Here is a 144,179-nt window from a genome sequence, read left to right as displayed (position 1 = left end):
TGACCCTTTATAAGGTAATGAGGGAGAAATTATAGAGGGCAAAAAGCAAATATATATAAAAAAAAAAAAAATTCATAGAGGAAAACGAAATGCCATGTAAAATACAACAAGATGAGGTAAACTCTCCCGTACATGTCACCTGTCTAAGGCTAATTTCACACTATAGAAAGTTCCCGCTACTGCCCGTCAGTAGCGAGTTCGTTGGAAGATAATGGGAGAAAAAATTGTGCTTGGGACGTCTTTTTCTCCCGCCATCTCTGGCAGAATAACGGGCGCAAATAACAGACGTTAGAGAATCCCATTCAAGTCAATGGCATCCTCTGTGCCCGTAATACCTCCTGTTAGGCTCCGTTACAATAATGGACGTTAATGGCCGAAGGGAAAAAAAAAAAAAAGAGCCTTAACGTGAGTTTGTAATGGAGCTTTATCTATAGTGTGAAAGTAGCCTTACCAAGGAAAAAGAACAAAAGTGCAATAGACAAATCACCAGGTCCATATGGCATTCACCTCCATGTTCTAAGGGAGTTAAGACAGACTCCACTCTACTGTAAGGACTCTATAGTGACAAGGTTTATTTCAAAGGACTGCCGTATAGCAAATGTGGTGCCACAATCAAAAAGGTGCCAAAAAGCGGCCTCAGGAAATATAAGCCTATTAGTTTAACCTCTATTGCATGCAAATTGTTTGAGGACTGTCTGTTATATGATTCAATTTCAGCAGAGGTTTGAGGGATCGGTGCTGTACAACTAACCTGATCAGTTTTTGTGGTGCCACGGGGGTGCAAGAGATATTTGTCAATTCATGATGCCAGGGCACCATTAGCCTATACATGGTTCGAGATTCTCCTGGGCCAGACATGGAGGGTAAGAAACACACCGACGTCGGGTTACGAATAACTGTCATTTACTGAGCAGGTGTAGATGTTACAACACACAGTAGGGAGCAGGGTAGAAGGGATGCAGTGTAACCCTTGGGAGCGTTGTTGCCTTGCTGAGACTTATGATGCTTTTAACCCTCTGGAAAAATATAGATTTTAGATAAGAGACATGTTTATTTCCCACACTGACTAGGGTTCTGACAAGGTCCAGTGACTAAGACCGCCATGGCTTGACTCACCACTGTACAGGGAACACTTTCAGAATCGCAGGGCTGACTTGAGAAGAGATTTTCTTTAGGCTTTCCTCAGGATTCTCCACACATAACTTCCTCCTCCTTTTCACACTGTACTCAGCACTGGAGCTAGACAGACTCAACTGGGGCAACTCCTCCCCCTACAGTATATATATAGGAGAATTTTGGGGTTCTCATTGGGCAGAGGGGGTCACTTGATCACCACTGCATCTCTCTCTTACACAGTGAATATAGTAATTATAATAAAATGCTTGAACATATTGAACATAATAAACATTTTCACAGTTGGGCCAACACAAGAGGAGCAGGCATGCCCGAGGAGATGCACAGCTCACAGGACAGCCTTTGGTGCTGGGACACCATACTTTTATGAGAAGGGAAGGTCAAGATTAGACCGGGGTGAATGGCTGGATGTCGTATGTCTTGATTTTTTCAAAGCCTTTGATACAGTGTTACATAAAAGGTTGGTACATCAAATAAAAATGATTGGGTTGGCGGAGAATGTGTGTAAGTGGGTAACTGGCTCAGTGATAGGAAACATAGGGTGGTTATTAATGGCACATACTCTGAGTGGATGACTGTTACTAATGGGGTACCACAGGGGTCAGTTCTGGGTCCTATTCTTTTTAATATATTTATTAATGACTTTGTAAAGGGATTGCACTGTAAAGTGTCAATCTTTGCACATGATGCTAGACTCTGTAAAAGGGTTAACACAGTTTAGGCAGGGTCAGTGGTAGGGTCCCCCATAGGCACATGCTGTCGGGGCTGCACCACAGAGCCCATAGAGCAGTGGTAGCGGCTTGTTCCTATCCTGTAGGAGGACTTTGGCCATGTCAGCACACCATGTAACTAGTTGATCACAAGGTTTTTGCCTTCCAATGGATTAACACTATAGGCTAATATGTAAACTGGATACAGGAAAAAAGGAGAGAGCAGAGCTTCCTCAAAGAGTAGTATGTATATACAGATGGATATAACAAATGTAGATGTGCACACCGTGTGGGGTGTCCGCTCACCTTGTGGGGTTGTGTGCCAGACACAACCACCATGAAGCACTTGTCAGTGTTTTACGGAGCTGCCTCAGTAGGGGGTATCCCTTGCTGATCTAAAGCATCAAATGGACGGAAGAAAAAGCCGGGATCCGTTGGCGCATGCCGCAGTGATGCTCAGATGTCCAGTTGGGTAAAATGTTCTTTTATTTTGCCAGATTTTAGATGCGTTTCGAGGTTCCTACCTCTTTCCCAATAAAACATAGGCTATAGAGAAGCCTATGTTTTATTGAGAAAGAGGTAGGAACCTCGAAACGCGTCTAAAATCTGGCAAAATAAATGAACCTTTTACCCAACTGGATATCTGAGCATTACTGCGGCATGCGCCAACGGATCCCGGCTTTTTCTTCCGTCCATTTGATTATAGGCTAATAGGCAGAACACTATGAGGTCATAGGCTTTACTACATGGACATATGTCTTTTTTTCAGCGATACAAACAATGAAACTATGTAATTTCATTTTTTGGGGGGTTATTTTTCTTCTTACATTTTTCCCTGATATCACAAAAAATAAAAATGTATTTATATTAAAATAATAATAAAGACAACTGTGCCACAAAAAAATTATGCAAAAGATATTTGAATACATGAACTAGAAGAAACTTCATACATTTCACATCCATATGTATTAAAAAACGAATCATGTCTAATCATCTAATCATGAAAGGGGGACTGAGGTAACAGACCCAGTCTAGAAGTTAAGCATTGTTTATGATATTTATGTGTTACTGCAAGAATGGCCATTCTCTGATATATTTTTCCTTAAATGGGCACCATTTTTCCATATGTTGCAAATGAGGGTGGGCTAACACTCCTCTGTGCTCTCTCCTGTCAGATAGTACTCCTCTGTGCTCTCTCCTGTCTGATAGGACTCCTCTGTGCTCTCTCTCCTGTCTGATAGTACTCCTCTGTGCTCTCTCCTGTCTGTTAGGACTCCTCTGTGCCCTCTCCTGCCTGATAGTACTCCTCTGTGCTTTCTCTCTCCTGTCTGATAGTACTCCTCTGTGCTCTCTCTCCTGTCTGATAGTACTCCTCTGTGCTCTCTCCTGTCTGATAGGACTCCTCTTTGCTCTCTCCTGTCTGATAGGACTTCTCTGTGCTCTCTCTCCTGTCTGATAGTACTCCTCTGTGCTCTCTCCTCTCTGATAGTACTCCTCTCCTCTGTGCTCTCTCCTGTCTGATAGGACTCCTCTGTGTTCTCTCCTGTCTGATAGTACTCCCCTGTGCCCTCTCCTGTCTGATAGGACTCCTCTGTGCTCTCTCCTGTCAGATAGTACTCCTCTGTGCTCTCTCCTGTCTGATAGCACTCCTCTGTGTTCTCTCCTGTCTGATAGTACTCCTCTGTGCTCTCTCCTGTCTGATAGCACTCCTCTGTGTTCTCTCCTGTCTGATAGTACTCCTCTCTGTTCTCTCCTGTCTGATAGTACTCCTCTGGGCTCTTTCCTGTCTTATAGCACTCCTCTGTGCTCTCTCCTGTCTGATAGCACTCCTCTGTGTTCTCTCCTGTCTGATAGTACTTCTCTCTGTTCTCTCCTGTCTGATAATACTCCTCTCTCCAGAGCATTTGGCACCCAGGGCAGACCCTCCGTCCGACTGTTGGTGATGGATCCTTCTGCTCCTTTAAAAGATCCGTGAAGGCGGCATCAGCGTCGTGACGTCATGTTGCGCACTGCCGCCACACTCCTCCCCCTGCTGTTCTGACCCCGCAGATGCAGGCGCCAGGCGGAAAAGTGTCACGGTGCAGCAGAGGGGGGGGGGGGTGACTCCGTCATGGCACCCCCCCTTGTGAGTGTCACCCGGAACGGGTATATGGGCTTGATTTTGCCGTACTTCTGGAAATCATTACTACATGCACAAAAATTAATAAGTTTAAAATTCTCATCTTCTTACTCCTAGAACTTTTTTATTTTTTTTGCGTACGGGGCGGTGTGAGTGCTCATTTTTTTGCGCCGTGATCTGAAGGTTTTATCGGTACCATTTTTGTATTGATTGCACTTTTTGATCGCTTTTTATTAATTTTTCCATGATATAAAAAGTGACCAAAAATACGCTATTTTGGACTTTGGAATTGTTTTGCTTATACGCCATTGACCATGCGGTTTTATTTACAATATATTTTTATAATTCTGACATTTCTGCAAGCGGTAATACCACGTATGTTTATTTTTATTTACAATTTTTTTTTTAAATGGGAAAAGGGGGTGATTCAATCCTTTATTAGGGAAGGGGTTAAATGATCTTTATTAACTTTTTTTCACTTTTTTTTGCAATGTTATAGCACCCATAGGGGACTATAACACTGCACACACTGATCTTTTACATTGATCATTGTTATCCCATAGGATAACATTGATCAATGATTATGCCGCTTGACTGCTTATAGCTGGATCTCAGGCACGGAGCAGTCATTCGGCGATTGGACACACAGGAGGAAGGTAGGGGCCCTCCAGTGTGCTCCAGCTATTCAGGACACGTGGTCCTGAATAGCCCTCTGAGCTAGCCGGGAGTAGTTTACTTTCACTTTAGACGCGGTGATCAACTTTGAACGCCGCGTCTAAAGGGTTAATAGCGCACAGCACCACGATCAGTGCCGTGTGTTATTAGCCACGGCTCGGCCACAGCCGGGCTCGACCCGTTATAGAAAGGGAGTGGACTCAGGGCGTACAGGTACGCCCTGAGTTCCTAAGTGGTTAATGCTAAGATTATGGTCTGTTGGGAAAGAGGACACCCTGCACAAATCCTCATTGCCCAGTGGGTTGCCACTTTGAGTTAATGTTCTCTCTGTTGCTAAGCATCATTGTAGCTTCCAGGATTACTAATTTTATATGTGTTGTTATTAAGAAAACCTATGAAAATTTGCAAACTGAATAAAAGGGTTGGAATGCTGGACGATAACCAATATGGCTGCAATTATATCTTTGATATTCAACCTTTTCAGGCCCTGAATGGCAAGTCTGTCTCATAATGATGCAACACACCTCCTGTTCTTATATTGTGGTGTTACAAGGTTGATTTGGCAATCAGATCAAAGGATAACAAATAGGATTGCCACCAATATAGCAAACCACCAGCCTGGCTGGTATTTACTGGGAGGCTGGTGACATTCAGAACAAGTTTTGCAAAATATGACTATGCATGCAAATGTGATATACTTGCTATTTAAATTTGATACTTTAACTTTGCCAGTACCACTCTGTTATAGGAATGTCGGCAGTGTCAGGTGGGATTGGTGTAGATGAGCCTTTGGAATCAGGAAGGCAGCAAAGAATTAGCAGGCAGACATGCATGCAAAGCCTGGAAGAATAGCCCCTAGAGTCAAAAGCAGAGGTCGTAGAAGGAGAATACTGACTGAGTTATAGTTGGTCATAGTAGTGCAGCTTCCCAGTACACTAGGTATTTTGTTTTTGGTTAAGTGATGGCCAGAATTACATTTTAGTCAAGTATTAAGGGTAGAGATGAGCGAACTTACAGTAAATTCGATTTGTCACGAACTTCTCAGCTCGGTGGTTGCTGACTTTTCCTGCATAAATTAGTTCAGCTTTCCGGTGCTCCGGTGGGCTGGAAAAGGTGGATACAGTCCTAGGAAAGAGTCTCCTAGGACTGTATCCTCCTTTTCCAGCCCACGGGAGCACCTGAAAGCTGAACTAATTTATGCAGGAAAAGTCAGCAACCGCTGAGCCGAGAAGTTTGTGACGAATGAGAGAGAGAGAGAGAACAAGGAGCCTGTGAGGAGTTAGTTGACAATTAATACCCTGGGTAGTCACCTTGGCCTGACAATGAGAGGACCATTGTCAAGCATCTAAGGGAGTAGCAATTCAATGACTCCTTAACAGTCCATGGCCTTAGCAAACCTCTGGTCAAGGTCAGGTCACTTCTGCTACCAGGAGCTACCATCTCATTACATCTCAGGAACAAGCTAAAGACACTGACACTGCATTGGTTAACTTTCTGCGATCTGCTGTTACCTTCTTCAAGTTGGAACTGTGGTGTCCCGGTACAGGACCTTGTCCTGTCCCTTGTCTACAGTTCCCTCAGCTAGAGTCCCTCCATTCATACAGGGCTCTCCTGCAGGGCTTACCCTTGGTCGCCTCATGTAAAGTGTGTTAATACTTATTTAATGTATAGAAAATATATGTACAGGACCTTAGTGGTCACATGATGTACGGTTGTGATGTATAAAATGTTCAAGGACCTTAGAGGTCATGTGATGTACCCAGAGTTCACTGGGTTCATAACTTACAGATTTGCTGACCAATGAGCTTAGTCCAGCCCCTTATTATATAAAGGGCTGTAGTCTGTAAATTTTCTCTCTTCCTGCGGGACTATCAAGCTGCACAAATCTCATCAGCATAAATTCAATTCATCTAGGCAAAAGCCTAAGAACCTGCAGCCACTAAACGTGAGTTACTCAAAGCTCCATCTATCAAATCCTGCGTGACTACTACCAGCTCAAATATTATAATTAGTAGCACAGTGGCCTGCATAAAAGTTCATTGCTTCTAAGTCCCAGCAAACATGTGAGGAACCTGTATCCCGGTTCACTCTTAAGAGACTGTTATGTTAAAGACTGTTTCATAAATTCCGCAAGTAAAGTTTCTTCAGTTTATTCCTGAAATCTGTTGTGGACATTACGTTATTTTTCCCTGCTGTTTGTGGGATGGTTGGCGGTAGGAACATTACTATTGAGGAAACCGCTCCCTGGCGTCACAACATTCAAGGGTTAATACCACCAGACCCTACACTACCACTTAAAGAACATTTGTGTGGATGATTTGTTCCTGTGCAAGGTAAAGTTACCCGTTGCGTTCAACTCTTCTCTGGTCTCATTTGTCCTCCTCCCGGTGACCTGGTTTAACCTGCACTTGCCCCACACCAAGGGTACCACATAATATTGTTGGTCAGGCACTGTATACAGGGTACCCGGGAAATTCTAAGGGACTACTATCACCCAAACATTGGTGCAGCCCCCTTAATACCACTGCTGGGTGTGCCAGGAGGGTGCTTCAGGGCTCAAGTTACTGTCACAAAAGCAAAGTGGGTCCCCAGTATCTTCAAGTTTCAGCTGGCCATGCAACTAACACCTGGACATTTACCAGGGCACTCTGTAATTGTAATTGGGTATTTTGTGACCCCGTCCTCTGTCTATGCATTGTGGATTCCATATTGCCTCACTTCGGTCTGGGACGCTTGCTTCTTGTCCATACTGTGCAAGTATTGAGATTATAGTGTTTCTAACGAACATAAATGATAACTTTCATTGTGCATTCTTTATTATTTAATTGAGCAAGTGGACTGGCAGGCTCCAGTACTGTGAAGGCTATTTTACATTTTATTATTGTATATTGAGGATGGGTGTCTTCAGGTGAGGGGGTTCATAGCCCCTCTCCTAGGTTGTGCACTGGCTCTTTTGAGTCAGTTTTTTAAAAATGTTTTTAAATCTCTTTTGTACTGAGTAATGTGTGTGCAATACACTGTTCTGCTAATTAATTTTTGAGCATAATAAAAATTCTTAGAAAAAGATTTTTTGGTGTGCGACTTATTGCAGTGAATCTCTTTTTCTTTCTCTTTTACATGGTTTATTGCCCTTTCACTGAGTAGCACCCAGTATAAGTAAATAGGTGAGCCCCCCTCTTCTTGTCTTCTTCTTGTTTTTTGGCACTCTGTAATTGTCTATCTGTAGCTCCAAAGCCTAAGTCGCGAACTATACCCTTGCCCCCAAAACCATGCTTATTTACCAGACAAGCTGGTTATAAGGCAGTTTTGGGCTATATTACCATGTAATTCATTTCATAAAAGCCATAAAACTGAAACATGTAAATACACCCCAAACCTTACTGGTATTTTTTATGGAAAAAGAGATGACTGTGGTGACAATCCCTTGAGCTATAATAGAAGGTGGATTTCTCAGAATCCAAAATATATGTATAAAGATTTTAGGAGCTATATGGAAAGATAGTGATGCCTTCACATTATCTATATTTAATTCACTTACGGTAATTAAGATCCACCCCAAGCATCCTGCTGAATTTTTAGTTTCCAGTCATCTAGTTATCAAGTATTAATATTTATCATTACAAAGGGTAGAATCTCAGGGGCTGCCCAGGGTTTGTTGAACAACATGGCCCCGGTCTCGCTGGATATGACCTCATGTCCTATTAATTTGCTGGGCTCAGCGTCTACTCACATTAAAGCCCTCAGGTGTTGGATTTGTGAACCTGTCTTCTTCCTGATTACATCCGATGGCCACTGACACGCGAGTGGATTGTACGAATCCTTTCTCAATTGGAGCTCCTCCTGAGAGAATACCAAGGAATTTAACTGCAGGATCAGGCTAATCTCTAGGACAAGAGCAGCTCCAGCTTTCAACTGCGTGAACACATAAGATATAAAGCTGAGCAAAGTCAAAAATGAAAGGAACAATATAATATAAATGGAAATTGAACTCGCCGCGTTATATTCAATAAATCCAATGCAATGTCAGGACATTCGAGGAAAGACACCTGCTCAGATACAGAGGGAATACAAAGCTGCCAGTGTCTCAACTACTTAGATGCCAAATTAGATAGCGGCGGCTGCAGGCGGCATAAGGAAGCAGTGTCATAGATCAGATTGAAGGGTCTGTCACAAGCGCAAGGCACGAGAGGACATTCGGTTGCGCATCATGTATGGTGTGTCTAACATTGGAAATATTAGATATGTCTGCACAGAATTTGATTTAAACTTTGTTTATTAGATTTGTTACTCAAAAAATGACAAGGTATCACACATGGAAGACGGTTGATGAAAGTGATCAGGATCAAGTCAATGGTGACTAGCATCTGCCATATGTAATGATATAGTAAAGGAGTCTGCTATCTAGAGAGTTAACAAACAAGGTACAATGTACAAAGCAAAGGTTTGGGTAATCAAAAGGAAGGAAGCAAAAGACTTTTCTGGTTTAGGTGGAAAGCCAAGCACAAAATTGCAGAGCATTTTCCCTTTTGAAGAACTATTTGCACCCAAGCTTTAAAGGGATTATCGAGGACATAAATGGAAGTATGAAAACCTTGCAGATGTAGCGTATATTAAAGCGTATAAGACAACTTTTTAACCCCGTAAAATTTTCTCAAAAGTTGGGGGTCGTCTTATATGCCAGGTGTCTTTCTATACGCCAGGTGGTGCAGTAAACTGGGACGCCCGGGGTATGGTTTATCCATATCCCTGGCGTCCCAGCTGAAATTACCTTCCCCTGTCACATTCGGGACATCCCTGTGTCCCAAAAGATACACAGATATACAGCCTCCAGCCATACACTGTATATGGCTGAAGGCTGTATGTCTGTGGGGTCCACTGCCTACCTAATGTGGGGGAAATATAACCTAATGTGGGGGAAACTATACTGCCAACCTAATGTGGGGGAACTATACTGCCAACCTAATGTAGGGGAACTACAACCTAATCTGGGGGAACTATACTGCCAACCTAATGTGGGGGGAACTATGCTGCCAGCCTAATGTGGGGGGAACTATGCTGCCAGCCTAATGTGGTGGAACTATACTGCCAAACTAATGTGGGGGAACTACAACCTAATGCTGGGGAACTATACTGCCAACCTAATGTGTGGGAACTACAACCTAATGTGGGGGAACTATACTGCCAACATAATGTGGGGGAACTACAACCTAATGTGGGGGAAACTATACAGCCAAACTAATGTGGGGGAACTAGAACCTAATGTTGGGGGAACTATACTGCCAACCTAATGTGGTGGAACTACAACCTAATGTGGGGGAACTATACTGCCAACACAATGTGGGGGAACTACAACCTAATGTGGGGGGAACTATACTGCCAGCCTAATGTGGGGGAACTATGCTGACAGCCTAATGTGGAGGGAACTATGCTGACAACCTAATGTGGAGGGAACTATGCTGACAACCTAATATGGGGGAACTATGCTGACAACCTAATGTGGGGGAACTATACTGCCAACCTAATGTGGAGGAACTACAACCTAATGTGGGGGAACTACAACCTAATGTGGGGGAACTATACTGCCAGCCTAACGTAGGGGGAACTATACGATCAATCTAATGTTTACTATGGAACTATGCTTACAACCTAATGTGGGGGAACTATGCTGACAAACCTAATGTGGGGGGAACTATGATGCCAACCTAATATGTTGGAACTATGCTGACAACCTAATGTGGGGGAAACTATACTGCCAACCTAATGTGGGGGAACTACAACCTAATGTGGGGGGAACTATCCTGCCAAACTAATGTGGGGGAACTACAACCTAATGTGGGGGGAACTATACGGCCAGCCTAATGTGGGGGAACTATGCTGACAACCTAATGTGGAGGGAACTATGCTGACAACCTAATGTGTGGGAACTATGCTGACAACCTAATGTGGGGGAAACTATACTGCCAACCTAATGTGGGGGAACTACAACCTAATGTGGGGGAACTACAATCTAATATGGGGGAACTATATTGCCAGCCTAATGTGGGGGGGGGGGGGAACTATCCCCCCGACCTAATGAGGGGAAACTACAACCTAATGTGGGGGAACTACAATCTAATGTGGGGGGAGCTAAACTGCCAGCCTAATGTGGGGGAACTACAACCTAATGTGGGGGGAACTATACTCCCAACCTAATAAGGGGGAACTACAACCTAATGTGGGGGTAACTATACTGCCAACCTAATGTGGGGGAACTACAACCTAATGTGGGGGAACTGCAACCTAATGTGGGGGGAACTATGCTGCCAGCCTAATGTGGGGGGAAACTATACGATCAACCTAATGTGGGGGAACTACAAAACCTTTTGTGTGGGGAACTATACTGCCAGCCTAATGTGGGGGAACTATGCTGCCAACCTAATGTGGGGGAACTTTGCTACCAACCTAATGTGGGGGAACTATGCTGACAACCTAGTGTGGGGGGAACAATGGTAAGGTACCATATCGCGGTAGAGGGGTAATCTTATACGGTGAGTATATCCCAAACTCTATATTTTAACTGTAAAATTTGGGGGTCATCTTATACGCCCAGTTGTCTTATACACCAGAAAATGCAGCATATTAGATGTCTAGAGAAATCTCTTCCTGTATCTGTGGTGTCCCGGTACCGTATTGCATACCGTACCTTGTATGGTGGTCCCCAAAGTCAGAGTTACTACGTTCAGGTAGGGTTCCCCAGGTGGGACAACCCCTAGTCGCCTCCTCCTACTCTAATTCTATAATGTTTATATGTTTATATTTAGTAATGTGTATATTTAATATAATGTATATTAGTCTACTTGCCTTGTTAGCGTCGTCATGTGACCATGTGTTGTGGTTCGTGGCTTTGGGGTTGAATTATATCTGGCTCCAAGGGTCCACGACCAGTTAAAATCTGCAGACCATGCATCTGGGACACAAAATGTCCGACAAAAATGGCTGCCACCGTGCGGTGTTGTGAATACAATATGTTCACAGACCAGGTGCATAGACACTTAACTGAGCAGTACTACCGGAGACCAAATGCATTCATAAACTCCCCACAGACCAACCTATTTAGGAATTTTGGAAGAGTTATATCCTAATATCCAATGCACAAATTAACACTACACACCCAAATACTGGCAGAAATAAAGATGTTTTAATATACAGCTAACTAAAACACACTCTAACTAAGAGAGAAAAGAGAAAAAGATTTTACAAATAGCTAGAAACTTAAATCTGCAGTGTAAGTAGATACATATACAACGATTATAGTAGAAAACACTATCCGTTGGCTATTTAGGTGGATTTTCCTTAAAATATACAACTATACTAAATGAAACACACAGAGAATATAATACTGAAAAATACTTAGCTTCGGGGACCCTTTACAGCAAGTATGAGCAACAAAGACAGGCATGGGAGCAGGCTGCAGTCCTTTGTTTCAGGATTCAGGCCAGAACAGGAAGTTGAATGGCCAGGTGTGTTGGTATCCAGCCCCGCAATAGAAAGAGAGCTTGGTCCCCTTTGAATGGGCTTTTTTAGATGTTCTCCGCCCCCCAGCCAGCCCCCAGGTGGTCTGTCTAATGTTACAAAAGCCCCTGTAAGCATGCCTTGGAGACCCCTACTATAAAGATGATCCTCCATCTTTTCTTTTATCTAAACTCCATGCGGCCCTCTTGGACTAGAATCACAAAATATAGCAAATAAAATGTATGTCATTTTCATGTCCATAACACCATGTTAATTCCTTCATGGTATGTTGGAGGACCTTTAGAGGTCCTTGGGTCACATGTTTACCCATAACTCTCTGTACAGAAGATTGACAGTTGTATGGACCAGTGTGCTTAAGTCCAGCCCCTGCCCATATAAGGGAGCTGTAGCCAGTGATCGCTCTCTTGGGTTGCTGCTCTCATGGATGTGGGACTAGCAGGACGGATCTGCGCAACTTTCAAAGACACGCTAGGCCAGAAAACCTACCGGCCTCAGCCTAAACTAAACCGTGAGTTCTAAACTAATCCCCGCTAAAGCGTCAGCTAGCGTGACTACTGGACCGCATCTAAAACCCCTAAATCCAGTGGAACAGCGCATATCAGTCTACGGAATCTAAATTGCTTAAGGTCCCAACCACTGTTGTGGTGTCCCGGTACCATATCTTATCTGGTACCTGCGTGTGTGGGTCCCCTCAGCCAGAGTCCCTAGGATGTCGGGGTCCCCATTGTCTAGTTCACGCCTAGTCACCTTTCATCCAGATAGTTATTGCTCCAATAGCTTACTTAGGAAGCATGTAAATATTATATAAATGCCCTATAAATAGTTAATTACCTGTCTATAGCGTAGCGGGACCTGCGGGTCACGTGGTTAAGTGAACTCTATGGTACTTCTGCTTTAGGACCTTTGGAGGTCCTTGTGACGTAGTCAATCCCATCACTCATTGTAACAGTGAATGACGGATGTTCGAACCAATCAGATTAGCCTCGCCCCCTGCCCATATAAGGGAGCAGCGGCCATGTTCTCGGTCTCTTGGGCTCTTGTTCCTGTTCAAGCAAGCAAGAAGCATCTGCGCTGCTGAGATCTGTGAGTCTAGGTCTGAACCTTGTGGCGACGGCCGATAACTTCTAAATTCTGAGTGTATCAATCCCCACGCACTCTGCAAGATCACCGGATCTTATCTATCCCCTAAATCCGGACGGATCTGCAATAATTACCCTAAATTCAGAGACACCAAGTTGCTGTGTCGCAGCCAAAAGGGAACTCAGACATACAGGAGTCATTTCTGGAGGGATCGGAACTCGGGGCTGCACCGACAGTGTCCTTCCTGCCCAGCGCGATTTTGAAGAAGCCCACTATAAGAGACACCACGCAGAGCAACCTCTTCAGTCTGCATGGAGAGCCGGAGAGTACAGACATGGTGGAGAGCAGCATACCACGTGATGAAGTTGGCAAAATGGCACCGGAAACATGGAAAGTTGTGGCAGTCGCAGCCCAACTTTTTCAAGAGCTTGATGACCGTCTGCAGCGGTTGTTATTAGACGAAGAGGGGGCCTGCAATCTTCCCCCACTGCCTGATGATGATGACGATTGGCCAGAAACACCTCCAGCGGAAAGTGCAGGGACACCTGGAGGTGCATCACCGGTGAGATTGTCCCCTCACCACAGAACCTGGGGCTCGTGGGCTGAGATTCCGTCGGAGGAGTCTGCTGTGAGTACCCCGCCTGAGGCGGCCTATTCTTCCTCCTCCAGCCCTGAGGTAATTCCTCGATCAAGCTTGCCAAGTGCACGACCGTGCTCACCAAAATTGCCGCAATGGGTGTTCGGAGATGAGCCGGAGCTGATCGAGTACATGCACAGAGTACTTCAACCTTTACCTGGGAAGCCACTCCCACCAATCCTAACTGCAGAAAGGGAAAGGGCCCGTCAAGAAGCCGAGCTGACTGAATTGATGGAAAAGCTAAAGGCCCAATACAAAGAACTCTATGCTCCCAAGCACGTACATTTGCCTTAAGATGAAAAAGTGTGGTATCAAGAAAATACCAAAGAAATGGAGGCATTGTACATACGTAAATGGGATCACTCCCGAGAAGGGGAGGAGCCATTAGAAAGAAGAAGAGCAACTGTGGCCAAGTTCGACAAGGTTATGGGACACTCCTTGACTGCCACACTGGGCAGACCATCCTCGTAAACCGGCGAGCAGTGCAAAGGCCATATCTCCATAAGAAGTTCTACACCTTGGAGGTGGGTAAAATTGGGTAGTACACCCCCGTCCAGAGCCTTCGCGGAGAATGGGCTGCAGCAGTCACCAGACCAACAGCCCCAACAGAACTTCCCTTCAAATATTTCCCGTCAACGGATTGGGAGTCTGATCCCTTCAACTTGAGGCCGACAAGGTCTGCTCCTAAAGCCTCCACCAGTGCACCCAAGGAGGAGGAGCTTCAACAGTCAAGTTCATCATCTTCTATGTACAGCAAAGAGTCAAGTTCATCATTTTCGATGTACAGCAAAGAGCCAAGTTCTTCATTTTCTACAGATCGTCGAGAGTCAAGTCCTGCTCAAGATCAAGAAAGCAAGCCCAAACTGCGGGCACCAAAGACCGTACCTAGGCCCTCTCGGAGCAATGAGAGTTTGCCTGCTTCCAGGGTACCAACGAAAGAGTCATGGGTCCATCTTGGTTTTGAGATGGTACTCAAGCTCTATTGCCCCACATTGATCCCGGCTTGTAAGCCTATAACCCCTTCCCAAGCTGCCTTCCACCACTGCATCCTTACCAATGTGGTGTGGTAAAGCTATGTCAATTCTAATCCTGCCCCTGACATTGGCAGATGTAGAGGAACCAAGAGAGGCACTACAAGAGTAAAGAAGATACTTTGCATGTATATAGACTCTTCCAGTTATGAAGCTTGCATAAAATCTTCAGTAAAAGTTGCAACTGTTTTCAGCAAACTCCCCGGTTGTGGACATTCAATTATTCTATACCTCCCTATAGCTCTTGGGAAGGGTGGCGGTATGACAAGCACTACAAAGGAGCCCCCACCCTGGCATCACGAATAGAAAGGGTTAACCAGACACCCTTTAGTAACTACACAGCTACACTCCCTACACCCAACTCCCCCGGGCTATCACATATCTTTTTCGGCTTTTTTGTCTTTTGGAAACTTAGAGCTCTTAGCAGCTATGCCCTGTAAGATTACATGCTACAGAACACTTCCTTCTCCCAATTAACCCAGCATGCCTAGAGGCAAGGATCTAGTATCCATTGATCCACCCAGTACTGCCCATTGTCCCTGCCCTTGGCTCCCCCAGTATACCAATGTTCGCCATGTCATGTTCTCAATAATGCATCACAGGTAATGCAATATGATATTACAGGGATGAACAATTAGAGAGTAAATCCACAAACCACCTTATACAAAGCCACTGTTGCAACCGCAAAACTATACAGCCAGTGACAGTATAATCAGGGCGTAGCTAGAAACCACAGGGCCCCGGTGCGAACAAATGCCCTGGGCCCCCCTAGCACCTGACGACCTGCTTCCCCAATCCCGGACAACCCCTTACTTGGCTGCACAAAGATATCAGTGAACACAGCACTGATGAGACACAGTCAGGAGAATACACAACAATATAAGTGACTAACAGGCAGGGCCAGATAGACAAAACTGGAATTGAAGAATATAATACAATATAATATGTACCCCTGAATTTAATACTGCCACACACCGTGCTCTCTGAATATAATACTGCCACATACTGTACCCTCTGAATATAATCCTGCAACACACTGTACTCTATGAATATGATCCTGCCACACACTGTACTTTATGAATATCATACTACCCCACACCATACCTTCTGAATATAATACTGCCACACTGTGCCCATGAATGTAATACTGCCACCCACTGTACCCCTGAATATAGACCCTCAAAAACAACCATGCTACACGCTGTACCATCCCATACATCATACATACATACATACATCCTTCTAGCTTACACACATCTCCACACATCATACATATATATTGTTTACACTCATCTATCATTCATATACACACATCATTCATACACACACATTATTCATACATCATACATACATTACATACACACATAATTCATAGATACGCTACCTCCGGACCCCCCCCCCCCAACACATGCATAATGCACATAAATATATATATATATATATATATACACACACATCATACATACACATACATCATACATAAACACATATCATACATACATGCGCCGCCTCCAGATCCCCCCGCATAATACATATCCACACATCATACATACATCCTTCTAGCTTACATGAATCTCCACACATCATAATATACATCTTGCTTACACACATCTATCATGTATACACACATAATTCATACATCATACAGTACATGCACACATCATTCATACACACACTCCGGACCCCCCACACATGCACAATACATACACATCATACATACCCATACAAAAACACATATCATACATACACCCGCTGCCTCCAGATCCCCCCACATAATACATGTTACGCCGAGCGCTCCGGGTCCCTGCTCCTCCCCGGAGTGCTCGCGGCGTTCCTCTCTCTGCAGCGCCCCGGTCAGACCCGATGACCGGGAGCGCTGCACTGACATTGCCGGCGGGGATGCGATTCGCATAGCGGGACGCGCCCGCTCGCGAATCGCATCCCAAGTCACTCACCTGTCCCGGTCCCCGGCTACCACGTCCTGGCACGCGCGGCTCCGCTCCTTAGGGCGCGCGCGCGCCAGCTCTCTAAGATTTAAAGGGCCAGTGCACCAGTGATTGCTTCCACCTGCTCCCTGTCCATATTACCTCACTTCCCCTGCACTTCCTGGCCGGATCTTGTTGCCTTGTGCCAGTGAAAGCGTTTAGTGTTGTCCAAAGCCTGTGTTCCAGATCTCCTGCTATCCTCATTGACTACGAACCTTGCCGCCTGCCCCGACCTTCTGCTACGTCTGACCTTGCCTCTGCCTAGTCCTTCTGTCCCACGCCTTCTCAGCAGTCAGCGAGGTTGAGCCGTTGCTGGTGGATACGACCTGGTTGCTACCGCCGCAGCAAGACCATCCCGCTTTGCGGCGGGCTCTGGTGAAAACCAGTAGCAACCCTAGAACCGGTCCACCGACACGGTCCACGCCAATCCCTCGCTGACACAGAGGATCCACATCCAGCTAGCCGAATCCTAACAATACACATCATACATACAACTTGCTTACACATCATCTATCATTCATACGCACACATCATTCATACATACACATCATTCATATATCATACATACAGTACATACAAACACATCATTCATACACATGCCACCTCTCGTCCGCTACTCCTCCGGGCCCCAGATCTCATATCAAGGTTCTGTTTTCATGCTGTACACTTTACTTCTTTATTCTGTGGGTCAATACGATTAAAATGATACCCATGAATACATACTTTTCTATTATTATACCACTTAAAAAAAATTGCTAACTTTTTTACCAGATTAGTGCGTTTAAAATCCCTCTATTTTGCTGACCTATAACTTTTTCATTTTTCCATATAAGCGGCGTTATGAGGGCTCATTTTTTTGCGCCGTGATCTGTAATTTTTTTTATACCACATTTGCATATATAAAACTTTTTTATAAAGAAAATTTGGAATAAAATGTTCTAAAAAAGCAGCAATTTTTTTTATTTTTATTTTTTATTTTCACGCCGTTCACCATATGGGATGTCGGATATTTACACAAGCGGCGATACCAAATATGTATATACATTTTTTTTTTTACACTTTTTGGGGGTAAAATGGGGATTTTTCTAATTTTTTTTTCCTTTTATTTTTCCCTTTCATTTTTACACTTTAATAGTCCCCATAGGGGGCTATCTATAGCAATCATTTGATTGCAAATACTGTTCAGTGTTATCGGCTATCTTCTGTTCTGGTCTGCTCAATCTCAGATCAGAGCAGAAGACGCTGGGAGACAGATGGAGGCAGGTGAGGGGACCTCTGTCCGCCATTACAGATGATCACCGTGGCAGCCCTGCGGCGATCTGATAGTCCACATTAAGTGCAACATTTCTGCAGATGCAAATGATCTGTATTAATCAGGGCATCTGAGGGGTTAATGGCGGACATCTGCGCGGTCGCGGATTTCGGCCATTACCGGCGGGTCTCTGGCTGCTATCAGCAGCCGGGACCTGCCGTACATGACCTGAGCATCGCTCCGGTGCTCGCGGTCATGTATGTGTAAATGTACGTCCTGCGTTAAGTACCACCTCACAGGACGTACATTTACGTCCTGCGTCGTTAAGAGGTTAAGATCAGCACCGACGACTGCTGGTGTCCGGGTCTCGATGGAGGCAGCGCTGCGCTCACAGCTAGGGAACTAGGAGCTGCAGCACAGCCATTGCTGCAGGCATTAGGAGTCTGCGTGCATGCCAGAGTGTGCTCGGGGGTGCTTGGGGGTGCTGGGGGAGTTTGAGGCAAGCGCTGGGTGCTGCAGGTTGGGCTGTGCCTGAGGGCCCGACCTGTAGCTGTGGTATAGTGTTGTGGTATAGTGTCCTGTGGACCCCCCCGTGCTATGGGGACCAGTTGCAATGGTGACCTTTGCGACCTCTATAGCTACGCCACTGAGTATAATCATGTGGAAAAATACAAGAACTGGCAAAGCAAGAACTTGAACTCACACACCCAGATACACTAAGCCAATGGGCCTTTTGTCAGGACACAATGGTAAAAACATGCCTATAAAATATTAAATTCACAATAGAAAGGGAAAATAAAAATAACAACATATAAAGGATTTTACTTTGTCCTGCATGTGAGATTTCCCTGTACAGAAGCATACATGAAAAAGCACAATCCATTACATTTTATAATTCTCAGTCAACACATCTGACTATGGACCAATTGCTAAATAGGGGTTTACATTAAATTCAACAATAAAACAGTCTGGTATTTTCTGAGAGCTCCCCCTAGTGGTAACTGAAAGCAGCTAAAACTTCTTATATCCTTTAAAACACAAACAAACAAAAAAACAAAAAAAACCTGTTATAACCTTTTTAACCCCCTCTCCAATCCTACACAGATGCTCTGATGCTGCCCAACACTCCATGTTTACTGGCTGCCAGCAGAGATGTACCTTCTTACTGGTGCATGCGCTATTTGCATCAGAGCTGTTTGGTGATGTCAGCAATTACTGCAAGTATTATCTGATGCCAGTGATTAGCTTCACCAGTCACATGCCAGTGTACCATGTAATCGCTGGAAGCCTGTGACTAGCGGGAAACCACCGGAGCATCTGCATTGGACTGGAGGCGTTTGAATAAAAGAATATTGTATTTTTTGTTTTGTTATTTTATTTCACATGAGTTGCTGTTTCCTTGTTTACCCACCAGACAACCACTTTAAAAGCATATATAATATGGGGGGCTCTTTTGGGTAGGGTTTTGGTTAAGGTCAAAGGGGTAATTCCAACACCAAATGTTGTCCCCTATCTATAACAAGCTGGTCGGTGGGGAGCTGGCTGCTAGAACTCCAATAATTTCCAAGAACAAAAGAAAGTTGTCTCACAAATGAATGAAGTGCAGTGTGTATGTGCACCCAATGCTTAGGTCATTCTCTATGTGGCTTGGAAACATTGGGGAAGATTTATCAAAACCTGTGTAGAGGAAGAGTGGTGCAGTTGCCCATAGCAACCAATCAGATTGCTTCTTTTTTTTTCACAGGCCTCTTTAAAAATGAAAGGATCAAGCTGTGTGGTTGCTATGGGCAACTGCATCACTCTTCCCATACCCAGTTTTTGATAAATTTTCCCCCATTGAGCTTGGCAATGTTCGGAAGCTCCATAGAGAATGAATGGAGCACTAGCTGCAAGTGCACACTTTTCTACCTTCATTTGGGGCACAACACTCAGGATAAGTAGAGGTCCCAGTGGTTGGATACCCATCAACAGCATGTTATCCCCTACCTTGTGGATAAGGGATAACTTTTAGAGTTAGGAATTTTCCTTTTAATTTTGCATGAGTGGTTCTCAAGTTTAAGGGGTACTCACCTGGGGGGGAGGGGGGGGGAATTAATCAACTGGTGCCAGAAAGTTAAACAGATTTGTAAATTATTTCAATTTAAAAATCTTAATCCTTCCAGTACTTATCAGCTGCTGTATGCTCCATGGGAAGTTGTATAGCTCTTTTCTGTGTGACAACAGTGCTCTCTACTGACACCTCTGTCCACTTTAGGAACTGTCCAGAAGAGGAGAGGTTTGCTATGGGGATTTGCTTGCATTCAGGACAGTTCCTGACATGGACAGAGGTGTTAGCAAAGAGCACTGTGGTGAGACAGAAAATAACTATTCCTGTGAAGCATACAGCAGCTGATAAGTACTGGAAGGGTTAAGATTTTTAAATAGAAGTAATTTACAGATCTGTTTAACTTTTTGGCACCAGTTGATTTAAAAATAATTATTTTCCACCGGAGTACCCCTTTAAGATTTAGTTTGGGTTCAAGTTTTTTGTAGTTTTTTTCTAATTGAAAATCAGCCATCCAACACAAACATATAAAAAAAAAATTGCTAAGGCAAATCTTAGATTGCACCAGATTTTTGACAGTTTTAAAATCTGGCATATCCTATACAGTGTGCTCAGTCTACTCCACCTCTGAGGTGGTATAGTTAAGGACTGTTTTTTTTTGTTTTGTTTTTTTGGCACAGACTTGAAAATTTGCAGAAAAGAACAAAATGGAACAAAAACAAAGCACAACAGTATGCAATTATGCCCAGCAGATTACGTAGATACAAGGTGAAAGATGGAAACGCGCTCACCTTGTAGCATTGCACTACAAGTACAATGTCGTGTCTAATAGGGACCAACAAACACAGGGATGCACCCGAGCAGTGACCATAATTCTGGGCAGCGGGTATGGTGTTAGGACACTGTACTGGATGCCTCCAGACAAGGTGACAAAAAGTACTACTCCTCCGGCGCTCAACTGTTGAATGTTGTCAATGTTCTTATTAACCGAAGAAGACAAAATAATGAATGAAATAGTGAAAATACAGTAACAGACAACATGTTTCGAGGGACTGGACCCCCTCTTCCTCAGGTCATCAGGTCAATAAAAAATACAGGACATTTCACAGTTGAGCACCGGAGGAGTAGTATTTTCCTTCCCCTCGTCTGGAGGCATCCACTACAGTAGACTTAAAAATTTTACACACTTAAAGCTCCGCCCCCATGCATGGCCATTTCAGAGGCCACACCCTCTTTAAAACAATTGTATTTTGCACATTCTACTTTTGTACTAAAAAAGCATAGCATACATGAAAAAAAAACATACATTATACATGACACATTCAACACTTCTTAGTTGGTAAGGACTAGGGCTGGTTTAGGTTACAGATAGTCTAGATTAGGGCTGAATTGAGTGTTTGCTACCTTGGATATCTATAAGCTATGGCCAAACACGGCTGATAAACTTTCAATACTTTATATGATCTATTTATTTCAATTTGTATGAAAATGTCTACAAATTCTAAAATGTGAAATAAAAGATCATCCATCTTCCTCCGTAAATTCACACCTCATAATATTGCAGCAATAATCTGCTTCACCTTTGCAAAAAACATTTCTGTACAATATGAATGTGCTAAATGTGACCCTGCTTTAAATAGTTATTTAGAGAAAATACAAAGCATCCAAGAATATGCCATCACCCTACAGAAAGAGGGAAAATCACTCTGTTGAGAAATTCGCTGTAGCGCCCCAGAGCCAGAAGCCATGAAACCTGAGCCCCAGCAACTACTGATTACCATGCTAAACAATAGGCATTCAGTATATATTATATAAATATAGATATAAATAAATATATTATGTTCTGCACTGCAGGTCTATTAATTTACTGCATTGAGCCTAACCATCAACTATGCTAACAAGGTGGCCACTTATCTGTTTAGGAACAGTCTTCCTACGGGCAGAATACTGAGTATTCATAAAGTATTCATAATTCTAGAGAAGTCAGGGTTCACAATATACCAGAGACCTGATAATGTGATACATTTTTACGTTTATTATGGTCTTTCTAGTGGGTTATCGTAATTCTGAACTACTGACTGGAGTACATAACACTTATTTTCCCACTGTAAAGTTTTATTTAATGGTCACTGTCAAATACACAAAGAAATACCGGCAATGACGTAATGACGTACACAGGGCCAAATCACACCACAAACACCAAACTAAGGACAGGCTACAAAAGGTTAATACAAGAAAAGGAGAGTTAAGAAAGTGGAGAGAGGTGCACTAAATTAGGAAAAGGTATGTGGTTGGAATTTCAGGGTTTAAAAAGGGCCATATGCGGGTCACTAAGAGACAGTGGTAATCGGATAGTGGAAGTAACTGAAACTATAAGAAAAATGGAGGAGGGAAAAGTAGTAAAGAAAGTTATGGCAGTACTTTATACGGAAATAATGAAAAATAAAGAAAATAACTTAAAACATAAATGCTTCCAGCATTGGGACGAAGAGTTAGGTGAGAGAAACAAATGCGGTTGGATGAATGAATTCAGGAATATAAAAATAATTTCCCCAAGTTTAGACCATCAACTGATACAATGGAACATAGTATATAGAATTTATTATACACCAAAATTCCTCTTCAGGATTGGTAGGAGGGAAAATGGCAACTGTCCAAGATGTAAAATGGAAAACGCGGGATTCCTGCATATTATATGGGAATGTGAAAAAATACAAGAATATTGGGTGTCAATAATTGATGATATCGAGAGAAAAATAAAATATGAGACAAAAGATGATAGAAAAGTAAATAAAACAAAAAAAGAAAGAAAGGAACTACTGATGCTCTTTTATGCTAGATTATTAATAATCAGGAGATGGCTGACCCCAACTAAACCAGAGGTATGGGAGTGGAGGGAGGTGACTGGAAGGTTATTTGGTTAAAAGAAAGTAATTAGAGTTTTTTTTTTTTATTATTATTATTTTTTATTTCATTGTAATTATGTGAGGGGGAGGGGAATAAGGGGGACACAAGAATAAAGACGGGTAGAAATAATTGGGAAGATACCAAAGTTCTAAAATGGGAAAAAAAAAAAAAAGAAAAGAAAAGAGAGAGAAAGGGAAGGGAAAGGAAAGAGAAAAGAAAATGAATTGATATAGTGGAATGGAAATAGTGATAGAATGGGAAGGTGTTGTCCCTCTGCCTCCCGTCCACCCAGTAAGGGGAGATATGTCATAGGGGAGAAAGGTAAGGGTAGGGGAGGGGGGTGGGAAAAAAGATAAAATCTTGAAATTCAATGTATAAATGTTATTTATTAAAATGTAAATGATAAATCTATATATATAAAACTCAACATGTGTGTGTATGTATGTGTGTATGTTCCAGCATCACGTCCAAACGGCTAAAGATATTAACATGAAACTTGGCACACATGTTACTTATATGTCAACAACAAACATAGGATAGGTGATTTAACCCTTACTCACCCCCATTCGCCAGGGGCGGGGTTTATGTTTAAAGTCCCATAGAAGTCAATGGGAAATATATGTTACTGCATAACTTAAAACGGCTGGAGATATTTCCATAATACTTGGTCACATGTTACTGATATGTCCACTTAAAATATAGGATAGTTAATTTAACCCTTAACTACCCCATTTGTGAGGGTCAGGGCTTTTGTTTAAAGTCCCATGCAAATCAATGGGAAATGTATGTTCCCACATAACTTCCGTACGGCTGGAGATATTTGTATACCTGGTACACATATTACGGGTCGGGATAGGAGGTCAAGATAGGAGGTCGGGATAGGAGGACGGGATAGGAGGTTGGGATAGGAGGACGGGATAGGAGGTCGCGATAGGAGGTCGCGATAGGAGGAAGGGATAGGAGGACGGGATAGGAGGACGGGATAGGAGGACGGGATAGGAGGTAGGGATAGGAGGTCGGGATAGGAGATCGAGATATGAGGTTGGGATAGATGGACTGGATAGGAGGATGGGATAGGAGATTGAGATAGGAGATTGGGATAGGAGGTCAGGATAGGAGGTCGAGATAGGAGGTCGAGATAGGAGCAGGGGATATGAGGATGGGATAGGAGGTCAGGATAGGAGGTTGAGATAGGAGGTTGGGATAGATGGATTGGATAGGAGGATGGGATAGGAGGTAGGCATTGGAGGTCGGGATTGGAGGTCAGGAGAGGAGGTCTGGATAGGAGATCTGGATAGGAGGTCGAGATAGGAGGTCGGGATAGGAGGTAGGGATAGGAAGTCGAGATAGGAAGTCGAGATAAGGATAGGAGGATGGGATAGGAGGTAGGGATAGGAGGTCACGATAGGAGGTCGCGATAGGAGGAAGGGATAGGAGGACGGGATAGGAGGACGGGATAGGAGGTAGGGATAGGAGGTCGGGATAGGAGATCGAGATATGAGGTTGGGATAGATGGACTGGATAGGAGGATGGGATAGGAGATTGAGATAGGAGATTGGGATAGGAGGTCAGGATAGGAGGTCGAGATAGGAGGTCGAGATAGGAGCAGGGGATATGAGGATGGGATAGGAGGTCAGGATAGGAGGTTGAGATAGGAGGTTGGGATAGATGGATTGGATAGGAGGACGGGATAGAAGGTAGGGATTGGAGGTCGGGATTGGAGGTCAGGAGAGAAGGTCTGGATAGGAGATCTGGATAGGAGGTCAAGATAGGAGGTCGGGATAGGAGGTAGGGATAGGAAGTCGAGATAGGAAGTCGAGATAAGGATAGGAGGATGGGATAGGAGGTAGGGATAGGAGGTCGAGATAGGAGGTCGAGATAGGATGACGGGATAGGAGGACAGGATAGGAGGAAGGGATAGGAGGACGGGATAGGAGGTCAGAATAGGAGGTTGGGATAGAAAGTAAGGATAGGAGGTCGAGATAGGAGGACGGGATATGAGGACAGGATAGGAGGTCAGGATATGAGGTTGGGATAGGAGGACGGGATAGGAGGATGGGATAGGAGGTCGAGATAGGAGATCAAAATAGGAGGATGGGAAAGGAGGACGGGATAGGAGATCAGGATAGGAGGTCGAGATAGGAGGACGGGATAGGAGGACGGGATAGGAGGTTGGGATAGGAGGTTGAGATAGGAGGACGAGATAGGAGGAAGGGATAGGACTGGATAGGAGGACGAGATAGGAGGACGGGATAGGAGGTCGGGATAGGAGGACGGGATAGAAGGACGGGATAGGAGGAGGGGATAGGAGGTCGGTATAGGAGGTCGGGATAGGAGGTAGGGATAGGAGGACGGGATAGTTGGTTGTGATATGACAACAATATATGAGGACGGGATATGAAGTCAAAAGCTTCCTCCTTTGTTTATTTTCCTTCCCAACAAGGATTAGGAAGGAAAAACCGGGCAACGCCGGGTAATCAGCTAGTTTTTTCAATAAAGAAATGTTGAAAGGGGAAAAAAAAGGTTAATACAAATACATGAACATACTTTATTAAATATCAAAAACAAAGGGTATGCCAGTTATATTATTTTAACATTTGCGTTGTATCCTTAATTATCTGTTTTTGCTCAGTTTTACACACTGTGTTACTATTGTTATATATTTCTGTGACTCATTTCCTCTCCTTTCTTCTTGTTTTTATCAAATATTTGTTTTTGATATTTAATAAAGTATGTTCATGTGTTTGTCTTAACCTTTTGTAACTGGCCCTTAGGTTGGTGTTTGTAAATGGTCACTGTCATTTCAAACACCTTTCCTCCATTTAATAGCCTAGGATATTCCTAACATATTCGCTTCATTTAAAAAAAAAATAAGTCTTGGCCACTAGATGTCTCACTTCTCTGCAATCTGCTGTTCACTGCCTGTTGTTAGGCTAAATCCAACTCTATTAATGGATACATAAGGACGGGGACAGGAAGTGGGGGTGGAGCTTAGCTACTACTATGTGCAGGAGGGAGAGGAAGAAGCATGGGCTGTGAACTTACAATCTGATTACAAGCTGAGTCTGCTGGATCTGCTGAAGAAGATCCATATTGTTTCTTAAGGGAAAATCAAGACTTCTCTCTCATTTCCAACCACACATGAAGCTCAGGGCAGTTGTCCATTGTCTAAATATCAGTGTACCCTACTGCTGTTTGTCCAAATTGCTGCATTGTAATCTCCACTTCCCACTTGCTTTTCAGCAGAAGCAGTTCAGTGCTCAGTGTAACCTATTCCTTGATGTGTTGCTGCTGTTTCTTTAAATTTCTGCCCACACTCCACCTTGCCAACACCAATGCAGTAGTTGTATCTTTTTCCCTCATGTGTCATCTGTAGTAGTGTAATATAGGCCCAGCACAGTGCCAGCCAGTCGGTGCATTTTGTCATGACATGTCATGACATAATGCAGTATCCTGGTACACTTTGCATGTTTGTGTTTGGTTGAGTGAAGACCATGCTCTTAGAATTATATTTTAGCCTATTGTTAATAGTTAATTGAAGTAATCTGTTACAATGCTGACATATTCTACTATCCATATGTTCTACTCAAAACTTCCTAACCAGAACTTCCTAGTTAGTCAGTAATAAGAACTCTCTGGCAGGGGGAGTGTTAGCCCAACCAAAATATATTTAAACCTTGTTCTGAGGGTGAGAGTAAGAAGTAGAAGAAATCAACGAGAGGGTTGCCACAGAAATGAGAAAGAGGAGTTAAAGAGAAGTTAGTTGCCATTGCCTACCTAAGATTGCTTGGGACCACACTCGGTTCCCGTGGGATACCCTAGACATCAGCTTTCAAAAAGAATACCAGAGTCAAAATTCTTGCTCGCCTGAGAGAGTAACAATTTCAAGGACCTCTTGACAGTCTGTGACCTTGGTGAACATGACCTAAGTAAAGTTACCCATTACATCACAGTCCTCGTTTATATCATCTTCATTGCTTCAAGTGTCCTACCTTGAACTGCACATATGCAAAAAAAAAATCAAGGGCTTCCAAAGGCCATGTATTGTATTTTTGTGTTTCCTAGGAGAATAGAGGGACAACCATTACCCATCATCTGTCCAGCCCTTCCCCCATTACTAATGCCATGCGCACCCAGAAGGTGTTTTCATGGCTGGTGGACCAACTGATAATATCTTCATGTTCATGCAAGTACGCAGGTGCTGCAATTACCGAGGGGAGTTAGAGTTGTGTTGTGATTGGCCAGAGGAGTAAGGGAAAGGAAGTGCCTTTTTGAATACTGCTTTACCACACTATGGGTGAGATTTATCATTAGGTGTCTATTGTAGACACATATCTACCACTTTACACTGCTTCTCTAATTTACACTCTTGCTCAGAATTTACAAAGGCTGTGCACTCCTTTGATAAATCTTGTGCAAATATAGAAACCCATCCCCCCCCCCCTCGCTCTACAGTGCACTCCTTCTCTACCTCACAGGAAAAGTGGATGTAGGGTTTTGTTCTATTGCTTTGAGGCCAGGATTCCATTGAGGTATTTTGTGCATCAGCAAAAACGCCAGAAAAACTGTCCCAGCTTTTTCCTGCATTTTGTCAGTTTTTCTTGCGTTTTTGCTGGTATGTGGAAACAAAAAATTGTACTAAAGTTTTTGTAGTTTTTTTTCTTCGAAATTTAGATACGTGAATGCGGAGGACTATGTCAGATTTGGTGGATTGCGACGATGAACAAAGTTTTTTTTTTAAATGTCAATAAAAGGGTTAATGAGGGCTGTGGGGGAGTGTTTTTTTTTAAATACATTTTTTTTTCAATGTGTTGTGTTTTTTATAATTTAATTTTCAGGCTTAGTAGTGGAAGGCGTCTTGTAGACAGAATCTATTACTAGGCCGGGGCTTAGCGTTAGCCCCCAAATCAGCTAGCGCTAACCCCCAATTATTACCCCGTTACCCACGGCCACAGGGGTTCCCGAGAAGAGCCGGTATCAACAGGCCCGGAGCATCAAAAATGGCGCTCCTGGGCCTAGTTTGTAAAAGGCTGGCGTTATTTAGGCTGGGAAGGGCCAGCAACAATGGTCCTTGCCCACCCTGGTAACATCAGGCTGTTGCTGATTGGTTGGTATCTGGCTGATACTGGAAAAATTAGGGAACCACACACTTTTTTAAATTAATTTATTTATATATATATATATATATATATATATATATATATAAAGGAAATGCATAGGGCTCCCCCTATTTTCAGCATCAGTCAGATACCAACCAAGCAGCAACAGCCTGACGTTACCAGGGTGGGTGAGGACCATTGTTACTGGCCCTCCCTAGCATAAATAACGCCAGCCTGTTACTGCCTAGGCCCAGGAGCACCATTTTTGATGCTCTGGGCCTGTTGGTAACGGCTCTTCCCGGCACCTCTGTGGCAGTGGGTACTGGGGTAATAATTAGAGGTTAGCATTAGCTGATTTTGGGGCTAACGCTAAGCCCCAGCTTAGTAATAGATTCCGTCTATATGACAGCTTCCACTACTAACCCAATTATAAAACACGACACATTGAAAACAATTTTTTATAAAAAAAAACACTCACCCACAGCCCTCGTTAACCATTTTATTGAAATAAAAAAAATGCTGTTGATCATTGCAGTCCACCGAATCTGACATAGTCCTCTGCATTCAGGTATCTGAAATGAGAAGAAAAGAAAAATAAGAAATATGGGTTAGTACATATTTTGTGATCTCCCCTGGGAAGAACGCACATAATGCAGCTTGTTCCTAAACAGGGAGCCTCCAATTGTTGCTAAACTACAACTCTCATCATGGGGGGCTGTAGTTAAGCAACAGCTGGAGTCTCACTGTTTGGGAACACACTGCCAGAAAGGCTTTGTTCCCATTATGCAAAACGCACAATGTGAACAGAGATCTGTCCCTCTGCCCTTGGACTACTACTCCTATCATGGGAGAGAGTCTGTCCCATGATGGGAGTAGTTGCAGTACCGCCGCGTTGCTGAGGGATGGCACTTGCACATCCCCCTGGCTGCAGGACTTTTAGAACTACTACTCCAATCATGGACAGACTCTGCCCATGATGGGAGTAGTAGTCCAAGGGCAGAGGGGCAGATCGCAGCAGATCATTCTCCGGAGATCCACTGCGATCCGCATCCATTAACTATACAAGCCGGCAGCACATGCGTCTACACTGCGCTCCATGCGGCCTCTGATTTGTTAATAGCTTTTCACCAATCAGAGCTCCCATGTTCCGGCAGTGGGGATTATGATTTATGACAGTGATTATAGGAGCCGGCGGCAGCGCAGTGGAGCCGCATGTACCGCCAGCTTGTACAGTTAATAAATGCGTATCGCAGCGGGTCTCTGGATAATGACCTGCTGCGATCTGCACCTCAGCCCCTGGACTACAACTCCCATCATGGGCAGAGTCTGTCCACGATGGGATTAGCAGTCCTTACTGTGCCAAAATAGACACTTTGGTACGTGTCCTCCGAGGTGGTGTATATTTGCGCAAGAAAATGCAGTTTGCGCATTTTTTTGCGCAAAAAAATATGCAGTTAGTAAATTCGATTCTACAGTAGAAAATCCTCTACGGTAAACTTAACCGTAGACAAGGCGATGAAGAATCCTATCAAAATTTGCACAAAAAAAGACGCAAAAAAAAACACTTGCACAAAAAAAAATGCCCAAAAATAGACACAAAACAGCTCTATATACAATGATAAATTCCCCCCCTATATGTTTAATTTGTGGAACAGAATAGTGTCCCACAAATAAAATATATGCTGTGGTAAAGCAGACAGAACATATTCACAATTAAATGAACTATATTCAGTTGATTCATCTGTATGTGTATGCTATGGCATATGTTGAGATACATTTCTGCTAATGTTCCAAAAAAAATATGTGCAGTGTATAGCAGTTTTCTGATCGGAACCCTGACTAAGATACATGGTATGTAAGAATGGAGTAAGAGTAAGATAGCACGATGTACCCGAGCTTTGCTATTTACATATATGCATGTAAGAATATTTGTCTTGTAAGTATTATTTGCACTTTTAGCAGCTGTATTCTTTTAAATAGTGGAAAGTATTAAAGTAGATATATACTTGCAAGGGGTTAGTATTATACCGTAGTAGCTACAGTATGTTTTTGTACAATCAGGTTAGTATTATAGCAGTTATGTTTTTGTACACAGGGGTCAGTATTATACTAGTAATATAAAGGGCAGAATAACGTTACCTTTTCCATTTTCTCTATATCTTGAAATGTATCCATGCAATTTGTCTTATTAAATGCTATTCTTAACGATCCCAATTTCAGCCTTATCGTTCACTGTCCTCTTGGCAGTTCTACCGCATTGCCAGGCAACTAGGTTTGAGGCTTACGTTGCTCGCAAGATGCAATTTGATTCTGGTCATTTATTTAAGGATACATTTTTTTCCTGATTTAATTTTATGTGGTTCTGTCTCTGTTGCTCAGTCACAACGTATTACACTAGCAAAGCAGATGTTAACTCTACCTCACTAAGGGTGCGTTCACACACTTGTAGTGGATTTCCTACTGCGGGAAATCCACTGCAAGTTTCCTCACCATTCACTTGTATGGGCCCGCAGACAGTCCGCAATATGGTCAGGTTTGCAGACTACTAGTGGACCTGTTGAAATTAATGGTGGCAGAACTTACAGCGGATTTTCCGCAGTGGGAAACCTGCTGCTAGTTACAAGTGTGTGAACATATTCTTATATGTATGTATGTTCACAGAGCGGAATATCCATGAAGAATTCTGCCAGAATATTTAGCATGGACATTCCACTGCAGCAGAATTCCATTGATTTCAGTGTGATTTTACTGCACTGTTCACATTGTGGAATTTCTCCAGCATCTGTATCTGCATCTGCAGAAAGAATAGAATGAAAGAATGTCTATTTTTCTGCAGATTTTGCTCAAAAAAGCATTGCTATCTATGAGGCAGCACATTTACGAGCGGTCCTAACTCAGATTATTCAAATGTGCGGAATGACCGCTCGTGTTTTCCGGGTGGACATTCTGCACATTCGACGCTGTGTAAACATGAACTTAAGGTAAGTAAATACCTGCATTGGAGCTCCGTTAAGGAAAAACTGAGACTGACAGTTTGTTGTACAATGAAAACCAACAGATCCCATTGACTTTAATGGTATCTGTGTGGTTTCCACCTGGTGTCTATTTTTTTTATCAAGTCTGAAACAGAGGGGGGAAAATACTTATTTTTTCTCTTTTTTTCTGCTCATATACTCCTATTTGAACAGATTCTGTAAATGGAGCTCGAATGCAGATATGCACTTAGCCTAAGCTGCATCTATGTAGTTGTTTAGATTAATATCCCGGTGGGTCTCCCATTTTTTGGCCTAAGTGTCAATGCACAGTCTACAGTGCAGTTTTATCATGGGACCATTGTTTCTGTGGACCTGCTTCAAGCCACCTGGTTTGTGGTCACTTATTTATTGAACTATTTTTTTACTTTGTTCCTGGTTTCTTGTTCCTGTCCCTTCCTCTAGTTTGTCTTCCTGATACCTGTAGGCTGCGCTCCTGGGCTCTGTGCTTCTGGCCACAATCACTCCAGGGTTTCATGTTTTTAGTTATAGTTTCTGGTGTCCTTGTTCTTCTTTTACACTCACCTTCTGGTTCCTGTCCTGTCATCTCTGATGTGCCTTGCTATCAAATGGTGACTATTCTGGGGACCACAACCTGAATATTACCATACAGCAAAGACCACACCGCATTGCAGGAGTCAAGGATGAATACTAGAGATTCTCAGTCTTGTCAGGACCATCTGGCTGTGGCCAAATGGAATTACAAACAAAGTCATAAGAAATCACATACACATAGAAGATAGGTCTCAGCACCTTTCCTTACGTTGCATAGAACTCAAATGGATGGACACCTGATCCACACAGTCCCTGGAAACCAGTAACTTCAACCTCTTCAGTGCTACCACGCCAAGCATATACAGCAAATGACATAAAATGAAAAGAAGATAGCGGAGCACTCACCAGGACAGTAAAAGGCTTCTTTATTGATCATGTTGATCAGTCGGGATACATGCAGGGGAGGATGGAATGAACGCGGCGGTACAGGGAACGACGACGGACCGTTTACGCGCCGGAACGCTTCATCAGGCCGGTGCTATCAATAAAGAAGCCTTTTTTCTGACCTGGTGAGTGCTCTGCTATCTTCTTTTCATTTAAAGTCATAAGGAACATTACTGTTGTAGTATAGCAGCTCGAGAGCAGAGTTTGTGCATTGTCAAAAGGCCCAGTACACATGACTGAGATGATAGCTCTCTGTTCTCTACACAATAGATTGAGTAGCTCCACTAGCTCTTCTACACTTCCCTAGGCTGGCACAGTGATGCGAGGGTTATACAAATGATGATGGTGATGCTGTTCCCCCAGGAGGCACTCTGTGTAGTGATGGTCTTTTGGGGGGTGTAATGGGGTGTGATGTGATGGTCAACTGCAAGGGTGAGGTCAAACACGATGCTAACGTAATGGGCTGTGTACAAATCTTTTCTCTTTTCAGTAATGAATTATTGTATATCTTCCATGTATTGCAATCATTTCCCAGTCTTTGTTTTTCACAAGCTCCTCCCACAACTACAAAGATGTCTAGGCCCAGCAAATAATAAAGCTGGATGTCCCTATGGGCGAGTGGGTGTTTTGCGGGTAATTTTCTGATTATTACCAGGATTACTGCTACAGATCCAGCTAAGTAATTCAAGAATCCATCAACCTCGACACACTCATCAAGAAGCCAAGTAGCTGCAGCGCTGCTTCATTTATCTTTTAATAAATGCTCACATTTAACCTTGGAAATGAATTTGTCTAAGGTTGCATGTCCCTTTAACCAGAAGCTATGCTCTGAAGCTACGTAACATAGTATATTGGGGCAATGCATGTATCATACAAATAATATAAACATTGAACACACTATTATTGATGTTTTTTTTCTTCTGCTTTTTTCTGCAGCATAATAATGCACGCTAGGAGTATTGTGGAAATTACAGCCCCTACGGCAGCTCCGCAGGTGCCCCCAGAAGAAATCAGTTACCAACAATGACAATATAGAATAACTTTCCCAAATAATTGCTCTAGTCCTATTAGAACATCATCTGCACAAGAACTGATTAATAGTATTCAGTAAACTATAAGGGTATGTGCACACGTCAGAAAGTCAGCAGAAAGATGCAAAATTCTGGCCAAAAATTAGCACAAAACATGCTTTTTAATTCATTGCTTTAGTTAAAGTTTGTGTGCAATCCTCATGACTTCTGCAAGAAATTGACATTTAGCGGAGAAAGGAAAGTCCCCTTGACTTCAGTGGCCTTCCACAGAGAATTCCACTACAGTCATGTACTAGAAAGTGAACTCAACTCTCAAACCCACAATCTATTTGGGGCCGACTTACTCAGGATACAAAGTTATAAATTCCCCTGCCTTTCACCCTTAACTCTGCAAGAAAGTGTGGTCTTTGCTGCAGAAAGTGTCCCAGCACTGTCAGAGTAAGCAAGGTCATCATGAAGGGAGCCAAGGATTGTCAACAGTAGAGCAGTAGTGGTATTAAGGGCAGTTTTCAGGCATAGATGCAGAAGCCTATTCCAATACAGCCAAATGTCAGAACCAGGAGAAGCGTTACTGGTACCAGATATAGCATTCAGTGCTTTAGGCAAGGACATAGTCAGGGAAACCCGGGTCAGGGTAAGGATTAGGATAAGGACCAGTAAGAACAAGTTTAACAACATGTACAGCTTATAACTTTCTGAGGTAAATAGACTTTTTAAATAGAATGCCTGGTCAAAATCATTAGAAAGGTCCAGTGGCCATGGCAACCTAACAGTGAGTACCACGAAAAGAAAAACAAACAATGGCTAGAACACCCAGAACCAATATTAGGGCACACAACTACCTAGCAGCCCAAAGTATCTAATGCCTGTAAGTAATTACATGACAATGGAGCTGAATAGGTGAGTAACAATAAATAATGTCAGTCAGAACAGGCAGTCACTGTACCAACAGAATACTGAGTGCAGCTCCGGATTAAAATACAGGCTTTTACTCAAGGTCAGAACAATAAAAGTAATGTAACATATGTTCACAGTGATTCTACCAGCAGAATACTAGGTGTAGCTCTGGAGTATAATACAGGATATAACTCAGGATCAGTAGAGGATAAGTAATGTAATGTATTTTCACAGTGACTGCACCAGCAGAATAGTGAGTGCAGCTCTGGAGTATAATACAAGACCTCTTGTCTGTGGAGGGGCTCTGCTTTTAAAGTGCCTTAGCATGTGGTCTCCCCATGGTGGTGGGCTGATGCTGACACATTAGTCTTTTTGTTTTGTGCTGTAGGTAAATGGTAATATAGGGCTTGCAGGCACTGAGCTTGGGCTTTGTGTGGCTGGAAAGAAGTGGTATGAAAGTCAGTGTGAACAAAGCCATAGTGTGTGATGATTTTGAGGATGTGGAATCATTGTGGGTAGAATTACAAAAGGGGGGAAATACTGAAAAAATAGTATTTGGTGTAATCTACAGACCCCCTAATATCACTGAGGAGATAGAAGGTCGGCTGTATAAACAAATAGAGAGGGCCGCCCGGGCAGGTACAGCGGTAATAATGGGAGATTTTAACTATCCAGATATAGATTGGGGTCGGGGGTTGGCTAAAACTACAAAGGGGAGAAAATTTCTAAATTTATTGCAGGATAATTTTATGGGCCAGTTTGTGGAGGACCCAACAAGAAGTGATGCCTTGTTGGATCTGATCATTTCCAACAACGCAGAGCTGGTTGGTAATGTAACTGTGCGGGAAAACCTTGGTAATAGCGATCACAATATAGTTACTTTTGACTTAAAAATGTAGAAAACAAAGACAGACGGGGAAGGCAAAAACATATAACTTTAAAAAGGCAAATTTCCCTGGGCTGAGAGCTGCACTACAGGACATAGACTGGGGGGAGGTGTTCTCAAATACTGACACAGAAGGTAAATGGGACATCTTTAAATCAACTCTAAATAACTATACAGCTAAATATATACCAAAGGGGAACAAATATAAACGATTAAAACTAAATCCTCCATGGTTGACAAATCATGTTAAAAGAGCAATAAACAACAAAAAAATGTCTTTTAAAAAATACAAATCTGATGGGTCAGATATAACATTTAACCCCTTAAGGACTGAGCCCTTTTTCACCTTAAGGACTCAGCCGTTTTTTGCAATTCTGACCACTCTCACTTTAAACATTAATAACTCTGGAATGCTTTTACTTATCATTCTGATTCCGAGATTGTTTTTTCGTGACATATTCTACTTTAACTTAGTGGTAAAATTTTATGGTAACTTGCATCCTTTCTTGGTGAAAAATCCCCAAATTTGATGAAAAAATTGAAAATTTTGCATTTTTCTAACTTTGAAGCTCTCTGCTTGTAAGGAAAATGGATATTCAAAATAAAAAAAATTTTGATTCACATATACAATATGTCTACTTTATATTGACATCATAAAATTTATGAATTTTTACTTTTGGAAGACACCAGAGGGCTTCAAAGTTCAGCAGCAATTTTCAAATTTTTCACAAAATTTTCAAACTCGATATTTTTCAGGGACCAGTTCAGATTTGAAGAGGATTTGAAGGATCTTCATATTAGAAATACCCCATAAATGACCCCATTATAAAAACTACACCCCCCAAAGTATTCAAAATGACATTCAGTCAGTGTTTTAACCCTTTAGGTGTTTCACAGGAATAGCAGCAAAGTGAAGGAGAAAATTCAAAATCTTCATTTTTTACACTCGCATGTTCTTGTAGATCCAATTTTTGAATTTTTGCATGTTGTAAAAGGTGAAAATTTTTACTTGTATTTGTAGCCCAATTTTTCTCGAGTAAGCACATACCTCATATGTCTATGTAAAGTGTTCGGCGGGCGCAGTAGAGGGCTCAGAAGGGAAGGAGCGACAAGGGGATTTTGGAGAGAACATTTTTCTGAAATGGTTTTTGGGGGGCATGTCACCTTTAGGAAGCCCCTAGGGTGTCAAAACAGCAAAATAAAAACACATGGCATACCATTTTGGAAACTAGACCCCTTGAGGAACATAACAAGGAATTAAGTGAGCCTTAATACCCCACAGGTGTTTCACGACTTTTGCAAATGTAAAAAAAAAAAAAAAAAATTACCTAAAATGCTTGGTTTCCAAAAAATTTTACATTTTTACAAAGGGTCAAAGCAAAAAATACCCCCCAAAATTTGAAGCCCAATTTATCCCAATTCAGAAAACACCCCATATGGGGGTGAAAAGTGCTCTGCTGGCGCACTACAGGTCTCAGAAGCGAAGTAGTCACATTTGGCTTTTTGGAAGCATATTTTGCTCTGGAGGCATGCTGCATTTGGAAGCCCCTATGGTGCCAGGACAGCAAAAAAAAACCCCACATGGCATACCATTTTGGAAACTAGACCCCTTGGGGAATGTAACAAGGGGTAAAGTAAACCTTAATATCCCACAAGGGTTTCACGACTTTTGCATATGTAAAAAAAAAAATATAATTTTTACCTAAAATGCTTGGTTTCCCCAAAATTTCACATTTTTACAAAGGGTTAAAGCCGAAAATACCCCCCAAAATTTGAAGCCCAATTTCTCCCGATTCAGAAAACACCCCATATGGGGGTGAAAAGTGCTCTGCTGGCGCACTACAGGTCCCAGAAGAGGAGTAGTCACATTTGGCTTTTTGGAAGCAAATTTTGCTCTGGGGGCATGCCGCATTTAGGAAGCCCCTATGGTGCCAGGACAGCAAAAAAAAAAACACATGGCATACCATTTTGGAAACTAGACCCCTTGGGGAATGTAACAAGGGGTAAAGTGAACCTTAATACCCCACAGGGGTTTCATGACTTTTGCATATGTAAAAAAAAAATAATAATTTTACCTAAAATGTTTGGTTTCCCCAAATTTTTACATTTTTACAAAGGGTTAAAGCTGAAAATACCCCCCAAAATTTGAAGCCCAATTTATCCCAATTCAGAAAACACCCCATATGGGGGTGAAAAGTGCTCTGCTGGCGCACTACAGGTCTCAGAAGCGAAGTAGTCACATTTGGCTTTTTGGAAGCAAATTTTGCTCTGGAGGCATGCTGCATTTGGAAGCCCCTATGGTGCCAGGACAGCAAAAAAAAAACCACATGGCATACCATTTTGGAAACTAGACCCCTTGGGGAATGTAACAAGGGGTAAAGTGAACCTTAATATCCCACAAGGGTTTCACGACTTTTGCATATGTAAAAAAAAATATATAATTTTTACCTAAAATTCTTGGTTTCCCCAAAATTTCACATTTTTACAAAGGGTTAAAGCCGAAAATACCCCCCAAAATTTGAAGCCCAATTTCTCCCGATTCAGAAAACACCCCATATGGGGATGAAAAGTGCTCTGCTGGCGCACTACAGGTCCCAGAAGAGGAGTAGTCACATTTGGCTTTTTGGAAGCAAATTTTGCTCTGAGGGCATGCCGCATTTAGGAAGCCCCTATGGTGCCAGGACAGCAAAAAAAAACACATGGCATACCATTTTGGAAACTAGACCCCTTGGGGAATGTAACAAGGGGTAAAGTGAACCTTAATACCCCACAGGGGTTTCATGACTTTTGCATATGTAAAAAAAAAAAATGTTACCTAAAATGTTTGGTTTACCCAAATTTTTACATTTTTACAAAGGGTTAAAGCAGAAAATACCCCCCAAAATTTGAAGCCCAATTCCTCCCGATTCAGAAAACACCCCATATGGGGGTGAAAAGTGCTCTGCTGGCGCACTACAGGTCTCAGAAGAGGAGTAGTCACATTTGGCTTTTTGGAAGCAAATTTTGCTCTGGGGGCATGCCGCATTTAGGAAGCCCCTATGGTGCCAGGACAGCAAAAAAAAAAACACATGGCATACCATTTTGGAAACTAGACCCCTTGGGGAATGTAACAAGGGGTAAAGTGAACCTTAATACCCCACAGGTGATTCACGCCTTTTGCATATGTAAAAAAAAAATTATAATTTTTACCTAAAATGCTTGGTTTCCCCAAAATTTCACATTTTTACAAAGGGTTAAAGCAGAAAATACCCCCCAAAATTTGAAGCCCAATTTCTCCCGATTCAGAAAACACCCCATATGGGGGTGAAAAGTGCTCTGCTGGCGCACTACAGGTCTCAGAAGAGGAGTAGTCACATTTGGCTTTTTGGAAGCAAATTTTGCTCTGGGGGCATGCCGCATTTAGGAAGCCCCTATGGTGCCAGGACAGAAAAAAAAACACATTGCATACCATTTTGGAAACTAGACCCCTTGGGGAACATAACAGTGTTACAGTGAGTACTTACACCTCACAGTTTTTTTTAACAATGGGCCGTAAAAGTGAAAAATTTGATTTTTTTGCACTATATTGATAGTGTTAGCCCAAATATTTCATTTTCACATTGGGTAATAGGGCAAAAGGCCCCCAAAATTTGTAGAACAACTTTGTCTGAGAAAAAAAAATACCCCATATGTGGATGTAAATTGCTCTGTGGACGCACTACAATGCTCAGAATAGAAGGAGGGAAATTTTGTTGAAATCGAAGTCGGGGGTCATGTGCATTTATAAAGCCCCCAACAGAAAAAAAAACAAACACATGTGACACAATTTTAGAAACTACACCCCTCAATGAACGTAACAAGGGGTACAGTGGAAAATAACACCTCACAGGTTTTTTGAAAAATGGGCCATAAATTGAAAAATAAGATGTTTTTACACTAAAATGCTAGGGTTACCCAATTTTTAACATTTTCACATGGGGTAATATGAGGAATTGGGTTACAAATTTTTGAGGGCTTTTCCCCCTGACTATAAAAATACATCCACATATGGGGTAACGTGCTGGACGGGCGCACAACAAGGCTCAGAAGTCATAGAGGTCACTTTGTATTTGTGACCTATGGCATATCAGTAGCTGACGGTTACATACATTCCGAGGAAAATACAAAAATGAAACACCCAAATGTGACACCATTACAGAAAGTACCCACCCTGAGGAATGGGTATAGGGGTAAAGAGGACATTTTTAATGCACAGGTGTTTCCTAAATTTATTTTCCAGGAATGGATGAAGGGTAGCTTTTGAAAATTGCAATTTTCAACCTATACTCTGCTTCATCTTTCTGGGAACAACTAACATGTGACTCCGAATTGTCGCCTGGAAATACGACAGAGCTCAGCGAGAACTCTTCGCATTTGAGGCGGATGTTTGTTACGGACCTAACAGTTGCATACATTTGGAGGAAAATACAAGAAAGGAACACCCACATGTGAGAATACTACAAACAGTACACCCCCTAGGGAAGGTGTAAAGGGTGAAGTGGAGATTTGGAACAGACGGGTGTTCCCTTCATTTATTTTCCAGGAAAGGATGAAGAGTACTATGGGGGGAAGAAAATTGCAATTTTAGTACTGATATGCCAATTATTTTCCCAGAATGATGACCCAGAGTACAGCCAAAAGTAAAAATGATGCCCGCCCCAAACCCTATACTCTGAATCATCATTCTGGGAAGGGGATGTGTGGGGCCGTCCCTATTCTGTTACCTCAAATGCGCAACCCGCTCAGGTGGAGAGAGAGAGCGTTGCGCATTTGAGGCAACTGCAAACCTCCAATGCTGTTGACTCTGTGTCCCATGACCCATTTTTTAGGGTGAAGAAAAAAAAAATATTGGAGTATTGGGAAAAAGTTTTTTTTTTTTGGGCGGGGGGGGGGGGGGGGGGGTGGGGGGGTAGGGTATTTTGGTATAAAATTTGGAAGTCAATGTACCCTGGACTGGTACATTGGAGCCGAATTCTGGGGAATGAAAATTAGGGCAAAGGATGGAAAATTTAGTACTCCATGGAAGTGTGATACTCCCTGAAGCATTCTATGCAGAGGCCCGGATTATCTGGGCAAGTGTCACACTGAATGGTGGTGTCCCTCCGTCTCCCCTTCCTGTAACACACTCTGCATTTCTTCTGGGTTCGTCCCGACCTTCTAGTGTTGGGGATCACACCAGGAAAGTGTTGGCCGGGACGATTCGGGGACCTAAAGTTCCAGAGGTGCTCTGACCCGCTCCTTGGCGGTCACCAAAGATGAGGGCCTTTAGAACTACCTCTTGGAACTCCAGGTATGTCCCTGTGTTGCCAGCGTTCTGGTACAGTATAAAAGAGTTGTACATGGCAACCTGTACCATGTAGACCGCAACCTTTTTATACCATACACGTGTTTTCCGCATGGCATTATATGGCTTGAGGACTTGATCAGAAAGATCAACTCCCCCCATATACTGATTGTAGTCCAGAATACAATCAGGCTTGAGGACCGGTCCCGCGGTACCTCGCACAGGGACAGGGGTGCTGCCATTCCCATGAATTGTGGTGAGCATAAGGACATCCCTCTTGTCCTTATACCGGACCAACAACAGGTTCTCATGGGAAAAGGCACGGGACTCACCCCGGGGGATAGGAGCATGTAGGGGATGGGGCGGAAGGCCTCTTTGATTCTTCCGGACTGTCCCACAAGCGACCGTGGATCTGGCGGCGAGGGATGTGAAGAGAGGGATACTAGTATAAAAGTTATCCACATAAAGGTGGTAACCTTTATCTAGCAATGGGTGCAAAAGGCCCCAAACGATTTTCCCGCTAACACCCAGAGTGGGGGGACATTCTGGGGGTTCAAAACGGGAATCTCGTCCCTCATACACTATAAACTTGCAAGTGTACCCGGAGGTACTCTCGCAAAGTTTATACATCTTCACGCCATACCGCGCTCGCTTGGTCGGGATGTATTGCCGGAAGCTGAGTCTCCCCTTGAAGCTGATGAGCGACTCATCAATAGAGACCTCCCGCCCCGGGACATAGGCCTCCCAAAATCTGGCCCCGAAGTGATTGATGACCGGCCTGATTTTATACAGGCGGTCATACGCAGGATCAGTTCGGGGGGGACATGCCGCATTATCAGCATAATGCAAACATCTCCGAATGGCCTCGAACCGGGGACGTGTCATGGCCATACTGTAGAGGGGTGTCTGGTAAAAGACGTCCCCACTCCAATATTGCCTGACACAGGGTTTTTTAACTATACCCATATGCAGCGCGAGGCCCCAAAAGGTCCTCATTTCGGCTGCATCGACTGGAGTCCAGCCGCCGGGTCTAGCTAAAAATGAGCCCGGGTTAGCGGCGACGAACTGTTGGGCATACAGATTCGTCTGTGTAACCATCAAATTAACAAAGTCATCACTGAAAAAATGACCGAAAAAGTCCTTTTCAGTGAACCCGACAATGTTAATTTTGATTCCTGAGTCGCCAACAAACTCAGGAATCACGGGCCCGTGGTCCGCTGGCTCAGCCCAGTCAAGTTCTCCGGTACGAGGTACCAGTGACCTTGGCAGGGGGGCTTCACTAGTATGAGCGCCAGGGGGACTCATACTAGCATGGGGCACAGGGTCAAGGGCAGAGGAGGTTTGCGGCACCGCACGGCGGCGTCTCCGCCGCCTTGGTGGCTCATCATCTGAACAAGATGATGAGGAGGACGATGAAATAAGGAAGGTGGGGTCTTCATCGTCCTCTGAGCCGCTCTCGGTGTCGGAGGCAATTAGGTCATATGCCTCCTCCGCCGAGAACACTCTGCGGGCCATTTCCCTACTCTAATGTGGATACGGGGGTGTGTGTGTGTGTGTGTGGGGAAAAACTTTATTGGTGTATGTGCTGCGTGTGGTGTGGTGCGATATTACCCCCCTAACCCTCCCTAGCCTAACCTAACTAAACTAAACTAACCCGCCCTAACAGAAAGAAAAAAAATATAAAAAAGGGGACTTTTATTTTTTTTAAAGTGAAAGGGGACTTCTAACGCAAAAAAAGCCCTGCGCCAAAAAAAAGCGTTTATCTAATCAGTGGTGTGCACACTGATTAGCGCTTGTGGCGGCAGGGGGCGCAGAAGTCAGTGGGGGGTCCGGCCACTCAGCCCAGAACAGTGGCTGGTGGCTTGTACACAGACCCCCACACAAAAAAAACGAAAAATAAAATAAAAAAAACGCTTAACCTCGAAAAATTGCACCCGCCTGAACCCCAAAAAAACGCTGATCAGTGATAAATCACCGACAGCGGTGGGACAGGCTGCACACACAGGTACGGTCTGTCCACACAGTACACACCTGCTACTGGTGGCACGGAACACCTATGGGTGCAAAAAAATAACGCGGTAACCGAAAAAAGTGCCTTTACCACCAAAAAAAAACGCTGATCAGTGATAAATTACTGACAGCGGTGAGGCACGCCGCACACACAGGTAAGGTCCGGCCACACAGTACACGCCTGCTACTGGGGGCACGGACCGCCTATGGGTGCAAAAACACGCTAGAAAACCCGAAAAAAAGCGCCGGCACCACAAAAAAAACGCTGATCAGTACTACGGGACTGATCAGCGGCGGGTGGGCTTTAACAAACGGTGGCGGACCGCTCTTTTATAACTAAGAGGGTCCGCACACACGCTTAGGAAAAGAAAAAAAAAAAAAAAGATCTGCGCCCAAAAAAAAACGCTAGCGGCAGACCGCAGCGACCCAGCAGGGCCGGGGTCACGCAGCTAAAGGTGCTACGGACCCACGGACACCCACTGAGGTACGCTGGAAAAAATAAAAAAATAAAAAGACTTTTTTTTTTTAACCCTAACCTGTCCCTACCTAATCTAAAGCTATCCCTGGGGATTTCTGTGCCAAGGGGCCACAGAAAGGGGGCAAGGGGCACTTTTTTTTACTGAGGGGATGGTGGGCAGCACGGGGCTCCGTCCTGCACACCAGATCTCTCTGAAATGGCGGGCAGAACGGAGCAACATGCTCCTAGCCCACCAGATCCCCTCCCATTACATTGTGATTGGTATGGCCACTTTGGCCACCCAATCACAGCTGTACTGAGGGGGTGGCCACAATGCCAGCCCCCAGTACAGCATGGATGGTGATTGGTGGTGTATGCTACACCACCAGTCACCATCTATATCCAGGTCACAGGGTCACACGTGACCCTGATGACCTAGAACCGCTGCAGAACGCCGGTTTGTAGTTACCGGCGTCCTGCAGCGATCGCCGGTATAGGAGGTCCTCCGGACCTCCTCCAGCACACTGCCGGGATGTCTGCTGATAGAAATCAGCAGACATCCGGCTCCGATCCCCGCCCGGCGAGCGGCGGGGAACGGAATCGCAGCGCATCGCTCGTCTGAATTGGCGAGCGATGCGCTGCGATCGCCGACATGGGGGGTCATCATGACCCCCCTAGGCGATATGCCGGGATGCCTGCTGAACGATTTCAGCAGGCATCCGGCTCCGGCGCCCCTCCGGCTAGCGGTGGGGGGCCGGGATATGACAGGACGTACTCAAACGTCCTGAGTCCTTAAGGACTCGGAAAAGGGGCCGTTTGAGTACGTCCTGCGTCCTTAAGGGGTTAAACAGTACAAGGAGCTTAATAAAATCTATAAAAATGTAATAAAAACGGCAAAAATTCAAAATGAGAGACAGGTGGCCAAAGAAAGCAAAACTAATCCTAAATATTTTTTAGATATATAAATACAAAAAACCAAGGACAGAGCATGTAGGACCCCTTAATAATGATAATGGGGAGGTTGTCACAGGCGATAAAGAGAAGGCGGAGCTACTGAATGGGTTCTTTAGTTCTGTATACACTATGGAAAAAGGAGCTGACATTGGACAGGTCAGTGCTGGTAACACATCATGTAATGTACTGAACTGGCTTAATGTAGAGATGGTACAAGGTAAGTTAAGTAAAGTAAATGTAAGCAAATCTCCAGGACCGGATGGACTACACCCAAGAGTTCTTAGAGAGGTAAGTTCAGTAATATCTGTACCCTTGTTCATGATATTTAGAAATTCTCTGGTGTCTGGTATTGTGCCAAGGGACTGGCGCAAGGCGAATGTGGTACCAATCATCAAGAAGGGCTCTAGGTCTTTGCCAGGCAATTATAGACCGGTAAGTTTAACGTGCATTGTGGGTAAATTGTTTGAAGGACTTATAAGGGATTACATACAGGAATACATAGGGGATAATAGTATTATAAGTGATAGCCAGCATGGGTTTACTAAGGATAGAAGTTGTCAAACCAATCTAATTTGCTTTTATGAAGAGGTGAGTAGAAGCCTTGACAGAGGAATGGCTGTGGATATAGTGTTTCTGGATTTTGCTAAAGCGTTTGATACTGTCCCTCATAGACGTCTGACAGGTAAGTTAAGGTTTTTGGGCTTGGAAACTTTAGTTTGTAACTGGATTAAACACTGGCTCATGGATCGTACCCAGAGAGTGGTGGTCAATGATTCGTTCTCTGATTGGTCCCCGGTTTTTAGTGGTGTACCCCAAGGTTCAGTACTGGGCCCGCTGTTGTTTAATTTATTTATCAATGATATAGAGGATGGTATTAACAGCTCTGTTTCTATCTTTGCAGATGACACCAAGCTTTGTAGCACGGTACAGTCTATAGAGGATGTGCATAAGTTACAAGATGACTTGGATAGACTAAGTGTCTGGGCATCCACTTGGCAAATGAGGTTCAATGTGGATAAATGTAAAGTTAGGCATCTGGGTACTAATAACCTGCATGCATTGTATGTCTTAGGGGGGATTAAACTGGTAGAGTCACTGGTAGAAAAGGATCTGGGTGTACTTGTAGATCACAGACTACAGAATAGCATGCAATGTCAGGCTGCTGCTTCCAAAGCCGGCAGGATATTGTCATGTATCAAAAGAGGCATGGACTCAAGGAACAGGGACATAATACTCCACCTTTATAAAGCATTGGTACGGCCTCACCTGGAATATGCTGTTCAGTTTTGGTCGCCTGTCCATAAAAGGGACACTGTGGAGCTGGAAAGTGTGCAGAGACGCGCCGCGACTAAACTAATATGGGGCATGGAACATCTTAGTTATGAGGAGCGATTAAAGGAGTTACAATTGTTTAGTCTTGAGAAGAGACGTTTAAGGGGGGATATGATAAATGTATATAAGTATATAAATGGCCCATATTAAAAATATGGAGAAAAACTGTTCCAGGTTAAACACCCCCAAAGGACGAGGGGGCACTCCCTCCGTCTGGAGAAGAAAAGGTTTAGTCTAAAGGGGTGACAGGCCTTCTTTACCATAAGAACTGTGAATTTATGGAACAGTCTACCTCAGAAACTGGTCACAGCAGGAACAATTAATAGCTTTAAAACAGGGTTAGATACATTCCTGGAACAAAATAAGATTAACACCCCTTATCCCCTTCCCTTCAATTCCCTGGTTGAACTTGATGGACGTATGTCTTTTTTCAACCATACTAACTATGTAACTATGTAACTATTGTTCTTTGTTGTTTGGTTTGTATAGTTTGCACTATTTTTGTATATATTTCTGTTTTTGTATTTATATATATTTAGTGTTTATTTATTTAATGTTTGTATATATTAGCATATTTTTTTTCTAGGGGTTGGTTCATCACATTGTGTTGGGGTTTAGTTTAGGTTGGGTGATGGCAAAAGGGGGGGGGGGGGGGGTTCTATGGGATTCTATATATACAAAAAATCCTGGACATGGTCATGGACATCTCTTATCATGTACTGGGGGCATGGAATGCAGGACCAGCTCAGGGCCAAAATAAATAAATAAATAAATAAATAAATTAAAAACAATTGTATTGTTTGTTTGTTGTGTTTTGTGACACAAATTAATTATTTATTATTTATTTTGGGTGAGAAAAATGCAACTGGGCCAGGGGTGTTTAGGTGTTTAATTATTAGTATTAAGGTTATAATTATTATCATTATTATTATTTGTTGTTATTATTATTATTATTATTATTATTATTAAGTAGTGTTAAGTAGCTTACATTTGTGGGGTTGTTGTCATAGTGGTGTGTTTGGTTAAAATGTGGCTGGACCAGGAAATACTTTGATGGACATTTAAGGACTTATATGGACTCATTACTTGTATATATTGTATGTTGTTTGTATTATTGTTATGTTGTTGTTTATAATTATTGTAATGTTTTAGATTTTTAAATAAAAGATCTACAGGATATAATTCAGGATCTGTACAGAATAAGTAATGGAATGTGTATACACAGTGATTCCACCGATTGTGTAGATTATTTCTATCTATGATTTGTAAGATGAAGAATGTGGTGAATGGTGGCCATGGGCTTTATCCAGTAGGCATGTAGTGACCCCTTAACCCACTCTCTTCTGTCAGACAGGCATCCAGACTTAAGATATAATCTGATTTATTTCTGCTGACCTGAGCACACTGTCATATTCTCTATGATTGTGATATCACTAAAAGAAGCTATGTCCGCCCGCAGCCCCGAAGTGATCCCTCACGCCTCAGCCTTAACCCCTTAAGGACCGGGGTTTTTTCCGTTTTTGCATTTTCGTTTTTTGCTCCTTGCCTTTAAAAAATCATAACTCTTTCAATTTTGCACCTAAAAATCCATATGATGGCTTATTTTTTGCACCACCAATTCTACTTTGTAATGACGTCAGTCATTGTGCCCAAAAATCTACGGTGAAACGGGAAAAAAAATCATTGTGAGACAAAATTGAAAAAAAAAACGCCATTTTGTAACTTTTGGGGGCTTCCGTTTCTACGTAGTACATTTTTCGGTAAAAATGACCCCTTATCTTTATTCTGTAGGTCCATATGATTAAAATGATACCCTACTTATACAGGTTTGAATTTGTCGCACTTCTGGAAAAAATCATAACTTCATGCAGAAAAATGTATACGTTTAAAATTGTCATCTTCTGACCCCTATAACTTTTTTATTTTTCCGTGTATGGGGCGGTATGAGGGCTCATTTTTTGCGCCGTGATCTGAAGTTTTTAACGGTACAATTTTTGCATTGATAGGACTTATTGATCGCTTTTTATTCATTTTTTCATGATATAAAAAGTGACCAAAAATGCACTATTTTGGACTTTGGAATTTTTTTGCGCGCACGCCATTGACCGTGCGGTTTAATTAATATATATATATATATATATAATTAAAATATATTTTTATAATTCGGACATTTCCGCACGCGGCGATACCATTTATGTTTATTTTTATTTTTATTTACACTGTGTTTTTTCTTTTATGGGAAAAGGGGGGTGATTCAAACTTTTAATAGGGAAGGGGTTAAATGATGTTTATTCACTTTTTTTTTGCACTTTTTTTTTGCAGTGTTATAGGTCCCATAGGGACCTATAACACTGCACACACTGATCTTTTACATTGATCACTGGTTTCTCATAAGAAACCAGTGATCGATGATTCTGCCGCATGACTGCTCATGCCTGGATCTCAGGCACTGAGCAGTCATTCGGCGATCGGACAGCGAGGAGGCAGGTAGGGGCCCTCCCGCTGTCCTGTCAGCTGTTCGGGATGCCGCGATTTCACCGCGGCTATCCCGAACAGCCCACTGAGCTAGCCGGCATGCTTTCGGTTTCACTTTAGACGCGGCGTTCAACTTTGAACGCCGCGTCTAAAGGGTTAATAGCGCGCGGCACAGCGATCAATGCCGCGCGCTATTAGCCACGGGTCCCGGCCGTTGTTAGAGGCCGGGCCCGACCCGCTATGACGCGGGGCCACGCCGTGGCCCCGCGTTATAGATCGGGAGTGGACACATGACGTTCCAGTACGTCATGTGTCCTTAAGGGGTTAAACAACTTTCATTTGTCCAAAGAATTACAAGCAGCAAATCAGGGCTGATGTCTCATGGCAGGAAGCTGACATTATCCTATGCCCTAAACACTGACACCGTTCTGCTTACCTCAGCATTCTCAAAGGTCACATGTAGCAGGGAGCGTGAGGGAGATCAATAACATCCTTGTCCCTACACAGCAAAGCTGGTCAGGCCAAAAAATATATATACGGGGACTTCTAGGGACTTTATATGATGCTGCAAGAAAATAAACTATTTATTTATCAATAAATGTAAATTATAATGATATTTGGTGGCAAAGCCTAGGGTCTCTAGAACTAACTGATGTATACACATTCAGAGTACGGTCACATGTGCATATTTTCTGCTGCAGATTTGCTATAGCAGATTCTTCTGCCCATTGAATACAAAGCAAAATCTGTTGCAGCAAATCTGCAGCAGATCTGCAGCAAAAATACGCCTGTGTGAATGTACCCTCAGGGGGAATTCATTAAACTGGCTAATAGGAAAATGGTATTTGATGCCAGTAGGAACCGAACACAACACAGCTGTTTTCAAGAGCACTATTAGGGTATATTCACATGGCAGAATTTCTGCACATTCGCACCAATTTTGCTTTCTCATTCATTTGGATGGTTTGTGGCTTGTGCGGATTTGGTGCGAAATCCACATGTGGAAATTCAGAAGTGTGAATGGGAGTGCGGAATCCCATAGAAGTCTATTGGGCTTTAATTTGAGGCGGAATTCCACATGCAGAAATTCTGCCATGTGAATAGACCCTTGGGGTCCATTCTCACGAGCGAATTACCTGCGGAATTTGCTGCAGAAAATCTGCTGCGGATTTTGCTACCATTGACTTCAATGGGTCAGCAGAAAATCCACAGTAGAGGCAGATTTGCAGATTTTCCTTCGAACCCATTGAAGTCAATGGTAGCAAAATCTGCTGCGGATTTTCCGCGGGAAATTCTGCAGGATATCCTCCTGTGTGTTTAATATTATAAAATATTATATTAAAAGGTGGACATATCAAGAAGACTAATATATACTTATCAATACCCTGGTATCCCTGTACTAAATATGCATGCCAAATTATGAGAATAACAGCACACAAAAAAATTGAATACACTTAAAAAAAAAAAAATAATTATAAATGACAATGCACACTCAGAATATATACGCTCCTTGCTGCGCTAAATACTCTGATGCTAAAAAATGAAAACTGTGCTGTGGCTGGTTGCTAATGACAGCAAAACATATGTTGTTGTTTTAGGCAATGTTCATGCTATTTTTTCAGCTTTTTTTGTAGTTGATATATGGAAGTTCATTAACTGCAGTTGTAAAAACGTGGTCTATGTAGCCATATGTACCTGCCCAAGTATTTATGTGGGCAAAACCATGCAGGAGCTGAGACGCAGAATATCTCAGCATCTTAGCACTATGCACACTCAGAAATATACTTCTCTATCTCGTCATATCCATCTAAGACAGGGTGGGAATGGTATACGTTATACATATGGTTTATAAGGTGACGGTAGTTACTCCTCCAGAAAGGGTGGTGTCACAGTTAATTTACTATATTTGTCAATTCTTGTATCTGATTCTATAATCATTTATGCTGTCACAAGTGATGCACTAATGTGGAATTCTTCTTTGTTTAAAATTTAGTAAGAGTTGTTCAGCTATAGTATATGCAACAACAGAGACCTGAGATAGGACATGGTGTATGTAGTAATAGCGTCCTATGATAAGAAAATTGTATATATATATATATATATATATTAATATGGGTTTTTATACTCTAGTACACACTAAGATACTGCTGGTATATCATATTATTGCAAGCATATTATCTATGACAGTAACTATATTGGATATAGAGTAAGTAGCCAGCGTACAGCAGGAGAAGGTGGACTGGTAAGGGGGTAGTTGCCAGCCTACAGCAGGATGTTTGAAAATGTAAATTTTTCAAACATTGTACTGAATGCACTGTGTTGCACACAAACAACTGCATAGAGTGGCCCACTCTCTGTGCCATGTGATTGCACAAAGGGGAGATTAGTGGTAACTGTAGCCAGCGGACAGCAGGCAGAAGTAAAGTAGTGTTAGCTGTAGCCACTGGACAGCAGGCAATGGTGGACTAGTGATACTTGTAGCCTTGTGACGCTTCTCCATGTGCTAACGTAGAGGCCTAATTTCTACGGTATGTCCCTGGCTATGCCTTACTTTCTATTTGCAGAGACAGCACTGAGCCTGATGATATGGTGAGATTGTGAGAGCAAAAGGATCGCATGACAGACTTACTTTTACCTAAGGTCTCTGTGTTTTTTTTTTTTTTTTGCTACAAATAAGAAATCAATTGAATACCCAATTCTGCGTTCAGTCAGTAGACCAGTGCCACATGACAACAGTCTTCCAAAACAAAGGCCACCAGAGAAATAGAGCTTAGATAAAACAGATGACGATGCTGCAATGCACCAGCTGAGCATGGACAGTGACTGATCCAGATTTTGAAACAAGCATGACTGGTGACCCTCATCTAATAACACACTGCAATTTGGGCAAATTGAACTATCTAGTGAGCTATTTAGGTTTGTCATAAGTAGAAGTACTGGGTTCAAGACTGCAAGAAAGGTGTTTGCAGTCAAAAGGTACAAAAATTTCTGTCTTTCAAAGCCTCCAAGATGATTTAACAAAACTTTTTACACAGGCTGACAACTATCCGTACTGGCGGGTTGTTTACCTGTTTTAGTTGTATGAACCACAAGAATGGCGTTTCTCTATGGATTCATCGGTATTAAAACTGTTGTTGAGCCACATCTAGTAAACCATGTACAAATGCAATATCTGTGGAGATGTAAAATTAGTGGCTCTGCTATTTGTATTACGACTCGGTTCAAAAATCTTAGTGCGGCCAGAGAAAATCTCCTGAAAAGCATTCAAGGGTGTCGTTGAGAATTACTTTGATAACTACAGAGCACCAAATTACATTTAAATGATCCACCAATGTCTTATCGCATACAAAACCATTTTTTTGGAAAAACTACCACTTCAGTTTTTGAGCCAAAGCCAGAAGTGTATTCGAAAGAAATGGGAAATATAAAGAGGACTTGTACTTCTCCTTCATACTGAATCCACTTCTGACTTTGGTTTAAAAATGCCAGAACAAAACCTGTGTGGAAACCTACCCTCAGGGCAACCTGTATATGCTTACTGAATAATGTTGGACACTGCAATGAGATAAATCTGACACCAAAAAAAACTCACTAAATCATGAGCCAAACATTTTTAGCCCTATTGACCTTATGCAGCATGTCAGAAACTTTATGTGAACTAAGTCAATTAAACTTAACTTAATGTTTCTAAAACTTACATGATACAATCAATTGGGAACTATATTTGTGTTTACTTTAAAGGGATCTATCATAATCACTAGACATAAGCACATTTTTAAAAAATTCAATTCGGCCGATTTGCCGAATTAAAAAAATATATAAAAACTTGATTAGATCCGAATAAATTCTCAGCAAATTTTTATTAGTAATGTATTTTAATAATGTGTTTAATAAAGTATGTGTTTCATTTTTTTTCTCAAATTTTTTTACATTTTTTTTAGGTAGTACTACCACTCCCAGCATGGAACAGACTGTTCCATGATGGGCATAGTAGTACCTGTGCTAATAAACAGATCGCCTCGGGTGTCACTCCTGACATCTGCTGCGATCGTCATGTATAATGTCTAGATGCGGGCGGTTTTCTCGCATCTAGATAGGGTGATCGCAACGGGTGTCAGGAGTGACACCTGCTGTGTTCTGTCCTTAACTGTAGGTACTACTGCTCCCAACATGGAGCACACTCTACTACATGCTGGGAGCTGTAGTACCTGCATTAATAGACAGACTGCACCCGATGCGATCGTCCTGTATAATGTATAGATGCGGGTGGCCGGCCGCTCTTCTCTGGTCCCACTGTAGTATGAGTATATGCCATACATATATATACCTATTATTCATATTTCCCGCAGAGAGCTGTGAGTGGCTGGAACCATCTGGCCAATCATAGCTCTCTGTGGGAAATATGAATAAGTGATGTGAATTCTATTCACATCACTGGCCAGCAGAGTATAGTGCAGAGATACGAGCACAGGAGAAAGCCGCTCCATCTCTGCAAAAGATAGAATTGGGTGTCAGGAGTGATACCTGCTGTGATCTGTCTTTTAGTACAGGTACTACTGGTCCCATCATGGAACAGTCTGTTCCACGATGTGAGTAGTAGTTCCTGTACTAATAGACAGATCGCCCCGAATGTCACTCCTGACACCTGATGCGACCATCCGTAATATAGCAGAGATATAGAGCGGCTCTATACAGTGCTCGCATCTCTGCACTATACTCTGGGCCGGCCAGTGATGTGAATAGAAATTCACATCACTCATCCATATTTTCTGCACAGAGTGGGGATTGGCTGAATGCTGGCATCCAATCCCCGCTCTCAGAGGGAAATATGAATGAGTGAGTGGCTGGCCGAAGTACAGAGCAGAGATATACCTATTCATATTTCCCACGGAGAGTTGTGATTGGCTGGAACCATCTGGCCAATCAAAGCTCTCTGCGGGAAATATGAATTTGTGTATTTATACGGCAGTGCAGGGGACCATAGAAGAGTGGCCGACCGCATCTATACATTATACAGGAGGATTGCAACGAGTGTCAGGAGTGACACTCACTGTGATCTGTCTATTAATGCAGAGTGTGCTCCATATTTGGAGCAGTAGTACCTGCATTAAAGAAGAGATCACAGTGGGTGTCACTCCTGACACCTGCTGGGATCATCCTTCATCCCTGAGATGCGGAGTGGCTTTCTCCTGCATTCGCCTGCGCTCGCATCTCTGCTCTGTACTCCGGCCGGCCACTCACTCATTCATATTTCCCTTTGAGAGTGGGGATTGGATGCCACCATCCTGCCAATCCCCACTCTGTGCAGAAAATATGAATGAATGATGTGAATTTCTATTCACATCACTCATACATCATATGCTCAAATACCTCTCCTTTCCCCAAATCCGCCAAACACACTCCATCCACCGTCTTATCAGACCCCACCACCGGTGCAGGAGCAAACACAACAGACCCCACCACCGGAGCAGGAGCCAATGCAACAAACCACACCACTGACGCAGGAGCCGACACTACCAACCCTGCCACCAGGGCAGGAGTCGACACAACAGACCCCACCCCCAGCGCAGGAGCCAACACTACAGTCCCTGCCACCGGTGCAAGGGACGGCACTGACCCAACTTGACCAGCCACTGGTGCCCCCCCTGACCACGGGCCCAGACCCCCAACCACCCCCCAGACGGCCCGGATGCCTCCCACACCACGGCTGGAGATTCTGTTACGGCCCCCTATGCCCCATTAGCAGTACCCGCACCCCACATAACAATTCATACAGTCCCTCCCCCACCTCCACTACCCCCCACTGGACGCTCCACAACCAACTCAGATGCTCCATTTGGCCAAACCAGACCCGGGGTCCAACTGTCCGCAGTCGCAGCATCATGCTTCACTCCTGCAAGGGTCAGGCATGGCCCACCCCTGGCACTGGATCTCAGCTCATTCCTGGGAACACTCCGACCAGGCTGCGACTCTCTCTCCTCCTGCAGCTTTCCCTCTTCCTCCTCCGATGTGCAGTGGGCAGGACTGGACACGTGCCCCCCACGCATCAGATCAGTGTGCGACCTCAGCACCAAGAACCACAGCTCAGGCCACACTCCCGGCTGCCGGGACCTCCAATGCTGCCGCAAGCAGTGCCCCCACCCCCCCTGTCTGCCCGGGGTGAACTGCCCCGACTGTGCGGGCAGACTCTCCACTCTGCGCTGCGTACCCCGCAGGGAAGTCCTCCCGGTCCCCCTGCCATCCGCAGAGGCAAGCGAACGTGTGGGAGAAACCGAAGAGGACTCCCGGCGGCAGCGTGCACATGGTACCGGCTCTGGGCTGAGACGGTCAGGCTGAGACAGTCAGGCGCACAGGAATGCCGACTTGTGTGGCCACTGGAGTAGCAGGAGTTGCAGCCGCAGCGGGGGACCCCCACAACTGCTGCTCCAACCACTCGGGAGAGAATTTCCTCCAGCTGGGACGCCATACCTCAGGTGAGCCGCACACTTCTTCTTCTCCCCGGAACACACTGAGTCCTCCTTTTCCTGCCCCCTCTCTCATCCCCTTGTGTCTCCTCCCCCTCTATCTTCCCGCCTTAACCATTAATCCCCCCCAAAAGCTCCTCATCCCACCTCTGTCATGTGCGCCTTCCCCTCCCATTCTGTCCAGTCCGGGGGGCTCCGTGTAATTAGGCACACTGTAAGTTTAAAAACCCTGCTGGGAGCCCTGAATGGCTCCTCCATACTGGCCATTCAGGGCTCCCGGTGGGGAATTTAAAAATGTAAGTAAGAATACACCGTTCATCGCTGGGGAGTGGAGCGTGCTCCCTTGTTTAATAACTTCTGATCGCATCGGGTCTCAAAAGTGAGATCTGGTCCAATCAATACCTCAGCCCCTGTACTACCAGCCCCATCATGGAACAGAGTCTGTTCCATGTTTGCAGTAGTAGTACAAACACTAATGTAGCCTCCCCAGCAGCTGGCAGACTCCCGCAGCCAGGGAATTACTACTCCCATCATGGAAAGAAGTATATTCCATGATGGGAGTAGTAGTAGTCCCGGCTGCGGGAGTCTGCTGACGTCTGATACCAACGGATGAAAAACTGATGCAAATGGATTGGCCAGATGGTTCCAGCCACTTACAGCTCTCTGCGGGAAATATGAATAATAGGTATATATACGGCACATACTCATACTACAGTGGGACCAGAAAGAAGCGGCCGGCCGCATCTATACATTATGCAAAACAATCGCAGTGGGTGTCAGAAGTGACACTCACTGCAATCTGTCTATTAATGCAGGTACTACAGCTCCCAGCATTAAGCAGAGTGTGCTCCATGTTGGGAGCAGAAGTACCTGCAGTTGAGGACAGATCTCAGCTGCGACTTTCCATCCATTCATTTATTCACTATTTATCCATCTTCTACTTTCCATCCATTCATCAACCATAAATATTCAAATTCATCATCCAAATATTTACATGCCATTTTCCCACCCAACATCCATATATTCATTATCCATCTGTCCTAGAGATGTCAAGGTGTCATTAATAAGTCCATGTTCTCAACACTGAAACAATTATTAAGAAGTCCCAGCTGTTAGTCACAGAAAATATAAGAACAACTTCTACAGAACTCAGATTTACATCTCCCAGAAGCCCTAAATCTGTCACCCAAGGGTTGTTGGCAGTGTCAGAAGGCAGGTCAATTTATTATACACTTACTGGTTTTATCTGATATCTCGACTGTGTTGTGTGGGACAATTCATTATCAAATCACAATGAGAGATGACAAATTAATCTAGATGGGTGTTTGAGTTTAGCTAAATACAGGCAGGTAGCCTAAAGGGTGTGTTCATATGCTAAGATTTTTTTTTTCAGTATCCCAGTCATTTAACAAAAAAGGTAAAGATGAAGAGAAAACAGCTTCGGCACTGACGCCACTAGGTGTACATTTGTTCTTTGCTACTGGTAACCACTGATGGAATCTGCACCTGCTATGTATTTCTGTGGTGCTCTATCTACAGTAAATCCAGTATAGAAGTTGTAAAGAAGATGGCACTCACCATACCATACTGGAGACTTTAATGCAGCAGTTGATGCTTGACAGACATCCAGAGGCAGAGACAGTGAAGACAGTATGTGCCGGACAGACTGTTTCACGTGACACACGCGCTTCCTCGAGCACGTGTGTCATGTGAAACAGTCTGTCCGGCACATACCCTCCGTCTTCACTGTCTCTGCCTCTGGATGTCTGTCAAGCATCAACTGCCGCATTAAAGTCTCCACTATTGTATGGTGAGTGCCGTCTTCTTTACAACTGGATCTAACTGGATTTAATACACTTTTCAGACAGAGCACCACAGAAATACATATCAGGTGCAGATTACAAGCTGAGGTATCCTGGCTTGAGGAAGCACGCGTGTCACGTGAAACAGTCTGTCCCGCACATACCCCCCCACCCCACTCCTGTCTTCACTGTCTCTGCCTCTGGATGTCTGTCAAGCACCAACTGCCGCATTAAAGTCTCCACTGTTGTATGGTGAGTGCCGTCTTCTTTACAACTTCTATACTGGATTTAACAAAAAAGGTTTGACATGTCACATAGAGATACAGATCATTAAAATGAGCAGGGAGAAGCTCATGGTTATGCCATTCACTCCCCTGCTCTCAGAGTTATAGTGGAGCTTGTGTAAACTGGGTAGTGAAGCACATAACCACAAGCTTCCCTCCGCTCATTGTAATGATTAAAACATTTTAAATGATGGGGAGTTGGGAAACTTCAATTGCAGGGGCAGCAAGGGGCAGTTTTGAGCATAGGAGAAGTCTCAGTCTTTCCTTTATATGTGTCCTCCATTTATGATCTGTTCATGGCTTTGCATTTAAAGAGTACCTGTCACCAAACTAAACTTTTAATATGTTGATCCTTATGTAATTATAACACAATTTGCTATTTACTTGCTGTTAACATTCTCAATAGTGTTCAGCGGCATAGGCCATATTCGAATTCGCGAATATTCGCGAATATATGGACGAATATTCGTCATATTCGCGAATATTCGCATATTCGTAATATTCCCGTTTTATTTTCGCATATGCGAATATTCGCATGTGCGAAAATTTACATGTGCGAAAATTTGTATATACAGAAGTTAGCATAAGCGAAAATTCGCATATATAAATTTTCGCATATGCGAAAATTCGCACACCAGTCTCACACAGTAGTATTAGAGCCTTCTTACACCACATAAGCTGGAAGCAGAGAGGGATGATCACTGTGATGTGTGCTGTGAAAAAAAAAAAAAATAAATAAATAAAAAATATACGAATTACGAATATATAGCGCTATATTCGCGAATATTCGCGAATTCACGAATATGCGATATTCGCGAATAAAATTCGAATTGCGAATATTCGCGAGCAACACTAATTCTCAACCCTTATATTAAAAAAATGGCCACTAGGTGGTTCTGTTCTGTTCCCTGCGCAAGTCAAACAATATCACATGACCTATGAAAGGGGGAACCAACCATGGATTTCTATTGCTGCTGCAGAGCCTCCTCTATAGTGTATATAGTACATAGGTCCGCAAACCTCCGAAAACAGATCTAGTAAACTTTGGCTGGAGTGCTAGGAGCCAGTGATAATACTATATTGACTCAGTTCGTAGATAGCCAGCACGGCACTACTTCCCCATTTAGGTATAGAACAGTGATTAAATGGCAGACTTGAACTAGGAATGCTGGAGGTGGTGCTCTGATTGGCAATAGTGCATGGAAACGTTACAAAGAAGCAGGAAAATAATCGGCAACTCACCTCAGCCACTCACCTGCTTCTTTGTAATGTTTCCATACTATATTGACTATATAGCTCTTTGAGATAACAATCCCCATCCAGGTTCAAACCTTCTCAATGGATGCCATAGCAGCAGCAGAATCTACATTTATGGTAATAGTTTCCAACCTACGTCTCTAAAGTTGGTGCAAAACGTGAACTCTCAACATGACCTGGAAGTGGCAGGCTGGAAACTATAGTTTCACAACAGCTAAACAGTCACCGTTAGAAGACCACTGCTCTCTGGTATGGTATGTGTGAGTTTGACATTGAAACAACAAAAATACAACACGATTTTGCATCCAATTGGATTACTGATGCATTGATTGGTTGGTTGATTGATTGATTGACTGAATCCATTTCTTTTACACAAATGCCGGAGATGAAAAAGCCACCAAACTCTTAAATAAAGTCTTACAATAAAACGCTGTGTTCTAGACAAGCCCAATTTAGACAAGTTGTTATGGACTCTAGAGAAACCATATTTTATAGTTACTTATTGATTAGAATCCAGATACAGTAAATCTTGTCGGTCTTCAAGAACCTTGAAGGTGGCGCCAAGAAAAGATGGTGATGATATGACATTGTCCCAGTAAAGGATTTCATGACCCCCATTTCTGTGGGTTATTTAGTAGTCGGCTGTTCTTATTCCGTGCCCAGCTCCTGCCAAGCGAGACGGCCCTGTTGTGGTTATTTATTAGCAGTTAATTGCATGACAGATCACTATTGACGAGCACTCAGTGGATGGCAGATGGCCAATAAGACTTTAAGTGTTCTCTGCCCCTCCCCCCCCCTCCAGTCACCCCTTCCCCTCCCACTCAGCCTCTTAGTTAAAAAAAAAAATCTTTAAAGCATTTAATCCAATGTCAAACACTGCGGAATATCTTGCGCTTGCCACAGGAGGAAGAGCTGCCAAGATGTGCCAGGTGTAAACGGAAATGAGAGGTGATGCCCTGAGATAAAAGGAGCCGCATTCACCGTTGGGGCACATGAAGATCTTTTATTAAGATAATCCCTGTGGAAGGTGCAGGGTCGGCGAGAAAATACGAACTGCAACTTTCCCTACGGCAGGAATTGTTTATTAGAGGCATCACGCAGCCGCTGAATTGGATTATACTTAACACAGTGAAGCTTTTCTTGGAAGAGCTGCAGCTTTCTTTATGACTGTTTTCTTTTTGTATGGTGTGTAGTTAGCAGAAAAGATAACTATGGGGGGCAAAGGTTGTAGTCACATCACAGGCCACAAAAAGTTTCTTTGCCCAATATGAGGAAACTATTATTATCACGGCTATGATTCTTGTTACACATTTTGCACTGGGGGCCCCAGAATCTTAGGTTACCCTTCTAAATACTAAATATTATCTTCAAAGCAAAAGTGTCTAATATTTATTGCAAGGACTAAATGGGGGCAGCATGGCACAGTTTTTTTTTCTTTTCTTCAGGGTATATTTACAAAGTGAAAGTGCCACACTTTCACTATAGAGCTTGTTGGTGTCAAAACAACCACATTCAGATTAATTATAGTTGTAGAAATTTAAGCAAAAACTCTGCTATGTTAATTTACGCTAGGGTAGGGTCACATATAGTGCAACCGCAGCATATTTGACCCTGCAGTCACCGAGCGAGCTTCCTACTCCCTGTAGCTTTGTGTGTCCACTAATAGCAGTGGACTTATCGCCGACAGTCACAAGCTGAAACACACAGCTACCAGGCTGCAGGGAGCTCCCTCTGCAGTCGTTATGTGGCAGCTGGAAGAGCATTAGCAGCATCACATACAGTGCACCACAAATGCGCTGTGTGTGATCTCACCATTAGGAGGAATGAAGAAATAGCTTTTGTAAACATTAAAAAGTTGAAAAAAATAATTAAAAAAAATTAGTCAATAGTAAAGCTTTTGTTTTATAAATGTTTAAAAGTTTAAAAATTCTCCCTTTTTAGGAGTGGCAAAAGGTTGGTGACGGTGTCTCAAAATAGTGAAGAACGGCAGAAAGCAGGCAGTTGTGTACCAATCCTTGAAGTAGCCAGCGGACAGCAGGAAGTGTTGGATTGGTGGAAGTTATAGTAGCCAGCGGATAGCAGGCAGTGGTAGACTAGTGCTTGTAGTAGCCATCAGACAGCAGTCAGTGGTGGACTGGTGGTAGTGTTAGTAGCCAGCGAAAAGCAGGCAGTGTTGGGCTAGTGCTAGTATCAGACAACAGACAGTAGGTAGTGGTGGACTAGTGATACTTGTAACCAGTTCATGTGCTTACATAGAGTCGTAATTCCTAACTTTGGACCTTGGCTATGCCCTTCTTTCTTTTTTCATAGATGGCACTGTGTCTGCTTTCTGGTATCTGGTAAGATAAAAATTTCCACACAGCAGAATACCATAAAGAGATAGGTATACCATCCTGCTGTAAAATGCAGAAGTATCGCTGTCACATGCTCTTGAGCTGATCAGATCACCTCGGCTCCGCTTTTCATAGTTGACATCATCATCATCAAACTCCTCCTCATTGTCCCCACCACTACTCTCATTGTAGACTTCTGATGTCTGATCATGGGCTCCTTGCTCCTCAGCATATCCACCATGATGCTTTACAATCTCACCACCCCTACCACCAGTCCCACTATTGCTATGCTTGGCAACTGCTTGCACCTTCCTTAAGGGGGTACTCCTATGGAAAATACATATATATATATATATATTTTAATCAACTGGCTCCAGAAAGTTAAACAGATTAGTAAATTTAAAAAAAACTTAATCCTTCCAGTACAGAACTGTACAGAGCAGGAGAGGTTGTTATGGGGAATTGTTCCTGCTCTGGACAGTTCCTGACATGGACAGAGGTGTCAGCAGAGAGCACTGTGGTCAGACAGAAAAGAAATTCAAAAATAAATGAACTTCCTCTGTATTATACAGCAGCTGATGAGTACTGGAAAGATTAAGATTTTTAAAGGGAAGTAATTTTCAAATCTGTTTAACTTTCTTGCACCAGTTAATTTGAAAAAAAAAAAAAAAAAAGAAAGAAAACGGAGTTCCCTTTTAACCTCTGCAACATAATCCAAAGCTTGACTGCCCTCACACACCTCCTCTTCGTGGTTATTCTTCTGCTAAGCACTAATGGTGGGAAGTAAAGGTAGAGATGATGGAACAGATTGTTTTGGACGAGAAATCCAATGACACCCAGTTCTACATCATATCATAAGACTTTTCACCAAACAAAGGGGCAAAATATGGTATAAAAATTGTAAATCTTTATTGAACATATGTTTAAAAACATACACACTCTTTATTAAACATGGGTAGATAAAATCAGAATACACATATAGAACAATAGATGTGAGTATATCATAAATATAAGTAAAGCGCATACACAAATATATAATGGTCACTGAAGGTGTGCAAACACTAGTAAGGGAGGCACACCAAGTATAAGAAGCGCTGTAAGTAAACAATCTACACGATAATAGGCAAGATACACTTAGGCTGAAATGAAAAATGCAGTTATAATATACAAGTCAGGCCATGCACTCTTACATATAATACCTCACCTCATCCTGAACGCGTTTTCGCTATCTGCTTACTCAGGGCAACTCCTCTGTGGGCGAGTATGCCATTCGGTTTGGTACCATGGCATCGAAGTTAGCATGGAATGATGAAGCTCTTTGCACCACTTTCAAGTTGTCATCAAGTCAAATTAAGGATGTCCTCACTGCCCAGGAATTGCCATCTAATCTGAATGACCCTATACAGTTGGCCTCCCGGATTGATATATGTTTCTCAGAGCGACATGAGGAACTACGCCAAGAAAGGGAGTCTGCACGACCTCTGTGCTTTCTACATCTGGCACCAGTCTTCCAGCAACCACCGCAACCTTCTCCCTTGCCTCCTGCAGTGGAGGCCATGCAGGTGGATTGGTCTCGCCTTACCCCGCAGGAAAGGACCGACGATGAACTGAGAATCTTTGCCTATTCTGCGCCAGTGCGGATCACTTCCTAAAAGATTGTCCTCTGCGTCCTCAGTCACAGGGAAATGCTTCCCTAGTACATAGGCATCATTTGCCGATGTCCCGCCTATTAAAACCTCTCCACAGCTCTTTGGTGAATGGTGAAAGACTGGTCTGTACTGTGCTATATCGCACAGAACCATTATCTATGCAGGTCGGAGTCTCGCATAGAGAGAACTTGTCCTTCTATGTTCTCTCTCATTGTACTTCTCCTCTCTTGCTTGGCCTACCGTGGTTGCAACTCCATGCTCTGCAGCTGAATTGGAAAACTGAAGAAGTTCTTCGCTAGGGTCCGTATTGCAACAACTGTATCCACATACGTATCACAAAATTGGAACCATCATCTCGTCCACTGCCCAGTTTGCCTTCCTTTCTTCTGGACTATGCTGATGTCTTCAGTGAAAAGCAAGCCGAAGTGTTACCACCACATTGTCCCTACGATTGTCCAATTGACTTGCTGCCTGGCATCACACTTCCCGGGGGCAGAATCTACCCTATGTCTGTTCCTGAAACTCAGGCCATGTCTAATTACATCCAAGAGAACCTTCAGAAGGGATTCATCAGGATGTCCTCTTCCCCTGCCGGAGCCGGTTTCTTCTTTGAGGAAAAAAAAGATGAGTCTCTGCGACCTTGCATCGACTACCGAGGTCTGAATAAAATTACAATAAAGAACCTCTACTCACTTCCTTTAATCTCGGAGTTGTTTGATCGTCTGCTATGTGCCAAAATCTTCTCTAAATTGGATCTTCGTGGGGCCTATAATTTGATTTGTATATGAGTAGGGAACGAATGGAAGACCGCATTTAATGACGGTCATCTCGACGGTCATGACCGTGACGGTCATTTTGAGTATCTAGTGATGCCAATTGGACTCTGCAATGCTCCAGCAGTTTTCCAGGAGTTCGTCAATGATATTTTTCGTGACCTCTTATACTTCTGTGTTGTTGTTTATTTGGAAGGCATACTCATCTACCCAATATCCTGTCTCATCTTTCTCACCACCGCCAAGTGTTACAACGTCTCCGTAAAAATTCTCTGTACGCTAAACTAGAGAAATGTACTTTTGAAAAAAACAGCTTTCCATTTCTGGGGTATGAAGAAGCTTTCAAACAGTTAAAGTCTGCCTTCGCTTCGGCTCCTGTTCTATCTAGACCCGATCCTAGCAAGCCATTCATCTTGGAAGTGGATGCTTGGTCAGTTGGAACAGGTGCAGTGTTGATGCAGAAGTCTTCTAAGGGGAGAACTTTAACCTGCGGATTTTTCTCCAAAACCTGCTCCCCTGTGAAAAGAAATTATACCATCGTACATTGTGAGCTCTTGGCAATTAAGTTTGCATTAGAAGAATGGCGTCACCTCTTGGAAGGCTCTGTACATCCGCTTACTATCTATTCTGACCACAAGAATTTTCTCTATCTCCAGTCTGCCCATTGTCTCAACCCCCGACAGGCTCGTTGGGCTCTGTTTTTCTCCAGATTTAACTTCTGTATCCACTTCCGTCCTGCAGAGAAGAATCTTAGTGCTGGTGCTCTGTCCAGATCCTGCAATCTTCAAGGCTTGGAATCCCATTCTCAACATATTATTTCCCCTGATCGTCTCATCTCAGCAGCGCCAGTGTGTCTTCAGCACTTGCCACCAGGGAAGACTTATGTACCTCCCCGTTTAAGACTCCGAGTCCTGAAATGGGGTCATTCCTCTCTATTGGCCGGTCATGCTGGAATTCGTAAGTCCATAAAGCTCATCGTCTGACAGTATTGGTCCACTCTAAAGCGGGATGTCATTGATTTTGTCCGATCTTGTTCAGTTTGTGCCCAGGACAAGACCCCCCTTCCAAGCCTGCTGGTCCACAACATCCATTGCCAGTTCCAGAGCCTGGACCGATATTGCAATGGACTTTATTACTGATCTTCCCTCTTCTGGTGGAAATACGGTCATTTGGGTTGTTGTGGATCGATTCACTAAAATGGCTCATTTTGTGCCATTACCAGAATTACCCTCTGCACCACAGCTTGCCAAGTTGTTCCTCTGCCATATCTTCCGCCTGCATGGATTGCCGTCCCATATTGTCTCTGACCGAGGAGTCCAATTTATCTCTATGTTTTGGAGAGCCCTCTGTTCATGCCTACAAGTTAAATTAGATTTTTCTTCGGGTTACCACCCTCAATCCAATGGCCAGATCGAAAGGGTAAACCAGGTCTTGGAAGACTATCTCCGCCATTTTGTTTCCACTCGCCAAGATGACTGGGCCGATCTGCTACCCTGGGCCGAGTTTTCCTACAATTATAAAGATTCTGAATCCTCTGGGTCTTCTCCTTTCTTTGTGTTCCATGGACTTCCTCCTCGTCCTCCTTTACCCTTGTCCACTTCCTCCGGAGTTCCCATGGCCGATGATCAAGTGCAGAACTTCGTCTCAATCTAGCAAAAGACTTGTGACTCTCTTCAGCATGCCGCCACTCGTATGAAATCGCAAGCGTCCTCCTCCCGAATTCTCTCCAGGGGACAAAGTGTGGCTGTCTTCCAAGTTCATCCATTTTAAGGTACCATGTTATTAACTGGGTCCTCGCTATTTGGGTCCTTACAAAATCAAAAAACCTTTAAACCCTGTAGCTTATTCTCCCCATTTACCTTACTCTCTCTGGATCTCAAATTCTTTTCATGTATCACTCTTAAAACCTGTTATCCATAATCACTTCTCTAAAAAAGTCACCACTCCTACTCCCATCTCTGGTACCTCCGCAGTTTATGTCGTTAAAGAAATTTTAGATTCCAAGTTGGTCAGAGGAAAAAGTTTTTTCCTTGTAGATTGGGAAGGATTTTGCCCGGAAAAAAGATCTTGGGAGCCGCAGGACAACATTCTAGACTGTGACCTTATCCACAAGTTCTTGACCTCAAAAAAGAGGGGGAGACCAAAGGGGGGGAGGGTACTGTTACACTCTGGCCTCAAGCACCGGCCGTGAGCGTAGAGTTCCTATGTCCCTGTCTGCCGGCGGGGCCGGAATTTGCATCGTGGGACGTGCCCGCATGCGAATACCGGCCCGTCACTCGCCATGCTCCGCTGCCGTCTCTTCCCCTGCCCGTCTCCGCTCTGAAATTTAAAGGGCCAGTACGCCCATAATTACTGTTTGCACCTGACACTACATTGTAACATTCTAAAGTCCCTGCACCTCCCACACTTCCCTGCCGGATCTTCAGTGCCCCTAGCCTGAGATTAAGCGTCCCTTATAGCCTGTTAGCCTTCCCCGTGTATCCAGACCTCCCGCAACATTATTAGACTTCACAACTTTGCCGCCTGCCTTGACCTTCTGCTACGTTTGACTAAGCTACTGCCTTATCCTATGGTACCTCACCTTGCCCAGCTACCTGGGTGGTCCAGCTGTGTCGGGGGTAGGGAACTGGGTGTCGCCTGCCGCAGCAAGCCCATCCTGCCTTGCGGTAGGCTCTGGTGAAGACCAGAGGCACCTTAGACTCCGCTCCCTGATACGGTCCGAGCCATCTGCCACACAGGTTAGAGGATCCACATCAAGCTCCGTTATAGTGCTCTGTAGTATTCAGCAGCTAATAAGAACTGGAAGGATTAAGATTTTTTAATAGAAGTAATTTAAAAATCTGTTTAACTTTCTGGCACCAATTGATTTAAAAATAAAAAAATTTCCACCGAAGTACCCCTTTAACCCTTTAAGGAGGCATGGTTTTTCCGGTTTTGCATTTTAATGTTTTCCTCATCACCTTCTAAAAATCATAACACTTTCAATTTTGCACCTAAAATTCCATATTATGGCTTATTTTGTGCAGCACCAATTCTACTTTGCAGTGCCCATAGGCATGCGCACGGGGTGTGCCGGGTGTGCCCAGGCACACCCTAATCCAGTGGCGTTGCGACCCGGGTGCGGCCCGCACCGGGTGACACCAAGACGCTCCACAGCACTCCCCATCTGTGCCCGACCGTCCTTCACCAGCCCAGACCCCCGCCCCACCCGTTGTGCGGTGCGCCTGTCTGTCAGGCGCACCGCACAGCGCTGCCTCCTGCTCCTGTTTGTGCCCCGCCCCGCTCTGCTCTGGCTCACCTTCAGTTGGTCCGGTCATGTGACGGCGCGTTACTGCCGTCACATGACCATCAGGATGTCATGCTGTATTCAAGGACGCTGGCCCCAGAGCGTGACGTGACGGTACGCGGCTCGCAGGATTACCGCGCTGAGTGAGTGAATGTTATTTCAACCTGCCTACTGGGTCTGAGGGGAGGGGGTTAATCTGGGGCACCGTACTATCTTCCTACAGGGGGGGGATAGGGTTAATCTGGGGGGTACTGCTTTCCTACAGGGGGGGAGAGGGGGTTAAACTGGGGGGTACTACCATCCTACTGGGGGGGGGGAGGGGTCATCAGGGGGGTACTACCTTCTAACAGGGTGGGGGGATAGGGTTAATCTGGGAGGTACTGCATTCCTACAGGGGGAGAGGGGGTTAAACTGGGGGGTACTACCATCCTACTGGGGGGGGTTAATCTGGGGGTACTACCTGCCTGCTGGAGGGAGGGGGTTAATCTGGGGGTTACTACCTGCCTGCTGTGGGGAGAGGGTTAATCTGGGGATACTACCTGCCTGCTGGGGGGAGGGGGTTAATCTTCGGTACTACCGGCCTACCGGGGGGGGGTAATCTGGGGCCCCGAGTAGGCAGGTAGTACCCCCAGATTAACCCCCCCAGTAGGATGGTAGTACCCCCAGATTAACCCCCCCCAGTAAGAAGGTAGTACCCTCAAATTAACCCCTCTTCCTGCCAGTAGGAAGGTAGCACCCCCAGATGCTGGTGGCCTCCATGTCTATTTTGCTTTTGTAGGGAACTGTACTGCACCTAATGTGGCGAATTATACCGCACCTAATGTGGGGGAACTATACTGCACCTAATGTGGGGAACTATACCGCCAACCTAATGTGGGGGAACTATACTGCACCTAATTTGGGGGAACTATACTGCACCTAATGTGGGGGAACTATACTGCACCTAATGTGGGGAACTATACTGCACCTAATGTGGGGGAACTATACTGCACCTAATGTGGGGAACTATACTGCACCTAATGTGGGGGAACTATACTGCACCTAATGTGGGGGAACTATACTGCCAGCCTAATGTGGGGGAACTGTACTGCACCTAATGTGGGGGAACTGTACTGCACCTAATGTGGGGGAACTGTACTGCACCTAATGTGGGGGGAACTATACTGCACCTAATGTGGGGGGAACTATACTGCACCTAATGTGGGCAACTATACTGCCAACCTAATGTGGGGAACTATACTGCCAACCTAATGTGGGGAAACTGTACTGCACCTAATGTGGGGGAAGTATACTGCACCTAATGTGGGGAACTATACTGCACCTAATGTGGGGGAACTATACTGCACCTAATGTGGGGGAACTATACTGCACCTAATGTGGGGAACTATACTGCCAACCTAATGTGGGGGAACTATACTGCCAACCTAATGTGGGGGAACTATACTGCACCTAATGTGGGGAAACTATACTGCACCTAATGTGAGGGAACTATACTGCACCTAATGTAGGGGAACTGTACTGCACATAATGTGGTGAACTATACTACACCTAATGTGGGGGAACTGTACTGCACTTAATGTAGGGGAACTGTACTGGTGCAGTACAGTTCCCCCACATTAGGTGCAGTACAGTTCCCCCACATTAGGTGCAGTACAGTTCCCCCACATTAGGCGCAGTACAGTTCCCCCTCATTAGATGCAGTACAGTTCCCCTTCATTAGGTGCAGTACAGTTCCCCCACATTAGGTGCAGTACAGTTCCCCCACATTAGGTGCAGTACAGTTCCCCCACATTAGGTGCCACCTAATGTGGGGGAACTGTACTGCCAACCTAATGTGGGGGAACTGTACTGCCAACCTAATGTGGGGGAACTGTACTGCCAACCTAATGTGGGGGAACTGTACTGCCAACCTAATGTGGGGGAACTGTACTGCAAACCTAATGTGGGGGAACTGTACTGCCAACCTAATGTGCGGGGACTTATACTGCACCTAATGTGGGGGAACTATACTGCACCTAATGTGGGGAACTATACTGCCAACCTAATGTGGGGAACTATACTGCCAACCTAATGTGGGGGAACTATACTGCACCTAATGTGGGGGAACTATACTGCACCTAATGTGGGGAACTATACTGCACCTAATGTGGGGAACTATACTGCACCTAATGTGGGGGAACTATACTGCACCTAATGTGGGGAACTATACTGCACCTAATGTAGGGGAACTGTTCTGCACATAATGTAGGGGAACTGTACTGCACATAATGTGGGGGAACTGTACTGCACTTAATGTAGGGGAACTGTACTGGTGCAGTACAGTTCCCCCACATTAGGTGCAGTACACTTCCCCCACATTAGGTGCAGCACAGTTCCCCCTCATTAGGTGCAGTACAGTTCCCCTTCATTAGGTGCAGTACAGTTCCCCTTCATTAGGTGCAGTACAGTTCCCCCACATTAGGTGCAGTACAGTTCCCCCACATTAGGTGGCACCTAATGTGGGGGAACTGAACTGCACCTAATGTGGGGGAACTGTACTGCCAACCAAATGTGGGGGAACTGTATTGCAAACCTAATGTGCGGGGACTTATACTGCCAACCTAATGTGGTGGGACTTATACTGCACCTAATGTGGGGCAACTATACTGCACCTAATGTGGGGGAACTATACTAACTGTGTGCGTATATATATATACATATATATATATATATATATATATATATACATGCACGCACACAGCGTGAGTTTGTGCTTTAGGGTGCACACCCTTATGCAATAGGCTGCGCACGCCTATGGCAGTGCCATGAGTCATTTTACCAAAAATATCCACGGCAAAGTGGAAAAAAAAAATCATTGTGCAGCAAAATTGAAGAAAAAATGCCATTTTGTAACTTTTGGGGGCTACCGTTTCTACGCAGTACATTTTTCGGTAAAAATTACATCTTATCTTTATTCTGTAGTTCCATATGGTTAAAATGATATCCTACTTATATAGGTTTGATTTTGTATTACTATACCCTATAACTTTTACATTTTTCTGCATACAGGCCGTATGGGGCTCATTGTTTGCGCCGTTATCAGAAGTTTTTTCGGTACCATTTTTATAATGATCAGACTTTTTGATCGCTTTTTATAAATTTTTTCACGATATAAAAAGTGGCCAAAAAGATGCTATTTTGGACTTTGGAATTCTTTTATGCATACACCATTTATCGCGTGGTTTAATTAACGATATATTTTTATAGATCGGACATTTCCATACGCGGCGATACCACATATGTTTATTTTTATTTTTAAATGGGAAAAGGGGGGTGATTCTTACTTTTAATAGGGAAGGTGTTAAATGATCTTTATTTACTTTTCCACACTTTTTTTGCAGTGTTATAGACCCCCCTCCGCCACCCCAGTGGCTATTACACTGCACACACTGATCTGCTACACAGATCATCGCTGTGCATTAACACTGCAAAGATCAGTGTTATCGGCGGTCGATTGCTCAAGCCTGGATTTCAGGCTTGGAGCAATCAATCGCCGATCAGACGCGACAGAGGCAGGTAAGGGGACCTTTCTAGCTGATCGGTACAGCGCAATTTCAGAGCTATGGTCCCGATCAGCCTGACTGGGCTGCCAGGAAGCTTTCACTTTCATTTTAGATGCGGCGATCAACTTTGAACGCCGCGTCTAAAGCTTAAATAGCGTACGGCACAACGATCAGTGCCGCAAGCTACTAGCCCAGGGTCCTGGCTTTCATTTTCCGCCAGACCCCGCGTTATCTACTGGGCGATGGGTGTACAGGTACGCCCTGCGTCCTTTAGAGGTTAAGGTAGGGTCGCTGAGAAAACACGAAAAAGGGTCATGGACACTGGGAAAAGTTGGCGTAGTGGCCAAAAAAGGGGCGTGTCCCCAACATTTTCACAAAAACACATGTTTACTAAGGTTGCCACAGAAAATTTAGTGGATTTCAGCTGAGGAAAACCCTACAGATCAGAGCATGTGTAAAAAAAACTAAATTAAGGGAAAAGTTCAAAATGTAGGGAAACAGTAAATATCGTGAAAAATAACTGTATGGATTTAAAACCCTCAAGGAAAACTACACTCCACTCTTAGTAACTCAGGGCCATTTTAGTTTATCGCAGCATCTAAAATGAAAGTGAAAGAATCCAGGCAGCTCAGCAGAGGTGATAAAGACTATCGCGACGAAATTGTGATGTCCCGATCAGCTAAGAGAACGGCGAGAGGGCACTTACCTGGCTCCTCGCCATCCGATCGGTGTTTTATTGCTCCAAGCCTGCCATGCAGGCTGGAGCAGCAGAGCACCGATAACACTGATCAATGCTATGCTATGGCATATCATTGATCAGTATATGTAATTGTAAGATTGCATGATATAGCCCCCTAAGGGGACAAAATAAAAAGTTAAAAGTATAAAAAAATATATAATAATGATAAATGTGAATAAGCCCCTCCCCTAAGAAAAGCTTGAATTACCCCCCATTTCCTATTTTTTAAATAAAATTATGTAATACAAAATAAAAATAATCAAATGTGGTACTGCAGCGTGCGTAAATGTCCGAACTATTACAATATAAGGGTAGCTAAACCACACGGTGGATGGCGTACACATAAAATAATACCAAAGTCCAAAATTGTGCATTCTTGGTCACATCATTTACCATAAAAATATTTATAAAAAGCAGTCAAAAAGTCTCAATTTTATTGGTATCAATAAAAACTGCAGACTGTGGCGCAAAAAATGAGCCCTCACACCACCCCATATGCTGAAAAATAAATAAGTTATAGGGGTCAGAACTACATATATATATATATATATATATATATATATATATATATTGTAATGCCCCCCTCACAATGCCCCCACATATGGGGGGGCATTACTATATATGGGGGCCATGTGAGGGGGCATTATTATATATGGGGGCCATGTGAGGGGCATTATTATATTATGTCCCCCTCACTTTGCCCAAATATCAGTAATGCCCTCGTCACTTTGCCACATATAAGTAATGCCCCCTCACATAATAATGCCCCCAGCAAAAAACAGAAACACCACTCACCTCTGCCTCGTTCCCCCGCATCTCTTGTTCTCTCCTCTTCTCTCCTGTGCTGACAGCCTCCGCAGAGCCGCTGCCGCACAGGAAGCCGGGCTGGAGTAATAGGACAGAGCCGCCGTCTCCTTCCTGTTACGTCAGCTGCCGCACCAAGCGCACGCTCAACGCTGTGTGCATCTTAAAGGCGCACTCAGTGTTAAAAGCTGTGGTCGCTCGGAGATTCGGGACAGGTGTCCCGGATCAGCTGGCTTCCCGGATCCCTTCACCTGCTGGCCCAGTCGCAGGGGGAACGATGGGGCCCGCAGGTGAAGGGTCCGGTTATGCACATTCAGGGACCGTGCCAGCACCGGTCCCAGCATGTTGCAGCCCTAGGTCTGTGCGGCCGTTTGTGCGGGCCGCCGGGCCTATTTTAACGCAGGGGCCTGGAGCTGCCGCTCCATCCGCCCCTACGTTAATCCAGCCCTGGTAACACTCATGTGGTAGCCTTTGGGGGGTGTATGGTAGTGGTGGTATGGTATCGGTATATGAGGGGTTAATGTTAACCCTATAGTTCGTGACGCCAGGCTAAGGGCTGGTATGCTGAGGCAATGCTCCGGCCTATCGCCACCCTTCCCAGTAACGATAGGTTGCATGAAATGACTGAAGATCCACAAGGAAATTGAACTTGAACTTGAACAACTTTACTTAAGTGCTTGTGATACATCCAAGGCACAGTAACAGTCTCATACAAACAGTCCTTATATTGCTCAGTGACTGACAGTTGTTGCCGACCTTGAGCTATTAGAAAGTCTCTGAATTTAGGGTAGATATTTGCAGATCCGTCCAGATTTAGGGGTTATATTAGGTCCGGTGATGCTGCAGAGTGTCTGGGAATTGATACACTCTATATTCTGAATTATTCAGCCGTTGCCGCAAGGCTCGGGCCTAACTCACTGCGATAGTTGCTGCGCAGATCCTTCTCGTTTGACAGCCCAGGAACAAGAAAGAGAAAAGATGGCCGCCGCTCCCTTATATGGGCAGGGGGCGGGGTGAATCCGATTGGTCCGAACATCTGTCACTCACCATTACACAGAGTAATGGGATTGCATATGTCATCGGGCCTCCAAAGGTCCTTAAGCAGAATACCATAGAGTTTACCTAGTCACGTAACCCGCAGGTCCTGCAACGCTATGGAACCGGTAATTAACCATTTATTTACATATATTACTATATTTACATCACCCTTACATAAATTACTAGGCTATTAGTTAGAATAGAGGCAACAAGGCGTAGGCTACACAACAGGGATCCCTACGTCCTAGGGACTCTGGCTATGGGGACCCACACATAAATAGGTACTATATAAGATGCGGTACCGAGACACCACACTCACTTTTCCCCGCCACTCCGGACCCGTCATCGCTCGTCACCACTGCCCTGGATGTTGCCCTCCATGGCTGTCGCCGCGTCCCTGGGGTGTCCCCACCGCTCCAGACGTCTCTGCTTCCCGTGGATCCTCACACGTGATGACGATGAAGGAGAGTGAGGATCCTCGGGAAGCAGAGACGTCCGGAGCGGTGGGGACACGCCGGGGACGCGGCGACAGTGATGGAGGGTGACATCCAGGGCAGCGGTGAAGAGCGTGAGGCCATCGCATGTTGAAAATATCGTATGTCGGAGCCATCATAGGTCAGGGGGGGGGGGGGGTCACTGTATTTATATTAAACACAGGGGAAAAACCTATGGCCATGATTTATCATTCTGTGCGAGACAAAACTGGAGTGATTTGCCCATAACAACCAAACTCAGCTCAGCTTTTATATCTTAGCAATCTTTGGTAAAATGTAAGCAGAGCTGGGATTGGTTGCTCCAGTTTTTGTCTAAGACAGATTGATAAATCTGGGCCTAAATGTACCCAGAAAATACAGGCAACTTAAAGGGGTTATCCACCATAAGTTGATTTTAGTACTTAACCTTCCAGACAGTAATTGATATGCTTAGGAAGGATCTGTGCTTATTTTGGAGCTAAACAGTACAAATGCAATATGTTTGATTAAACCCAGAAAATACACTTAAATGGCATAAAATGTGTATTACACCATCACTATACACATTTAATATATATATATATATATATATATATATATATATATATATATATATATATATATGTATGTACAAAGAATACTGCAGCACTCCGGGGTAAAGGTGAAAAAACTGGTGAAGTGGTTTATTCCATCAGGGTGCACAAGGCAACGATTCGGCCGAAACGTTGCCTTGTGCACCCTGATGGAATAAACCACTTCCACAGTTTTTTCACCTTTACCCCGGAGTGCTGCAGTATTCTTTGTACTTCTATACCATCTGGAGTCCTGCGACCTTGGGACCCCTGCTGAATTGCACCCAACCCTTCATGCAACCTGGTGTGCTGCTACCTTCTGTGTTATATATATATATATATATATATATATATATATATATATATATATATATATATATACTGTGTATATGTTAAAACCAGGTAGAAATACCTAGCTAGGGGTACTCTGCATCATACCTCCTTACAGATGTCCTGTACATTTCTTAAAGGTACAATGTATAAATTAATATAAATTAAAAGGCAAAGACCATAACAAATATTAAAGCATCACTTGAGCAGCAGGGCATAGTGCAGCAGGCACCTGAAGCAATGTTTACCTTACAGGTCGCACTCCGTTACTTGGACATCACATGTAATTAAACATAGAAAATACACATAGCTTGGCGTAAATTGCATTCACTATACATGTTAAAATACAGGTGAGCCCACTGTTTTGCTCAGGTGGCATAATATTAAATTGTGATAGTTTTAATGGGCTTGTTCTTCAGTGGCACTGCTGAGATCTGTAGTGTATCAACTGGGCACAGTAATGAAGGGTGGTGACAGAAGGTCACTGTCTAAGGTCAGTCCACTGCTCAATGCCTTTCCCAGCTTGCTTTGTATTGTTAAAGAATAGTTTTTATGGGCTTGTTCTGCAAAAAACACTGCTTGAATCTGTAGTTCACCAACTGGACACAGTAATGCAGGGAGGTGACAGAGGGCACTGTTCAATATTGTGTTCAGCTTGCTTTCTTTTGCAATGAGATAGCTTTTATGGGCTCTTTCTGAAGTCAGACTGCTGGCAATTGTAGTGCACCAACTGGACACAGCAATGCAAGTGACATGTCACTGAAGTCATCCCACTGCTCAATGCTTTACTCAGCTTGTTTTTTAATGGATTTGTGAAGACTTTCTGGGATTAAGGGTTACTCTGTGCTCTCTATCTCTTTTTCTCCAAAATGCCTTTTGCTGTCCAGGCATGCTGGGAGTTGTAGTTTTGCAACACCTGGAGGCACCCTGGTTGGGAACCACTGGCATAGGGGATTATCAGCCTCTTAAGCTCACTCAGATGCTGTCTCATGATTGGCCAGGGAGCTGTATGTAACATTAATGCAAGCAATAATTGGTTATCCTGTTGTCAAGTGATCTTGCTGCTGGCTGCAAGGTATGCTGGGCTTCCCTGACATCATCTATGTGTTTCTAGTACTTCCTCCATGTATTCAGGCACCAACACATCATGTGTTGAAGTGAAGATGGTGCTGAAACTAGGAGCCTAAAATGTTTGTCTGACAGATTCTGCGGTGACAAGTCTTGGCTGGAAGACGTCTTCATGTTGCCCAGGACAGATGGAAAAGAAACGTCAAAGTGAACGAATCTGATCAAAGAAGACGTCACCTGTGACTCACTGTATGGAACTGCAAGCACTTATATAGTCAGCAGCGCCTGTGTAATGTTGGTGCCTACCTGTATATGATCACAGTATGGGGTAAATCTTGGTCTTTGCATAGTGATTTTTTTTCCGGTTGCAGTGTGGGAGTATTAGTCATTCTGTGGTGGTAGTGTACTGGAATTATTGATAATACCAATCTCAGTACAAAGGATTTGGTCAGTAACAGTATGATGGTGATATGTATGGTAATAATATTTCACATTTCACACCATATTTCACAATATAAGAACACAACAAGTATACAGAAGATTATGCATCATAAAACTTACAAGTACTACAAATCAATACAAAATATATGAAAGAGCATAAATATGTGAAAAGAATATAAAGGGAATAGCCCTGTAATTAAGCCATAATAGCATACAAACAATATAATAACCTATCAATCTAGGCCATAATGGTCAGGATAATTTATTATGGAAATATAAGGGGCAGGGGAATGCCTATAGCTACTGTATAAACCCCACACGTTCCCCTGTTCAAGAGGACAACATTATCATTCATTGTCAATGGAGTCACCGGAGACATTCGAGTACAACACTCATTGATGCCGACCCGCCACTACATTTAAAATTTTAGGGTTGGGCATTGTTCTGGAGATTGTGGGGACACAGTGGCCGGACCCCTACAATCTTACACAATGTGGAAAGGTATAAGTTAAGTCGAAATACCCTTTAATGAAAAATGAATTACCCATAAGGGATCCAAGAGTTTAAAGGTTCTACTTAAATTAAGGAAGAGTAGAGGATTCTAGGAAATGAACCCAAAGTAATTACTAAATAATTATTTTTTTATTATTCATTTAATGAGCATCCCTTTCCCTTGGACTAAAACAACTAGTAATTTTAAATATGCAAAAGTGAGAGATTTCTGGATATTGAATCTATTCTAATTACATAATGTCATTTATATTAATAGAGAAATAATTAAAGGTGACAATACATGAAGCAGAACAAGTGCTGCCTGTGCGCCTTTGCTACATCTTGAGTGGCTTTTTCACTATCCCTCTAATTCATAGCACCATTAGTCAGAGACTGGAACATTTTGTGGAGATGATCTGCAGCCTTGTACCAAGGCCTGCAATAGAATGAGCAATCCAAGTGGGAGCAGAAGCATCTGCAGATCATTGTGAAGGATTCATGGACATGATATGATATTATTCTAAAGAGCAAAGTAGTCACCACCAAAAGTAAATTCTGCAGACGTTGCTATTACTAACCCTGGAAAGAAAATGGGTGATAACCAATATTGCTTCCTTCACAGCTCCCACTTAGGGTTTACCAGCCAGTATGCTTAAATAGACAGAACTGCTTCACAACATAGCAGATATTGCATGCAGTAAAGTTTGGTGACCAGACTAATGGGAACTTTTCTGTTATTAACAAATTTACAGTAATACATACATCACTTTAGGCAGTCCAACCTCTAACACTTATAGGGGGTAAGTTTATGAGTGTGGGTGGTTCGACCACTTAGAACCCATGTGATCTTGAAAATGGGGACTTGAATCACCCATTGGAATCAAATGGCGAGTCACTCCTTCATTGTCTATGGGAGCACTGGAGATAGCTTAGCTATGTGGTGAGCTTGTGGGGATGTAGGGTAGGAAGGGTGTAGCTGTGCAGTGATGAAAGGGTGTTGGATTAACCCTTAACTGTCGTGATGCTAGGGTGCGGGTTCTTCCTCTATATATATATATCCTACCGCCACCCGTCCCAGGAACGATAGGGAGGAATAAAGGATTGTCCACAACCGGAGGTTTAATAAACTGGAAATAACTTTACTGCAACTTTCATGCAGGTTAACGGTAGTAACAGTCTTTACAGAGGACCGGACTTTAGGTTCCTCACAGTTGGTTGGGACCTTGTAGGGAAAATAAGCTCTGAGGCTTGCTTTACGCTGTTCCACTGAATTTAGGCTTGCTTTACGCTGTTCCACTGAATTTTAGGTTCAGTAGTCACATAGATTTAGGATTGAGTTTAGATGAACTCACGGTTTTGTATTCGGCAGAAATTAACAGGCTTCAGGCCTAAGTTCACTTGCAGAATTGTACAGAGTGATGCTTTCTCTAGAGATGATCCCAACAACAAAAAACGTGGTCTCAAAAGGCTGGAGGTGACTAGGCCGACGGGAGCAGGCTGCTTGTCGGCCTAGTGCTGCTGTAATTGCCCACTGGCCCCTGGTTTTTGCTTTTCAAGCACAGGTAGGTTAGCGTTAGGTCCCGTGCCATCTGAGAAACCTTGACGTTGGTGTGCGGGCTCTGGTGTGTCCTTAATATAAGGATACACTGGCGAATGTCTCAATTTTAACATCAGTGTTGAGGGATTAGCCAATGTCATTGTATACATCTACCACAGTAGTGCACCCATATTCCTGTATTGTATTATTGTAATTGTTACACATCCACACCGTTTATCTGGTGTAGGATTCTATTGTGGCACTTGTAGTCCACTGCAGGCATCCTCCATTGTATACATTTTTATGTTGGGGATCACCCCTAGCAATGGACTACAAGGGCAGGATCTGCTCCCCCAGTATATATGCACAACTGCATTTGGGGTTGAGCACCTCCAGCCTTTTGAGACCACGTTTTTTGTTGTTGTTTAAAAATTTATACTTGGAGGTGTGTAAACTCCATATGTTAATGCACCTTGAACATTTTCCAGGCAGCATTAGGGTTGCACCTGTGAGGCCATGCACCTATATCAGCCAACTTGGGTGGGGCTTGTAGCCTCTCTCCCCCCTTCCATTGTATGTGTGCTCAGTCACGCTGGAGGTAACTGGGAGCAGGCTGCATGTCGGCCTAGTGCTGCTGTAATTGCCCACTGGCCCCTGGTTTTTGCTTTTCAAGCACAGGTAGGTTAGCGTTAGGTCCCGTGCCATCTGAGAAACCTTGTCGTTGGTGTGCGGGCTCTGGTGTGTCCTTAATATAAGGATACACTGGCGAATGTCTCAATTTTAAAATCAGTGTTGAGGGATTAGCCAATGTCATTGTATACATCTACCACAGTAGTGCACCTCAATTTCTGTATTGTTTTATTCTAGAGATGATCCCACCAACTGTCAGTCCTTTCACAAAGCATTGTGGTACATCATGTGACCCACTCATGTGACCTGGAAGGTCCTTAAGCTTAACCTAACAGTAGGCTTAGTAGTCATGTGACATAAGGTCCTGGAAGTACTATACATATATATAAATTATACAAATTATATACATCAAACACATAAAATTAAAGAAGGAAGAGGTGACAAGGGGTTATCCTACTAGGAGGATCCTACCGGTACACAGGAACTCTGACTTTGGGGACTTAGCACACAAGGTACGGTACGATGTACAGTACCGGGACACCACAGGTACATAAACAATCACGCATCCATGACATGCATGACCTATCGCTCCATTGCAAAAGACGCACATTCTTTTTTTTAATTCGATTCAGCTGATTCGAAAAAATTAGGTTCGATCTGAATTTATTTGTGGCAAATCACTATTAAAAAGGGCTATTTCTGGGCTACAGAAAGCCTCAATAGGGGTGTAGAACACTTTGCCTTGTGGTATAATACTGTTATTCAGTATGACATGCAGAAGTGCACCCCAGTGCAGCAGTACAGAGTGGCTGAATAATACATCCAAAAGTGTTCTCTCTCTCTCTTTTCTGCAGTGATTTGGGCTTGTGGTGAATCGCTGCTGTCAAGCTGTTTTTCTGTACAACACACACGCACACACACACACACACACACACACACACACACACACACACTGCTTCTGCAATGAAACGCTCTCTCTGCAATAAAATGCTGAAATGGCTGGCTGCAAGATGGCTGCTGATTGTATAGGGCTGTGACATCACAGGGCTGGCTGCTAATAGGCTCCATGCTGCATGTGATTCAGGGTGATCCTGCCTACCTGCCTTCCCAGAGTTCCTTTCCCCATGTCCTCACATGGGGAGCCACCATTTTAGATGCCCTGGAGCCTGGACCACACTAAATGGAGTTTAATGAAGCGATTGATTTTATTGAATTGCGGCGATATTCGGATTCGTTACGGATAAAAATTTTCATGAAATTCGTAACAAATTCGTATTCATCAGATTCGATTCAATTATCCCTAGAAGTAACATACTGAATAGACATTTTACCAACCAGGCAGTAGAATACAGCTGAAGTATTCATATTTACCAGGGAATTTGTTATACAAGGGGTTGTCATTCTATGATTGCGGTTTTCTCGGCTGTGTCAGATCTGATGCTCATATTCTGGCCTTTACATGTATAACTGTAAATATCCTTTATTCATCTCCCACTTTATTGTGTATATTCTATTCAGAGCTGTCCTTTTACAATGGCTGTTAATGGATTTTTGCTACTCACAGTAATCCTTTGTAGTGTACAAGGCTGGGCGACTGACGCCGTGTCTCTCTTACCCTGTCATTTCCATTTTGGTGCTTAACATATCTATCACAATTCTAACAAGTAAAGATTTGCCTAACAATAGCAGGTAAGTTCTTAGGAATCGCAGTCATGTTGAGAGAACACAGTTAACACAAGAGTAGCTGGGACTTCTACACTCATGTGGTTGGCATACAAATAAAGACCCCCTATGGATACCTATGAATGGACCAGAATATATAAAAAAGCACTACCCCCAACCTCACCACTTCCCAATCAGAGGCATCATTTTGGTACGACTCACATTTCACAGGGGAATTCCCATCTGAAACAGTTATGCCCTATCCACAGGATAACAGATGGTGTCCAACTGTTGGGACTCCCATGGATCCCGAGAATGGAGACAAAATTGTCACTGGAAAGCATAGAGCGCACCATGTGTACACAGACAGCACTCTATTCATTCTCTATGAGGTTGCAGAACATGGGGCTACTAACAATGTTCGGTACACCCTCGTTGTGCATAGTAAATTTATTGGAGGTAGCATAGTTATTAGTAAACTGTGTTTGGAGACCTACACATATATTTTCATATAGGCCAGAAGTAAAGAAGTGAAAAAGTGTTCCCTATCCAGTTGAAAAGAAAATTCTTAAAAATGTATCACACTGTCACATGGGCAGGGATGGAGTGCACTCTATTCTCAACCGTTCCCCTGTCCCTGCCTACTTACGTACCTGCCCTAAACGACAGGTTCGTAACCACAAAGACAGTTCCTTCCTATATACGTGAGGGGCGTAATTGTCAAAATAATAAATTACAATGACACAGACTTAGGTCCGGGGACAGTAGGAACAGTCAGACTAACAAAGAAAGACTAAACACTCACACAATAAGTCCAATGTCAACTATCCGTGTCAGAAGCCAGGAGATGTCACAGTACAAAATCGCTAATACCAGAGAGAATAGTCAGAGACAGGAGCCAAAAGTAAAAAAAAAAACAGATATTACAAATACAGAAGACAGCTAGCTAGAGTACAAACTGAGCTCTATAGCAAGCACTGACTGGGAGTAGACTGCCAGCTTATATGGAGCCAGAATAGGTGCTCCAATCAAGGTCAGCTGACCAGTCAGACAGCCGGGCGTAACCCAGCAACAAAAAACAACAAAGAACCTGTCAGAACCTTTTAACCCTATAGGGTTAGGAGGGGGCCACCAGACCCTTCACAACCTGAGAGTAAAGAGGTCTTGACTTGGATACAGATGGACCATCAATGTCCTTATCTGTAACCTCATCCTCCGAGAGAATTCGGGTAGAAAAACAGACATGGTGCACATCTACAATCTTGCATAATGATCTGATTGCTTCTCAGCATAATATCAAAAACTAACAGGTTGTTAGTATACATTTTTGATAAAAAAGTACAAGCCCACTCGCCACGTCAAGGCCACCTATTTAGAGTGGGTCCCTAACGTCCCTAGCATAAAATGGCGCAGCACCGGGCGGCGACCACCACCGCTGCGACACCAATGCCCACCGGGGGGAACGACCCACCGGCAGAGCAGCCCCAATGCCACTCAAACCAGTCTGTGGGCCCCACCCCCCCGCAGACACGGCGCCACGGCAGCAACAGACACCGCACAGCACCACACCAGTGTGAACAAGGTGCAATCGCTCACTTACCATGCTCTCCCAGTCAGACTGGGAGGCTGCTAGGAAAGAAATGGCCCATGTGTAGCTAACTACTACTTATATAGGATTGGGCTGACGGGGTGGGGAAGAGTGCAGCACATGTTAAAAAAAAAAAAAAGGAGGGGATAGAAATCACAGTGTGAATTCGCGTAGAAAAACAGACATGGTGCACATCTACAATCTTGCATAATGATCTGATTGCTTCTCAGCATAATATCAAAAACTAACAGGTTGTTAGTATACATTTTTAGTTGTTAGCATGGTAAGTGAGCTATTACACCTTGTTCACACTGGTGTGGTGCTGTGCGGTGTCCGTTGCTGCCATGGTGGCTCCGTGTCTGCGGGGGGGTGCGGCCCATAGACTGGTTTGAGTGGCATTGGGGCCGCTCTGCTGGTGGGTCGTTCCCCCCTGTGGGCATTGGTGTCGCGGCAGTGGTGGTCGCCGCCCGGTGCTGCGCCATTTTATGCTACGGACGTTAGGGACCCACTCTGGATAAGTGTCCTTGACGTGGCGAGTGGGCTTGTACTTTTTGATCAAAAATGTATACTAACAACCTGATAGTTTTTGATATTACGCTGAGAAGCAATCAGATCATATATAAGATTGTAGATGTGCACCATGTCTGTTTTTCTACCCAAATTCACACTGTGATTTCTATCCCCTCCTTTTTTTTTTGTTTGAACATGTGCTGCACTCTTCTCCACCCCCTCAGCCCAACCCTATATAAGTAGTAGTTAGCTACACATGGGCCATTTCTTTCCTAGCAGCCTCCCAGTCTGACTGGGAGAGCATGGTAAGTGAGCTATTACACCTTGTTCACACTGGTGTGGTGCTGTGCGGTGTCCGTTGCTGCCGTGGCGCCGTGTCTGCGGGGGGGTGCGGCCCATAGACTGGTTTGAGTGGCATTGGGGCCGCTCTGCTGGTGGGTCGTTCCCCCCTGTGGGCATTGGTGTTGCGGAGGGGGTGGTCGCCGCCCGGTGCTGCACCATTTTATGCTAGGGACGTTAGGGACCCACTCTGGATAGGTGGCCCTGACGTGGCGAGTGGGCTTGTACTTTTTGATCAAAAATGTATACTAACAACCTGTTCGTTTTTGATATTACGCTGAGAAGCAATCAGATCATATACAAGATTGTAAAATGTGCACCATGTCTGTTTTTCTACCCGAATTCACACTGTAACCTCATCCTCCGAATCACACCACTCATTGGTGTCCTCACAGTCATCCTCCAGATCCTTATTACTACCCTCTGACCGCAAATCAACTGGAGTGCTCTTCAGACTCTTATTGCCAATGATGTCACAAGATGCCGATTTAACTAGAGGCTGATGCAAAACAGGCTTCATAATACTCTTAGAAGTAAAATCAGATTATACATAGTCGGTCACAGACCAGAACAGAAACAGAAAACTACTAGACAACCAAATATACAAGACAAAATACAAATACTAACAGGGCAGAATATAAACTCACAAACAGAGCAGAATATAGTAAATTAACAAACATTTCATTAACCGGATATCAGATAAATGGCAGACACGATATAATGAACAAGACTAGGCATGATATGAGTATACAGCAGAATCCAGGAGATGAAGGGGATAAACAAAAGAACTGAGAGCCAAAACACTCAACTGAACAGGTAACATAGAACACTATCACAAATAACGTGCTAGAATTGCACGGATGAATCAATAAGAAACGTTCCCAACGTACATTTCTATCCCTTAGTGTAGTTAGATGCACACAGGGATGTCCTCAGAGGAACCATAATCATAACCCATATAAGCATGATATATTTGAACGTGTATACGGCTAGATAACAACAAAGTATAAATGGTGTATTAGAGCATAAGTCGGTATCAACCATAAATTTGGCAATTATGTAGAAAAGTGATCATAGGATAAGATAGTGTCCACATGTAGGAAAAATGCCTGTCCTGGATATCTCCAATATAGACAGAGTGTATCAGCGGGATATTGCATGTGGGCAGTGATTCATGCCGCCAGGATGTCTGTAAAGATTCTGTTGGTCCTGCAGTGGCAGGACGCCGGGTAAGTGTTCCCGGTATGGCACCAGACCCTGTTTGGATCATAAGTAAATGGGCCTGCTGTGGTATGCCAACATACACCACACATGTAGAGCCCTTTTATATGTGAACACAGTCTCAGAGTGTTTTTAAGGGCTCGTTCACACGTCCGTCTGCCTCCATTAATAAATTCATTCACCGCCGTTTCCCGACATGTCCTCGCTGCTGTCCTGCTCCAAGAAGATGTGGAGCAGGCACCAGGAGGGGGGGGTTGGGATAAGGACACTGGGGAGGATAAGCACACTTGGGCCAATGAATTATTATAAACCCACTGGGGCCAATGAATTATTATAAACACACTGGGACCAAGGAATTATTTAAAATATACATGGGGGCATACATTTCGGGGTCAAAGTAGTAGTTTGAAAACCCCGCCAGGAGCCCTGAATGGTTCCTCGGTGTCGGCCATTCAGGGCTCCCGGTGGGAGATTTAAAAATGAAAGTTTACACAGTAGTATATACATCCCAGGGGAGCGGAGCATACCGCTCACTCTCCTGCTTTATAACTGCTACTCACTTCTGAGACCCAATGCAATCAATCCCTTATCCCCTGTACTACTACCCCCAACATGGAACAAACGCTGTTCCATGATGGGGGTAGTAGTACAAACACTAATGTAGCCTCCCCAGCAACCTGCAGATTCCCACAGCCAGGGAACTACAACTCCCATCATGGAAATGAGTCTGTTCCATGATGGGAGTAGTAGTAGTCCCAGCTGCGGGAGTCTGCAGATGGCTGATACTAACGGATTAAAACTGATGCAAACGGATGCCACTAAATGGCATTCCTTTGCATCAGTTTGCATCCGTTATTAGAATGGTCCGTTTGGGATGCAATAATGGAGAAAATATGAACAGGGGACAATGGCCATGTGAACGTAGCCTAACCTATAACCTTTATATAACCTTTTATTTACATTTTTTTTTTTAAAGCAGTCCAATAATTGAAAATTGTGTAAACATTTAATCATAATGACCCACAGAATAGAAATAATTTGTCAATTTTACGGTAAAGTGTACAGTGGGAAAACGAAACCTTGCAAAATTTGCTAAATTGTGCTTTTCTTTCAATTTCCCCACACAAATAATATTTTTTTGTTTTGTTTTACCATACATTTTACAGTAAAATGAGTGATGTCATTGCCAAGTACAATTGGTTGTACAAAAAAACAAGCCCTCAAATGAGTCTGTGAATGGAAATATAAAAGATTTATGGCTATTACAAGGAGGAAGTAATTGCAATAATTAAATGGGCGGTGTCTTTAAAGAAGTAGTCCAGTTTAGTAACCACACCCCTACCCCTTAATTCCCTGGTTGAACTTGATGGACATATGTCTTTTTTCGACCGTACTAACTATGTAACTATGTAACTATGTAACTATGTATCCCCTATCCAAAGGATAGGGGGTAAGTGTCAGATCACGGGGGTCCGACCGCTGGGATCTCCTGCCTGGCTCCCTTGGCTTTCCTCATGCATTCCCAGCGATCTGACACCTATCCTCTATCCTTTAAATATGGTTGTGGTGCCCAATTATGGGGTACTGTGTGCAGGGTGTTTTGATATGATCATGACGCCAGGGCACCATTAACCTACACGGTCCAAGGATAGGACAACTTCTCCTGGGCCAGGCGTGGCATAAGAAATACACGGATGCAAGGTTGCGGATAACAGTCTTTACTGAGGCAGGAGTAGATGTTAGGAATCACGGCAGGTGGACAGCAGATGGTGGATCCTCTGGGTCTGTGTGGAAAGAGAATTGAGCCATGCCAGGGAGCGGGGTCTAAGGTGCCACTGGTTTTCACCAAAGCTTGCCACAAAGTGGGATGGTCTTGCTGCAGCAGGTGGCACCCAGGTCGCTACCCCTGGCTCGACTATTCCACACAGGTAGCTGGGGGGTGACGTGGCACAGGCAGAGACTGTTAGGACGTGGCAGACAGGACGTGGCTGACAGGACGTGGTTTACCGGACGTGCCTGACAGGACATGGCGGAATGACAACAGGACAGGGCAGGAACACGGGTACCGGATAGGACGGAACTAGGAACAGATGCACAGACTCTGGGAACAAGACTTCACTTAAGCAAGACAACCAAAGATAATCAAGGAATACCAAAGATCCGACCAAGGGAACGGGGAGGAGCAGATACTTAAAGCCCAGGGAACAGGTGCAGGTCACAGACAGCTTCGATCATGCTAAAGGATTGGAGCGAGGTGACAGTGCTGCCATCTTCTCCTATCCCCTGCCATTGGACGATCAGGCTGACGACCAAAGGCAGTTGGGGGCAGGAGTGTTAAAGTTAATTTTGCCCGCTCTGCCCACCGATCGAAGTTAGGGCAGAGCGGGGGAGAAAAAAAAAAGGGGGGGGAAGGAGAGAACCAGCCTACCAGAGCAGCAGCAGCAGCGGCATTGGCATCGCGGGTGGCGGGAGAGACCATCGTGTGGCGGCGGCGGAGACATCAGGAGTCCCGTCAGAAAGTGCGGCGGAGGAGGCTGCAGTGAAGATCGCCGGTAAATGATCTTCATTGTGGCCTTCTAAAAGTTGCAAAACTACAACTCTCAGCATTCTCAGATAGCCAAAGGCTGTCTGGGCATGCTGGGAGTTGTAGTTTTGCAACATCTGGAGGGTCACAGTTTGGAGACCACTGTGTAGTGGTCTCCATACTGTGGTCCTCCAGATGTTGCAAAACTACAACTTTCAGCATGCACTGACTGTCTGGGCATGCTGGGAGTTGTAGTTTTGCAACATCTGAAGTGGCATAGTTTGGAGACCACTATATGGTGGTCTCCAAACTGTAGCACCCCAGATGTTGCAAAACTACAATTCCCAGCATGCCCAGACAGTAAGGAATGCTGGACAATGTAGTTCTGCAATATTTGGCCCTTCATATGTTGCAGATTGTCTGGGCATGCTTGGAGTTGTAGTTTTGCAACATCTGGAGGGCTACAGTTTGGGGACCACTACTTAGCGGTCTCCAAACTGTTCTTCCCCAGTTGTTGCATTATTACAACTCCTAGCATGCCCAGACTGTCCAGGCATGCTGGAAGTTGTAGTCTCCAACATCTGAAGGGCATGCAACTGCTTATTTGAAGCTGTGCTCAGTCATTTAGTTTACATTGAAATCTGCTGCAGAAAATTCTGTGAATCAAATCTGCACATCAAATCTGCGTACGTGTGAATGTACCCTTAAAGGGGAACTCCTGTGGAAACAAGTATAAAACAAATGTTTTTAAATCAACTGGTGCCGGAAAGTTAAACAGATTTGTAAATTACTTCTATTAAACAATCTTTATCAGCTGTTGTATACTACAGAGAAATGTGTTCATTTTTTTTCCATCTGACAACAGTGCTCTCTGCTGACACCTCTGTCCATGTCAAGAACTGTCCAGATTAGAAGCAAATCCCCATAGAAATCCTTTCCTGTTCTGGACAGTTCCTGACACAGACAGAGGTGTCAGCAGAGAGCACTGTTGTCAAGCTGGAAAGAACTTCATAAATTTATCAGTAGTATATCTGTAGCATACAGCAACTAATAAGTACTAGAGGGGTTAAGATTTTTAAATAGAAGTGATTTACAAAATTTTTAACTTTCTTGTACCAATTGAATTGAAAAAAAAAATTATAATTTCACCGGAGTTCCCCTTTAACCCCTTAAGGACAATGGACGTACTCCTATGCCCCCGTTTCCAAGTCCTTAAGGACCAAGGACGTAGGAGTATGTCCTGTCCTTTCCCGGCCCCCCACCGCTAGCCGGAGGGGAGCCGGTGCCCGATGCCTGCTGAAATCGTTCAGCAGGCATCGTGGCATATCGCCCAGGGGGTCATTATGCCCCCCCATGTCGGCGATGGCCGCAGATCGCTGGACAATTCAGTCCAGCGATCTGCGGCGATTCCGGGTCAATCGGGTCTCCAGTGACCCGGTGACCCGGAATTACTGGCTGATCGGGGCCGTCGGAGACGGCCCCGAACAGCCAGAGCCTGCAGGGGTGAGGTGGCACTGGTGCCACCTCACGATCGCCCTGATTCGTCGGCCGGATTACCGGCCGACCAATCAGGGCGCCTGCTGCGGGTGTCACTCCCGCACCCGCTCCGCCCCTCTTCCGGAGGACGTGAGCGGGTGCGTTAATGTTGGGATCGGGGCCCCAGGAGTGACGGCGGCGGCGGCGGGACTGACCTGTGCGGCGATCAAGCAGCAGCAGGAGGTGAGTGACAGCCTCCTGCTGTTGCTTAGCAACAGCTCCCAGCATGCAAAAAGGGCATGCTGGGAGCTGTAGTTATGCAACAGGAGGAGGCAGACCACCACAACTCCCAGCATGCACTTATGGGCATGCTGGGACTTATGGTTTTGCAACAGCTGGAGGCACATTCTTTCTATGGAAAAGTGTACCTTCAGCTGTTGTGTAACTACAACTCCCAGCTTGCACAAACAGCTTAAGTGCATGCTGGGAGTTGTAGTGGTGCATCTGCTGGTTGCATAACTACAACTCCCAGCATGCCCGTTGGCTGTCGGTGACTGCTGAGAGTTGTAGTTTTGCAACAGCTGAAGGCACACTGAGTTAAGTAGCAAACCAGTGTGTCTCCAGCTGTTGCATAACTACAATCCCCAGCATCCCCAGCCAAAGTAGTATGCCTCCCGCTTTTGCATAACTACAACACCCAGCATGCCCTTCCGCTGTCCGTACATGCTGGGGGTTGTAGCTTTTGCAACAGCTGAAGGCACACTGGTTGCAAAACACTGAGTTTGTTGCCAAACTCGGTGTTTCACAACCTGTGTGTCTCCAGCTGTTGCAAAACTACAACTCCCAGCATGCACTGATAGACCGTACATGCTGGGAGTTGTAGTTTTGCAACAGCTGGATGTCCCCCCCCCCCCCCCCCCAATGTGAATGTACAGGGTACACTCACATGGGCGGAGGATTACAGTAAGTAACTAGTTACAGCGAGAAACTACTGTGAACCCCCCCGCCCATGTGACTGTACCCTAAAAACACTACACTAACACAAAATAAAATAAAAAGTAAAAAAAAACACTACATATACACATACCCCTACAATAAAAATGAAAAACGTCTGGTACGCCACCGTTTCCAAAACGGAGCCTCCAGCTGTTGCAAAACTACAACTTCCAGCATGCACTTATAGACCCTTTATGCTGGGAGTTGTAGTTTTGCAACAGCTGGATGTTTCTCCCCCCCCCCCCCCCCCCCAATGTGAACGTACAGGGTACACTCACATGGGCGGAGGATTACAGTAAGTATCCGGCTGCAAGTTTGAGCTGAGGCAAATTTTCTGCCGCTGCTCAAACTGCCAGTGAGAAACTACTGTGAACCCCCCGCCCGTGCGACTGCACCCTAAAAACACTACACTACACTAACACAAAATAAAATAAAAAGTAAAAAACACTACATATACACATACCCCTACACAGCCCCCCTCCCCTCCCCAATAAAAATGAAAAACGTCTGGTACGCCACTGTTTCCAAAACGGAGCCTCCAGCTGTTGCAAAACAACTACTCCCAGTATTACCAGACAGCCACTGACTGTCCAGGCATGCTGGGACTTTTACAACAGCTGGAGGCACCCTATTTGGGAATCACTGGCGTAGAATACCCCTATGTCCACCCCTATGCAAGTCCCTAATTCAGGCCTCAAATGCGCATGGCGCTCTCACTTTGGAGCCCTGTCGTATTTCAAGGCAACTGTTTAGGGTCACATATGGGGTATCGCCGTACTCGGGAGAAATTGGGCTTCAAATTATGGGGGGTATTTTCTGCTATTACCCTTTTTAAAAATCTAAAATTTTTGGGAAACCAACATTTTAGGTACATTTTTTTTTTTTTTTTTTACATATGCAAAAGTTGTGAATCACCTGTGGGGTATTAAGGTTCACATTACCCCTTGTTACGTTCCCCGAGGGGTCTAGTTTCCAAAATGGTATGCCATGTGTTTTTTTTTTGCTGTCCTGGCACCATAGGGGCTTCCTAAATGCGGCATGCCCCCAGAGCAAAATTTGCTTTCAAAAAGCCAAATGTGACTCCTTCTCTCCTGAGACCTGTAGTGCGCCAGCAGAGCAATTCTCACCCCCATATGGGGTGTTTTCTGAATCGGGAGAAATTAGGCTTCAAATTTTGTGGGGTATTTTCTGCTATTACCCTTTTTAAAAATGTAAAAATTTTGGGAAACCAAGCATTTTAGGTAAAAAATTATTTTTTTTTAAACATATGCAAAAGTCGTGAAACACCTGTAGGGTATTAAGGTTCACTTTACCCCTGTTTACGTTCCCCGAGGGGTCTGGTTTCCAAAATGGTATGCCATGTGTTTTTTTTTTGCGGTTCTGGCACCATAGGGGCTTCCTAAATGCGGCATGCCCCCAGAGCAAAATTTGCTTTCAAAAAGCCAAATGTGACTCCTTCTCTTCTGAGACCTGTAGTGCGCCAGCAGAGCACTTTTCACCCCATATGGGGTGTTTTCTGAATCGGGAGAAATTGGGCTTCAAATTTTGGGGGTATTTTCTGCTATTATCCTTTTTAAAAATGTAACATTTTTGGGAAACCAAGCATTTTAGGTAAAACATTTTTTTTTTTTTTACATATGCAAAAGTCGTGAATCACCTGTGGGGTATTAAGGTTCACTTTACCCCTTGTTACGTTCCCTGAGGGGTCTAGTTTCCAAAATGGTATGCCATGTGGGGTTTTTCTGCTGTCCTGGCACCATAGGGGCTTCCTAAAGGTGACATGCCCCCCAAAAACCATTTGACGCTCCTTCCCTTCCGAGCCCTCTACTGCGCCCGCCGAACAATTAACATAGACATATGAGGTATGTGCTTACTCGAGAGAAATTGGGTTTCAAATACAAGTAAAAATTTTCTCCTTTTTACCCCTTGCAAAAATTAAAAAATTGGGTCTACAAGAACATGCGAGTGTAAGAAATTAAGATTGTGAATTTTCTCCTTCACTTTTCTGCTATTCCTGTGAAACACCTAAAGGGTTAATACACTTATTGAATGTCATTTTGAATACTTTGGGGGGTGTAGTTTTCATAATGGGGTCATTTATGGGGTATTTCTAATATGAAGACCCTTCAAATCCACTTCAAACCTGAACTGGTCCATGAAAAATAGCGAGTTTGAAAATTTTGTGAAAAATTTCCAAATTGCTGCTGAACTTTGAAGTCCTCTGGTTTCTTCCAAAAGTAAAAACTCATAAATTTTATGATGCAAAAATAAAGTAGACATATTTTATATGTGAACCCAAAAATGTTTTATTTTGAATATCCATTTTCCTTACAAGCAGAGAGCTTCAAAGTTAGAAAAATGCAAAATTTTCATTTTTTTCATCAAATTTTGGGATTTTTCACCAAGAAAGGATGCAAGTTACCATAAAATGTTACCACTAAGTTAAATTAGAATATGTCACGAAAAAACAGTCTCGGAATCAGAATGATAACTAAAAGCATTCCAGAGTTATTAATGTTTAAAGTGACAGTGGTCAGAATTGCAAAAAACGCTCTGGTCCTTAAGGTGTAAAATGGCCTGGTCCTTAAGGGGTTAAGGAGTTAAATACATTAAAAGTTCAGTTCTGGCCATACTTCCCATATTCACACAAAAGTACACATACACTTCTGATCTGTAATTCCGGTCCAGTCAGTTGGAGTTGGTTGGAGATGTGATATCCAGCAATCGCTGACAGTAACTAATTCACATATTATTCTAAACATTTCCATTTCCATAGATTTGACACATCACTCTCGGTAGAAGGTTCCCTTTAATTAGTATGCACAAGGGGTGGTATAATAGAGATTAAATGAAGACACAAGTTAACACTTCATCACAGAGACTGAACAGGAGGAATCTCCGCCAGAGTCGCTGGGAAATGTGATATAAATTGCATTTCAATGTAACATTCTTCAAAAGATGTATACAAGACAATTAAAATGACAGGAAAAATGAAGAAGCGGAGCTGTGATGAGAAAACGTGGAGGCTTTACGATAACCATGGTACAGTGGGGAAGCAGAGGAGGGAAAATTGCAGGTCACAAATGGGCGATGAGAGGGGATGTCCTGGGGCATTACGATTTACTTCACCTGCGCTTCATATAAAAAAGAGAGATAAAAAATAAATAAATGCTGTATCCCAAACCAGAATTTATGTAACACTAAAACCAGTAGTTATTTGCAATGGGTCCTAGAGGTATTTGCGAAGTCAAGCTACAGATCGCTTAGGCTTCATTCAGATGAAAGATTTAATTCACTAGAAGCATCCATCACTCATCGGTGTCAGAAATCTGAGGGCATATTCTTGTGACATACCATCTGGGTTTGCAGCAGTTGTAGACACGGATGTAGCTAGAGGGGATGCAGAAGTAGCAATCCCGCTGGGATCTTGGTTCCTAAGGGGCCCCCGAAAGCATATATGCCCCTATGAGAGACCAGTATTATCACTGGCACATGGAGCCATGTTGCAGATTTTGCATTGGGAGCCAGAAGCTACAATTTAAAAGGGTTATCCACGAATAGAAAAATAGAGCTAATCTCTTTCCAAAACCGCTCCCCTTCTGTCTCCAGGTTGGGTGTGGTTCGGCAGCTGAGTTCCATTGAAATGAATGGAGCCAAGTTGTAATACCACACCCAAACTGGAGACAGATGGGAGAGTTTTTTGTAAGAAATTAGCTCTGTTTTTCTATTCATGGATAACCCCTTTAAGCCTCTGGCTGTAGAGCCACAGGTTGGGGACAAGGCATTGTTGGGGAAGGGATTAAACCCTTAACTTCTTAAGGACCCATGACGTACGCGTACGTCATGAGTCCGCTCCCAATCTATAACGCGGGGCAACGGCTGGTCGGGCCTGGCCTCTAACAATGGCCGGGACCCGTGGCTAATAGCGCGCGGCAGTGATCGTAATTTGCGGCATCCTGAACAGCTTACAAGACAGCTAGAGGATCCCTACCTGCCTCCATGCTGTCCGATCGTCGAATGACTGCTCATTGCCTGAGATCCAGGCATGAGCAGTCAAGCGGCAAAATCATTGATCAGTGATTTCTTATGAGAAACCACTGATCAATGTAAAAGATCAGTGTGTGCAGTGTTATATGTCCCTATGGGAGCTATAACACTGCAAAAAAAAAAGTGAAGAAAAAGTGAATAAAGATCATTTAACCCCTCCCCTATTAACCCCTTAAAGACTTAGCCCTTTTTCACCTTAAGGACTCGGCTGTTTTTTGCAATTCTGACCACTGTCACTTTAAACATTAATAACTCTGGAATGCTTTTACTTATCATTCTGATTCCAAAATTTTATGGTAACTTGCATCCTTTCTTGGTGAAAAATCCCAAAATTTGATGAAAAAATTTTTGCATTTTTCTAACTTTGAAGCTCTCTGCTTGTAAGGAAAATGGATATTCAAAATAATGTTTTTGGGTTCACATATACAATATGTCTACTTTATGTTTGCATCATAAAATTGACGTGTTTTTACTTTTGGAAGACACCAGAGGGCTTCAAAGCTCAGCAGCAATTTTCCAATTTTTCACAAAATGTTCAAACTCGATATTTTTCAGGGACCAGTTCAGTTTTGAAGTGGATTTGAAGGGTCTTCATATTAGAAATACCCCATAAATGACCCCATTACAAAAACTGCACCCCTCAAAGTATTCAAAATGACATTCAGTCAGTGTTTTAACCCTTTAGGTGTTTCACAGGAATAGCAGCAATGTGAAAGAGAAAATTCACAATCTTAATTTTTTAAACTCACATGTTCTTGTAGACCCAATTTTTGAATTTTTGCAAGTGGTAAAAGGATAACATTTTTACTTGTATTTGTAGCCCAATTTCTCTCGAGTAATCGCATACCACATATGTCTATGTAAAATGTTCGGCGGGCGCAGTAGAGGGCTCAGAGGGGAAGGAGCGACAAGGGGATTTTGGAGTGAAGATTTTTCTGAAATGGTTCTTGGGGGGGCATGTCACCTTTAGGAAGCCCCTAGGGTGTCAAAACAGCAAAAAAAAAAAAAAACACATTGCATACCATTTTGGAAACTAGACCCCTCAGGGAACATAACAAGGGATAAAGTGAGCCTTAATACCCCACAGGTGTTTCATGACTTTTGCAAATGTAAAAAAAAAAATGTTTACCTAAAATGCTTGTTTTCCCAAAAATTTAACATTTTTGCAAAGGATAATAGCAGAAAATACCCCCAAAAATGTGAAGCCCATTTTCTCCCGATTCAGAAAACACCCCATATGGGGGTGAAAAGTGCTATGCTGGCGCACTACAGGTCTCAGAAGAGTAGTAGTCACATTTGGCTTTTTGGAAGCAAATTTTGCTCTGGGGGCATGCCGCATTTAGGAAGCCCCTATGGTGCCAGGACAGCAAAAAAAAAAAAAAAACACATGGCATACTATTTTGGAAACTAGACCCCTCGGGGAATGTAACAAGGGGTTAAGTGAACCTTTATACCCCACAGGTGTTTCACGACTTTTGCATATGTAAAAAAAAAAATTCTTATTTTACCTAAAATGCTTGTTTTCCCAAAATTGTTACATTTTTAAAAAGGGTAATAGCAGAAAATACCCCCCAAAATTTGTAACACAATTTCTCCCGAGTACGGCGATACTCCATATGTGACCCTAAACTGTTGCCTTGAAATACGACAGGGCTCCAAAGTGAGAGCGCCATGCCCATTTGAGGCCTAAATTAGGGACTTGCATAGGGGTGGGCATAGGGGTATTCTAAGACAGTGATTCCCAAACAGGGTGCCTCCAGCTGTTTTAAATCTCCCAGCATGCCTGGACAGTCAGTGGCTGTCTGGAAATACTGGGAGTAGTTGTTTTGCAACAGCTGGAGGCTCCGTTTTGGAAACAGTGGTGTACCAGACATTTTTCATTTTTATTGGGGAGGGGAGGGGGGCTGTGTAGGGGTATGTGTATATGTAGTGTTTTTTACTTTTTATTTTATTTTGTGTTAGTGTAGTGTAGTGTTTTTAGGGTACAATCACACGGGCAGTGGTTCACAGTAGTTTCTCCCTGGCAGTTTGAGCTGCGGCAGAAAATTTGCCGCAGCTCAAACTTGCAGCCGGATACTTACTGTGAACCTCCGTCCATGTGAGTGTACCCTGTACGTTCACATTGGGGGGTGGGGGGGGGGGACATCCAGCTGTTGCAAAACTACAACTCCCAGCATGCGCTGACAGACTGTACATGCTGAGAGTTTTAGTTTCTCAACAGCTGTAGGCACACTGGTTATGTATCACTGAGTTTGTGACCTAACTCAGTGTTTCACAACCAGTGTGCCTCCAGCTGTTGCAAAACTACATTTCCCAGCATATACGGTGCATGCTGGGAGTTGTAGTTTGCAACAGCTGGAGGCACACCAGTCGTGAAACTCTGAGTTAGGTAAAAAAAAAAAAAACTCAGTGTTTCACAACCAGTGTGCCTTCAGCTGTTGCAAAACTACAACTCTCAGCAGTCACCGACAGCCAATGGGCATGCTGGGAGTTGTAGTTATGTAAGCAGCAGATGCACCACTACAACTCCCAGCATGCACTTTAGCTGTTGTGCAAGCTGGGAGTTATACAACAGCTGAAGGTACACGTTTCCATAGAAAAAAATGTGCCTCCAGCTGTTGCAAAACTATAAGTCCCAGCATGCCCATAAGGGAATGCTGGGAGTTGTGGTGGTCTGCCTCCTGCTGTTGCATAACTACAGCTCCCAGCATGCCTTTTTTGCATGCTGGGAGCTGTTGCTAAGCAACAGCAGGAGGCTGTCAATCACCTCCAACTGCTGCTCCCCAGGTCAGTCCCTCGCCGCCACCACCGCTCCTGGGGCCCCGATCCCAACAGGGACGCCGGGGATCGGGGGCCCCAGCTGCCGGGGTCCACGTCCCTCACCCGCTCACGTCCTCCGGAAGAGGGGCAGAGCCGGTTGCGGGAGTGACACCCGCAGCAGGTGCCCTGATTGGTCAGCCGGAAAACTGGCCGACGAATCAGGGCGGTCGTGAGGTGGCACCAGTGCCACCTCACCCCTGCTGGCTATGGCTGTTCGGGGCCGTCAGAGATGGCCCCGATCAGCCAGTAATTCCGGGTCACCGGGTCACTGGAGACCCGATTGACCTGGAATCGCCGCAGATCGCTGGGCTGAATTGTCCAGCGATCTGCGGCCATCGCCGACATGGGGAGACATAATGACCCCCCTGGGCGATATACCGGGATGCCTGCTGAACGATTTCAGCAGGCATCCGGCTCCGGTCCCCAACCGGCCAGCGGTGGGGACCTGAATTCCCACGGGCGTATGGATACGCCCTGAGTCCTTAAGGACTCGGAATGCAGGGCGTATCCATACGCCCTGCGTCCTGAAGAGGTTAAAAGTTTGAATCACCCCCTTTTCCCATAAAAACAAAAACACAGTGTAAATAAAAATGAAAATAAACATATATGGTATTTCCGCGTGCGGAAATGTCCGAATTATAAAAATATATAGTTAATTAAACCGCATTGTGAATGGCGTACGCGCAAAAAAATTCCAAAGTCCAAAATAGTGCAATTTTGGTCACTTTTTATATCATGAAAAAATGATATCAATAAGTCCTATCAATAAAAAAATGGTACCGCTAAAAAAAAATTAACCCTCATACCGCCACATACGCGGAAAAATAAAAAGTTATAGGGGTCAGAAGATGACAATTTTAAACGTATTAATTTTCCTGCATGTAGTTATGATTTTTTATAGAAGTACGACAAAATCAAACCTATATAAGTATCATTTTAACCGTATAGACCTAAAGAATAAAGAGAAGGTGTCATTTTTACTGAAAAATGTACTACGTAGAAACGAAAGCCCCCAAAAGTTACAAAACTGCATTTTTTTTCAATTTTGTCTCACAATTATTTTTTTTCCGTTTTGCCGTCGATTTTTGGGTAAAATGACTGATTTAATTACAAAGTAGAATTAACGGCGCAAAAAATAAGCCATCATATGGATTTTTATGTGCAAAATTGAGAGTTATGATTTTTTAAAGGTAAGGAGGAAAAAACGAAAATGCAAAAATGGAAAACCCCCGGGTCCTTAACCCCTTAAGGACTCAGGGTTTTTCCGTTTTTGCACTTTCGTTTTTTCCTCCTTACCTTTTAAAAATCATAACCCTTTAAATTTTCCATCTAAAAATCCATATTATGGCTTATTTTTTGCGTCGCCAATTCTACTTTGCAGTGACATTAGTCATTTTACCCAAAAATGCACGGCGAAACGGAAAAAAAAATCATTGTGCGACAAAATCGAAAAAAAAAAACGCCATTTTGTAACTTTTGGGGGCTTTCGTTTCTACGCAGTGCATATTTCGGTAAAAATTACACCTTATCATTATTCTGTAGGTCCATACGGTTAAAATGATACCCTACTTATATAGGTTTGATTTTGTCGCACTTCTGGAAAAAATCATAACTACATGCAGGAAAATTTATACGTTTAAAAATGTCATCTTCTGACCCCTATAACTTTTTTATTTTTCCACGTATGGGGTGGTATGAGCACTTTTGCGCCGTGATCTGAAGTTTTTATCGGTATGATTTTTGTTTTGATCGGACTTTTTGATCACTTTTTATTCATTTTTTAATGATATAAAAAGTGACCAAAATACGCTTTTTTGGACTTTGGAATTTTTTTGCGCGTACGCCATTGACCGTACGGCTTAATTAATGATATATTTTTATAGTTCGGACATTTACGCACGCGACGATACCACATATGTTTATTTTTTATTTTTTTTACACTGTTTTATTTTTTTTATGGGAAAAGGGGGGTGATTCAAACTTTTATTAGGGAAGGGGTTAAATGACCTTTATTAACACTTTTTTTTTACATTTTTTTTGCAGTGTTATAGGTCCCATAGGGACCTATAACACTGCACACACTGATCTCCTATGCTGATCACTGGCGTGCATTAACACGCCTGTGATCAGCATTATCGGCGCTTGACTGCTCCTGCCTGGATCTCAGGCACGGAGCAGTCATTCGTCGATCGGACACCGGGGAGGCAGGTAAGAGCCCTCCCGGTGTCCGATCAGCTGTTCGGGACGCCGCGATTTCACCGCGGCGGTCCCGAACAGCCCGACTGAGCAGCCGGGTCACTTTCACTTTCACTTTAGAAGCGGCGGTCAGCTTTGACCGCCGCTTCTAAAGGGTTAATACCGCACATTGCCGCGATCGGCGATGTGTGGTATTAGCCGCGGGTCCCGGCCGTTGATTAGCGCCGGGACCGACGCGATATGATGCGGGATCGCGGCGCGATCCCGCTTCATATCGCGGGAGCCGGCGCAGGACGTAAATATACGTCCTGCGTCGTTAAGGGGTTAAGGGGTTAAGGCCCAGGCCCATTTTGTCCTTAAGTACTAGACCAATTTTATTTTTGAATTTCGTTTTTTCCTCTTCGCATCTTCTAAAAATCATAACTCTCTTATATTTCCATCCACAGACCCATATGAGGGCTTGTTTTTTGCGTCACCAATTGTACTTTGTAATTACATCACTTATTTTACCTTAAAATGTATGGCGCAACCAAGCAAATATTATTTATGTGGAAAAATTTAAAAGAAAACCACAATTTAGCAAATTTTGGAAGGTTTTGTTTTCACGCTGTATACTTTCTGGTAAAAATACCATGTTTTCTTTATTCTGTGGGTCAATACGATTAAAATGATACCAATGATTATGTACTTTTCTATAATTGTACTGCTTAAAAAAAATCTCAAACCATTTTAACAAAATGAGTACCGTATATCCCGGCGTATAAGACGACTTTTTAAACCCGAATTTTCTTCTGAAAAGTCGGGGGTCGTCTTATACGCCGGGTATAGGGGTCTGGCATAGGAATGCTTATGATTATCGTGCTGGCTCCTGTGTGCGGCTGCAGGCGGGGGCCAGCCAGAGCATGTACAAACTAATAACTGTATACTTAAAAACCAGGGTGCCTCCAGCTGTTGTGAAACTACAACTCCCAGCATGCCCCTGTGTCCCGAAAAATCTTTTCGGGACATAAGGATGTCCGCAGGTCACTTACCATTCCCCGCCCACCGCGCATCCTCCTCCGGTCTTCCTCCGGTCCTACTGCGCTTCTCCACCTCTCTATGGTTGTACGCACGTGACGTCAGTGACGTCCCATGCGTATAACCATAGAGCCGCAGGAGGACCGGAGGAGGACGAGCGTGGCCGGGGCCTGGTGAGTGACCGGCGGCGCGTCATCTACAGTGTTCCGATCACCGCTCCTCCGGTCCCGGGACTGCTGCTATGGTCCATAGGCCATAGCAGTAGATTGTGACCCCAGGCCGGAGAAGCGCTGACCGGAACACTGTGGGGGGCAGTACACAGACATACAGCCTCCAGCCATATACTCTAAATGGCTGGAAGTTGTATGTCTGTGGGGGGAGCTGCCTACTATTGTGGGAGAGGGAGCTGCCTACTATTGTGGGGGAGGGAGCTGCCTACTATTGTGGGGGAGGGAGCTGCCTACTATTGTGGGGGAGGGAGCTGCCTACTATTGTGGGGGAACTGCCTACTAATGTGGGGGGAGCTGCCTACTATTGCGGGGAAGGGAGCTGCCTACTAATGTGGGGGGAGCTGCCTACTATTGTGGGGGAGGGAGCTGCCTACTATTGTGGGGGAACTGCCTACTATTGTGGGGGAGGGAGCTGCCTACTATTGTGGGGGGAGCTGCCTTCTATTGTGGGGGGGGAGCTGCTGACCTAATGTGGGGGAGCTGCCGACCTAATGTGGGGGAGCTGCCGACCTAATGTGGGGGAACATGCTGCCGACCTAATGTGGGGGAACATGCTGCCGGCCTAATGTGGGGGAAATATAAGGTACTGTACATAGCGGTAGGAGGGGTAGTCTTATACGGCAAGTAAATCCCAAACTCTATATTTTAACTGTAAAAGTTGGGGGTCGTCTTATACGCCCAGTCGTCTTATACGCCAGCATATACGGTATGTTTGAAATTGCCCTATTTTGACCACCTATAACTTTCTAATTTTTCCATATAAAGGGCGATTTGAGGGCTCATCTTTTGCACCATGATCTGTATTTTTTATCAGTACCACTTTTGCTTAGGTTTCACTTTTTCTAAATTATTTATAAAAAATTTTTGGAATAAAATGTGACAAAAAAGCAACAATTTTGGACTTTTTTTTTATTTTTTTACGTTTACGCCGTTCACCATATGGAATAATTAACAATATATTTTAATAGTTCAGATCTTTACGCATGTGGCGATGCCAAATATGTGTATTAATTATTTTTTTTTTACGATTTTTGGGGGGTAAAATGGGGAAAAAATTACGTTTTACTTTTTATTGGGGGAGGGGATTTTTCTAATTTTTTTTACTTTTTTATTTAACACTTGATTGCTAATACTGTTCAGTGCTATGTATAGGACATAGCACTGCTCAGTATTATTGGTCATCTTCTGCTCTGGTCTGCTCGATCGCAGACCAGAGCAGAAGACCCCGGGAGACAGCCGGAGCCAGGTGAGGGGACCTCCGGCCGCCATGCTGGATGATCGGATCGCCGCAGCAGCGCGGTTCGCGAATGTCCGCTATTACCGGCGGGTCCCTGGCTGCTGATAGCAGCCGGAACCTGCCGGGCATGAGGCGAGCACCGCTCCGGTGCTCGCGATCATGGCTGCGTGTAAATGTACGTCATGGTGCGCTAAGTACCACGTCACCATGACGTACATTTACGTCCATTGTCGTTAAGGGGTTAAACTATTACCAGGTAGCTAATGGCAAAAATGCCCTGTTCCAGGATCATGAATAGAATGGAGGTCAGTGAAAACTGACAGATCTGATGCACATGCCCGACACCGATACTATGGCTAACACTATTTTCCAAGTTGTACAGAGCCATAATGTGGCTCCCAGATGAATAAATATGGTCACTTCTCTACCCCTGTATGACTCAGATTTTCCAGTTTCTATCTGTTGTTGTGTACACCTTTAAATACTGTATGTACATATGGCATCCAACGCAGCACAACGAGGCTGTACAACATCTTACATGAGAAATGTTGGCATAACACAGGTCCCTGTGAATAACTGACTCATCAAGAGGAACAGCAGACTTGGTATTTACACCTGAAATACTCATTATTAGGAATAATTCCTTCATGAACCTGATAAATTGGCACTCCTTATCATCATGTTAGACCAGTATATTATATCAGTGTACGGGAATGAACACAAGCGTGCGGCCTGGCGTTCTGCTCTAATTGACGCTGAACCTGCACTGTGAGGAAACCCGTCCTCATTACCTGTAGTTCATATTGTTTTTTTGTCCCAAGGCTCGGCACGCAGCAGCCTCATCCATCAACACTTCCAAAAGCAGAAACTGGACCTAAAGGGGCTAGAAAAGTGCTGAGCTTGTGCTTTATAACATAACCCTTTATATCCTCCATATCCTGTGAATTGTGCCTTCTTAGTGGTTCCATTATGACAGGACAGATGTCAGGCAGTAGGAAGACTCAATCTATGGTGGTGTGGTCCGGCCATATTTACAGCATCCGTTAACAGCTGAATCCTTCTCTCCAAGGCACATTCAATAAATATAATTAAGATATAATAAAAAGTCTCCAGCAGACAGTGTGAATTCATTTAAACAATGGAGCATTTTGCTTATGTGGGAACCTTGTCAGCAACAAACACGACTTAAATTTTTATTACCTACATCTGCAAATTTGGAAAATAATGTAATTGGCCTTTATTAAATATACACTGAGTATTGTATAAGTTACAGTTTATATAACCTGTGGCCTAAAAGCTCCTGAGTCCTGGCTATATATGGGTAAAACAATTCACTGATTTTAAGACACACAGTGGCCCTAATTTACTATTGTAAACCCAACATGTTTTGTCGGGTTGTGCGCCAGAAATTCTGTCTGCGGCAGAACTTGCGCCAAATTTGAAAAAAACCTGACCAACTCTCCATTTTAGTACTCACAGTAGCAAAATAGGCAATTAAAACTTAGCATTTAATAATTATTATTTAAAACAGGATTGTTAATTACAATAAGTCTGACTGTGACCACAATTTCCCAGTGAAACATCAATAATCAAAATGACACACCCGGACAAAAATGTAAAACCTCTGAAAAAGACAAAGAAAGGAAAGCAATTAGTTGAGTACTCTAGTACCAACGTGTTTCACCGTTTCACAGGATAATACACTAAATAAACAAATGCTAGTATCTGCAGTCAAATTACACAGAGATAAAACACCAGATAATCAGAATCTACGGGCAAGACAATAAGTAACATAATCAAAACATATGGTCACATGGAAGTAAAAAAAACACCACAGCCCATGGTTAGGCCACTCACTGCGCCCCGCATGGATGATGGGAAAAACAGAATAGTACGGGTGAAACGCGTTGGGTCTTGGGTACTCAACTAATTGCTGCTCTTTCTTTGTCTTTATCAGAGGTTTAAAATTTTTGTCCGGGTGTGTCATTTTGATTATTGATGTTTCTCTTGGAAATTGTGGTTTAATTGTAGTCAAATTTATTGCTATTAACAATCCTTTTTTAAATAATAATTATTAATGCTAAGTTTTAATTGCCTGTTTTGCTACTGTGAATACTTTGTTGTTTGCAAAAACATGCCTGTAACGCCGAGCGCTCCGGTCCCCGCTCCTGTACCGGAGCGCTTACGGCGTGTGTCCCCAGGCTGCGCTCCGGCGTCTCAGCGTGTGCGCCCCTGCTCTCTTGGTCCCGGGACTCTTAGATCTAATATGGTTAATTAAGGGTTAAGGTTTGTGAGAGGCAGTGCTGCTTGGATTTAATTAGGCTTCACATGTGCACTGCCTATAAGTACCATCTCCTCCCACAGCCTCCTGCCGGATCTTTGTTGCCTTGTGCCTGAGAGAAAGCGTTCTTTGTTTCTGTGTTCCCTGCCTGTTGCCGTACCCGTTGCTACTGACTACCACCTGTGAACCGTTGCTGCCTGCCCTGACCATTTGCTTCATCCGACTATGCCTTTGCCTGATCCTCTTGTACCTTGCCTTATCTCAGCAGCCAGAGAGGTTGAGTCGCTACTGGGAGGAACGACCTGGGGGTTACCTGCCGCAGCTAGTCCATCCCGCTTTGCGGTGGGCTCTGGTGAAAACCAGTAACTCCTTAGACTCCGTTCCCCTGGTACGGCCCATAGCTTCACCTCTCTGGCACAGCGGATCCACCACTAGCCTCCGCTACCTGCTTCCAGCCCAGATTCTGACAATGCCCTTTGTATCTTCTCATCTAAACATACTGTGCTTTTTTTCAACTCTCCATTTTACTTAGAAAACCCAAAAAAATGGGTATGGTCATCATGAAGAGGGGTCGTGGCCACCAAAAAGGGGCGTGTCCCCAACATTTTCACAAAAACCCAACATATTTACTAAGGTTTCCACAGAAAATGTGGTGGATTTGAGCTGAGGAAAACTCGACAGTTCAGAGCATGTGTAAAAAAAAAAAGCAAAGTGTAGGGAAAGTGCTAAATGTAGGGAAACTTTAGTAAATACCGTGGAAAAAAATAATTGTAGGGAATTAAAACCACAAAGAAAACAACAGTACACTCTTAGTAACTTAGGGGCCAGTATTTTGGTTCCTTTTTTGAGCCATGAAATTGTTCAAAAACAGCAGTTCAGTGGCTCAAATAAATAGTTGTTTATGTATTTATTTTTTTAAATTGAAACATTACATTAAACTTAGTGTAAAAATGTCTGGTAACTCCCCTTCGTTTAAGTTTTCAAACTGCTTGTTTATTTTTATATATTTTCTTATTTTTTTGTTCCAAGAAGAAGACAGGTTTACAAATTGCATGTCGAAAAAAAAAAGGACATCGGAAAAAAGTCTTACAATAACATTTAACATGCAAAAACTGCCTACAAAAATGGACCTAACGACAGAATAGGCAGCTGAAATTTTCAGCATTTTTTTTCTCAAACAGCCCTTTGTTTAAGGCTTATAATGCAAACAAAAAACATAAGGGAGGAATTTATTAAAGTGCATAATGTAGATATTACCATTATATGTATATTTGGAATATACATTTGTATAAAAAAAATTTGTTTATTTTTGTTCCTACAGCTATTATCTGTGTGTCTCTGTTAGGAGTCCAAATACAGGAAGTGTGGGTGGGCAAACAGGGCTCTGTGCAGGCTTGTGGCTTGTCAATCATCCTGCTGTGTGAGCTTGGAGCATGTCATAGTGCCCTGCTTGTCCTCAGTGCACACAGCCCTGCTTGTCCTCAGTGTACAGAGCCCTGATTGTCCTCAGTGTACAGAGCCCTGCTTGTCCTCAGTGTACAGAGCCCTGATTGTCCTCAGTATGCAGAGCCCTGCTTGTCCTCAGTGTACAGAGCCCTGCTTGTTCTCAGTATACAGAGCCCTGCTTGTCCTCAGTGTACAGAGCCCTGCTTGTCCTCAGTGTACAGAGCCCCGCTTGTCCTCAGTATACAGAGCCCTGCTTGTCCTCAGTGTACAGAGCCCTGATTGTCCTCAGTGTACAGAGCCATGCTTGTCCTCAGTGTACAGAGCCCTGATTGTCCTCAGTGTACAGAGCCCTGCTTGTCCTCAGTGTACATAGCCCTGCTTGTTCTCAGTGTACAGAGCCCTGCTTGTCCTCAGCGCACAGAGCCCTGCTTGTCCTCAGTATACAGAGCCCTGCTTGTTCTCAGTGTACAGAGCCCTGCTTGTCCTCAGTATACAGAGCCCTGCTTGTCCTCAGCATACAGAACCCTGCTTGTTCTCAGTGTACAGAGCCCTGCTTGTCCTCAGCGCACAGAGCCCTGCTTGTCCTCAGTGTACAGAGCCCGGATTGTCCTCAGTGCACAGAGCCATGGGGGGTGTCCAATGATTATTATTTTTTTATTATTATTGTTAAAAGCGGCCACGTTGGGCTGAAAAGGTGAAAAAAGCTGTACTTATCAGTCACAATCCCTTGCCACCGCCATTCTGATGTTACGTGGTCACTGCTCCTTATCACTTCTTTGTTTTTGGTCTCCATCTTAACACAAGAGGTGTCTGCTTAGCCACACTGAGGTGGGTCTCTGCCATGGCCAGTAATTGTCTGAGTGTTGTGATGTGAAAAGGATTAAGGGCCCATTTGGAATGTCAGAGGCAGGAGAGCATGGCAGATGTGTCCTGCTTTTTAGTTTTCAATTTTTGGGTATCTTGGTCTCTGTGAATAACTTTAAAAAAAAAATTCCAGGCCATCCCTTCAATATAGCTTTTGTCATTCTCAGACTGCTTTTGAGAAGCCATTAACAGAATGGTAGCTGATCTTGTTTATGTTACCAATGGTAGCCATAGCCAAATGTCTTCAAAGTGTTAGAGGATACAATTTTGGGCAGAGATATAGCTAGGATTTCTCTCAACTGGGGAAAGGATAAGTTTTCTATCCTGGCCAAGACAAAATAGCTTGTTTACAAGACTTATCCCCAGCCTCCCCCTCCCGTTATCTATTTCACTGTTATTGGATAACTCCAACAAATTTATACCAGGTAATAGCTGCTAAAGAGGTGCCAGAGAAAGATATGTTACATTCAACTTATGGCCCAGATGGTAACACAGTTAGTGTGTCAGAAGATTGTCCTCAAATGCACCAAAATTGTGATGCACTGTTTTGGTGTTAAGTAGGCAAAAAAAAATATATAGAGAGAGACAAATTTGTCTAAACTAGGAACATAAGTGCATACTTAGACTTGACAGTCTATAAATAAGCCCAATTTATCAGCATAAGCCACTATGATAAATCGGGCTCATTTGAAGACTGTCCATCTAAGTTTGCAGTTTTTGTACATCTGCCCTCATTGCGTATGTACCACTTGATAAGATATAAATTGGAAGAAGAGGACACATTGTTAATAGGCTTTGGTCTTAGTCTTCCCAACAGTGAAAAGAGGAATTTCCAAGTGTTGTGGGTGATTTCTCTAATAATTATTTCCAGGGTCCTTCAAAATGAGAGAAACAAACAGCCGAAAATGAAGTCATTAATTTCTCCTCCTCTCACACAGATTTAATTAGGAGGATTTAATTAGACTTGGCAGAATAACACAGAGAGATGAAGGGAAGGGTGGTCCGCAGCTGAGGATTTAGGATGCAGGGAAGCACTCTGCCAGCAAATGGAATCCAGTAGAGTCCAACAGAGGCCAAACAGGATAAGAAAGAAAAGATAACTGCAGGTAAAAAATCCTAGTGTGCGTGCAGCTTTATTAGTGTAAGTGTGAACTCTGCCTAATAATGCCACTAAGTATCACTGCAAGTAACAGCATTAGGTAAGGCTTTCACACCCGGTGATTTAATAGACACGTTGCTTGCGACAATGACTCTGTATGCATAACATAGGACTGATTAGCCGAAGTGACGGAGAAAAGTCTCAAAAATGTCAGAGATTTTAATGATTTGCTTCTTAATTATTTGACGAATAATAGCGGAAGAAGGAATGTTGCTCATTTGTCAGTAGCGTATCAACTAGTGTTTAATGAACAGAATGAAGGATGAGCACACAATGATCTGCCCTTTCCTTAAAACCAGAGATGAGAGGAGGGGGAAATGAAATGAAGGCCAGTAATTTAAAAAGGATCTAGGAAGGAAAGGATATAAAAAAAACTTGGACATTACAAACCCACTCCTTTATAAGAATCATCTGCATGGCAGATCAGTAATGTCACATATTTATCTCAAGTGTTCTAAGGCAAAAATGGAGTCCTTCATCTAAAATTCACCGATTGGGACAGCTGATTTTATAATATTTCTTTTAAGGCAGTCCATAACTCCCTCCCCTCACATACTGCCTGGCCTTGTCAAATGTTTTTTTATCCACAAGATAGGTGATGAGTGTCTGGTGGGGGTCTGACTTCTGGGACCCCCACCAATCATCAAATCTGCCATGTGTGAATCTACTCTTTTTCTTCCCATTCTCCCATTCCAATAAAAACAAGCAATTATGACTTAGCTCCACTCTGACAGCTGTCAGTATATCCTCTCCTGATCCATCTTTACCTCTATAATTGCCATCACTGATTTATCACCATACAGCAATTTTGCAGCAAATCAGCTGGATGTAGGATAATAGACTCTGTCTAGTATATTGAGTCCCCCCCATCCATTGCTAATCCTGCATATTAAACATGATAACCTGACAAGTAATGATGTTAGGAGTCCGCATTCACTACAATGTGCAGACATAATAATATGGATATAGCGGAACCTTCCTGCACAACTGTTATTTAATGGAATTCAACCTTATCAAATACAGTTGTCCCTCGGGTTACAATGGCCTCAGGTCACAATATTTTCAGCATATAATGGTCTTTCTTGGACTACTGCAACTAAAAACCATACTCAACATATGCTAAGGGAAGTCTGGCTCTGCAGCACATGGAAATGAGGATTTCACTGGTAAAACAGTATGCATTTTGAAGTGCAGTTTTAGGTTACACAATTGATATATGTCCTTTTAGGGTATGTTGATAGGGGCATTAGATTCCCTGTTTTAAAAATGGAAAATGCATGGATTTCTGAGTCTTCAGAAACAGCGCAGTGTCACTGCCCAAAATCATGCTCGTGCCTGTCAGATCCCACCAAAAAAAAAAAAAAGAATATGTTACTTAGTACCTAATCTTGACTATGCACATCTAATTTTTATGCCTCTATAACCTATATTTATTATAAAATGACCTCTTTTCATTAGCTCAGTGTTAGAATGATTGGTGTGTCAAGCCTAAAGTGTCCCGGTAGGTATAGGGACCCCTAGTGGTGGTGTGGTAACAGTGTGTGTTATGAGGTCAGATGTTGTTACACTAGGGGCAGTTGGCATTAACCCCTTGTATTCGTGACACCAGGGCGTGGTTTATCTTCGATGCCACCCAAAGCTATACTGCTAGATCCTGGGCTAGGCACGGGGGGCAATAATGACTCAGACGCCAAGTTATGGATAACAATAGCTTAGCTTTACCTAGGGTAGACAGATGGTAAAGTCTATGCAGTTCAGCCAGGGCCCAGTTATCCCAGTTGCGTGTCACTCCGCAGTCTCTCCCCTCACTTGCTCTAGACTTTCTCACCAGAACTGATAGTTGATTAGCTTATTGCCTTCGCACCCCCACAAACTTCCCTCCTCCAGCACATAGACTAACCCCTCTAGACTTTGCTATTTGCACTCAATGGGGGAGATTTATAAAGTTGCCTTAGGGAACGTTCACATTATGGAAACTCCGCCTGGAGACAGAGATTTAGTTTGAGCGGCTATCATCACCTTGACAACAATACATGTCAATATATAATTCAGCCAATAAAGGGTGTTCATGTTCACAGATAGCCTAAAGGTAGGTTCCCCACTAGGAAATTCTGTAGTGTGCATGGACCCTAAGCCAACCTGTATAGGAATTCACAATAGAAAGCATCTACTTTGGCTGTGTCCTGTCTGCAACTGCATCTTCACTAGTAACCTCACTCACATGTGGGGCAAGCATCCCAAAGACTTTCCAGTCAGTATATGTGCTGTAAAATCAACTCTTAAAGGGACAGTGACCAACTATTCAATCTGCTTAAAATATATAACATTACACTCTATGCATAAATATACTATACTTGCACAAAATATTCCATTAAATTGCAAGTTGTTTCCATAGTATCCAGTTGTCTGTACTTATCATTCCTGAACTTCACACTATTTGAAACAACTCTAGTCTTTGACAAATGCATTGTTGGGTTTACAGGTGACCTTCGGGTTAGCCATACCACCCAGCCAGGTGACATCATCACCATCTGCCTCCCCAAATACTACTTCTTACAGATAGCCTGCACTACAACACCCATCATCCCAGTTGAGTACCACACCTGTGTACTAGAAGAGAATTACCATATTAAGTCTTCCTATGTAAAAGAATGTAACTGCTCTAATACTGCCTCCTACAAATTGTACAAAAATGTAACTGCTACAATAATTCCCCCTATGCGCAAGAATATCACTACAGGGGAATAAAAAAATATTTAATCCCGTAATGATTTTGGACAAAGGAATAATCAGCCTATAACTTTAATTTGGTATGTTTATTGAACAGTAAGAGACAAAATGACAATAAAAAATCCAGAAAAAATAAAAAATACTAAAAATAAGTTATGAACTGATTTTCCTGTTATTCAGTGAAATAAATATTTGATCCCCCATCAATAAGCAAGATTTCTGGCTCCAAACAGTGCTGAGATTAGGAGTACACACTTAAAGGACATCTGCAGCATTACAAACACTTATCCCCTATCCTCAAGATAGGGGATAAGTGTTTGATTGTGGGGGGTCCGAACGCTGGGGCCCCTGGCGATGTCCTGTACGGGGCCGTGGCTCTCCCGTGCAGGGGGCGTGCCAGCCGCAGCATGACGTTGCGGCCGGCACGCCTCCTCCATACATCTCTATGGGAGAGGCGGGGAGGCAGCATTCGTGCCTCCCCGCATCCCCCATAGAACTGTATGGGGACGGGGAGGAGACAGGGCGTCACCGTCGACCTCTAGGTCGACGCTACGTGCCTTAGTGCTCATCATGAGCGCTAATGGCGGCGCCCCGTTAGGGAGATCAGGGGGGGTCCCAGTGGATAGGGGATAAGTGTAATGCCGCTGCAGTTGTCCTTTAAAGGGAAAGTTACTAATCTCATCTTGTTACCTAAATAAAAGACACTTGTCAATCAATCAATCAAACAATCAGATTTCAAACTATTTACCATGACCAAAGATAAAGAGCTGTCCAAGGATATCAGGGACAATATGATAGACTTATACAATGCTGGAATGATCTATAAGACCATCACCAAGCAACTTGGTGAGAACTGTACAGTTGACAAGATTATTCAGAAATGAAAGAAAGACAGAATACCTGTCAATCTTCCTCAATCGGGGGCTCCCCTTGTGGACTTTCAATAATCATGGGAACGATGAAAAATCAGCCCAGAACTACACGGTAGGATCTTGTCAATTGTGTCAAGGCAGCTGGGACCATAGTCACCAAGAAAACAATTCCACAAAATTTAAAGACCTGTCTTTCATTTTGCAGAATTCCATGGCAGAATACCTATTTAAGTCAATAGGCCTTTGGATTTCAGCAGAATTCTTTGTTTGAGGACACAGAATAGTGTTACAATTATGCTGCAATTCTGCATTTCCATTCAGCAAGCTTTGCTGAAAGGAATTTGTAAGGAATTGTGGATATTCCACCGTGAACATAGCCTTATAATGTGGTAGGAGTTTCAGGGCTGTAGGGAGGAATCTGAGGAAACGAATGAATAGGAGTAGCGGGGACCAGTTGTAATATCACTATGGGGCTTTTTGCCCTGTGCTCTATGCTCGGGATGTGCTGAATTTTGTCCTCTCTCTGTATTGTTGTCCAGAGCTGACATCTTCCATGTTCTCGGTCTCTTACTGGTCATTTTCAATTATTAATGAGTAAATCTCAAGTTCTTGGCCTGTTTTTCTCTAAGCTGTAATTGCGCCTTCTCTGTTTTGCTGGTGAAATTCGCTGTCATTGTAATAATACTAATCAATAAGCCTCCAGGTTAGATTTATCATCTACATCACCGGCCCAATGAGCTGTGAAGGAATCATTTGCTAGCTACACACGCAGTAACCGCTGCAATGTGCAAATGTAATTTTAGTTACGGTATCAGAGACTCACATTAAGTTGCCGGGTTCCTTGTTATGACTGATCTATGAATCTCACTGCGTACGTCTATTGTGCACATCGTATTACAGTGACTTGTTTATACACGGCTGGTGCCATTTTTACTGATGGCTAATCGGATTGCAAAAACAAAACAGAACAAAAAAACTAAAATATTTAAATAAGTTCCTGGCAAAATCAGTGGAAAAATAAAACATAAGACAAGGTATTGCGAGAGCACTTTAAATGGAAATGAATCAGTCTCTGTAATCACCATTATTATTACAGTGTTATAGAGATCCCCACTTTTTAAATTATGACCTGTCCCAGGTGACAATACCTCCAACTGGTTATGGAGACTCACTGCATGGACCCCTGACATCCACTCTGACAGTATCATTAAGGGAACCTCTTTATGTTCTCTCTTTAAATTACCTCACCTTAATATCAATGGCCTTTTATGTAACGAAGGGCACTGGCGATCCTCTAGAGCAAGTCTTTATAGATCAACAGAGTTTAGGACCCCAATCATTAATTACCTCCTGTAGAAAGTGGGTTTCCAAAGGACGGGGTATTCCCATCTGGGTCATTTATAACATAACCACAGTATATGCCATAAATAGATAGATGCAGGTGCTACACACAGCACGCACAGTATCTCAAGAATAATGGTCCCCAAACCCTTGATGTGATTGGGAAGCCAAAAAAGTCTAATGGGATGCTTTATGCAGTTTATGCAAATCCCGTTGCAGTTTATGCAAATCCTAAGGATAGGGGATAAGTGTTAGATCAGGGGGTTTCTGACCGCTGGGGGCCCCCGCGATCTCCCGAATGGAGCCGCGGCTCCCTGCATGAAACGGGCATTTTCGGCCACCACCGGAAGCGGCGACTGACACGCCCCCTCCATACAGTTCTATGGCAGAGCCCGAGCGCTGCTTTTGGATATCTCCGGCTCTGCCATAAAACTACATGGAGGGGGCGTGTCGGCCGCAGCTTCGTGATGTGGTCAAAAACGCTTGTTTCACGCAGGGAGCGGGGGCTCCATTCAGGAGATCGCAAGGGGCCCCAGCTGTCGGACCCCCCGCGATTTAACACTTATCCCCTATCCTTAGGATAGGGGTAAATTGTACATCCTGGAGTTCTCCTTTAATGTATATGGGAGCTGTGTAGACAGTGTATTAACGCGAGCTATGCTGTTTCTGTAACTCAGAACTTATGAAAACAGCAAAGCTTGCAGTGTACCACTGGCTATGCACCTCCCATGAAAGTCAATAAGGATTTATCAGAACAGGACCTGACTCTGTGAACTATACGGCCCCCACATTTGTGATACGTACTCATCTTGGCAGTGGCCGCCTGCTCAGCCAATCACTGACTGAGCGGGACACCATTGCAGCCAGTAAGTCGACACTGCTGAGATGAGTACGTCTCGAAAGGTGGGGGCCAGAGAATTCAGCAGGGATAGTCAGGCCCCGTTCTGGAGATAGGGAATACATTTTAAATAGCTGTTTAACCCCTTTAAGCAAATTGCATAAAGCAGCAAGCTCAGCTGTTTTCCGGTCCCCGACCACCTCCAGTGGCCACAACCAGATAGATAGTTAATGTATGTATGGAGATGATCTGCAGTAACCAAGTTTGGCGATTACACAATGTGCAGAGCCTTCTGCTTCCTGCTCTATTTCTCTGTGAATGGCAACACTGAGGCTCTGGCAAACAGCAGATCGTAAAGGTGCACATTATTGGTACCCCACAATCTGATATTGATCATCTATTCTGAGGATGGATTATAATTAATTTGTCCAGAAAATCCCTTTAATATAGTTGTGAGTACCAGAGGTTGCGTTGCATCAATCATACATTTATAAAATATTCAGTGATGTACCCTTGTTTTTGCATCCATCTGTATTTTGGCAGCTGAAATGTAAATAAGATTTGACCAGAAAGTTATGACGGAACTGCCATTAGACTATGCCACATTTATGCCACATTCATTTAATGCAGTGTTTCCCAACCAGGGTGTTATTCGGGCATGCTGGGAGTTGATCTAATGTGTTTAGCCTGGTTTACAGTATAAGAAAGATATGAACTTGCCCATTTTGTCCCTTCTTTGTACTCCTTAACCTTTTGTACATGTGTAGTGGTTGTACTTTTGGATTTATCTCTAATTTCTGCATTTGCTAATGTTGCAGATGAGCAGTCCAACATAGGTTCAAACCATGTTAGTGCCCCTTTATGTCCCCACCGTTTAGTTAGTCCCCATTTTGCATTCCCATTCTTTAGATAGGCTCCTTTTGTGCCTCATACTTTGTTTAGGCTCCTTTTCGTGCCCCATACTTTAGTTAGTATGGGGCAAAAAAACAACGCCTACCATGTGTTTTTTATATGGAGTTCGGATATGAAGAAATAAAGTACTTTCCTGTATCTAGTCTGTTGTTAGAAAACTTACTTTGTTGTGCTGTATGTTCCGAGCCAGAAATGCTGCTGGCAAGTCACAGCACAGGTAGGTGGAGGTGAGCGGTTATTACGATGTTACTTCCATATGTGATGGGAATGTTCCTCACATGTTTTTGGGGCAGGATATGTAATCTGATCAGTGATCTCCTTCATGTTTCGGAGGCTTCAGACCCAGCTCTTGCACTATGTTTCCTCCACATTCATTCATTTCTAGACAATACTATACTAAAGCAAGTCATGTAATTATTGCAGCCAGATCCCTGATGTGTTGCCAATGGAAACCAGCTAGAACTCCCAGTATACCAGAAATCGTAAGTTGTGTTAGGCTTTATGCTTCCCTAGAATCCATGTCAGTTCTTATGGTATGAGTGGTTCCTGTGATAGGAAATGTTGGATGCATTTCTCCAAAATGTTCCATCTTATTCTTCATAACATAGCACAGCATGTATATTTCATATATATTTCACATCACTTTGTGTGTTCTTAGTTTTTCACTGATATATTAAATTTTTTTCAGTTGTAACTTAATTTGTCATGAACCTTACTCCATGGTGTGTTACCGATATGTGATGTGATAACATATTTGTACATCTTTACTGTAGTTTACAATCTATGCTTCTAAATTTATCAATAAAAAAATAAGCTTCATGCTTACATCATGCACGGCAGGACCCAGCTACTATGAGCAGCCAGGGACCCGCTGGTAATGGACGAAATCAATGATCACAGTGATGTCCACTATTAACCTCTCAGATGCTATGACCCATACAGATTACAGCATCTGCGGCAGTGTGGGCATTTGAATGGATCATTGGGATGATGGGCCAATGATCCTACGGCTGCCATGCTGGATGATTGGCTTACCAGCGTCACGGAAGTGAGGATCCAGTTATCCAGCATGGTGGCAGGAGGTCCCCTGACCTGCTCCAGCCATCATCTCAAGGTCTTCTTCTCTAGTCTAATATTAAGCAGACCAGAGAAGAAGAGAGCAGATAATACTGATTAGTGCTATGCCTATGCATAGCACTGTTCATTATCTGCAATCTAAGAATTGCTATAAATAGTCCCATATAGGGACAAAAAAAAGTGTAAAAAAAACATTTTAAAAAAGTTTTAAAAAACAGTAAATAAGCTCCTCCCCAATAAAAATTTAAATGGTCCCTTTTCTTACCATTTTATCCCAAAAGGCGTAAACAAAATAATTAACAACATATTCGGTATCACCATGTGCGTAATTGTCTGACCTATAAAAAGATAATGTTAATTATCCCATATGGTGAATGACATAAACGTGAAAAAAAACAAAAAACATTGCTGCTGTTTTTGTCACATCAAATTCCCCCCCCCCCCCCCCCAAAAAAAAGTTACATGTATGCAAAAGTGGTACCAATAAAAACTACAGATCATGGCACAAAAAAATAGCTCTCATACAACCCCATATACAAACAGATGAGAAAGTTTTGGTGGCCAAAATTGATTTTAAACTAATTTTGTTTAAAAAGTGTAAGTTTTTTTTAAAGCAGTACGGTAATAGAAAAGAATGTAACCATGGCAATCATTTTAATCGTATTGACCAACAGAATAACTAAAACATGTCATTTTTACTGAAAAGTGAACAGCGTGAAAACAAAACCTTCCAAAATTTGCAAAAAGTTTTCTTATCAATTTCTCCACAAAAATAATATTTTTTTATTTGCCCCAAAACAAGCCCTCATATGGGTCTGTGGATGAAAATATAAAAGAGTTATGATTTTTAGAAAGTGAGGAGGAAAAAAACGAAAATGCTAAAATAAAATTTAGATTCAAAAAGTTTTTATGTGTTGTACATACATCTTAGCAAAACATTAATCTTTCTAATATACTTCATAAGACATTTTTATTTCCTTTTTTTAGAAGGCATGGCTTTGGCAAGCTGAAGCACTGGCATTGACAAAGTCCAGTAAGGCTGCACTCCTCTGTGCTCTCATCTGTCAAATAGGACAGGAGAGAGCACAGAGGAGCGCTATCAGACAGGAGAAAGCACAGAGGAGTACTATCAGACAGGAGAGAGTACAGAGGAGTACTATCAGACAAGAGAGAGCACAGAGGAGTACTTTCAGACAGGAGAGAGCACAGAGGAGTGCTACCAGACAGGAGAGAGCACAGAGGAGTGCTATCAAACAGGAGTGCGCACAGAGGAGTACTATCAGACAGGAGAGAGTACAGAGGAGTACTATCAGACAGGAGAGAGTACAGAGGAGTCCTATCAGACAAGAGAGAGCACAGAGAAGTACTAACAGACAGGAGAGAGCACAGAGGAGTCCAATCAGCAAAGAGGAGCCCTATCAGACAGGAGAGCGCACAGAGTAATGTCAGACAGGAGAGAGCACAGAGTACTGTCAGACAGGAGAGAGCACAGAGGAGTACTACCAGACAGGAGAGAGCACAGAGGAGTGCTATCAGACAAGAGAGAGCACAGAGGAGTACTTTCAGACAGGAGAGAGCACAGAGGAGTGCTATCAGACAGGAGAGAGCACAGAGTACTGTCAGACAGGAGAGAGCACAGAGGAGTACTAACAGACAGGAGAGAGCACAGAGGAGTGCTATCAGACAAGAGAGAGCACAGAGGAGTACTTTCAGACAGGAGAGAGCACAGAGGAGTGCTAGTCCACCCTCACTTAGTGAACTTTGTCCATGCCTGTGCTTCAGTTTGGACAAAGCCATGATTATATAAGCAATGAATTCTATGAAAAGGAAATAACATTTTCTTATGAAGTATATTAGAAAAGTTAATGTTTTGCCAAGATGTACAATAGAGATGAGCGAACTTACGGTAAATTTGATTTGTCACAAACTTCTCGGCTCGACAGTTGCTGACTTTAGCCTGCATAAAATAGTTCAGCTTTCAGGTGCTCTGGGTGGGCTGGAAAAGGTGGATACAGTCCTAGGAGACTCTTTCCTAGGAAAGTATCCACTTTTTCCAGCCCACTGGGGCACTTGAAAGCTGAACTAATCTATGCAGGCTAAAGTCTGCAACTGCCGAGCCGAGAAGTTTGTGACGAATCAAATTTACTGTAAGTTTGCTCATCTCTAATGTATAACATGTAAAAAGCTTTTGAATCTGACAGTGCCCATTTAAGGCCAAAATTAGCTGTCTTTAAAGGGTTAAAGACTTAAGTAATCAGGACACCATATCATATTTAATGATTGTATATATATATATATATATATTTTTTTTTTTTTTTTATTTATTTTTTTTTATTTTATTTTTTTTTTTTTTTAGGGGTTGGTCACAGGTCCTCTTGAAGATTGCCTCGGACATTTTTCCCTGGATACCATCATTAAACTAACGGTAAGATTGGGCAGATCAGCCAAGACTTCTAGTAATATTTACATATATATGTCACCACTCATCATGATAATTGTTCTCAGCTGTTATCTTGGTCAGGATTTGTCCTCAGCTAGCCATGTCTACAAGTCCTAAAGCAAATTGTTATTTGAAACAGATTTGGATGAAATGCGAATATGTTTCTGCAGGTTTTGGCTCATCCTCTGTTGCCAGCTCTTGTAGTTGCTTGCCAAAATATATAAGGCTTTTTACAAAAGTTTGAAGGCTGCTGCTAAAGTGAAGAGGGGTATTAAAAAAACATGAACATCTAGGTCCAACATTTCTTCATGTGATAGGGTCTGGTTGCCTCTGAAAAATATATTTTAGAAGTTCTCTGTCTTTCAAGCTTGCCCCAGGTTTTACCAGGCTATTCCATGAATTGAAGCAGATTACCCTTTTTACATTCCATCTTAAATTGTCACCTTTTCTCTGAACTTTAAGTAGCTTCCATATATCCCTATAAAGCACTTTACAGAATCTATCAACCCAAACAATAGTAGTGAGGGCCCTGCTCACAAGAGCTTGAAATCTAAGAGGAAATTATGGTGAAACAAAAGGTAAGAGTTCTTCGATGTACAATAGCCCAGCAACTTTTTATAAAGAATAATAAAGGTAGTAAGCACAAAGCTGCATAAGCCTGTCATCCAGCTAGTGTCTTTATCTACAGATGTGAAGTGCATGGAGTGTGAAGTATACTGTTAAATAACGGCTTCAAGGTGATGCAGAATAATGTGGAAGGGAGCGGTAAACAGAGAGGATTTAGATTAAAGAATGTGAAAGGCCTGCCTAAAAAGATTTGTTTCAGAAGTATGCGCAAAACTGTAAATGTTGGGAATTTATCTGTCTTGGGTAATGAATTCCACAGAACTGGTGCAGCAGTTTTAGAGTATTGGAGTGGTGGTCAGTAACTTAGACAACAATCTGTCAACAAGCGGAGGTAAGGAGCAGGGATTTCAGGAGAAGGAGGCAAATTGGCTAAATGAAAGTTATAGCAAAATCATTTCACTTGACATGACCTGAAAGTTTTAATACGTGAGCTAAGATGGAAATACCCCTATAAGCAAATTTTGGATAGCCAGGTTTGTGGCGCACTAGTGCTTCTGTCTGTGATGCAGGGTGTATTGAGCCTGTGCGTGATGCCCAAGATTTGTGGCAGCCATGGGGAGTTAGACAGACTGTGGTACATGACTCGGGGTGGTTAGATGTATCACTATGTGACACAGGGCACTGTTAATCTTCACGGCCTGAGGATCCAACAGCTTCTCCTGGGCCAGGCGCGGGATAGTAAACACACCGATGCCGGGCGCTGGCACCGAGGACTTATGGTGAAGTGGTGCTGCATTGCTTTTGAGAAATTGTCTATGATTTGTTTGCTGGCACACTGTATATTATGGAAGGAGATTTGGATGAAGTAACGACTCATGTCTCATCTTATGCTGAAGGAGAAGTCAACAGAATTCTGAGTGGCGTTAAGGGTGATGCTACTTTTTTAGCAGTACCGACTATTGCTGATGTTAAACGTAGCTTTGAATATGAATCCAAGAGAGCCATCATATTGGAGGTACATTTAGTGACTTTGGGTGAAAAATACAAATACAGAAGGATATCGAGGGGCATGCGGTCACCATTAAGACCTACAGTTTTCACTGAAAACACTGAGTTCAAGAAAAACTTTGAAAAACTCTCTGACCGCTATGCCCTTGATATTATTTTGCTCAATTTAGACTTTTTACAAAAGGAATTGTCTGCTGCTCAAGAGAAGTTAAGTGAAGTGGAGAGGAACTTGGGACCATTTTGACAGGAGAGGAACTGAGTAGATATATGGAGAAAACTAGAGGTTTCCTAGATAAATTCAAATGCAAAACAATGGACATTAAAAAGAAAAAGTGGCATAGAGATCTAGGAGACTACAACAGAGGATTTGTCTATACTTGGGATTACAATTAATATAACAATGGCAATGCACAGGGGGCAACGCCAAGACGTGGGAGAAAAATAAAGCACAACATGACAATGTTATTGATCAATCTTCTTTTTTAGTGAAGGACTCATTGGTAGAGGACCCTCCTCCCAATACCCCTACAAGAAACAAACCAGGAGGGGTGGGCGGAGAAGACACAGGAGCCGCAAAAACCATAAGCCATAAGCAAGGCAAGATACAGTTTGCACGACCACAGAAAAAGAAAGCATGAACTCTGAATCTAATACCGTGGTAAATATTTCATCCATTGAACTCACTGATGCACAAATGTCTTTGTTATCCAAGGGACTATCGCTTTGCCCCATTACTGGCCCAGATTGGTTCACTGTAGAATGTGATGTGCAAGGAATGTTCCACCAATAGGGGCGGGGATTCTGCTGCGGGACGGGAGTTATGTTTGAGCAGTTTTGAACAGTTCAACCATTCCTCCTTCAATCCCACATCAACATCTCACCCCTTAAAAACATATATCCTTTTGGTGAAAAATTATATTGAACAGTTAAGTTCTAATGTAGATGCGATTGGAATCAAACATTGCAATCTTTCTAAGGTGGAAACTATAGCATTGAATGAACTTATCCATAACTGCAACCTCACAATAAAACCTGACGATAAAGTCGGGCGGGGGGGGGGGGGGGTCGTAGTTATGGATACTGCCAAATACAAACAGGAGATTTACAGACAGTTATCTGACAGACTGATACACAAGAGACTGGACAGTGACCCTAAACGAGACATAATGTTTAAACTATTTAACATTGTTGAGCAGGCCTTCAGTGATGGCCTCATAGACAATAAATTGAGGGAGTTTCTTCTGATCAAATATCCCGTGACCCCATCAATTTGTTTCTTACCAAAGATTCATAAATCATTGATTGATCCACCGGGGAGACCCATCATCTCCAGACACAATTCGGTACTCAGTGGGGCCTCTCTCTTTTTTTGGATAGGGTTCTTCATAGACCTTTTGTGTTCGCGGCCAAATCTTACATAAGAGACACAAGTGATTTTTTGATCAAAATTAAGAACATAACCGTCCCCCCTAATGTAATCCTTGTTTCTTTTGATATTGCGAGTTTATGTACATCTGTTAAAAATAAACGCGGCATGGACCCAGTGCGTAATACGTTTTCTAAATCCACATTCTCCATGGTGGCCCAGGATTTTATGTTACAATTACTTTTTTTGATTCTGACCCATAATAATTTTTTGTTTGAGGATTAGTTTTATTTACAGTTAATTGAGACCACCATGGGGACGAATATGGTGCGCATGTACGCAAATCTTTATGTTACAGCTATGGAGGAAGGTGTCGTCTATACATCCCACCACTTCAGACATTGTCTGGGGTGGTGGCATTTTATAGACGACATCTTCCTCCTGTGGAAGGGTTCACTGGATGAACTCAACCAATTTCACAATTTTTTAAATAATATTGATTCAAGTATTCAGTTTACCATGGTACAGTCCTCAGAAAGCGTTAGTTTCCTTGATGTTTTAATCACAAATGAGGGAGGTATATTACACACTTACCTATACTCTAAGCCCACTGATAGAAAAACATTACTTCATTATACAAGCTGCCATCCGCGTAGGATGGTTGAATCGCTGCCCTATAGTCAGATGTTGAGAGCAAGGAGGTTAAGTGAGAATGAGGAGACACTAGGGAAGACATTAGACCAAATGATGGCAGACTTCTTAGACAGGGGATATCCACGAACAATAGTGGATAAACATAAACAGATGGTGATACATATGACAAGAAAATCTACACTAATTGCAAAACAAAAAAAGAAACAAGCAAGGATCCCTTTCACATCCACATATTCTACCTGTAGTGGACATATTTCCAAAATTATAAATAAACATTGGTATATATTAAAGGAGAGTTTAAATCCCTTGATGTCATATAGAAGATTAAGGAATCTGAAAGATAGATTGGTAGGGTCGAGCAATGAGCCAAGGGGTGGATTGAGACAGACTACAATAGGAGCCTCAAGACTGGGTTCATTTCCTTGTTTTCTTGTGTAAACTGTCCATTAATGGTGAAAGGTATGGTCTTGGTTCACCCATTGACCAAACGCACGTATGCAATAAAATATTTCACATGTGATTCCACGTGGGTGATCTACGTGCTATATTTCCCATGCAATCTACTACATGTAGGGCAAACAACATGGAGTCTGAAAACAAGGATTAACAACCATCGATATAGCATCAGACGGTCTAGACTGGACTTGCCGGTCTCAAAACATTTTTGCAAAAACGGCCAAAGTGAAAAGGAATTACATTTTACAGCAATTGATCATGTTTCCACCCCAGTGAGAAGGGGTGATAGACTTGCGCAATTATGGAAAATGGAACTTTGGTGGATACACCAGCTTCCTTGTCTACGACCGAATGGCCTGAATGTAGAATTTAATGCTATTTGAGGTACACACTGTTGATCACTTGGAAAATGTTGACTTGACTTTAGCATATACAAAGGTGATACTTATTAACTATATTGTATTTGTATCTTATTTAAATTTTTTTGTATTCTGCAGATCTTGCTACAAGGAACTGTACGGAATTTATGTGAAGGAAGATGCCACTTGCTCTGTTTCATCTATGTTATTGTAATTTTCTTAAATAATAAGTTGATAATATGGGAATGAGTAGCTGCAATTATAACTCTGCATGGGTCACACTATGATAGGAAAATAAAGTAATGAATATATCACTTAATATGCACATGATTTATTGTTTGAATCTTATTTTTTTTTTAAATTGGTTTAAATTTTGTTTTGGTTTCTTTGAAGGACATAACGGCTGGTCGAACACAGTTACCCATAAGATTGGGCTCATGGATGCATGGACAGTCTGCTTGTTAATTAGAACATTTGTTTTTGGGTGCCATTGGAGGGGCAGGGCGCTGTTGAAAAGTGGGCACACCCCTGAATAGGTTGTAGGGGGTTGATCGGGGGGCATGGGGCTTACTGGTTTCTGGCACCAGAGTCCCCTGTTTGCTGTGGGTCCGGGGCCCTCCGATGAGGGCTAAGACCCATGGTTCTACAAACCAGGGAGTTCCCTTCCAATATAGGGCCAAATAGAATTTAAATCATAAATTCACCCATATAATAAAATATGTGATCTGAATATAGCAATACTGTCTATATGCATTCTCCATGGCCAATAGGGTTACCGAGGTTCCCAGAGCCGATTTGTTCTATAAGTTATGAATATATATATATATATATATATATATATATATATATATATATATATATATATATAAAACTTTTTATAAATATTTTTTATTTTTTTAAATTTTTTATTATTTTTTTTATATGATTTTGTTATATTTTTTATTTTTTGTATAATCATTTTCATAGTTATATTTTTTATTCTATATATTTTTATATACCGTATATACTCGAGTATAAGCCGAGTTTTTCAGCATGATTTTTTGTGCTGAAAACTCCCCCCTCCCCCTTATACTTGAGTGAACAAAAAGAAACCAAAAAAAGCTTCTGGCATAGCTGTGAGGGGATGGGCCAGGCCATCCATCTTCGGCCATTTATGCTGCAGGGAACGTCCAGGGGGGAAGGTTAGTCGTTCCGGGCTGTCCATCTTCACCGGGAGGCCCTCTTCTCTGCTCCAGGCCAGCCCCAAACTAGTGACACTGCATTGACGCCACCGGGTAGGGACGTTCATGTGCAGGGATGCCCCGGACGTCACGGACACCTGCTGTGCACGGATGTCCCTGCGCGTCGTCGTCAATGCAACGTCACTTGTCTTTGGCCGTCCCAGAGCGGAGAAGAGGGCCTCCCGGTGAAGATGTATGGCCCGGACCAGCTCACCCTTCCTTCCCACCGAGAAAGCAACAACTGGGGAGGTGAGTATAAAACAAAAGGGGGGTCTTGATGATGATGAAGGGGTTGACAGGCGGTGATGATGAAGGGGGGGATGAAGACGAGGGGGATGATGACGAGGGTGATAATGACAGGGTGATGATGACGAGGGTGATAATGGTGAGGGTGAAAATGATGAGGGTGATAATGACGAGGGTGATAATGACAGGGTGATGATGATGGGGTGATAATGACGGGGGTGATGATGATGGGGGTGTTAATGATGGGGGTCTGGATGATGACAGTGGGGGATGATGACAGGGGGGATGATGTATTTCCCACCCTAGGCTTATAGTGGATACAATAACTTTTCCTAGGCTTTTGGGATGAAATTATTTTGTTTGTTTTCTTTTCACATCCCAAGATATTTTGGTACATAATATAGATTTGACATGTATAAATATTCGTAGCATATTGACAGTATACATGTGTAACCACACATATTCATTTTACACCTAGTTCACACCTATATAAACTTATGAATAGTGTTGGGATGTGTTTTTCTCTACATATCAAGGAACACAGAGATCACGTGTACACCATTCTCCATGCAGTGTCTATTGTTGCTATGGAGAGGTGTCACATGACTTCTTGTGCAATACATGATTGCAGCCTCTGATTTCCTGAACAGTTTACTTAGTACCCCTGATGACTGCGATTACGTGAGCGCTGAGATCGCACGTCGCGTGGTAATGAGCGGTGTACCATGTGACGTGGGATCAGGTGATGCATCACGTGCCCCAGAAGTCTTAGCACACAATACTCACGCATGCTCAGTACAATTGTATACAAGCCGGTATCGCGATTTTGAATACACAGAGCGGGTGAGCAGTTCCTTATGTTTTATTATATATGTTCTAATTGCATATTTTGTACAGCTGTAATCGTGATTGGTTATTAACATGGAGCATTGTATTTCAGGCCTTATTGTTTTTATTGATATACATCACGAATATCATGGACTTTATTTAGTACTGTGGTACTCATAAATTCACATGTATTTTGCACAGATGTATATTTAAGATGTTTTTGTATGCATTATTGTTTGAGTATTGTAATTGATTGCACTGGGTATAAAAAAAAAAACCTTGCTTTGATGCATCACCATGCTTGAAAAAGGCCCCATTGAGGAGCTGAAACATTGCTATTTTTTTTTTGCTTGACATGAGGGAATAAATTCAGTTTTTTTTTTTTGCATTTTTTGAGTGCTGCACCACTGTTGTTATATATATATATATATATATATATATATATATATATATATATATATATATACTTTTATATATACATTTTTCAACATTTAAATAATTGCACCAGGAAGGAAAAGTGGTGGGATTATGTAAATTAAAGGGCACAATAGATATGTTAATGATATTCAAATGATAGAGAAATGGAAACAAAATATTCAAACTATCTTGATTTATTCAGTATTTAGTAAAAGTACCACACACAGAAATACATGCAATTACATGCCTTGGCATGATATGAATGAGGTTATTAGTGATTGTCGGAGGAATGTTCTGCCACGCTGAATGCATTAGGGCTGAAATCTCAATTTGCAATTGAAGACCAATGATTTCCAGATGCGGTCAATGGGAGACAAGTCCAGAGATGCCATGGTGGTATCCAATCTTTGGCAATCATTGCATCCAAGTCAAAAGCAGGACTCATCACTGAAGAGGATAAACCTTCATTCCATCCACAGACAACACAGGTGTGGCTTAGGGACAACTCTATGTATGTCCTTGAGTTAACCTTGACTTAATTACAATCTAACATTTCTGAAAAGACCTGAAAATGGCTATCCAACAACAATCCCCACCCAATCTGACAGAGCTTGGGCAGAAAATCCCCCGGTGTCTGTCACTGCCATAAGTGCTTCCACTAAGTAGTCTAAATACTTATGTCAATGCAATATTTAAGTTTTTCCTTTTCAGAAAGGAAAATTATGTTTTCACTTTGTCATAATGATGTATTAAGTGAAGAATGATTGGGGAAACAAAAAATCTATGTACATATATAGTTATCATTAGAGTTCAGCGAACGTACCATAAATTGGCTCATAGCAAGCCTCGTGGCTCGGTCGTTGATAACTTTAGTCTGCATTAAACGCACATGAAAGAGTAATAATGCCCCCCCCCCCCCCCCTATTGTCCCAAACAGCAGAGTGGGAGCATAAGTGAGATGGGGGATGGTATAAATGGGTTAAGAAAATGTAGGTAGATCCCCTCATTAAGTAGATTGGTCTCTCCAGTTGGTGGATAGGTTTTCCCATTAGGTAGTTTCCCTCATTACATAGGTTCCTCTGAGTAGGTAGATACACCCCAGTAGATAGGTCTCTCTGTAGGTTGGTCCACCTTGTAGGTACTCCCCTTCCCCTGTAAGTAGGAAGTATCCCCATATGTCTCCCTGTAGGCAGTTTCCCCTTGAAGGTAGTAGCCCTCCTGTAGGTATCCCCCTGTAAGTAGCCCCTACCCTGCAGGCAAGTCCTCCCAGTAGATATTATCCCCTCTCTAGGTAGGCACCCTGGTGGGTAGCTTTTCCAGTAGATATCATCATCCATGTTGGTATCCCCCCCTCTAGGTAAATCCCCTGGTGGGTAGGCCTCCCAGTAGATAGTATCCCCAATGTAGGCATACTCCCTGTAGGTACTCCTGACTCCCATGCAGCCCACTTGTGTCCACACTTACATCTGTAAGAATTACACCTGTAAAATAAATGTACACTGAAGATCAAAATTAGAGAACAATTTATGAACACTTGATTTTTTTCAGAAATAATGTAATCTACATTGATCATAATTTGAAGGATTTTTTGTAAGGGGTACACCATGCCATTAAAACAGTGTTTTACTAAATAACTAAACTTTCTCAACATGAAACCTTTATTTTTCAAAAAGTGTTATGATCATCATAATTAGAGAACAGCAATGACTGTAGCTGAGAGAAAGATTGTAAGTAAATTTTCTGAAGGATGCAACAGTCACCAATCGATAGGAAGTGTACAGGCCTTTGTTTTTGTTACGCCGAGCGCTCCGGGTCCCCGCTCCTCCCCGGAGCGCTCGCTACACTCTCCTCACTGCAGCGCTCCGGTCAGATCCACTGACCCGGGGCGCTGCGATACCGCCTCCAGCCGGGATGCGATTCGCGATGCGGGTAGCGCCCGCTCGCGATGCGCACCCCGGCTCCCGTACCTGACTCGCTCTCCGTCTGTCCTGTCCCGGCGCGCGCGGCCCCGCTCCCTAGGGCGCGCGCGCGCCGGGTCTTTGCGATTTAAAGGGCCACTGCGCCGCTGATTGGCGCAGTGGTTCCAATCAGTGTTATCACCTGTGCACTTCCCTATATCACCTCACTTCCCCTGCACTTCCTTGCCGGATCTTGTTGCCATCGTGCCAGTGAAAGCGTTTCCTTGTGTGTTCCTAGCCTGTGTTCCAGACCTCCTGCCGTTGCCCCTGACTACGATCCTTGCTGCCTGCCCCGACCTTCTGCTACGTCCGACCTTGCTTCTGTCTACTCCCTTGTACCGCGCCTATCTTCAGCAGCCAGAGAGGTTGAGCCGTTGCTAGTGGATACGACCTGGTCACTACCGCCGCAGCAAGACCATCCCGCTTTGCGGCGGGCTCTGGTGAAAACCAGTAGTGACTTAGAACCGATCCACTAGCACGGTCCACGCCAATCCCTCTCTGGCACAGAGGATCCACTACCTGCCAGCCGGCATCGTGACAGTAGATCCGGCCATGGATCCCGCTGAAGTTCCTCTGCCAGTTGTCGCTGACCTCACCACGGTGGTCGCCCAGCAGTCACAACAGATAGCGCAACAAGGCCAACAGCTGTCTCAACTGACCGTGATGCTACAGCAGCTACTACCACAGCTTCAGCAATCATCTCCTCCGCCAGCTCCTGCACCTCCTCCGCAGCGAGTGGCCGCTTCTGGACTACGACTATCCTTGCCGGATAAATTTGATGGGGACTCTAAGTTTTGCCGTGGCTTTCTTTCCCAATGTTCATTGCACTTGGAGATGATGTCGGACCAGTTTCCCACTGAAAGGTCTAAGGTGGCTTTCGTAGTCAGCCTTCTGTCTGGAAAAGCCCTGTCTTGGGCCACACCGCTCTGGGACCGCAATGACCCCGTCACTGCCTCTGTACACTCCTTCTTCTCGGAAATTCGAAGTGTCTTTGAGGAACCTGCCCGAGCCTCTTCTGCTGAGACTGCCCTGTTGAACCTGGTCCAGGGTAATTCTTCTGTTGGCGAGTATGCCGTACAATTCCGTACTCTTGCTTCAGAATTATCCTGGAATAATGAGGCCCTCTGCGCGACCTTTAAAAAAGGCCTATCCAGCAACATTAAAGATGTTCTGGCCGCACGAGAAATCCCTGCTAATCTACATGAACTCATTCACCTGGCCACTCGCATTGACATGCGTTTTTCCGAAAGGCGTCAGGAGCTCCGCCAGGATATGGACTCTGTTCGCACGAGGCGTTTCTTCTCCCCGGCTCCTCTCTCCTCTGGTCCCCTGCAATCTGTTCCTGTGCCTCCCGCCGTGGAGGCTATGCAGGTCGACCGGTCTCGCCTGACACCTCAAGAGAGGACACGACGCCGCATGGAGAATCTCTGCCTGTACTGTGCTAGTACCGAACACTTCCTGAAGGATTGTCCTATCCGTCCTCCCCGCCTGGAAAGACGTACGCTACTCCGCACAAAGGTGAGACAGTCCTTGATGTCTACTCTGCTTCTCCACGTCTTACTGTGCCTGTGCGGATATCTGCCTCTGCCTTCTCCTTCTCTACTGTGGCCTTCTTGGACTCCGGATCTGCAGGAAATTTTATTTTGGCCTCTCTCGTCAACAGGTTCAACATCCCGGTGACCAGTCTCGCCAGACCCCTCTACATTAATTGTGTAAACAATGAAAGATTGGACTGTACCATACGTTTCCGCACGGAGCCCCTTCTAATGTGCATCGGATCTCATCACGAGAGGATTGAACTTTTGGTCCTCCCCAATTGCACTTCTGAAATTCTCCTTGGACTTCCCTGGCTTCAACTTCATTCCCCAACCCTGGATTGGTCCACTGGGGAGATCAAGAGTTGGGGGCCCTCTTGTTCCAAGTACTGCCTAAAACCGGTTCCCAGTAACCCTTGCCGTGACTCTGTGGTTCCTCCTGTAACCGGTCTCCCTAAGGCCTATATGGACTTTGCGGATGTTTTTTGCAAAAAACAAGCTGAAACTCTACCTCCTCACAGGCCTTATGATTGTCCTATCGACCTCCTCCGGGCACTACTCCACCCCGGGGCAGAATCTATCCTCTGTCCGTCCCAGAGACTCTTGCCATGTCTGAATACGTCCAGGAAAATTTAAAAAAGGGCTTTATCCGTAAATCCTCCTCTCCTGCCGGAGCCGGATTTTTCTTTGTGTCCAAAAAAGATGGCTCTCTACGTCCTTGCATTGACTACCGCGGTCTTAATAAAATCACGGTTAAGAACCGCTACCCCCTACCCCTCATCTCTGAACTCTTTGATCGCCTCCAAGGTGCCCACATCTTTACCAAACTGGACTTAAGAGGTGCTTATAATCTCATCCGCATCAGAGAGGGGGATGAATGGAAAACGGCATTTAACACCAGAGATGGACACTTTGAGTATCTGGTCATGCCCTTTGGCCTGTGCAACGCCCCTGCCGTCTTCCAAGACTTTGTAAATGAAATTTTTCGTGATCTCCTATACTCCTGTGTTGTTGTATATCTGGACGATATCCTGATTTTTTCTGCCAATCTAGAAGAACACCGCCAACATGTCCGTATGGTTCTTCAGAGACTTCGTGACAATCAACTCTATGCCAAAATAGAGAAATGTCTGTTTGAATGCCAATCTCTTCCTTTCCTAGGATACTTGGTCTCTGGCCAGGGACTACAAATGGATCCAGACAAACTCTCTGCCGTCTTAGATTGGCCACGCCCCTCCGGACTCCGTGCCATCCAACGTTTTTTGGGGTTCGCCAATTATTACAGGCAATTTATTCCACATTTTTCTACCGTTGTGGCTCCTATCGTGGCTTTAACCAAAAAAAATGCCGATCCCAAGTCTTGGCCTCCTCAAGCGGAAGACGCCTTTAAACGGCTCAAGTCTGCCTTTTCTTCGGCTCCCGTGCTCTCCAGACCGGACCCATCTAAACCCTTCCTATTGGAGGTTGATGCCTCCTCAGTGGGAGCTGGAGCTGTCCTTCTACAAAAAAATTCTTCCGGGCATGCTGTTACTTGTGGTTTTTTTTCTAGGAACTTCTCTCCGGCGGAGAGGAACTACTCCATCGGGGATCGAGAGCTTCTAGCCATTAAATTAGCACTTGAGGAATGGAGGCATCTGCTGGAGGGATCAAGATTTCCAGTTATTATTTACACCGATCACAAGAACCTCTCCTACCTCCAGTCTGCCCAACGGCTGAATCCTCGCCAGGCCAGGTGGTCTCTGTTCTTTGCCCGATTTAATTTTGAAATTCACTTTCGGCCTGCCGATAAGAACATTAGGGCCGATGCTCTCTCTCGTTCCTCAGATGCTTCTGAAGTTGAACTCTCTCCTCAACACATCATTCCTCCTGACTGCCTGATTTCCACTTCTCCAGCCTCCATCAGGCAAACTCCTCCAGGAAAGACCTTTGTTTCTCCACGCCAACGCCTCGGAATCCTCAAATGGGGTCACTCCTCCCATCTCGCAGGCCATGCGGGCATCAAGAAATCCGTGCAACTCATCTCTCGCTTCTATTGGTGGCCGACTCTAGAGACAGATGTGGTGGACTTTGTGCGAGCCTGCACTATCTGTGCCCGGGATAAGACTCCTCGCCAGAAGCCCGCTGGTTTTCTTCATCCTCTGCCTGTCCCCGAACAGCCTTGGTCTCTGATTGGTATGGATTTTATTACTGACTTACCCCCATCCTGTGGCAACACTGTTATTTGGGTGGTCGTTGATCGATTCTCCAAAATGGCACATTTCATCCCTCTTCCTGGTCTTCCCTCAGCGCCTCAGTTGGCTAAACAATTTTTTGTACACATTTTTCGTCTTCACGGGTTGCCTACGCAGATCGTCTCGGATAGAGGCGTCCAATTCGTGTCTAAATTCTGGAGGGCTCTCTGTAAACAACTCAAGATTAAATTAAATTTTTCTTCTGCATATCATCCTCAATCTAATGGACAAGTAGAAAGAGTTAACCAGGTCTTGGGTGATTATTTACGACATTTTGTTTCCTCCCGCCAGGATGACTGGGCAGATCTTCTACCTTGGGCCGAATTCTCGTATAATTTCAGAGTCTCTGAATCTTCCTCCAAATCCCCATTTTTCGTGGTGTACGGCCGTCACCCTCTTCCCCCCCTCCCTACCCCCTTGCCCTCTGGTCTGCCCGCTGTGGATGAAATTTCTCGTGATCTTTTCATCATATGGAGAGAGACCCAAAATTCTCTCTTACAGGCTTCTTCACGCATGAAGAAATTCGCGGATAAGAAAAGAAGAGCTCCTCCCATTTTTTCCCCTGGAGACAAGGTATGGCTCTCCGCTAAATATGTCCGCTTCCGTGTCCCTAGCTATAAGTTGGGACCACGTTATCTTGGTCCTTTCAAAATTTTGTGCCAGATTAATCCGGTCTCTTACAAACTTCTTCTTCCTCCTTCTCTTCGTATTCCTAATGCCTTTCACGTTTCTCTTCTTAAACCACTTATCATTAACCGTTTCTCTCCCAAATCTGTTCCTCCCACTCCTGTTTCCGGCTCCTCGGACATCTTCTCCGTCAAAGAAATTTTGGCATCCAAAAAGGTCAGAGGGAAAACCTTTTTTTTAGTGGATTGGGAGGGTTGTGGTCCAGAAGAGAGATCCTGGGAACCTGAGGACAATATCCTAGACAAAAGTCTGCTCCTCAGGTTCTCAGGCTCTAAGAAGAGGGGGAGACCCAAGGGGGGGGGGTACTGTTACGCCGAGCGCTCCGGGTCCCCGCTCCTCCCCGGAGCGCTCGCTACACTCTCCTCACTGCAGCGCTCCGGTCAGATCCACTGACCCGGGGCGCTGCGATACCGCCTCCAGCCGGGATGCGATTCGCGATGCGGGTAGCGCCCGCTCGCGATGCGCACCCCGGCTCCCGTACCTGACTCGCTCTCCGTCTGTCCTGTCCCGGCGCGCTCGGCCCCGCTCCCTAGGGCGCGCGCGCGCCGGGTCTTTGCGATTTAAAGGGCCACTGCGCCGCTGATTGGCGCAGTGGTTCCAATCAGTGTTATCACCTGTGCACTTCCCTATATCACCTCACTTCCCCTGCACTTCCTTGCCGGATCTTGTTGCCATCGTACCAGTGAAAGCGTTTCCTTGTGTGTTCCTAGCCTGTGTTCCAGACCTCCTGCCGTTGCCCCTGACTACGATCCTTGCTGCCTGCCCCGACCTTCTGCTACGTCCGACCTTGCTTCTGTCTACTCCCTTGTACCGCGCCTATCTTCAGCAGCCAGAGAGGTTGAGCCGTTGCTAGTGGATACGACCTGGTCACTACCGCCGCAGCAAGACCATCCCGCTTTGCGGCGGGCTCTGGTGAAAACCAGTAGTGACTTAGAACCGATCCACTAGCACGGTCCACGCCAATCCCTCTCTGGCACAGAGGATCCACTACCTGCCAGCCGGCATCGTGACAGTTTTGAATGACTTCAGCACATCTGCACCCCCCACAGGACATCACTAGTCTCTCACACTGCTCTGGTGGGATTTTGGTCCACTCTTCTTCCAGTCTGTTCCACAGTTTGGTGACTGCTGTGGGTTTCTTGGCCATAACTTTGTCACCAAGGATTTTACAGAAGTTTTCTATTGGGTTTAGATCAGGACCCTGGACTGTCCATTTCCTTATTTTAATGTTTTCAGTTTCAAGGAACTGCTTTACCTTTTTTGCTGTGTGACGGATTGCTGCTGATTGAGTGATGAACATAAGGAAGGAACATGTGTTGTTGACGAAGGTTCTGATACACACTTGCATTCACTCTGCCATGTAGCTGTATAAGAGGTCCAACTCCTGCTACAGAAAACATTCCCCAAACCATGACACTTCCTCCTCCACCTTTCACTGACTTCTTTACACACTTTGGGATCAGTCATTCCCCAGTTTGTTGACAAACATGTTTCCAATCGAACCAAAATAAATTAATCCCTTAAAGGGGTTGCGCGCTGCCCTGCAGTTCGGAGCTCCGCTCACAGCATCCGGAAGTTCATTACTCCGAATGCTGTATGCGGGCTTCCGTGTTCTCGGCCGCCGGGCGTGACGTCACGCACAGCCCCTTCGTGACGTCTCGCCCGCCCCCACGTGACGTCTCGCCCTCCCCCTTGTGATGTCACGCCCGCCCCCTCTACCAAAGTCTATGGGAAGGGGGCGTGGCAGCAGTCGCGCCCCCTTTCCATAAAATTTCATTGAGGGGGCGGGCGAGACGTCACGAGGGGGTGGGCGAGATGCCACGAAGGGGTCCGGCGTGAAGTCATGCCCGGCGGCTGCGAACACGAAAGCCCGCACACAGCGTTCGGAGTAATGAACTTCCGGACGCTGTGAGGGGAGCTCCAAACTGCAGGGCAGCGCACAACCCCTTTAATGACTTTGAACGTAAATGAATGTCCTGGTACGGTGGTACTTAAAAGGGTACTTCGTCCCTAGACATCTTATCCCCTATCCAAAGGATAGGGGATAAGATGTCAGATCGTGGGGGTCCCGCTGCTGGGGACCCCCGGGATCTCAGCTGCAGCACCCACCTCAACGGCTTCCGGCAACGCTGGAGGCTTCGGATCCCAACCACGCGAGCGAAAGAGCGTGACATCATGGCTCCGCCCCTCAATACAAGTCTATGGGAGGGGGTGTGACAGCCCGGGATCGACAGTAATCAGACCCGGAGCGAACACGCTCCGCGGACTGATTTTAAAGGGGTACAGCGTGTAAGATAACGGGGGGTCCCCAGGGGCGGGACCCCCACGATCAGGCATCTTATCCCCTATCATTTATCACTTATCCCCAATCCTCTTTAACGCACCAGGACGTACATTTATGTCCTGTACATGATGCGAGCACCGGATCAGTGCTCGCATCATGCATGGCAGGTCACAGCTTCTATCAGCAGCCAGGGACCCGCCAGTAATGGCAGACATCCGCGATCGTCCTCCATCAACCCCTCAGATGATGTGATCAATACTGATCACGGCATCTGCAGCAGTGCGGCATTTTGGACGAGTGGACAGATTGCCCGCGGCGCTGCAGTGGGGATCCAATCACTCAAGATGCATAGCACTGAACAGTATTAGCAAACAAGTGATTGCTATAAATAGTTAAAAAAAAGTTTCAATAATGTGAATAACCCCTCCCCCAAGAAAAATGAAAATTCCCCCTTTTCCCTTTTTACACAAAATAAGTGTAAAAAATGTATAAGTGAACATATCTGGTATCGACGCATGAGTAAATGTCCATGCTATCAAAATATAATGTTAATGATCCCGTATGGTGAACGGCATAAACTTTAAAAATTAAAAAAGGTCAGAAATTGCAGCATTTTGGTTATATCGCATCTGGGTGCTATAACCTACACACAGCCTTTGTACTGTGTGCAGATGGTATGCATAGCAATGTTTTTACCTTATTTTTGCAGGCTTTCGGCTTTCATCACCCCAAAAAATATCGGATAGGCATGGCACGAGGTACGCTATGCCCCGCCATCGCCACGCCCACCCCCTGTGTCAGCGCTGGGACCGCTGTGTGATTGACACATGCGCACTGAGGATGCAGACGGCGGCGGGAGCGAACGCTTGCTGGGGAGTGAGCGCTTGCCTGGATAACACGCGGGGGCACGCATGTTAAATGAGCTGAGTTGTGCATGTGCTGGGACCTGTGTGCCAATCACACAGCGGTCCAAGCGCTGACACACGGGGTGGGCGTGGCAGCGGCGGGGCATAGCCGTGGCTGTGATCAAAAGCATTTTTGGGGGGTAATGAAAGCCAGCAGAAATAAGGTAAAAACAATGCTGTACACACCATCTGTGTGTAGGTTATGGCACCCAGAGTTCATGACAGTTGAGCTTCAAGGCCCAACTGTGATTTTTTTTTTTTTAAGAGGTTAAATCATTTTTTTCACATTTTTTAAATATTTTGGGAATTTTTTTTTATTTACTATTCACAAAATATGAAAAATAAAATAATAACTTGTCATATCTCCCACTGTTGACCAGCAGAGGGAGCTAACATGAGGAATCTGGTGAAAGAAAACAACTTGTCTGGCTGCTGCAAACTAGACTTTGTCTGTCTACCTTCCTTTTGTAGTTTTTTCAATTCCACTGTCACCATTTTGTTGGTGTCTGAAGAGTGGTAAAGAACAGACCAGATGTGTCTAGATAGGTCAGAGCTCCTCAGTGACTTCAAGGAAATGGTGCTGGCTCCCCCTTTAATTTCACCTAGCCTGTGCTATGCACATCAGCAGTAATCAACCAATGCTTTTCCATGACACACTCTCAGTCTTACAGATCACGGCATCTGCAGCATCGCGGTCACTTAACAGGATGATCGGATCGCCCGCAGCGCTGCCGCAGCGATCCGATCATCCTGCACGGCAGATGGAGGTCCCCTCACCTGCCTCCGCTGCCTTCCGGGAGTCTTCTGCTCTGATCTGCCTTCCCGCAGACCAGAGCAGAAGATGACCGATAATGCTGATCAGTGCTGTGTTCTATACATAGCACTGAACAGCATTAGCAATCGAATGGTGCTATAAATAGTCCCCTATGGGGACTATAAGAGTGTAAAAATGAAAGTAAAAAAAGTAAAAAAATAAAGTAAAAAAAATGTGAAAAACCCCCTCCCCCAATAAAACGTAAATTGTCCCCCGAAAAGTGTAAAAAAATTATTTTATATACATATTTGGTATCGCCGCATGTGTAAATATCCGAACTATTAAAATAAAATGTAAATGATCCTGTACAGTGAACGGTGTGAACGTAACAAAAAAAAAGTCCAAAATAGCTGCTTTTTTATAACATTTTATTCCACAAAAAATTTATAAAAAATGTAATAAAAGTTTTGTATAAGAAAATATGGTATTAATAAAAAGTACAGATCACGGCGCAAAAAATGAGCCCTCATACCACCACTTATACGGAAAAATGAAAAAGTTATAGGTCTTCAAAATAGGGGTATTTTAAACGTACTAATTTGGTTAAAAAGTTTGCGATTTTTTTTAAGCGCAACAGTAATAGGAAAGTGTCTAATCATGGGTATCATTTTAATCGTATTGACACAGAGAATAAAAAACACATGTCATTTTTACCATAAATTGTACGGCGTGAAAACAAAACCTTCCAAAATTTGCAAAATTGCGGTTTTCTTTTTCATTTCCCCACACAAATAGTATTTTTTGGGTTGCGCCATACATTTCATGGTAAAGTGAGAAATGGCATTACAACGGACAACTGGTCGCGCAAAAAACAAGCCCCATACTAGTCTGTGGATGAAAATATAAAAGAGTTATGATGTTTTGAAGGGGAGGAGAAAAAACAAAGACGTAAAAATAAAATTGTTTTAGTCCTTAAGGTCCAAATGGGCTGAGTCCTTAAGGGGTTAAGGTATTAAAATTGCTTTCATCACTAAAATGAACTCTGGACCACTTCTTATCTGTCCACACAACATGTTCCTCAGCAAAGGTGAGTTTTTCATTCTTTCTGCTAATTAGAGGTATGGTCACTGCAGAGTGGGCTTTCAGTCCAAATGCTCTTAAACGTCGAGACACTGTATGACAAGACAGATCCTTACCCTGTTCAGTGCTAAACTGGCAAGCAATTCCTGCTGCAGTGTTGAAATGATTACCCATGGAGATTCTCCACATTATCCTGTCCTCTCTTGCATTTGTCTTTCCAGGGTGACTAGCCTTCTTGGGGGACTTGAATGAGTTTGTTATGTTGTAAAGATGCAATATTCTAGAAATCCCAGACTTGGAACGACCAACTTTTCTTGCTATGGCTGATAGGGTCACCCCTTTGGCCTTCATCTGGACAACCTGCTGCCGGAGGGTTTCAGTCAGTTTGGAACGGTACACCATTTTGGCAAAGTCAGGGAAAACTGGAAAGTTTGGCTGCCAGTTAAATAGGGTTTGTCAGGAATAAAGGAAATAAGCATCAGTTTCCAGATTAACACCAGTTACTTGCAGGTATCTGAAAGTGTTCTCTACTTTTGATCAGTGTTCTTTTTCAATTATCTCATTTACATTTTTATTCTATGCTTTCAAATAAATACAATGTATGAAATAAGCTTAAATACTGCTATTTTACTCATGTTAGGATATATTCACATATGATTACACTATGGGGGAGATATATCAAAACCTGTTTAAAGTAAGTGTGGTACAGTTGCCCATAGCAACCAATCTTGCTCTTCCTCTTCTTGCCTGTTTTGTGTAATATGGCCCAAAAAATTAGCAAAAAATATACTGCGCGAATATGACCTTATTCTTCCTAAAAAAAGATCACAATTTTAAACAATTAAAAATTAACCCGAAACCATCAGCCCTCTTTTAAGCAGTTTTCCCAGTGGCCCCCAACAAACCTAAGAGATTAGTCGATTGTCTGGGGTGGGAGCTCACCATTCTCAGTGCATACTACCAGGCCCTATTGCAGGTTTTAGAATCATTTTGTGCTGCAGATCCCGACCCTATAATGTGCCTCCAGCTGTTTCCCCTCAACGCCCATAACCCCCCTCCCCCCGTGTCCTGCTCGTAGTAGTAATATGCCAATACGAGCTGCCACACAGGGACGTGTGAGTCACCGCCTGCATGCATAGTGTACTCAAATATCGCGGCTGCGGGTGCAGGACACAACCGGGGGGGAAGGGGTGTTGCCAACAGCTGGAGGCACACTACAGGATACCCTACCCTTAGAAGAACATTATACATAGAGTAAATAGTAGTTTTAGGCTCTGGAACTATCTCTATATCATAGCGGAGTCTCTATTTCTCCAGCAGTCCAAACTTGAAGAAGGTTCGACCAGAACTCTCTGATGGAACTTGTAGTCCCACAAACGCTTGAGCTTCCACTGCCTTCCCTAGGCCCAGTAATAAATATATGATTATGGCGCCATGACCTGCCATAATTTCATTCATCTTTATCCAGATTCCCTCAATCAGCAGCAATATTATGATTACTGTACATCTTATGCCAGCGGGTGAATGGTAATATAGCCGGGATGTTAGAATAATTATCTCTTAGTGGGGAAAGAGCTGTGATTACCGCTGACATTATATAGCATGACTGAGTCTGTAATTGATGTAGGGATTAACAAAATTGCTACGTGTCAGCTGGTCAACCACAACCGGCTGATAACGATAATGTGGCGGCGATCGTCTTCTCACCCTGACGACGGAGGGATAATACACAGTGTAGCATCTTGTGCTTTAGCAAACACAGAAAGTTAAACAATGAGCTAATTTATTAACAGGAGCGATAAGTATAATAATTAAGCTCGGTGGTTACAAGTTAATTTAATTATTATCCGCAGCACAGGCAGCCTCTAAAACAGCGGTCTGAATAGAAATGAGTTCCGCAATTGTTCTTGAGTCGTAACAATGAAAGCTGTAATATTGTAGCAATGTGCAATGTGCTTATGCAGCCATTTTCTCCTGTAACTCCGCAGGACGAGGGATTTAATGCAGCTCCGGAATACGATGCACAGTAGATTTTACGGGGGAAAGAATAAGAGGTGGTTAATTAGAATTAGCTATCTGCTCAGTAAATAGTGCTTGCCATGATGTCAGTTATAGAGGCCAAGAGATATGACAGGTAATAAAAAGTGAAGGCACTGGCAGGAGGGGCAGAAACTTGATGGCATCATGTAAAACCTGCTGACAGTGTATATAGGGAGCACATTGTACCTCAAAATTGAGATATAGGGAGTTTTCACAGAATGTTATATTGCAGCTGCAATCAGTAAATGTACTGTAATTTTAAATTAGGTCATGTGGTCAGTGTCCTGTCAATGTGTGTTCCAGCTACCATAGATAAGAGGTTGTCATGTGGTTGTGAGAAAACGTTTTTCTTATTGCATAAATCTGTATGTGAAAATATTGGGAGTCAATTTACAAAACTGTTTGGTTCAAAACATTCCATTAATAACAAATGCTGAGGTGGAATATGAGTGTTAGGGTTAAATATTTGCATATGCCTTGTATGGGATGAATGACATCTTGGTCACATGACATTTTTCAGACAGTTTCTACACAGAAACGTCTAAAAGGCTGTGGGAAGAGTCTCTAATCCAACCCTTCTCCCTCGAGAGGGCTGAACCCAAAAACATTCAGAGTTAGTCTTGCTTAGGCCAGCAAAGGGTAAACATCTCCTAACTCTTTTCATGCTAAGCATATATACACTAAGTATTACTCCTAGGTGTAATCCTGTTCAAGGTAAAGCCTGCAACAAACAAGTCACTGTCCTGTTCCTGTTGCAAAGTCTTTCATCTAAGACAGATCACAGCCATGTGTTTGGCCATCATGGCACAGTATAAAGTTTAAAAGATTTTGCCCAAAAGATCATCCCTAGTTAACACTGGGAAGACAAAGTGCTCCAGTATTTAGCTTCAAGAAGGAGTATTGTTTTAGCCAAAGGTAAGTAAGCTGAACAAGGGTCCTTCTGCTTACACTAGTCTCTTTAGTGAGCTATGGATGGAGATAATGCTGTGTGGTTTAACAACTCACAGAAGTTTCTTGCATACCCCGTGGGTATCGTGCCACAAAAATCTGTGAGTAAAAAGTTACAGTATTTGCTGCACAGTAAATGCAATAAAAAACTCTGGGCAAACTCAATGTAGGCCTTCTAAGGTAGAGCACAAGCTATATGGACTGTAACTTGTCTGCAACTGCACTTACATGAGTAACTTCATTTATAAGTGCGAAAAGCACCTTCCACTCAATATGAAAAACTCACTGAAAAACAACCATAAAGGAACAGCAACCAAATTTTCATTCATCTGATGAAAAAAAAAATGTAATATCCCTTTCTGTGCTGAAAGGATATTATTGTATTGGATGCTATATTATTGTATTGGAATTTCACAGAAGATTCAGTAAAGTGTTCATGTTGTCTTCATGTAATCCTAGTGTTCAGAGGTCTTATTTCTGCACTTCGTACTATGGGGGCAACTTATATGACAAAAGGGTTTTTGGGCTCACAGGGGACCCCCAGGTTAGCTACACCATCCTTCCACATGACATTGCTCTCTGCTTCCCTATGGAACGACTACTACTTCCAGGTAGCCTGCACATTAACACCCATGATCCCTTTGGGTATTACAAATGGTAAATTAGTATATGAAAATATTAAATTGACCACAGATAGGAATGGTTATATCTTCATGATATTAACATGTGGTTTCCCGGTATAGGACCTGGTCCTGTCCCTTTGTCTAAAGTCCCCTCAGCCAGAGTCCCTCCATGTCAATAGGGGTCTCCTGTAGGGCTAACCCCTAGTTGCCTCATATAAATGGTATTTAATGTATTTGTATGTATGTATATATATATATATATATATATATATATATATATATATAGATATATATAGAAAATGTTATATATGAATACCTCTGTATAGGACCTTAGAGGTCACGTGCCTTTAATTAATTGTATTATGGTTTAAGGACCTTTGGATCATGTGATACCCAGAGTTCACTGGGTCAGGACTGACAGGTCCTGCTGACCAATGAGCTTTGTCCCACCCCCTTAATATATAAGGTGTTGCAGCCTCTCTTGTTCCTGGCACTTAAAGAAAGCACATCTCATCATCTCATCAGCATCAATTCAAGCTAGGCCTGAAGCCTAATACCTAGCAGCCGCAAAACCGTGAGTTATCCAAGCTCAATCTATTAAATCCTGTGTGACTACTACAAACTCAAATCTCCTAAAAATAGTAGCCCAGTGGCTAGCATCAAAGCTCATTGATCCTGGAGTGCCAGCAAACCTGTGAGGAACCTGTACATCGGTTCTCTCTCTCAAAAGACTGTTATGTTCCATGCCAGTGCATAAAATATACAGTAAAGTTTCTTCAAGTTTACTTCATAAAATCTGCTGTGGACCTTCCGTTATTTCTCCCTGCCGTTTGTGGGACAGTTGGCGGTAGGACCATTAGATTGAGGAAACCGCACCCTGGTGTCACAACAATTAAGGGTTAACACCAATATACCCTACACTATCACCGCAACACCCAAGACGATCACAAACATGTATGTTGAGGTTCCTCACCCCTATTTTAAAAACACTCATTTATAGGCTGATGGCGTGGTTTTGACCTGTTAGAAGAATCTCTTTCTTTAGCCACCCATGACCCTATGTAATAGGGTATGTGCGGCCGATAAATAATAGAATTAAAGAGTCACATGAATGATCCAGTGAGCCTTCATGCAGATCTACTCAGCCAGTAACTGAGCCATGTAATAGGATTGGTAAACAAGTGCTGATCTAGTTGATCAGCACTTTGATCTGAAAATAGTCTGCCCATGTAATAACACCCCTGGACTCTAAGATTGGATAAAGAATAATAATAATTTACAGGAAATCTGACATTCTGAAAATAAGGGAAAAATAGCTATTTTGTGGGAGAAATTAGCTCTGTTTTTCTATTCCAGGATAATTCTATTAATGATCGTACCCCCTGCAGTATAAGAGACAAGTTTACATTGTTGCACTGACTGATCCAGCAGCAAGACACGGAGACAGTTTGATACATCAGGCTCATAAAGCCAGAACTCTATGAGATGATTTACTTACTGCGGTATAAATCTCGCTCGTCTCATGCACCACGCATTAAACATGGTCTGGGTACATGAGTTGTGTACGCGGCACTCAGACCCTGGTGCTGAATCACATTAGCTGGATATGTTCCTGTAAAGATGATTATATAAGTCACATAGATCACAGCATAAAGCCGAAGAGATGAGTGTGTGTGTGTGTGTGTGGGGGGGGGGGGGGGGGGGGGGGCATGAATCAGGATGTCTCCCTGCCTCATGTATGTGCAGATTTAAGTGCAATTCGAAGCAAATCCCTCATTGTCATTATTAAGCAAACAGAACAAGGTTACACGGCCGGATGCGAACAACAGGCATCACTTATAGGACACAGAATTATCCACAGCGCCAAGTATAATGAGCTTTCCTGCTAATTGCAGATACAAGCTGGATTGATGGTGTGGACATGGGTCATGGACAAGGTTACCCCTAAAGTGAAATGTATCCCCAGTAAATATAGTCTGCCAGAACTTCTGTTCAACATTTTGCCTTTTTGCTTTGTGTCTGGGAAAACAGGGTGATGATCTATCTATCTATCTATCTATCTATCTAGTTCATATCTATCTATCTATCTATCTATCTATCTATCTATCTAGCAACAGGAGAATACAGCAGCACACTGCTAGCACAAAGATATAGGTAAAACATGAGTATATAGACACAACATGAGAAGCTATTCAGCTATGGTGCAGTAATGAAATAGTGAGATACTTAGCTTGCAATTTGGCGGCCAAATAGCTTGAACCATCCCACCACGGTAAGGTGATCTCATTAGGACGGACCCTACACTATGCATATGCCTCTGTGTGAATAGATCAGCAGGCATTGCAAGATCTGGAACATCCAAATCACCTTATATACACCTGATAGAGGTGGGTGGGGTGCAAGAACCAACATGGAGGTAGCCACTCCCCCATATGTATAATACAAACAAGAAATAAGTTGGCCAGCCCTATTGATTCTAAACTATTATACGGACCTGGCTTACAGGTGCAAGCTGCTGGGCTAAATATACAGCAACAGGAGAATACAGCAGCACACTGCCAGCACTTTTGCTGTATATTTAGCCCAGCAGCTTGCATCTGTAAGCCAGGTCCGTATAATAGTTTGTAATCAATAGTGCTGGCCAACTTATTTCTTGTTTGTATTACACATATGGGGGAGTGGCTACCTCCATGTTGGTTCTTGCACCCCACCCACCTCTATCAGGTGTATATAAGGGGATTTGGATGTTCAAGATCTTGCAATGCCTGCAGATCTGTTCAGACAGAGGCATATTCATAGTGTAGGGTCCGTCCCAATGAGATCACCTTACCGTGGTGGGACGGTTCAAGCTATTTGGCCGCCAAATTGCAAGCTAAGTATCTCACTATTTCATTACTGCACCATGGCTGAATAGCTTCTCATGTTGTATCTATATACTCATGTTTTATCTTTATCTTTGTTCTGGCAGTGTGCTGCTGTATTCTCCTGTTGCTGTATATTTAGCCCAGCAGCTTGCACCTGTAAGCCAGGTCCGTATAATAGTTTGGAATCAATAGTTCTGGCCAACTTATTTCTTGTTTATCTATCTATCTATCTCATATCTATCTCATATCTATCTACATATCTACATATCTATCTATCTATCTCATATCTATCTATCTATCTATCTCATATCAATCTATCTATCTCATATCTATCTAACTTATATCTATCTATCTCATATCTATCTATCTATCTATCTATCTATCTATTTATCATCTATCCATCTATCTCATATTTATCTATTTCATATGTATCTATCTCACATATATCTATCTCACATATATCTATCTATCTATCTATCTATCTATCTATCCATCTATCTCATATTTATCCATTTCATATGTATCTATAGCATATCTATCTATCTATCTATCTATCTGTATCATATCTGTCTCAAGTAATGTGAAATATGATAAAACCAGAATCAGAAGAGCACCTGGTAAGCCAGCACCTACATGGTAGGCTATCTGTATGTATTTTTTATATTTCTATGTAGACAATGATGAGTGTGGCATGTTGTATGTGCCCCCTGTTGCATGCCTTGCACTGAGCCCACATACAACAAACTGAGTGCCAGGTCCCACACTGTGCACACATGCCACGCAGAATGTTCCAGGTGTCGCTGGCTGTGCGGAATGTTCTATGTGTCAGACTCAGTGCTGGCTGCTCCTGGTTCTATGACTGCCTCAGATAAGCCGTAATTTGGGTGCAGTCCAGATGAAGTTTAATGATTTTATAACATTGCAATGTGACACAAGGTCAGCGGCTCTGAAATAAAATTGCTCAAAGGTGCTTCCATGGCGCTTACAGCTCAGGAGGCTGAGATAAGAGCTAAATAATTCACACTGATGAGGTGAGAGCCGCACTCTGCGCTGCAAACCGATTTCTGCTAAATCAATACAAAAAGTCTGTTCTCCATACAATGTTTGTTTACATTGGACTGCCTCAGTAGTAGTGGTGGTGGTTGGGGAGGGGGGGGGGGGCTATATGTGGAACATGGCTAGGAGGAAGGAATTAAAGGGACAGCTTCACATGGTCCACTTCAGGGACATTTATTAACCTTTTATGACTTTATGACTCTGGATGAATTATTTCTCTAGATGGATCTGGACTGAATGTTTCTATGTATATACTTATATACTGTAAACTGTTCAAAAAACTTAACACATAAGGTAACACATAAATCACATATCAGACCTCGATGAACAATTGTTTGGTAAGAAAAAAATTAGGTGTCAGCTGTCAGTGGAAACTATACCATCAACCAACTGAGGGCTGGATTGCAATAACACCGAATATCAAAACTGATATCCCAGGCGGATCATATCTGCATAAATCTCATCAACACTATTCTTGATGTGACTTAGTCATGTGTATGGCCCCCACATCCCTGAATGCACTTCTGACAATGTCCGGGCATGAGACGACAGATGGTGGTGCCCTGCAGGGGTTGACACAGACAGCAGAGGGCCCCTGTGCAAAGAATGTGCCTGCCCCCACTATGTACTATGCCATAAAATTGCACTGCAACTCACATGAATCTGCAGCATTGGGTAGGCAGCAGTTCCCCCACATTAGGTAGCAGGTACCCCACATTAGGTAGCATAGTTTCCCCACATTAGGTAGCATAATTTCCCCACATAAGGTAGCATAGATTCCCCACATTAGGAGCATAGTTTCCCCACATTAGGTAGCATTGTTTCTCCACATTAGGTAGCATCATTTCTCCATATTAGGTAGCATATTTTCCCCATATTAGGTAGCATAGTTTCCCCACATTAGGTAGCATAGTTTCCCCACATTAGGAGCATAGTTTCTCCACATTAGGTAGCATCATTTCCCCATACTAGGTAGCATAGTTTCCCCACATTAGGTAGCATAGTTTCCCCACATTAGGTAGCATAGTTTCCCCACATTAGGAGCATAGTTTCCCCACATTAGGTAGCATCGTTTCCCCCATATTAGGTAGCATAGATTCCCCACATTAGGTAGCATAGATTCACCACATTAGGAGCATAGTTTCCCCACTTTAGGTAGCATAGTTTCCCCATATTAGTTAGCATTGTTCCCCACATTAAGCAAGCCTGGCAACGGCAATATTATAGGAGAAGGGATGAGAAACACATAGGGGCAGATTAATCAAAACCTGTCCAAAGGAAAAGTTGCTGAAATGCCCATAGCAACCAATCAGATTGCTTCTTTTATTTTTAAAGAGGCCTGTGAAAAATGAAAGAAGGGATCTGATTGGTTGTTATGGGCAACTCAGGAACTTTTACTCTGGACAGGTTTTGATAAATCTCCCCCATGGTGCCATGTCAGCTGAAGATGAGGAAGTAGGAACACTGATAAGACGTGAGGGTAACCCAGCATACTTTGCATGATCACATGACTGCGGGTTAGCTTGAAAACATTCCCAGGCCAATTAGGAGACAGCATAGGGTGGGTTTAAGAGACTGATAAAACCCTATGCACTGCATTGCGGCTACTAACTTGGAGAGAAAGCTGACCACAGCAGCTTTTTACAAAAACAATACAAAGCAGTTTGAGCATAGCATTATGCAGTGGGCTGACCTGCATTACTTTATGCAGTTGCTGCACTACAAATCCCAGCAATGTGACTGCAGAACAAGACCATAAAAGCTATCGGACTACAATACAAAGCAAAATGAGCAATGCATTGTGCAGTGGTCTGGCCTCTACTCTGTTTAGTTGCTGCACTACAGATACAAGCAGTGTGACAGTGAAACGAGCCCATAGGAAGCCATATATATACACCACTATAATACAAGTCGAATACATTACATTTTATCTGGTTTTAATTAAAAGTATTGCATTTGTAGCCTGGTTTAACATTTCTAGCAGTGACAGTGAACATGGAATAGACAATTTACACCATGTTACCTGTATTTTCTGGGTTTAAATAAAAATATTGCATTACATTTGTAAATATGCATTCCTAGCATTGACAACTTAGAATATGCATTTTACATCAAATTTACATAAAAAAATAACCTCCAAAGCATCCCTGCCATGTCATCTGCTAGTAGACATGTGCAGAACCCAAAATTTCTTTTTTTTCATTTTGTTCATTTTTGTTCTTAAAAAATTTTCGGTTCTGTGAATATTTGGAATGCTGTGCATTCGTCATATTCGGTTTTCGGATGCATCCGCAATTTTTTTTTTCGTTTTCGGATGCATTCGTTTAAAAAAACGGATGCATTTGTTAAAAACAACGAATGCATTCGTTAATTCAGATTTTTGGTTCTGCACATGTCTAGTGATCCCTCAACATACGATGGTAATTCGTATGTTGAGGGATTCGTGCAATGTAAAAAAGTAAAGTCCTACTCACCTGTCCCCGCTGCTCCTGATGGTGTCCCCGGGCCTCGGCTGGGCTCTCCTAGTCCTCTTCGGTACTCCGCTGGGCTCTCCTGGTTTTCTCCGGTCCTCCGTTGTCTGCCGCAAGGCCTTACTGGGCCTCCGTAACGGGAGGGCGCGCGCAACGGCGTCATAACGACGTCAGAGGGAGACCTGTATGAAGGCCCCGGACCAGCTAAGGACCCACCGGAGGAAGGCCCGGAGCAGCGCGGAAATGTGAGTGGACCTGCCCCGGCTGCTTCAACTGCTATCCGGCAGCAGCTTAAGCATTATGCGCTGCCGGATAGCAGTTGATGCATGGCCCCGACATTCGCTATACTGATAACGAATTCATTCATTGTTCTTTAACATGCATATTCGTTATGCGTTAGTTAACGAATGCATTCGTTGACTGTATATTCATATTCGTATGCTTTTTCAGGATTTTGTGATCTTTTTTTTTCGTGCATTCTTTTCGTAACAAACATCCGAAAACGGGAAAATTTGTTTTGTTCCATGTTCGTTACGAAACAAATTGCACATGTCTATCTGCTAGTAAGCATGTTGGTAACAGTACAAGCACTGTGGGAACCACCCATTTACCCAGGTCCAGTACAGGCAGCATTAGCAGAAGCCAGTTGCCTTGTGGTAGTCATTGCAGCAGCAGCAAGGAAACAATTTTTTCCACACATTGTGTTGTTTCGGGGGATAATACCGCCATTGTGGACTGGTTAGCTCGCTCTCGGTCATCTCAGGAAAAGGAATAGTCTGATGATA

The 144,179-nt window shown here is 43.6% G+C and overlaps 1 long non-coding RNA gene across 1 annotated transcript; it reads left to right on the top strand.

The window, feature by feature from the left end:
* The first annotated feature begins 55,780 nt into the window (after positions 1 to 55,780).
* Positions 55,781 to 119,567, top strand: LOC130276124 (uncharacterized). Its single transcript, XR_008845028.1, has 5 exons — positions 55,781 to 56,018; positions 104,407 to 104,574; positions 114,754 to 114,822; positions 116,899 to 117,070; positions 119,386 to 119,567. It is a non-coding gene; the product is annotated as an uncharacterized LOC130276124 (long non-coding RNA).
* The last annotated feature ends 24,612 nt before the right edge of the window (positions 119,568 to 144,179 follow it).

This window comes from Hyla sarda, chromosome 6 (assembly GCF_029499605.1).
Source record: "Hyla sarda isolate aHylSar1 chromosome 6, aHylSar1.hap1, whole genome shotgun sequence".
Lineage (NCBI taxonomy): Eukaryota > Metazoa > Chordata > Amphibia > Anura > Hylidae > Hyla > Hyla sarda.
Note: the sequence above shows the minus strand (reverse complement) of the source record. Positions and strands in the feature narration are given on the sequence as shown.